General features: G+C 43.9%; 7 protein-coding genes and 1 long non-coding RNA gene across 16 annotated transcripts; 7 read left to right on the top strand and 1 right to left on the bottom strand.

The window, feature by feature from the left end:
- Positions 1 to 23180: 23180 nt before the first annotated feature.
- Positions 23181 to 24582, top strand: LOC147864560 (F-box/kelch-repeat protein At3g24760-like). The gene has a single exon (XM_087320601.1). The coding sequence runs from the start codon at positions 23231 to 23233 to the stop codon at positions 24368 to 24370; it is 1140 nt and encodes a 379-aa protein (XP_087176727.1). The 5' UTR covers positions 23181 to 23230; the 3' UTR covers positions 24371 to 24582.
- Positions 24583 to 36824: 12242 nt separating this feature from the next.
- LOC147864559 (pre-mRNA-processing factor 39-1-like) lies at positions 36825 to 44990 on the top strand. Of its 3 annotated transcripts, XR_015529867.1 has the most exons (15): positions 36825 to 37010; positions 38508 to 38777; positions 39258 to 39352; positions 39671 to 39900; positions 40555 to 40722; positions 40789 to 41173; positions 41269 to 41412; positions 41602 to 41754; positions 41833 to 41949; positions 42067 to 42147; positions 42320 to 42466; positions 42558 to 42908; positions 44009 to 44149; positions 44535 to 44751; positions 44853 to 44990. XR_015529867.1 is itself a non-coding variant. In XM_087320482.1 (14 exons), the coding sequence occupies exons 2-14, from the start codon at positions 38522 to 38524 to the stop codon at positions 44631 to 44633; spliced, it is 2367 nt and encodes a 788-aa protein (XP_087176608.1). In that variant the 5' UTR covers positions 36825 to 37010; positions 38508 to 38521; the 3' UTR covers positions 44634 to 44990. The 3 variants fall into 3 exon arrangements, 1 of the variants encoding a protein (XP_087176608.1); XM_087320482.1 differs by having other exon boundaries at positions 44535 to 44990; XR_015529868.1 differs by lacking the exon at positions 36825 to 37010.
- Positions 44991 to 47494: 2504 nt separating this feature from the next.
- On the top strand, positions 47495 to 52957 carry LOC147864558 (GATA transcription factor 24-like). 5 transcript variants are annotated; one of them, XR_015529866.1, is made up of 9 exons: positions 47495 to 47616; positions 49720 to 50298; positions 50445 to 50528; positions 50608 to 50741; positions 50893 to 51021; positions 51686 to 51791; positions 51865 to 51933; positions 52290 to 52418; positions 52811 to 52957. XR_015529866.1 is itself a non-coding variant. In XM_087320478.1 (8 exons), exons 2-8 carry the CDS (start codon positions 49855 to 49857, stop codon positions 52359 to 52361), a joined length of 1038 nt encoding a protein of 345 aa, XP_087176604.1. In that variant the 5' UTR covers positions 47495 to 47616; positions 49720 to 49854; the 3' UTR covers positions 52362 to 52451. The 5 variants fall into 5 exon arrangements, 4 of the variants coding, with proteins under 4 accessions (XP_087176604.1, XP_087176607.1, XP_087176606.1 ...); XM_087320478.1 differs by lacking the exon at positions 52811 to 52957 and having other exon boundaries at positions 52290 to 52451; XM_087320481.1 differs by lacking the exon at positions 52811 to 52957 and having other exon boundaries at positions 47503 to 47616; positions 49906 to 50298; positions 52290 to 52451.
- A 7158-nt stretch (positions 52958 to 60115) lies between these two features.
- LOC147864557 (putative serine/threonine-protein kinase PBL7) lies at positions 60116 to 63510 on the top strand. The gene is made up of 7 exons (XM_087320475.1): positions 60116 to 60426; positions 60614 to 60870; positions 61359 to 61491; positions 61924 to 62182; positions 62278 to 62410; positions 62866 to 62955; positions 63055 to 63510. The coding sequence occupies exons 1-7, from the start codon at positions 60168 to 60170 to the stop codon at positions 63232 to 63234; spliced, it is 1311 nt and encodes a 436-aa protein (XP_087176601.1). The 5' UTR covers positions 60116 to 60167; the 3' UTR covers positions 63235 to 63510.
- A 1514-nt stretch (positions 63511 to 65024) lies between these two features.
- LOC147864556 (uncharacterized) lies at positions 65025 to 65277 on the top strand. Its single transcript, XR_015529865.1, has 2 exons — positions 65025 to 65072; positions 65127 to 65277. It is a non-coding gene; the product is annotated as an uncharacterized LOC147864556 (long non-coding RNA).
- Positions 65139 to 73958, bottom strand: LOC147864555 (GATA transcription factor 24-like). Of its 2 annotated transcripts, none has more exons than XM_087320476.1 (8): positions 73824 to 73958; positions 71527 to 72111; positions 71264 to 71350; positions 71051 to 71184; positions 70782 to 70910; positions 69751 to 69856; positions 69586 to 69651; positions 65139 to 65485 (listed from the first exon to the last, which is right to left on the bottom strand). In XM_087320476.1, exons 2-8 carry the CDS (start codon positions 71968 to 71970, stop codon positions 65414 to 65416), a joined length of 1038 nt encoding a protein of 345 aa, XP_087176602.1. In that variant the 5' UTR covers positions 71971 to 72111; positions 73824 to 73958; the 3' UTR covers positions 65139 to 65413. The 2 variants fall into 2 exon arrangements, with proteins under 2 accessions (XP_087176602.1, XP_087176603.1); XM_087320477.1 differs by having other exon boundaries at positions 71527 to 72108.
- A 10714-nt stretch (positions 73959 to 84672) lies between these two features.
- Positions 84673 to 89492, top strand: LOC147864554 (two-component response regulator ARR14-like). The gene is made up of 6 exons (XM_087320474.1): positions 84673 to 84943; positions 85985 to 86137; positions 86249 to 86569; positions 86985 to 87061; positions 87887 to 88909; positions 89080 to 89492. Exons 1-6 carry the CDS (start codon positions 84817 to 84819, stop codon positions 89125 to 89127), a joined length of 1749 nt encoding a protein of 582 aa, XP_087176600.1. The 5' UTR covers positions 84673 to 84816; the 3' UTR covers positions 89128 to 89492.
- Positions 89493 to 97839: 8347 nt separating this feature from the next.
- Positions 97840 to 101342, top strand: LOC147864553 (putative peroxygenase 5). 2 transcript variants are annotated; one of them, XM_087319185.1, is made up of 6 exons: positions 97840 to 97966; positions 100129 to 100233; positions 100323 to 100408; positions 100492 to 100586; positions 100706 to 100831; positions 101002 to 101342. In XM_087319185.1, exons 1-6 carry the CDS (start codon positions 97951 to 97953, stop codon positions 101189 to 101191), a joined length of 618 nt encoding a protein of 205 aa, XP_087175311.1. In that variant the 5' UTR covers positions 97840 to 97950; the 3' UTR covers positions 101192 to 101342. The 2 variants fall into 2 exon arrangements, with proteins under 2 accessions (XP_087175311.1, XP_087175312.1); XM_087319186.1 differs by having other exon boundaries at positions 97908 to 97966; positions 100147 to 100233.
- Positions 101343 to 144179: the final 42837 nt, after the last annotated feature.

Here is a 144179-nt window from a genome sequence, read left to right as displayed (position 1 = left end):
CCGGCGCATGCACCTTCTTCTTTGACCGGCCATCCCGAACACCGTTGCCGATCCGGTCTCCCTTCCTTCGCTCACCGCGCATGTCCTCCGGTCAGTCCCCCGATTACTTCGATTGCTCGTCGGGTGCCGCTCCTCGCGTATCGCATGTGTTCCACCTCCGGCTCGACCTTCTCCTCGCCCCGAACACCTCGTACCGACTCCCTTCGTTCTGCACTCGGCTTCCGTAGGCACTTTTCGTGCATCGTTGTCGTCCATCGAATGCGTGCTCGTTCTTCGGTCCTTACGTGACCCCATTACGCGCTCCTGGCTTCTCCCTTGCTCGTCGTGCTCTCTCGCCGTAGAGCATACCGTCATCCCGACCACCATGTCAATGTCCTTCGCAACTCCCGTTACCGCTTCATCCCGACTCTCGTCCTCTTGGCCCGCTTGGCCTCGCATGCCTTCCGGGAAGCCGTGCTTCCTCTTCCCAGTGCGTAGCCCGTTGCTCTTCACGCACCTCCTCCGGTTCTCAAGACATAGCCTTTCATGCTCGTCGATCATCCGTCGATACCGGCACCTCACCGCTCCGTCTCTCGCCGCGCGCATTCCTCGCAAAGGCTCGTATGTCCTCCGGGTGCGCTCCTGAACTCTCCGATCGTACTCCGGATTCCGCCCTTTTCGTGCCGCATATGTTCCTCCTTTGGTTTTATCGTCTCCACATGCCGAACACCTCGGCGTGTCGACTCTTCCTGCTCCGCGTTTGCCTTCCATAGGCTCTTCTCGTGCGCCGATGTTGTTCCCCGAATATGTGCTCATTCTTTGGCCCTTAGGCGACCCCATTCCGCGTTCCTTGCCTCTCCTTTGCCCGTCGTGCTCTCTCGCCGTAGAGCGTACCGTCATCCCGACCTCCATGTCGGTGTCCCTCGAGGCTCTCGTTACCACCTCGCCTCGACTTGCGCCCTCTTGGCCCGTTTGGCCTTGTATGTCCTCCGAGAAGCCGCTGCGTTTTCTCTTCCCGGTGTGTACCTCGTTGTTCTCTGCGCACCATCCTTCGCTCTCGCCACCCATCCGCCGATCTCGGCACCTTACGGCTTTGTCTCTCGCCACGTGCTTGTCTCTCAAAGGCTCGACCGGTCCACCGTTGCCGCTCTTCCGGGTGCATGCTTACTTCTTGGCCCTTCGCTGGCCGTAGTGCATGCTCCGTTTTACGCGCCTCATCCGTCGTAGACCCGACCTCCGCGTCGGTCTCTTCGTCCTTTCTTGCCTTAGCCCCTTTTGACTCCGGCTTGCCGTCTTGGCCGTGCCCGTCCGCCTTCACGCACCGGGTACCCGTTCCGGTAGCCTCGTCCGTTCCGGTCTCCGACTCCTCACCGCCTTCTGCCGTCTCTTTGGTCTTACGTCGAACCGCAGCCGCCAAAGTCTCAAGAATAGGTGAGGAGGGTCCCTCTCACTCTTGGCCTCCCACCGAGTCGTACTCCTTGTGCATACTTGGCCTCCTTCTTGTGCTCACCGGCTCCCACCGAGTGTTTGGCCCGTTTGCCCGGATCGGTCTCGGCCGATCGAGTCCTGGTTTGGTCGGCTCCCTTCCGTAATCGTAACCGGCCGGTACATGTTTGTCCGAACAAATCCAGCCTTGTCGGCTCTTCTTCGGTTCGGGCCCGGTTGACCGGACCCCGCTCCAATCTTCTTCCGCGTCGTCTTCCGGTCATGTCGGATTATCGACCGGTTCATCTTCCGGTCAGGTCGGTTCCCGACTCTCTCCTCTTTGCCGCTCCCGACCTCTCCGTCGGTCCTCTTGTATATGCCCGTTCCGGGCCTCGCGTCCTCATCTTCGTACGTGTTCGCTCCGGGCCACACCTCCTCCAGGCCACCGCCCTTCTCTCCGGTCTTATGTTGGCATTCGAGCGCAACCGCCGTAGTCTCTGGTCTCGGTGTCGAGAGGTCTTGCCTCCGTCCACTATGACCTTCCTCGTCGTCGTTTCAATCGTCTGCTTTGCTACCGCCACCTTCCATCTCTCCGGTCTCACATGGGCTCTCGGGGTCGACTGCCGAAGTCTCTAGAATAGGTGTGGGAAAAGTCCCGATACCGTTACTCGCCGATGCCATGATCGTAGCCACCTTCGTTCAGACGCCGTGGTCCGTGGCTATCTCTTCCTCGTTCTCTTCATCGCCATGGTAGGCCGCCTTGCTGCCACCACCTGTCATGAGATGGCAAGACTCGAACCCATGACCTTATGGTATATGGGTCGAGCTCTTAACCATCTCACCATCTATTGTAATTCATAGAATATTATTTTCATTTATGTTTTATTATAAGAAAGTAATGTATATTCCAGATTTCTCTGGAACATTCTAGAAGCTTCAGGATTATTCCTGAGAACACTATAAAAGAAGGCACTAAGCATTATGTTGAACCAAATTGGTTCAACACCAGTCTTAAGCCTCTTAGTCGATTTGTACTTATCTTTCATATAATATAAGAGCTGCTGTCATCATCCTATTTCCCTCTCTCTCTCTCTCTCCTCTTCTCACTTCCTCTCTCTCGGGAATCTTACGCAGTCCCGTCCTCTTAGTACTAATAGTACTACTCTTCTTAGTACTAATTCAATCTCTGTTTTAGTACTATTCCTGACAGTTTGAACCAATTTTTCCCTCTAGCCTACTTGTCACTCTCCCTCATCCTCCTACCCTTTCCCCTATACTATGGCTACTGTTAGCGCCCAAGAATACCAATCCGTTTTCTCCGAGCTACAGTGCCTAAAAGAAAAGTTTGTTGCCTTGGAACAAGAAAACCAACGGCTGATAGGGGATCTGCAACAAATCGCTCTAGAAAAACAACAAACGCAACAACAACATGGGGAGTTAGCGTTACGGGTACAACAACTCGAAGCAGCGTTGCAACAACAAGGATCCAGTCCCCAAGGATTTCATAAAGAGCCCAAGATTGGACTTCCTGTGAAATTTGATGGAACGCGTTCGCAATTTCGGGGATTCCTTAATCAGGTACGCTTAGTCATCCAGATGCATCCTTCCCGATATCCCACTGATGCATCTCGAGTCGGCCTAATAGGCACGCTACTTAGCGGATCAGCCTTGGCATGGTTCGCTCCGCTTCTAGAAAAACAATCGCCCTTGCTTAATAACTTTGAAGATTTTATTGGTGAGTTTAAAGCCTGCTTTGGAGACACCGACAGCATCAGGACGGCGATCAACAAGATCCGGCGATTGCGTCAAGGCGATCGTCCAGCCTCTGCCTACGCGGCGGATTTCCGCCTACTTGCTTCAGATATACCCTGGGATGATCAAGCACTAATGGAGCAGTTTCGCTATGGCTTGCGAAACGATGTCAAAGATCTACTTCTAACTTTCCCCAAAGAACCAAAGTCTCTTACGGAGGCAATCAGTCGAGCAGTTCGATGTGACAACCGCCTTTTTTGAACGGCGTTCAGAACGTCAATTACAGATACCACGCTCTAGGCCAGAGCCCACTTACGCCGCAGTCGCGGCTAAACCGTTTGCACGAGACATACCTCAAGCAAATACTTCGACACCGATGGAGATCGATACCATGCGTCGACGCGGCCCGTTATCGGAAGAAGAAAAGCAACGACGACGTGCCAATCGATTATGCCTTTATTGCGGTGGACCAGGACATATCGCCATCAATTGTCCCCATAGGCCAAGAAGACAGGTAAATCAAATTGTCGCCTGTACTAAACCTGAGTCAATTCTTCCCTTCGGAGTGTCTGATAGTAGTAATAGTACTAATAGAGTGTCAGATAGTATTCATAGTACTAATAGCCCAAGTATCTCAAATAAATTTGAAATCCTTAGTCAATTAGATGAAGAGTTAAACGATTGAGTCCAGCCAAAATAGGAGCCATTTGGTTGGACAGCAGCCCTAGATCTGTACAGCCCATTAGTGGTTCCATTCCTTCCAAGCAAGTTAGCAATGTGTTCCTAGCCCAAGTCATTGTTAGTACTAAAAGTACTCCCCCAGTACCCGTCCTAGCACTTTTAGATTCCGGAGCTAATTCCTGTTTCATGGATCGAAATTTTGCCCAAGCTTCTCAGATATCCTTAAGAAAACTTCCTTGTCCCGCATCTGTAGTGGTCATTGATGGTCGTCCCATTGCTTCCGGGAATATTGTAGAAGAATCAGAACCCATTCAAGTTGTCCTAGGTAGTTTTGTGTGTATAATATCATTTAATATAATTAGTAGTCCAGAGCATCCCATTGTCCTAGGATTACCTTGGCTTGAGTTACATAATCCAGCCATAGATTGGAGAACAAGAGAAGTCCGATATCGACCACCCCAAGAATCAACTCGCCGAGTTTCGACCATTTCACTCCATCAACTACGCGAAGAAGGACCCAAGGAGGCAATGTTCCTATTTTCCATATCAGTACATCCTTCCAGCACTATTAAGAAGGACTCCTCAGTACAACTTCCGGCAAAATATCATCCCTATGCCGATGTATTTGACAAGGTAAAAGCCGGTACCCTTCCTCATCACCGTCCCTATGACTGTCCCATCGATTTACAACCAGGAACCGAGCCACCATGGGGACCAATTTACAACCTGTCACCCACCGAGTTAGAAGTCCTTCGAGCCTACATAGAGGAGAACTTGGCAAGCGGGTTCATCCGTCATTCGAAATCTCCGGCCGGTGCACCCATCTTCTTTGTCAAGAAGAAAGATGGCTCACTTCGTCTTGTCGTTGATTACCGCGGATTAAATAAAGTCACCATCCGGAATAGGTATGCACTTCCTCTTATATCAAGTCTTTTAGAGCGAGTTAATGGTGCCAAGTTTTTTACTAAAATCGACCTACGCGGAGCGTATAATCTCGTGCGGATCCGACCGGGAGATGAGTGGAAGACCGCTTTTCGCACGCGGTATGGGCATTTTGAGTATACTGTTATGCCGTTTGGCCTAACCAATGCACCCGCAGTCTTCCAACACATGGCAAATGATATATTCAGAGACCTCTTGGATATCTGTTTGATCATTTATCTGGATGATCTGTTGATTTATTCGAAGACCCAGGAAGAGCACGACTCTCATGTACTATTAGTACTAAAGCGACTCCGCGAGAATGGTCTTTATGCCAAGCTAGAAAAATGTAGCTTTGACTGCAAGCAAGTGGAATTTCTAGGCTACGTCATCTCCTCAAAGGGCATCGCCATGGATCCAGCTAAGATCCAAACTGTACTAGAGTGGCAAATTCCACGGTCGGTACGAGATGTACAATGTTTTCTAGGTTTTGCTAACTTCTACCGTAAGTTTATACAGGATTACTCGAAGATTATTTTACCTCTCACACAACTTACGAAGAAGGGCCAAGCATTTCTTTGGTCCATTGAAGCAGATATGGCTTTTCGGCATCTTAAGAAAGCCTTTACATCAGCACCGATTCTAGCTCATGTGGATACAAGCAAACCATTCATCATGGAGGCCGACGCATCAGATTTCGCCCTCGGTAGCATCCTTTCTCAACAAGGTGATAAAGAAGAGTTGCATCCGGTGGCTTTCCATTCGCGCAAATTCGATGTCGCAGAAATCAACTACGAAATACATGACAAGGAGTTATTAGCCATCGTGGATTCATTTGTACAATGGCGGCATTTCTTAGAGGGCTCTCCACATCAGGTCATTGTCTTCAGCGATCATAAAAATCTTGCTTATTTTCAGAACGCTCGCGTACTAAATCGACGGCAAGCTCGGTGGGCGCAATTCCTCACGCGTTTCGACTTCAAAATCACATATCGACCGGGGAAGCAGCAAGGAAAAGCAGATGCACTATCACGACGTTCATATCTTGCACCTCGTCCTGGTGAAGCAACATTTGATAATCAAAAGCAAGTAATCTTGGGACCAACACGATTGCACACGACGCGGATTTTTCACACCCCGATGGATTCACGGATTACTGATGGCATACGTGCAACCTTGAAGACGGATAGTTTTGCTCAAGACATCCTGGCGCACATTGATACTTCTCGGGCATCCTGTTCTCAGTCTCAACAACCAGGTATTGACTACCGACAATTCGAATATCATGATGGTTTGTTATTCTTTAAAAAGCGTGTATATGTCCCCGATTGCTCCTGTCGCCTTCAAATTGTCCAACATTGTCACGACACCCATACGGCGGGACATTTCGGTAGTACTAAGACGTTGGAGCTAGTGCAGCGATCTTTTTGGTGGCCCCACATGCGCCGTTTTGTCGACGACTACGTTCGGACCTGTGATGCTTGCTGCCGAGCAAAGATGCCACGACACCATCCATATGGCTTGTTGGAACCTTTACCAATTCCAAGTAAGCCATGGCAGTCTATTTGTCTTGATTTTATCACAGATCTGCCGGTCTCGAAAGGGTTCGATGCTATCCTAACCGTCGTCGATCGATATACGAAGATGGCACATTTTGTGCCATGTACTAAAGCCATCACTAGCGAGGAAACCGCCGCTCTTGTTATGCGTGAGGTTTTTCGGCATCATGGCCTCCCAGACAGTATTATCAGTGACCGAGGCCCGCAATTTGTCTCCAAATTTTGGCAGCATCTCTTCAAGATGCTCAAGGTCTCCTGCAACCTCTCCTCCGGCTACCATCCTCAGACCGACGGACAGGCGGAACGAACAAACCAAACGCTGGAGCAATATCTCCGGTGTTTCCTGAGTTATCAACAGGACGATTGGGCCGAGATTCTCCACTTTGCAGAGTTTGCGTATAATAATGCTATTCACTCCTCGACTCGGGTCTCCCCATTTTTCGCTTATACCGGTTTCCATCCTCGCTGGTCGGTGATCGACACTCCGGAGCTACCTACCAACCCTCGTGCCGAGGATCATTTGGAGAGGCTACGCAAGATCCAGATGGATCTCTCTACTCACCTTCGTCATGCTCAACACACACAGAAGACTTATGCGGATCGTCATCGGATTCCCTCCTCTTTTGCCATCGGAGATCGAGTATGGCTCTTACGTCGTCACATCAAGACTACTCGACCGTGCGACAAGTTGGATTATCGACGACTCGGTCCTTTCCGTATTACGGGGAAGATTAATGATGTCACCTTCCGCCTTGATCTCCCTCCGCAGCTTCAGATACATCCGGTTTTCCATTGTTCTCTTCTTGAACCCTATCAAGCAAACACCATTCCCGATCGCGTGACACCACCGCCGCCCCCACTGGAGTTGGACGCCGGCCCGGAGTACGAAGTTGCTGCCATCCTCGATTCCAAACTTGTTCGCAACAAACTCTATTACTTGGTCGATTGGCTCGGTTATAGTCCGAGCGAACGTACTTGGGAACCCGTCGAGAATGTTGCCAATGCACAAGATCTTCTTGCTGATTTCCACCGAAAGTATCCGGACAAACCCGGTCCGCAAGTAGCGCTGACTCGTTCCACTCGTCGTCTTTAAGGGGGAGATAGTGTCATGAGATGGCAAGACTCGAACCCATGACCTTATGGTATATGGGTCGAGCTCTTAACCATCTCACCATCTATTGTAATTCATAGAATATTATTTTCATTTATGTTTTATTATAAGAAAGTAATGTATATTCCAGATTTCTCTGGAACATTCTAGAAGCTTCAGGATTATTCCTGAGAACACTATAAAAGAAGGCACTAAGCATTATGTTGAACCAAATTGGTTCAACACCAGTCTTAAGCCTCTTAGTCGATTTGTACTTATCTTTCATATAATATAAGAGCTGCTGTCATCATCCTATTTCCCTCTCTCTCTCTCTCTCCTCTTCTCACTTCCTCTCTCTCGGGAATCTTACGCAGTCCCGTCCTCTTAGTACTAATAGTACTACTCTTCTTAGTACTAATTCAATCTCTGTTTTAGTACTATTCCTGACACCACCGCCCGTCGCTCTAGGTCTCACGCCGGCACTCGGGCCGGCCGCCGGAGCCTCTAGGACCGGTGTGGGTAAGGACCCGGCACCGCCACTCGTTGTGTCAGTAGCCGCTTCCGTTCGGTCGTCGTTGTCCGCGGCTACGCCATCTCCGATTCCGCAAGCCTCGATTACGCTTGCCACCATCTCTCCCATGCCGTCGTCTCAGTTGCCCGCCTTGCCGCCGCCACCGTCCGTCACTCTAGGTCTCACACCGGCTCTCGGGCCGACCGTCGAAGCCTCTAGAACCGGTGTGGGTAAGGACCCGGCACTGCCGCTTGTCTCCTCCCCACTCGATGTTTCGGGCCGCCATGTCCCGAATCCGTAGTTATCGGCCTCCATGGTCGTCCCTTCTCCGCAAGGCAAGAGGGTCGCTTGCTCCGCACCCTCTCCCATGTCGCCGTCGTACGCTCTTCTGGCCTCCGTATAGGCCCCGTCTTCTACGCTTAGGGAGGCTTCTTCCTCCGTATCCTCCGATCGCCTCCGGCCCGACTCCATAATAAGCCCTTCTTCAGCTCCGATTTTCGCCTTCACAAGCTCGCATGCCTCTCGTATTAGCGCTTCTAGGTCGAGCTCCTCCGAACCGTTTTGCGTTGAGCTCTCTTCCGGTGGTAGTGCGTACGCACTCGCCACTCTCTCTTCTCTGCCGCTCGCGAGCCACGTTGTTGCCGACCGCTCCCCAACGGGTTGCCGGCATACCCACTCCGGTTTCGCGTATCCGCACGCTTCCAATAGGGCTACCTTCAAGGACACCCACGACCCGTGAGCTTCTCGTAGCTCCTTGACCTCCTTGTGCACCGATGCGGCCGCCACTCGAGGAAAATACTCTAGCCACATCTCCTCGTCCACGCCCCCTTTCGCCATCTCGGCCTCGTACGCTTCCAAGAACCTCGGGACATCGTCCCCGTTGAATCGGCTGACTCGATCAACCACCCTTTCGACGGCTTGTTGAGCCGCATCTCGCTTCGCCATCTTCCGTCCGGCTTCCATCACGATTTTTGCCATCATCTCCTCGAAGTCCAAGTCTTCTTCCATCTCCATGCTCCCTTGCCGCCCTTCTTCACGTCGGGTTCACCAAAGATGTCGCGTTGTTACGCGCGTGCATGTAGAAGGGGCGGGACCGCGGGGGTCTTGGACTAGGGAGTGGAGGAGAAAGAATAGGACACGATATGGAGGCTTAGCTCAAGAGGAGAAGAGGAAAGAATAAGACCACGACATCGAAGGAGAGATCCGCGGAGGCAAGATGTTCAACAAGTTATGTTAAAACAACGAACGGTTACAACAGTGGTGGCCGCCATCGCCGCACCAAAATGACTATCCGAAAACCCTAAAGGGAAACCCAAGAAGAAAACCCTAACCGAAACCCTAACCCTAAAACGAAATGGGAAGAGGGAGAACCCTAGACTAAGTGGTATACCTTACTCGCACAAAATAGGCAACCCCTTCATAAGTGACCCCTCCCTTCCTTTTATAGCCCAAGGAGGGAAGGACCTTACAATGTGGGACAAAAATTTCCCCTCTCTTTCTATACACCCTATCCTAGTATACATGTGCACATGTTGCACACCACCGACTTGCCCATTCCACCCCCGGTTTCACACTATAGCCAGAAATCTTCACGACAGCGTAACTACTCCACAACGGAACGTGAAGCGTTGGGTATGATCTACAACATCAATAAATTCTGGCACTATTTGCTAGGGTTGAAATTCACGTTTCATGTGGATCATACGGCATTGCTATATCTGGTGGGGAAACAGGCACTGACGGGAAAATTGGCCAGATGGATGTTATTGCTCCTAGAATTCGACTTTGTAATTAAGCACCAACCGGGGATGCAACACATGGTAGCGGATTTCTTGAGCAGACTAGATAATGGAGAAACGGCTCAAAAAGATGACGACGACTTTCCGGACGCGGACATTCTGCGTATAGCAACTTTAGCAGAAAGAACAGAAAAGACTTTCCTGGATCGGTGGTTGATGGAAATGACCTACTTTCTGACCACGGGGTTACCGCCACCCCAATTAAGGACGGACGAGAAAAAATGGTTGGTCGTACGGAGTCATAATTTATGTTTAGTCGACGACGTCCTATATCACAAAGGTAGTGACGACATCTGGAGGCACAGAATACGGCAGGATGAGAAGGTTGCGGTTTTACGAGAAGCCCACTGTGGTACAACGGGAGGACATTACGCATGCGATGTTACGGCCCGGAAAATCTGGCAAGCAGGACTTTGGTGGCTGACTACGCAAAAGGATGCGTATGAATATTGCAAACAATGCGATTTATGCTAACGGCTGGGCCAGCCCACGGAGGTCGCGAGAATGCCACATCAACCGGTGTTGCCGTTGGATCCTTTCCGAAAGTGGGGGTTGGATTTTGTGGGACCCTTTACCCTAACAGTTGCTCGAACAGACAATAAGTATATCCTGGTGGCTACGGATTACTGCACCAAGTGGGTAGAAGCGAAACCACTACGCGAAAATATTGCGGCAGTCACGACGAAATTCCTTTACGAACACATCTAGTGTCATTTCGGCTGCCCTATTGAGCTCATTAGTGACCAGGGGAGTCACTTTCTGAATACAATCATTAGCGAGCTAACCCAACACTACGTTGTGGTTCACAAAAAGAGTACGTCGTATTACCCACAGGCAAATGGCTTGGTCGAAGCCACAAACAAAACATTACAAACTATCCTCAAAAAGATAGTCAATGAGAATAGAACAGATTGGGATACCAAATTGCACAGTGTATTATGGGCGTATCGAACCAGCTATAAGACCAGCATACAATCCACGCCTTTTAGGCTAGCATTTGGGCCGGAGGCCGTGATGCCCGTCGAATTCCAGGTACCCAGTTTGCGGATTCAAGTATGAGCCCGGCTGCTAGAGGGCAAATCCGAACAAATACGGCTACAACAACTGCTAGAACTAGGCGAAACAAGGGTACGCAGTATGGCCATATTGGAACAGGAACATCGGCGGCGCAAAGCATTCGTGGACCGACATCACATGCGTGTGAAAAGGATTTTACGGTTGGGAAAGCGGTATTAGTTTTTCAAACACGCATGGGATAGTTGGAAAATTAAAATTCCGTTGGACGGGCCCGTATTGGATAGTGGGAGCGGAACATGGCACGTTTCAACTTGGCACTTTGGCCGGGGAAGTGTTACGACAAAAGGTGAATGGATTTCGCCTTAAACCTTACCTGGGACCTACGTCACCTAACCCGTTCCCCACCGGACATGACAAAGTCGGGGAATCCGCGGAGTAAGTAGAGAAACCTACTTGTACTATAGAGTAAAAATAATATTGTATGTAACCGTTACAAAATGAAAAAAATAAAATAAAAAAATAAAAAAAGAGAGAAGGTAGCGACGCTATTAAAAGGACTTAAGGCATGCACAAACTTCTACGCCAAGAACACACGGCACCACGATGGATCACCGACCAATGAACCCTAGGCCACAAAAAGAAGAAAATAGAAGGTTTTCTACACAGTACAGAAACCAACCTTCTAACTCTCATTGCTCTCATCACTACCCTCACTCACCCTCTTCTCCATCCCACCACAGAGCTCGAGTTCGCCATAGCCGGCAGTCCTCGCCCACTAGCCACGAGTCTCACCCTCCTACTATGTTGATCCCTATTTCTACCGCCTTGCGTCGATGGCTCATCGAGAAACGCCTGGATGGATACATCAAAGTCGTTGAGGCACCCCCTCACCCTGAAGCCCTGGACATTGCTAGGAAGCTGAATATCGACACGGTCACCAACACATCCATCCAGAAGAAGCTTGACCTGTCATCGCTGGGAGAAAGACATTTCGAAATCCCTCCTGCGAAAACTTTGCAGAGATATTTCGGGCCCTATTCGGCGTCTGCCAAGGCATACAAGACGAAGGAAATCCCCGACCCCTTCTTTCGCGAAATAGCCAAGTTCCTGTTGGAGGTCGGATGCGTGCATATAAATGCCTCTGGGATGCCCAAGGCGCACGGTTGATTGGGGGCTCACTAAGAGACCAGCGTTGCGGGAAGGCCTGCACGCGTTTCAAGGCGGCAAAAAGCTACGACCAATCATACAACAATATCCGACGATACTATTTCTGCCCCGCGAACTGCCCGCACCACAGCCCAACAAACCCATGCTGTCGCCACATTCCACGAGACGAAGGTTAGCGGAGTTGGCCACCATAGAATGGGAGGATGAACCCCAATCAACCCAGCCCAGCACGCGAACAACACAGGAGGAACGGGCGGAGCATAGGGAGGAAGCTCCGGAGGAGCTGGAAGCCGAGCAACATCAAGGTAGCCCGAGGCCGAAACGGCGGAGGCTGGAAGGGAAGGATGGGCACGGATTAGTTAAAGACACACGCGCGACCACAGAGACGACCACCGTGGTCGACAACTCCATAGCTACGGAGCCCAACACCACCTTCGAAGTAATCCGGGAACCACAACAGATTATTTTGGCCCAGTCACAGTGGGGGAAAGGCGTATTTACGGCGGAAAGCGAGGTCCTGGCGTATCCGGACATTCCAGACACGGCCCATGAGTTCGGCGCCCTATTACAGTTCGGAACTACTTTTGACCTCATGGAATTTTTGGCAACACAACAAATAAAAGTCTCCCGACGAATGGTCGAGGAGCACGCGGAGCGACAAATGATCGAGCGCGCGCTAACACAAACAGCAAAAAGCGATGATGAGGAGTAGCTAGCCAGAGTTGGCAGACAACGAAACGTCAGCATACGCCGAATGGGGATGGAACTACTCCCATTAAACGCAACCCTCATCGAGGTTCATAGGGAACTAGCTAAGGTTAGTATTGGCACCAAGGCTATGGCGATTGAAAATAAAAATGCTTGGAAAACGGTTAAACTGACCCAAGCTGAGCTACAAAAGGCCAACGAACGCATCACGGAGTTGGAACGTAACGCGACTACGATGCAGCAGGCAGCTCAACCAACAAACAACACCGTTGAGGCCCTAAGAAAAGATATTGAAGCACAGACCGCCATCGCCTCGAAAGCAAAAAGGGTCATGCAACTGGTGGAATCGGAGATTGATCGCCTCCGCTCTGAACTCCTCAGACAGAGAAACGGACATCTGGGCCAAAGGCCAAAAGGCAGTTAAGACCATTGAAGAGAAACTCGTAGCGGAGGCAGCACAACACACCCGTACGAAAGAAGAAAACACCAAACTACGGGAGGAAGCGCAAAAATCGAAAACAACGATCACGGGACTTCGGGCGTTATTGGAAAAGAAGAAAGCATGGTTCGACAAGCAGCTTGTATGGGAACAGGACAAAAGGCATCAGCTCGAAATCCGCTTGAACAATAAAATGGGAAAGCCGGAAGAATTACATTTGAAGGAATCTCAACTATGGGCAGGAATGAGGAGCAATTATGAGGAAGCGGCGGCGGTCAGTAAACAAGAAATCGAAAACCTCAAGAAAACCATAGAAGAATCACGCAACCGTTGCCAAGCAATAACCGACAACGTGCGCATATGTCTCCAAACAAATCGGGAGAGGTTTACGGCGCAATTACAAGCGGCGTTAGACAAATGCTGGATGGCGTGGGCTACAGAAGTGGCGGAGTTACATACGTACCGGGCGGACTAGGAGAACCGAAGAAAAGATGGCCGAGGATTCTACAAACTCAATGAGGAAAGCATTACGACAGTATGCGAGGACCTAGCGCAGGATTATCGCACGCTAGCGGACCAACATTCCGAAGAACTTGCGCAGCTACTAGACAATTTTGGCGAAAGTCAGGAGGGCCTGTTTCACCAAATCATGCAAGCCGGCAGCACGCGACCTAACGCGGAATCCATCGCGATACTAAAGGATACTGCCGAACGAGAGGAACCTCAGCCCACGTCATCGGAATTAACCACTACGATGGGCAACACAGAACAACAAGAGGAGCCCCCCGCGATACCAGAAAGTGAGACTACTGACCAGGAGGAACCTCAGCCCCATTCACCGGAGCGTACAACTACGGTTGGCACCATCGAGGAAGTTTCGAAGGAACCAGAACCTCGACCTACCGAGAGCCCACCGACGACTGCGCCAACCACAATAGAACAGGATGATCCAGCGGAGCCCGGACCGCCCACACAGGAAGCTAGCGGCACCATGGAAAGTCCTATCGAGCAAGTACTGGAACCACGCAATGACGCGCCTACGGACACTACGTCGTCCCCGAACCTGGACACCGGGGCGGAACCAAACACTCAGGCCATTTTGGAGGAAGATTAAAGGGGTGGATCCGACATGCCATGGCACTGTCCCACATGTGTGCCAGGTGTTGTCCGTTGGAATAGTAACCGACGGATAGGAGCGCAGAAATATAGAATATAGTAAAAACCAAACGCATGTAACGGTTCACGCGGGAAGCGTGAACGGCTAAAAGACCCTATGTATATAAAGGGCAGAAATCCTCTATAAGAGGTAGCATGTAAATTTTGATGCATAGAGCGTTATCTTAATAGAGTTCTATCTTCTCTAATCCCTGTGCATATCTGTGGTTAACCTACTGTGTTTCTATGATTCTTGGTGGCGTATTGTAATCGTAAGAGCGTAGGCGTGAGTGCGAGTGTTGTTACTAGTGCATTGTCTAAGGAGTTCGGTTGTAGTTGTCTCCCTTATACGCTACTGGGATACGGGGAGGTATCCCATTACATATTACGGTACGGCGGTACCATTCGTTGCAACGCAGTCACTTTGAGGTCTAGGTCGAAGGACTGACTGTAGACCGTGTTCCTAATCGGTAACAGGTACAACCAGTTCCAACTAGCCGAGGAGAGCAGGGATGTCACGACGATGCAGACACCTCTCGGCTTAGTGCGGATGTGTACCCTGCCGCAAGGAGGGACAAACTCAGTGGCGCACATGGTGAATGCGATGAACAAGGTGCTGAGGGACTGCATCCCAGACATCACCATGCCATTTCTGGAAGATATACCGATAAAGGGGGGCCCGATGGAGGATAAGGATGAAATGGTTGGGCCGGATAGATGTCGGAGATTCGTGGTGCACCACATTGACGACTGCGAGAAAGTACTGCAAAGACTAGAGGGTGCGCGACTCACCCTCTCCGGAGAGAAGTCGGCTTTCAGGCAGTCAAAGATTCTTGTGGTCGGTCACCTATACGGGCCTTACAGCCGGAAACCGTCTCCGGCAAAGGTAGAGACCATCTCCGATATGAAGGAAGAATGCAAGTCGGTCACGGAGGTGCAGAGGTTCCTGGGGGCATGCGCATTCTATCACATTTGGATCTCGCACTACGCACATGTCGTGGAACTGCTCTACGAGTTGCTAAAGAAAGGGCGAAAATTCGAATGGAGTAACGAACATACGGAATCGGTCCGGAGATTAAAGGAGGAGGCGCTTACCGCGGCACCGGCTCTCCGGAAAGCGGTCTACGGCAAGGAGGTCCCCGTCTACGTAACCATAGACACAAGCCCGACCGGGATCGGATGGGTGATCAATCAGGAGGACGAGAGCGACGCGTGGTTCCCGATCCGGTTCGGGGCGACGGTATTGAGCGAGCGACAACGAGGATACGCCCAAGTCAAGCGTGAACTATGGGGTATCGTTTCGACAGTCAAGGCCGACAAGGACTATCTAATCGGGATGGAAGTAATAATTGAGACGGACTGCCTACCAATTCTCAGTACGGTTTCCGGATGTGTGACTCCGGACCTGGCAATGCTCAGATGGATCGCGTACATCAAGTCTCTAAATACGGAGATACGACACATCTCCGGTAAAGACAACCCCATGGCCGATATGCTTTCAAGAGCACGGTTCGACGACGAAGACGACATGGTTTCGGAGAATGAAGAAGTTGGTGAGGACTTCCTCGAGTCAGCTCACATAGCGGCGAGGGCTGGGAGCACTCTTGTGCTTAACGAGTTCGACGAGAGCAAGTACGACAGGGAGTGGCTCCAAATCGGTGGGTTCCTGAAGACGATGATGCCGGGAGCGGCGCGGACAAGGGAAGAGGCTAACCGGACCAGAAGAAAGCGTACTGATTCTTTCTACGGGACAGAAGCATATGGAAGCACCCGAAGAAGCGAGACAGAGTCCCACTCCGAGTGGTGGCAAGGAAGGAGGAGCATGAAGCATTGCTAACGGCGTACCACGAGAGTACCTGGGCCGAACACCGGGGGACATGGGCCACGTTCGAGAAGCTGAAGGAGAAGTACTGGTGGTCGGGACTATACCGGGACGTGCATCGGTTTGTAACGACTTGCGAAAGTTGTCAGATGCATTCCATAATCCGACATCGGGACGAGTTGCACCCGACTTACCCACCGATCGTCCACTTCAAGTGGATGGTGGATCTTGTGACGATGCCGATGGGAGTAGGGCAGATGCGATACCTGGTGCTGGCACGAGAGGATTTGACGAACCAAGTGGAGGGTCGAGCATTACCAAACAAGACGACCACGACCGTGTGCCGGTTCTTAATCGAGGAAAGATCATAGTAGACCGTGGAGAACTGGATGCACAAGAGGTCGAAGAGCTGTTTGAACGGCTAGGGGTTAAACTCTCGCTCACCACGGCGTACAATCCGGAGGCAAACGGGAAGGTGGAACGCGGACACGGGCCAATCGTAAAAGCGTTGGTACGGGCCTGCGGAGGCCAAGTCGGGAATTGGTCGCAACTCCTACCCTACGCATTGTGGGCAGACCGAACCACACACAGTTCGTTAACCAGGTTCATGCCGATGGATCTTATGTATGGGCAAAAGCCGATCATGCCGATGGAGAAAACGATCTCCTCGTGGGCCGTGGTGGACTAGAGAGATGAGATGAGCCGGGAGGAGTTGTTAGCGGCGTGGATCCGACAACTCGAGCGAAGACCGGAGGACGTGGAACGAGCAACGGCGAAGCTATGTGCAACAAGGACGAAGAAGAAGGGGAGATTCGACTAGACTCACCGACTACGACCGAGGAAAATCGAGGAAGGCGATTGGGTTCTGCTCTACGACAACAGCCTCGACAACTAGCACAAGGCAATGCGAAAGTTTGTGAGGAGGTGGTTCGAACCTTATGCGGTGACAAGCGCCAACGACAACGGCACCTACCACCTCGCGGAACTCGACGGAATGAGAATAGTTGTGTTGGTGGCCGGGAAGAGGATCAAAGCGTTCAAGAAGAGGCACGATGACGAACTGGACCTAGAGGGCATGGATGGCGACGATGACCGGCGCGGAGCGGGTGGCGAACCGGAGAGCGAAAGATAATCGTGGGCCGGTCTTCTCCGGCGGAAGGCTATTTTGGCACATATCGGAGTATGCGCGGCTAGGTGGGGACGGATGTCGTGGAGAAAACTGTCCCTAGGAGGAATTGGTGGATAGTGTGCGTGAACCGGCCCTTACACACGGGCACATATTTGATAGTACAAGTCGGCGATGTAATTATCCTAGGTAGCACGAATTCGTTAGGTAGGAAATCGAAGAGGATCTCTGTCCAAAAGGGCAGAGAATAACAGTGATTTAACGGTCTGTAAACAGCTCTCTCTCCCTGTGCTATAAAGGGGGGGATCGCATGTTTTGAGAGGACGAAGTGTTGTCGGACTGGGAACCGAGCTCTCTCCTCCACCATCGTTGTTGTTTCTACATGGATTTTGGGTTAAGTTGGCTGCCTCTGCCACGTGAAAGCCTGTGTGCTTCTGGTAGAGGCTCCACTGCATATTTCAGTGCGTGTATTCGTCTGTGTTGAGTCTGTCACCGGCTTGCCAGTTGTAACATTGCAAGCTCTGTAATCTATACTGATTTGGATTTGATTCTCTCATTTTTGTATCTCTGTGTTTTCTGCGAGTCTCTCTCCCTCTCATCTCTCACGCTCCTCGGTTCAGGGCCCCTGCGGTCCCACCTGGTGTGCAAGGCTCCTTCATTTCTTTTAGCCGATCCTTCAAAAACTTTTGAGGTTAAAACTGATGCAAGCGATTATGCTATAGTTGATGTCTTATATCAAGATGCTAAACCAATAGCATTCGAGAGTAAGAAACTTGAGTCTGCTCAATCTCGGTATATGGTTCAAGAAAAGGAATTATTTGCAGTTATACATGGCGCTCAAAACATGGTGCCATTATCTTTATGGAAATCGTTTTGTGGTAACTACGTACCACGGGTCCTTGAAATATTTCTATGACCAAGAAGACCTGAAAGGTCATAAGGCACGATGGGTTGATCTCATCCGGGACTTTTATTTTTCCATACGATATCGTAAAGGTTCCATGAATACTGTCGTTGATCCACTAAGTCGCATCCGTGAAGTTAACATGCTTAGCTTCACTGAAATAACATCATATCTTTATGATCACCTTCGAGGAAAGTATCCTGATGGCAGTTATTTTGTGATATATTGGGCAAGAGTTGAGTCTGGAATAGACACCACCACATCCTCGAAGGAATCCTTCCACATTGTTAACGTTCTGCTCTACCGTAATGGGAAGGTCTGTGTTCCAGATTTGCCTGAGGTCAAAAAGAGAATTTTGTTTGAATGTTGTGATGCACCCTTAGTAGGGCACCCTGGAATACATCGTACACTCTTTCTCATCTCCGCTCAATTCTATTGGCCTAAGATGGGTCCTGACATACATAGCTATGTGACTAAATGTCACCAATGTCAGGTTAACAAAGTCAAGCGACTTAAAGCCGTAGGACTTTTACATCCCTTGGACATTCCCAATAATAAGTGGGAAAGTATATCCATGGATTTTATTGTTAACCTTCCTCACACCCAAAAAGGCCATGATGCCATCTGGGTTGTGGTTGATAAAGTAACTAAAATGGCCATATTTATTGCTACTAAAACCACGATAACAACTCCTGGATTGGATTACCAATTCGTTGACGAGTTATTTCGTTTTTATGGGTTACCGATGGATATCGTGAGTGATCGAGATCCAAAGTTTACTAGTGACTTCTGGACGCAAGTCTTTAAGAAGTTAGAAACTACATTGAGCATGAGCTCCACGGATCATCCTCAATCTCATGGGTAGACAGAACGAGTAAATCAAATTATCGAGGACATGCTTCGAGCATAAGTTGATGCAAAACCAACAAAATGGGAACGTTATCTCCCAAATTTGGAGTTTGCTTATAATAGCTCCAAGCATACGTCGATGGGATATAGTCCTTTTATGTTGATGTATGGTTTTCAACCACGAGCCCCGATTGATGTTAATATACATCATGATGAGATGCGAAGTACGCAAAACTTTCTTCGGGATATGCAAGATATGTTGCATATTGCACGAGATAATATAAAAACAGCTCAAGATAGAGTGTGTTTTTACGCCGATCATAATAGGCAACCTCGTGTATTCAACCCTGGACAGAAGGAATTTTTACGTGTACCTCACAATTCTAAGACATTGTCTACAGGTAAGTGCGCTAAGTTAGCCCCACCGTTATGTGGACCTTTCCAAGTCCTCAAACGCATTGGTTCATCAACATATCATCTCGTTGTTCCTAATGGCATTGAAATTCATCCAGTTTTTCATGTAATTCTTCTAAAAGAACTTCTAGGTTCTAGCGACAATACAATTACAATCGAAACTCTGGTTACTTTTGAAGAATTTTCTTCTAAACCACATGTACCATAAAGAATTCTCGATTTTAAAACAAAAAATCTGCGTACTAAAATAATCTGACAATTTAAAATTAAAGGGATAGATAAATCTATTAAAGATGCCACATGGGAACGTGAAAATACTCTTAGAACTAACTTCCCTAACTTTTCATTGCAAGAGTGCAATGTTTTAAAGAGGGGGAGTATGTTACAGGCATGACCATATAATATCTCGTGGTGAGAATTTACTGTAGTATTCTATACACATGGATAAGTGTGAGGGTTAAACAAGATTGTAAAGAAGGGGAGAATTACTTTTAATCCTCATGATTGAGACAACCCATTAGGCCAAGTGTGAACTTGCCTGGGGGCCTTGGGTATCGCTATAAATAGGAGGCCTAACTACCCTCATTTGATCATATATTGACTACATTGAGACTGTGTTTCGTGGTGGGTCAACTCTTGTAGCGAGCGCACAAGCAACAGGTACGACTCGACACCACGACGGTGGTATGGGATGCTGATCAAGGCTCGAGTCCATCTCGATCCCATCGCTCGGGGGTGGTTGGGTGGATCGACACCCTTCTTTCTCTCTCTTCTTTCTTATGTTTATCTATATTGTATCCTTATCTCATGCTTACGTTAGACCATAACTCTAACACTTATCATGCTGGGAATCTCACAACATGTACCATGTGAGAGGAGTTCACTTTACTTCTTGTTGACCTACTCTAAAATTGGACTATTTTGTGTGTGTGGTCTCAAACTAAAATAGTGAAGAGGTTTTACAGTATTTATGAAACATGACAATCTGAGAGTTTCAATAATATCAAATGTGAATGTACATTAAGTCATGGACACATTCTAAAATATCACGTGATTATGTATAAAGAGGTGTAAATGCAATGCTTTCATATCATGGTCTAGTGGACAATGTCAACTTGTTGTAGAAAAGTGGTATGCTCGACAAGGAAAAAATACATCTCAATATTCATCATCATTATTTGATGACTTATCAAGCACTTCAATCTTTTCAACAATTTTGTGTGTACAAACAACATTATCATTTGTGTGTTTCATGAAGGGATGACGTTAAGTAGAATCTTGATCAAGAAGAGAAAAGAGAGGAAATGGATGATGCTTCTTGATAATTCCATGATTCATGTTGCTAAGGACAACCCCACAACATGCTTGTGTTGAGTTAACAAAACAGTTTTGTTAGAACTATTAAATCAACAAGATGTGTGCATTGCTATTGAGTTAGCTAGAAGGTATGTGTGGTTTTGTTCAGTCATAGGTCACGATGAACGAGTGATCAAACTAGTAATGGAATAAAAAATTACATGTTAACATCATCGAGTTATTGTATATAGATGAATGGCTAAAATATGGTATTTTAATTTGTATAAAGCATAAAACATATATATTGAATATGTAAGCATGGTGTATTGATAAAGATGCAAACTTATGATTGTGGGTTCCAGTTTCGGTAATGGGTTTGAAAGTGCACTCACAATAAAAGTTCAAATTATTCATGTCTTTTGTTTGAGACCACACACACGAATTGCTCTTCAAAATTTCTTTACCAAATCCACATTCCACAAATCAAAGTTCCTGTAGAATGAAAGTATAATAAAGAAGGGAGATGGTTAGGAAGTCCTAACATGCCATACACCCTACATTGATTGTTGAACTAGCTATGCATGCACTTAACTACCCATTAAACACATACTTAAAATCCCATTACGATGAGCGAGAAAAAGAGGGGTTAGGAACCACCATCACCCAGCATTATTCTTTGGCATAATAGTTGAATGATGTTGTGAGAGGAATTGGAGGCAAGTATTATCATAATATTATAACTCCAACAGATGAAAAGGTTCCCAACTTTGGGCATTTTTGAGCTAGTAAATATGTACTTGAAATTCCACATATCTCATAATAATCCGTCCAATCACCCTACGAAGTCTAGTACGAAAACGAGATATTTCGCATGTTTCGGATATTTCAAAGTTCTTACAAAACTTGCCACCCTTCCTCATGTAGAATTTGGGTGCTACAAGCCCCATGTGCCTATACATGCTATACTATTACACACTATCAAGAACACAAACATTTTTCAATATCTTAAATAATTATATCTCATACATATGTACGTGCATGTATACATGCTACTATGCATTGATGGCATTCATGATTTTACACCTTCATGGATGATTTGGGAAGCCTTTCCTATCTTGTTAGTCTATATATTATCAAACATGTGCACAAACATTGTTTGTATCATAGATGTCCATTCATATCCAAATGCACACACAATAGTCATGTCATTTGCATACTAAACAATCCATACGCATATGTCCCCAACTCCGTTCACCATGATTTACGTGTTTTTTATGCTCAATTTATATATCCCGTGCAAGAATAGGCAACCTATATTGCCAATAACCTAAATATGGTTTATCATTATGCTAAATTAATTCTTCTTTCCTATTGTTTCCTTCCATCATCTATACCCATGTAAATCTTGTATCCCTATCAATGAATGACTTCTCATCGCTCAATGATATTATCTACCAACATTACTTGGATATTATTCATTTTTCTTCATTCCTGTATAAATGCAACATTTTGTCACGAAATTTCTTGTTACACGTCACACATGCGTCCAAATGAACTATTAAGTAAATCCTTTTTTGCTTAAGTTACAATACATAGTTGGTAATTTATTCAACAAGCTAGAGGGATATATTGTAAGGAAGAACAACTATAATAATAACAAGGGCTCGCATAAAAGAGGCCATTGTTTGCACGGATAATGACAAAAGTGTCATAATATATTGTAAGTCTTGCAAAATTGGTCATATTTCTTCATCTATATCAAAAAGTAGTTGACAAACACCGTCAAACATGCATTGAAAAACTTGTAATTACCCCATATCGTGCCATTGTTGTGCACCATACACATGCATGGTTTATCGTCTCACCCCCAAAAAGTGTGCATTCCAATTTCGGCCAACACTATAACAACATGAGGGTGGTGGTGTTGTTCGTTACACCCACGCTTTGGTTATGCACTATATGATGCTTCACATGCGTGCTTGTGGGCGCACAAGTGTACAAAGGGAGGGAATAAACAAGAGAACCCACCCTAAGGAGCAAGGAACCTCCTCTCACATTCACATGTTCTCCCTAGGGCATGTGACCAAGCAGATCACGCCTTCCTCTGGGAGAGATCTATTGACATGAGCCATAATCGTGCGGAGAGTATCGATACATGCCAATTCGAGGGATGATCTCTCTTTCTGAGTTGTGGAGACAGGTGGCCATGTCACGGGTGTCAGTCGGTAGACTTTGCAAGGGTGTTAGGTGTTAGGTGTGGCCTTGTTAGGTACAAGTACATATGTACATGTGACTCACAATAAAGAATTTACAGTAGAATGTTTAAATGAGTAAAAAAAAGAGAAATGGAATTGGAAGGAAGAGGAGAGGCCAACTTTATAAATAAACAAAACCCCAAGCCTATCTCTGCGAGGAAGAAGACAGAAAGATGAGGGAAGGAAGACAAGGAAGGCAGAATACAGAGAGAGAGAGAGAGAGAGAGAGAGAGAGAGATAACGAGAGATAGAGATAAAGAGAGATGACTTCTTCATTATTTCTGTGATTTCTCGTGTTTTTTTGGGGGGTTCCTCCTTCCTCCTTCCTCCTTCCCCCAATCCCAAACCCTTCTTACTCGCCATGTCTGATGAGCCACCCACAATGAAGAATCAATGGGAGCTCCTGAGCGGCGATCTTCAAGAGAAGATCTTGCTTCAGCTGCCGGTGAGCACGGCCATCCGATCCGCATCCGTCTGCAAGCGATGGAGGTCCATCATCTCCTCCCACTCTTTCTCATCTCAATTGGCCCACCTACCTTCTGGCAGGAAGCCTTGGTTCTGCCTGTGGGGCATCAATGAGCTAATCCACAACAGGAGTGTGGCCTTCGCATTCGATCCCACCCTCGGCCGCTGGTTCCGTGTCCCTACCCTCCGTCCACCGGATTTCAACCGCACCTCGCTCACCGGCTGCCATGGCCTTTTCTTCGCATTCTCCGGCTCCAAAGTCTGCTTCGCCACAAACCCTACCAAGATGTCCTGGAAAGAGACCACATCTGCTTCATCCACACGCTGCTATGCCCTAATGGGTGCCATCGGAGACCCGCACTCCTCGGCCTCCTCCTTCTCATTGGTCGTGGTCGGGGGCGTCCTCGATGGTGGCGACCAACGTTCGGTCGAGATGTATAGGTCGGCGTCCCACGAGTGGGAGGCATGCCAGCCCCTCCCGTCCGCCGGCTTCCGAGACACGGTCTCGTGCCACTGGATGTCGTCCGCGGTCCTCGGACACAAGTTCTATGTGGCCGACTACTACGGGGATGTTGCGTCCTTCGACACCCACACGAAAACATGGAGCAAAGTCTTGAGCCTAAGTGTCCCGAACCTCGTGTCCCTTTTCATACTGGCGTGCGGTGGCCGCCTTCATGCTGCCGTAGTATGCCGCCCTAACCACTCCCAAGAGTGCCTCAAAGTGTTCAAGGTCGACGAGGTCACCATGGATTGGCATGAGGTGAGCACCATGCCGCCCCATCTCTTTTCACACTTCGAAAACGCGGACGATCACATGCAAGCTAGCCTCAAGTGCGTGGGCTCAGGTACCGCTTTCTATGTATATAGCGAATGCGTGTACAGCGGTTACCCAGTTTGTATGTGCGAATTAAGCGAGGGAGAATATGTGTGGAAACAACTTCCATCTTTGCCTTCTCCGCCTCGGTTCGACCGAGTGGTATGTTGTAGCATGGTTGTCACGCCAAGGGCATGCTTAGAGCGCGATATGACCGATTGAGACTAGAAGAATTGGCACTTTTTTTTTTTGGCTCATTGCAAGAGGGCTTCCATGTAAGTTTCATATGAAATGTTTCTTGTGCTTTTTTAATGGCTAACTAGATCATGCTTGATGGTCCTTATCTACTTAATAATAATGGCTATTTGTTGAAAATGGGTATTTTCCAAATCATGTAATAGTTTGCCTCAAGATACAAACAAATTCAACTATTATATACACGTTGGAGCTAAAAGAAAGAGTGCATACACAACAGTAACTCAGTTGGTATGGACACATAAGGTCATATGTTTTATGTGACTCTTTTCTAAGAAAGGTGTTTACTACTTCGTAGTAAAACCTCTCTAAAGCATGCCCATATGTGCTCGCTATTTTTGGTGGAGTTTTGATTATGGCACTTAATCAATGCCCGTAATACGTCATCTACTCATCATGAAGTACATTATATTTTGAGCATGCGAGAAGTAAGTGATTCTTATCCTCTATTAGGTCTATATCACATGTCTTCATAATGGGGTGATGATGCAATGATGCTATCTCAACACTTGATTTGTGTAAGCCACTTCAAAGAAGTGAAACGGTGCCCTTAGAGCCAAGGCTCATGGGTATAGTAAGATGCGATTGGATATGTTCCAACATTCCTACCTTTCTATTGGGGCCACATTGAGTGTTAACATTTGTAATATAATATTCCAAATTTGTCGTTTTTGCATTTTGCCACTTCATCCTTGGTGTTTCTAGTAGTCTATGCTCAATAATCACATACTTCATAGCATCAAAGGAAAGCTCCAATCGATCTTTGAGTTCCCATCTTTTTAAACCATTTTATGATGTCGATAATCCAAACAACTTTGCTTGATGATCACATACTTCACAACATCATCAAAGAGCTAGAATCAATCTTCTTATCCCCATTTTTACGAGAGGATTTTTCCCTTATTAGTTTTTGCACCTTGCCTCCTATCTTCCCACCATGTTTTGGCAACATGTGATCAAGCATATTCTTGACTTTTGTCATGTACTTGTGTACTCTTTGCATGTTAGCACCTCTATAGGGCAAGCATTTGTTTCTAACACCTTTGTGATATGTAGTATACTCTTTGTATGGCTAACACCGTTGTGATATACTTGAATATTATTTGCATCTTTTAGGCTAGGATAAGCCGCTACTTCCTTTATATATGTTGGTGATCTTTTTTCAAGGAAGCCATTGGCTTCACCTTCCTATCCATGGTATTATATTTTGTATTGATTTTGACATCGCTCACCACAACACTTTGCTTGCATTTGTTGATGGCGACGTACATAGTGGTGGGTCTTATCAAAATCGCCCATGCACTAAGAATGTTTGAGATGATGACACTCTCCATTTCCTTGATTATGTCATCAAATGAGACTTCTTCCATGGCATGTCTTGTAGTTGAGAACTTCTCGTAGGGTGACGTCTACGAGTGGTTGAGAATTCTTTCTTCCAGTACACATCTCAAGGTTGTGTAGTTTGTTCTATCTATAATAAGCATAGTTTGAAACTCGACCTTACCTTATCCATTACTTTTCTGTACACCCTGCGCCCATCGTAGGGTGAAATCTATGCCGCAATTAAGAATTCTTTATTCCAGCTCATGTCTCTGGGTTGTGGTTTGTTCTGTCCCTAAGCATAGTTGTAAAGTTGACCCTACCTTCTCCTTTCTTTTTTTGTGCATGTTTCTTGGGTGGGCTAACATTTTCCTTCTCTCTCTTCCTCTTTTCTTTTCTATGGGGTCTAGCTACCCAACCACAATCTAGACTCATTCCTCTGCCACTATTACCTCTTCCTTTCAAAGCTTAACATTTTCTATGGCCTTCACAATTGTTTGTCGGAAGTCTACTTCCCACATGTTTGGGCTCTTTGCCTCGTGTTTGACTTTAATTATTGTAGTGTTTTACTAGAATATGGCTTGAATCCTCTCACTTAACATCCTCCATGTAATTTGTCCTTGCATATGAAATGTGAGCAATGCCATTGAGTTTTTGGACCAACGAAGATGGGCTTCATGCAGTTGACTCCTTGATAATGTTTGTGGAAGTTGAGTCTGTAAGTTGGCATGTGGGCATGCAACAATATTCCTTCTCGATGTGCATAGAGGCATTTACTAACGTGTCACAAGTGAATGTGCTTACACATAAATATATTTGTGTCTGTATTGTTGAGGCTTGTATTTGTATGTTTGTGTGTGCAAACGTTTGTGTTTAGGACATTAGAAAATATGTAAGAAGAGGGGAGCTTTAAGAATACAACCTAATATAGATTTTATTGATCATCCGCGGGCCTCAAATATGAAATATGGGACCAACATTTGATCATTTTTACATAAAAGGTGGGGAATTGAGTAGTGACTCTTGATTTTCAAAAGTTTTACTAATGAACGTTACAATCTTGTGTGCACATTGTGATTGTGAAAGGAATGTGTGCATGGAATGGTATGTATTGACAATGTATGGAAAGCAAATAGGAGAATGATCAATTGTAGCACATTGTAGTGAAGTACATATGGTACTCAGACTCCGACACTTGTTCAAAGAAAAATATACATACTCAAAGAGTCTCCTCAGTTATGCCCCAATGTGTTGTCTCACATCGAAGAGAACATGTGTTACGTTGTATTGAAGCAATGGCATGGATGGCAGAGAATGCGATGAGCTCTAGCATGTATTGGTGTATCCAACTTCCTCATACAAAGATGAATATGGTTTTGTTGTTTGGTGCAACATATGAAATATAATGTTTGAAATGTGAACCTTGATATCTTTCCCAAACTCTAATATATCGGCAATGCAAAATAAACTCATTGGTGGAGGACGACATGAAGATGTGATGCATCTATTTTCCAAAGAAAATCTTTATATTTTCCATATTGAGAACTCACAATTCTGCTCTCTATGTGTCTTTTGAAATCTTTACTTGCTTTCCATGCAATCCTAGAAAATCGATGAGTTTTCTTTTTAACCTAGAGCATGTACTCGAGGTTTGTGTGTGTTGGTAATATGAAAAGGAAGGCTTTAGAGGTGTGAACCATCAAATTGAGTAGTGCAACTCTACACTATAGAACTCACGGTGACCTCCACATGATGAAATTCAATGAGTTCTATTGTGGTGAGATATCCATGGGGTAACTCTTTAGGGTTGTATGGAACCAAATGTCCATTGTGGAAATCTCTAAGTTTTTTATCGTAAGTTGACCACAAGTGATCTTGTGGATCCTCTTGTGTCCTAATCGACAACAATTTGGAAGTGTCAAACTCAAACTAATTCAAACCAAATCACTTCAATTTTCTAAAACTTAAACTAGACCAAACATGAATCTATTCAAACCAAACTGTTTGATGATTTTTTCAATTCAAACCAAACAGTTCAGGTGATCTACAAAACGTTAAGCACAAATTCATAGGTTGGTTTCAATTGAAATTAAAATATTGGTGATTGTACACTCAATTTTCAACCTTTCAAGAAAGAAATTAATAAAGTTAAAGCTTCGTATTCATATTAACTTATTATATGTAATAAGTTAATTAATATATTTCATAAATACCTCAAAAAAAATCCCCAAAATTTTAAGTACTATATAGTTGATAAAGACTCGAATAAAATCAAACCAAACCATAGACAAAAATTATACGTGCAACAACTAGTTAAGTAGCGATTTTGCAATAAAGACTGAAATAAAACCAAACCAACCCACTTACAAATATCTATATGTAAACTACACTGGTTAACTCTCTTGTGGAGTCTAACACAAGGCAAGGCAAGCATTGCACAAGAGGGAGCATCTAATCCCAATGATTCAAGATGTGGGTTCTCTTTTCGAGTGTTGGCATCTAACTCAATCATCACCCTTCATCCTTGCAATTTAGCCCACAACTACGGTTACAATTATGCTCGTAACAACCATCATCCCTCGTCACCTAAGCAAATTTAAGCTCTCTTATTATTTTGCCAATCCCCCCACTTTCCTACAAGTATCCCAGGCTCAATGATAGAAAATGCACATATAATCAATCAACTTAAGTTTTCGTTAATGAAATGGAAAGATACAAGGGGGAGAATAGGAAACAGTTCTAGTTCATCTGAAAGTGAGTTTAACATTAGGGTTGCTTTCACTTAATATAATGACTTAAGGAATACCATCACAAAACAATCTTTCAAACCCAAAACTAAGGTTTGGATATGGATGAGAGGGAGAGGTTGCAAACGAGCCTCTCTCATAAAACCACTCCTTTACTCACATAACTTCATTTTGGACATGGCCTTTGACATTATGCTCCAATCACATCATACTTCAAGTAATTAATAGGCATCTTGATCCCAAGTTTTCATGTTTGTGAAATACCCTATATAACCCTTGCTTAACTATTTTGTAGTTTTAGGGATTTATATTGTTGGACACATGTGTCATATTTACCCGAAATACACGTCATGCATCCAATTGCCAACATGCTCCACTAGATGCTCTAATGGAGAGGAAGGTTCTAATTGCGGCAAATCCGTGTGGAGGTTCACAATTGATTGAAAAAGGGCCAATGACCAGAGCCTAAGAATGCGAGTGTTGCAAATTCAATTATTTAATTGTTTGTCAAACCAAGAAGAACCACAATGTTTAGACCCCACGAGTAATAGAGCAAAGGGCCATGACATGAACTTGAATATCATCATTCCATGATAATTGTTTAATGAAAAAAATGCATGTACTTTTTACCACCATCCAATTTGCAATGATACCGTTTGGTACACCATCATCTTCTGTGAGGACACCGAGCCATATTTGTATTTCAAATCCACCCCCCTTGTGAAGAAGAGAGACTTTGATGAGCCAATAAGCTCATAGTTGAGGAAGTTGTCCAAAAAGTTACTTGAACTTATGACAAATCATGGATACGTTCATGCTCTTTTGAAACCAAGGAGGTTACAAGTATTTATACTATGAGCTTAAGTACATGCATTAGGATATTCTAGAGAATATTCTAGAACCCTCTAGAACCTTCTCGTTCTAAAACTTTCTACGTGCTCATATCAAGATGGTCGAGCATGACATCTTGTTGACATGAGGTTGCAGGTTCAGTCCTCACCAACTATGTATTTTTATGTCATTGTATTGTGACATTATCCTCCCCTTTATGGCCGCCTTTTTTGAAAGCGTAGTGTAGGGGTGAGTGGAGACTGGAACACCAACGGACGTGAGCAACCATGTACGGTCTTTACCGAGAACTGGAACACCAATGGGCGTGAGCAACCATGTGTGGACCTCACTAGAGACACGAACACCAACGGACGTGAGCGACCATGTACGGTCCTCACCGGGAACTAGAACACCGATGGGCGTGAGCAACCATGTGCAGACCTCATAGGAGATATGAACACAAACGAACATGAGCGACCATGTACGATCCTCACTAGGAACACGAACACCAACAGGCGCGAGTGACCATGTACGGTCCTCACTGAGAACACGAACACCAACGGGTATGAGCGACCACATGCGGTCCTCGCCGAAAACACGAACACCAACGGGCATGAGCGACCATGCGCGATCCTCACCGGAGATTGGAACCCAACGACACCAACAAGCATGAGCGACCATGTACAGTCCTCACCGGGAACACGAACACCAACGGGAGTGAGCGAGCACGTGCGGTCCTCGTCGGGAACACGAACACCAACGAGCATGAGTGACCATGCACGATACTCATCGGAGACTGGAACACCAACGACACCAACGAGCGTGCCTGAACATGTACAGTCCTCACCAGGATCACGAACGCCAACAGGCATGATCGACCACGTGTGATCCTCGTCAGGAACATGAACACCAACGGGCGTGAGCGACCATGCATGATCCTCATCGGAGACCGAAACACCAACGACACCAACGAGCATGAGCAACCATGTACGATACTCACTGGGAACACGAACACCAACGGGCGTGAGAGACCACATGCGGTCCTCGTCGGGAACATGAACACCAACAGGCACGAGCGACCATGTGCGATCCTCGCTGGGAACTCGAACTTGAACAAGCCTAAGTGACCATGTGCGGTTCTCATTGGGAACTTGAACACCAACAAGCGAAGGAGTGTACACGAAACGTTCAACTCAGAGTTTTCGATCATGAAAGGATAAATAGTCGAGGTTGACCCAAAACGCAACACAAATGGTAGCATAAGCTGGTAGCTGACGCAATCCCCACCAAGAAGGTGAGCGATCATAACCCCCCCAGAATTGAGGTAGATGATGACAACGACAATGAAGAGGGTGAAACAATGATGATAATGAAAGACCATGCAAGGTAGTGTTGACGACAATGAAGGTTGGGCAAAGTAGCGTTGATAAAGACAACAAGAGGTGCTGAAAATGATGACGTCGAAGACAAGGCAATGAAGACGATGATGATGAGGAAGCGTCTCCAGAAGTAACGATTGTGACTATGGTGACGATGGCATCTCTAGAAGTAACAACAACTGTGACAACTATGTCTTTAAAACCAACTTAGGATGTTGATGATGGTAACACTAGAAACAAGGACGATGACGATGGTAACTCTGGAAGCAAGGGTGATGAAGAATACATGTGATGCTTCCAGCAGAAGAGATTCAAACTATCATGGACACACTAACCATGGACTATGACAAAGCATGGATGACAAGGTTACGACCGATAAGGCTACAAACATGGAACTGGAAGTGATGAGGCTAGGAACTTATTACAAGCATTTATACCGTGAGTTGAAGTACATTCATTAGAATATTCTGAAGGATGTTCTAGAACCCTCTAGTTCTAGAACTTTCTAGAGGACTAAAGAGTATTTCTAGATCAAATACATTACATACAAATACATTCTTATATTAAAATGATTGAGCATGATATATTTTTGTTGTGAGGTTACAGGTTCAATCCTCACTAACTATGTATTTTATGTCACTGTATCGTGGCACTTTCGTGTAAACTTCAACCGGCACATTCAAATCACGTTCATTCACCGTAATTGAGTCATAAGAAGCATACTTGACGAGCAAATGTATTTCAATGGCAATCCATGTTGCACAACGTAATATGTGTTACAACCTCCACCACTTGATCTCAAGCCTAATTCTCACAATTGGCTCGACCCACAGAGAAATTTTGCTATTGGATCCCTCTTACCTATATCTACCTTTTGAACACCTCCCATCCCTTTTGTTGAATAATCTAACCTTCTTGGCATTTGACCATCTAACAATCTTCCCCCTCTGGACTAGATGTTGGGTAGTGTCGCTAAGACAACCGAAGACTAATTGGGAGTGGGGTTGAAACATATTTGGTTGATTGCATGTTGAAGCGTTCTACAACACGTCCAATATAGTTAACTTGACAGAGAAATAATTGTCGTCGATTTTGAATCTGAGTTATCTTCAACCCTAGGTAGTGGTCCTCATCGCTCTTGAAGAAGCCGACCGATTGGATGACGTTGTCAAACTTCTTATACCACTATCGTGGTGCCTGCTTCAGGCCATATAAACTCTTCCTAAGTTGGCAGACCAGATGTTCCTGGCCGGATACCACAACGCCTTTCGACTGCTCCATATAAATTTCCTCCTCTAGTTCACCATGGAGGAAAACCACTTTAATATCTAGCTAGATCAGCTCCAAATCCTTGGCTACCACGACGCAGAGCATAAAGCGAAGGGTTGGCATTTTCACCACTAGTGAAAAGATTTCATCGAAGTCGATGCCATATTCCTATCGAAACCCTTTTGTGACTAATCTGGCCTTGAATTTTGGGAAGATCGAATCAGACACATATCTTTTAGTCTATACCCCCATTTGCACGAAAGAGCACGTTGATTCTTTGATAATTCAACCAGGTCCCAAGTCTGATTTTGCTAAGTGGAGTTCATCTCTAACTCCATCGCTAGATGCCATGTAGCCGAATTAGTTGAGGCCGATGCCTTCTTCATATGACGTCGACTTGCCGATGTCCGTGAAGAAGATACCAAGAGAGTACCTCTCCAGAGGCTGTGATAGTCTTTAAGATCTCCTTGGTATGACTGGGCTAGCTTGATCGAGTGTCTGGTTCAGATGGTCAGAAGCTGAAACATTCAATTGTGTGTGACAGGATTCGGCTACTCGTGAAGACGACCTCGTGTTATGAGTTGGGCTGTCATGAAGGATCGACACTTTGGAAAAGGTTACTCTTTGGACTTCAATATGCCTTTCGACCGTCTTATGCATAACCGACTCATTGAACACTACGTCCGATCTTTGGACAATTTGTTTGTGCTGGGGGTCCCAGAGTCGGTGTCCAATCTCGCCATCTGGTCCATAGCTAAGGAAAATGCATTTCCTGGACCTAGGTTCGTCGAGATTTCGGTGATCACTTTCGATATGAGGGCGTATGCCTCATATCCGAAAATCCTCAACTTGTCATAATTTGGCTTACTGCCAATCTATAATTCCTGAGGTATTCATAGTCCTAGAGGCCTACTCAATGACATATTTTCCTGAAACCATCTGACAGTTCCGAGTGCTGGAGCATAGACACTATTTGTTCTTGAATTGTCTGATTCATCCGTTCGACAATTCCATTATGCTGTGTATTCACATCGAATGCCACATTGTCAACAAAACTTGACGAATTCTTCAGACTTAAACTCTCCACCATTGTTAGTCCAAAGACATTTCAACTTTTGACCAGATTGGTCTTCTACCATAATGAGACATTTGGAAAAGATCGAGAACACCCGATTGTTGGTTCTCATAGGATATGCCCACACCTTACGAGTTGAATCGTCAATAAAGCCGACGAAGTACAATGCACCACCATGAGACTGGTGTGGCATCGGGAAACAGACATTCGAATGGACCAATTCCAGTGGACTCGATTCTCTTGGTGTTGTCATTGGGTGTGATGCGATTGTTTGTTTGGTGTGATGGCAATGCTTGCAAAACTGATGATCGGAGAAGAAGAGTTTGGGGATATATCCAGCTCTAGATAAATGCGTTATGTAGGCCTTGTTGAGGTGTCAAAGTCGTATGTGCCATAAGGATGACATGGGGACATCAACCATGAACAAGTCACCCTCTCTGATTGTGACGTATAATGGGTACAATGAATGTACTTTCGGTCCTCGAGCAAGCAAGAGGTTCCCCCTATGAAGTGTCCACCCTCTTGATGAGAAGTTAGCACGAATGTCGTCTTCGTCAAGTTGTCCAACTGAGATCAACGGTCTCGAGAGCTCAGGTACGTGTTAGACATTATGTAGTACTAGTGTAGAGCCACCGAGAAGGTTAAACTCTATTGTGCTGATTCCGATTATAGCACGATGCTATGAATTTCCAACTTGAACCATATCTAAATGCATGGCCGAGTGTTGCCAAAATTGTGATTTGTGAAGAGTCACGTGGTAGGAATCACCTGAATCCAAGAGGCATGTGCTTGAGTCTTTAGTCGTAAGAAAAACTTCTAATTCGACTAAGTGTTCGATGAACAGAATGTTCGGGTCGTATGTCAATACTTCGGCTTATGAGCCGACGTAGTTGACTTCCTCATGTCGGCCACTCTTTTGATTAGCTTGACGAGCTTTATCAGTCTTGGCTTTGAGTGCGCGATAGTCAACCTTGATATGTCTGGGTTTCTTGCATTAGTTGCACGTTCGATTATCCCGGGACTTGCTCTGACTTCGTTGATTCATTGCCGGTCGAAAAGAACTTCTCCCTGGACTATTCGGTCAGTTGGCCGAACCTCGTACTACGTAAGCATCACTAGTCGAATCGATTTCCTCCGAGCTACTTCAGTGAGGATGGAGCTCATGACTTCAGAGTACTTCATGGCGGCAGTCATCACAGTTGTGACGAAAGTTTCCCAAGAAGGGGGGAGTCTACTCATGAGCAACATTGCCTTTAATTTGTCTTTGATTGTTGTCCCCTGAGCTGAGATTTGGGAGCTTAAGCTTTTGTACTCATTGAGATGTACTTGGACCGAGTCAGATTCTTCCATCCAAAGCTTGTAAAGGCGTCGAATCAAATATATCTTTGGGGCGGCAACCTTCTCTGAGAGCGTCTTCTATAATTGAAAGGTAGATGAACATAATTGAACTATGAAGTACATTGACTCCGACAAGTGCATCCAAATGGTGGCTCAGAAAATTAGATCTTCTTTTGTCCACTCATTGGCTTGTATCCTTTTGGAGGGTTCTCGAACTCGATCGGATCTATCTGACCTTTGACAATTAGGTAGTCCTGCATTTGTTCCTTGCAGAAGTTGAAGTTCGAACCATCGAACTTCCTCGAACTCATCTCTGGTGAGCCGGATGTTGAACTTCCCGAATGTCGTCTAGCCGAGTTGAGCACGATTACCTACCGCTTTGATTCTGATTATTGATATCAAGAGATCAATCACAACTTAAGTGTCGGGGTTATGTGTTGTTTTTCTAGGCCAATACTGCTTCGGGTGACTACAACAATGAGAGGGACAGATCCGACTGGTCTTCACGAATGTTGTCTAGCCGAATGAAGCACAAAAAGGGTTGCTCTTGGGTCCGACTTTGCTTCGAGTGGTTTTGGCGAGCGAGTGAATATCATCAGATGACCTATTCGTTTATTGCCCAACCAAATGAAGCACAAGTATGATCTGTCCAATGAAGAAGTCTCATTTCGAGCAGCTGTAATAACAAAAACAAAAGTATATCCAACTTGCTTACTTTAACAATGATTTATAACAGTGGAGTGCATATTTTTCATGTGTTTCTCTTCGTTGAAAATGATATTGTAGGGAGTTGCCAAATGAGGGATTTCAACTGGACTAAAATCTTGGAATCTGTTATACCAAAAACAATATTTAGAAGTAACAAAAGATGAGATGCTTATGAAGATAGATGACGACTAGCAATGAGTTGAAGAACCTTGCTCTGATACTAGATGTTGTATGCGGCTATCAAAATGAGGAACAAGAATAAACACTCTTCTAATGAAGATCTCAGGTAAGTAGTAAACAATAACATATTGTAAGGGTGAAAGCAACTTAGTTAGACACAAGATCAAAGAGAAGACTAGAAGAAGCGAGACAACAAAGTAGGCTCAAATCTCACGGACACACCACATGGTATAACTGTATTATTCTCAATGTTACAACACCACAATATACAAAACGAACCACCACCTATGAACTAGGTTACAAAGCTAGTTATATACTAAATGGATTAGGGCCACTGCCCTTTGATATATTTCACATAATTGTCCTAAACCTAGTCTGTCCAAAGGGATAGTGTGAATACGACCATTATACACCTATATTTGACAATCACCAAAAGAACAAGTTGTTCTTAGACACACATTGCATTTGGTTACAAAATACAGATCCTGCACAAAAATGTTCAAAACTATTTTTCATGAATTGAATTTGCATGCCGAGATGAAAAAGGCTCGTGGGGAATAGGAATGGCCACAATGGATATGGTCATGTCGGTTGGTTGTTGAGAGTGCCAATCAACATGCAAGCAAAACTTTAACTGAACACCCCCCTCCCCTGTCAACCTCTCATGGCTTCGTCAATGAACGCATTGTCTCGTCATCAGCAACTCAAAAGTAGTTAGTTAAGACACGCCCATGTGGGGCATCGTGTGAGATCAAACCATCTTTGCGAATGAATGCGAGGTTTAGGGAAAGGGCCAGATTTCGTGGATAGGTGGGGTAGCTCGTGGAGCCTCGTTGATGTTTACAATGAAGTGATATGGCTCGGGGGGGTGGTCAACATCCTTGGTATTGCCGATTGATGGTCGTGTCTCGGGTGCAGAGAAGCTGTTGTAGTTGTAGTTGCCTTTGCCAAGTTTGCCTTTGCCTCTACCTCTGCGTGTGCCTGTGCTTGTGCCTTTGCCTTTGCCTCTACCTCTGCCAATGCTTCTTGTGCCTTTGCCTGCTTTCCTCCTCTCGATGATTCACGACTACCCCCCCTCCTCACGAGTCCGCGTGTGAGGTAAAAGCACAGAAAATACTTAGGAAAAGCTAGAAATTTAAAAAAAGAAAAAGAAAAAAATAAGGGAAAATAAAATATAACTATTAACAACAATTGGAGAAAATAAAAGTAAAAGCACAGAAAATACTTAGGAAAAGCTAGAAATTTAAAAAAAGAAAAAGAAAAAAAATAGGAAAAAAATAAGGGGGAAAATAAAATAACTATTAACAACAATTGGAGGAAATAAAAGTAAAAGCACAGAAAATGGAGAAAGAAATCAATCCCCTTGAAACGTGAGAGAGCAGCAGCAATCAATCTCAGAATCAGAAGAAAGAAGAAGAAGAAGAAGAAGAAGAAGAAGAAAGAAGAAAGAAGGAAGAAGAAGAAGAAGCAGAAGAAGAAGAAGAAGAAGAAGAAGAAGAAGAAAGAGGAGCAGCAGTAAGAAGCACCTGCAGAGACAGCAGACAGACAGACAGACAGACAGACAGACAGACAGGAAACACTTCTTGAAGGGGGGAGAGAGAGAGAGAGGTGTCCAAGATACAGAAACCCTAGCTATCATTCCTGTTCTTCGCTCGGCTCTCCCTCAGTCCTCCTCCTCCTCCTCCTCCTCCTCCTCCTCCTTCGTCGTCGCCTTCTTCCTCCCAAATTGCAGTCGTCCAAGAAGTCCGTCTCTCTACCAGGTATGGCGCTCCTCCTTTTCCTCCAAGATTCTAACGCCTCGTCTCCATGCTTTCATGTTCTTTAGAAAAGTCTCCCATTCCCCGTTCCGGACACCTGTTCTCCTGTTCCTTTTTAATGAAACAGACAAGATTCACTCAGATTGAATGCAACAGTTCCTGAAAGAAGAAGCATGGATTTTGTCGTTTTTAGCTAGGGTTGGGCTTCTTATACCATTTCCCTATGCGTCACGAAGACTCATGCTCAATCTCTGCAAGGAGTAAATATATATTATGTTAGATGATTCGTCCTGTGGTAACGAGAGAGAGGGGGAAAGCCTTTGCAAGAAGCAACAATGCTTTCTTTGCTGGACACAGCAGAATACGTGGACCAGGAGTTTTCTTTCTGAAGTTCATTCTGCCAGAATGATGAGAATCCGGCAGTTTTTGCTAAAGAAGCAGGAACGAAGATCACTCTATTAGATACAGCCGTTTGTGCAATAAGAAACAAGGCTTTTGTTGTTTAATTAGGTTTATCTTTTATAAAGTTTTTCCTTTTTTATGCTCGTTTTTCCTGATACGAGCATGGTTGAGCTCGACTTTGTGATATTTGTTTTGCACTCCGGTTTTCCTATTATCTCGTCCTCCACTTCCTTACTGCATTAGGGCTTTGCTCTCTTGGATTTCTTTATCCAATGCTCAAATTCTAGATTTTCCATAGTTTTAAGTAGTATTACTTTATGCCTTGTCCATGCCAACTATATTTCGTTTGTACCTGGAATGGTGATGAGCACTTGGGAGTTCCTATTATTATTTCTTCCACTTGCTACTTTTCTGTTTCTATTAGGGCTTTGCTCTCTTGGATTTCTTTATCCAATGCTCAAATTCTAGATTTTCCATAGTTTTAAGTAGTATTACTTTATGCCTTGTCCATGCCAACTATATTTCGTTTGTACCTGGAATGGTGATGAGCACTTGGGAGTTCCTATTATTATTTCTTCCACTTGCTACTTTTCTGTTTCTATATGAAGGCTTGAGTAGTTATTAAATTTATCTGGTACACAGGGTATTTAACTTTTCTTTCTGAAATTAGTGATCTCTTTGCTAGCTAAGATAGCTTCCCGATAGATCATAATGAAAGGTTGTGTACTTATGATGACAGTATTTCGTTTGCTCATCCATGTGCATTCTGACTCTGGCTATTATCTTTTCTTCCGCTTTGTCACTTCTCCAAGGGTGCTGTATAATTAGACGGGATTCTTGGCTACTGTGCTTGGTTTATAGCTGCTAGGTAGGGCTAGCTTTTCCATTGTCTGTGTTGAAGCACTTAAAAGTCTGTTTATGTCATTTATTTTCTCTGTGAGATGTTATTTCATTTTGCGCTTCTATTTTTTAAAAATATTTTCTTCTGTGTTGTAACATTGTTTTTTCTAGTATTTTGTTTACAAAGACTTTAGCCTGTTATATTTTCTTCCACATAATAAGGATGCTGAAAGTTCGACATTTTCTTTGGTATGTTAGCTTTTTCTGAGACAATGGAGGATCAAATGGCAACAACACAGCAGCATTTTGGTGTGGTTTCAGATCATGGATACACGTCAATGCGAGCAGTTGATGGTCCTATTGAAGCTTTGCCACCAGAAGCATCCGTGCACATGGATTCCTCTGCCGCTACTGACGGTGCTGTGATGAATGATAACACAATTGGAGATCCGCAGCTTGATGCAAATAATAACTCAATCATTGCTGATGGAAATGTTGAACCACAGACTCATCTTGAAGAGCCTACAGGTTTGAGTTATGCTGCCATCTCTATATGTGTTCTGATGATAAAGTTGGTTTTTCCTTAACTAGTTTACATTTAGGTCATCACAGTGTTCTCAAAGTTGAGCCTTATGTCCTTGACATTTCTCTGCTTGCTTATTTAAGTTACAAATTTGCTATCTTATTGTCCAGAAGTGTTAACTATACCAGCTATGATTTCTTTTGTTGTTGTTTCTAATGCCGAGAAAGATGTATGCAACAAATAAGAGAAGGAAGCTGTGGTGATGAATATAGTTTATTATGTAAATGAACTGTAACTATCCACTTATGTTATCTGCTTACTTCCAACATAAAGAAATATTTGCTCTATGCCATGAACTTCCTTGGAGGTGTTATCTATAGCTTGAAAAGCTTTTTATCACTGGTACAAGTAATTTGAAATTTAATAGGCTTGTTTCTGTACCAATTTTTGTGAAGTTGAATATAACATCACGATGTATGTTGCAGCTGTTATGGAGGAAGATCGGTTATGGAGCATTGTGAAGGCCAATCCTGCAGATTTTACAGCTTGGACTGCTCTCATTCAAGAAGTTGACAAACTGGTACTTCATCTTAGTTTTGGCTTGTGGTTTTGTTATTGAATGTACAAAAATATGCAGTAGTCAAAGTGATTTTCTTAGTATGCATTTGTATGAATATTTGCATAGCTATATTTACAGTTGGCACTTATTAGATGCTTGATCTATTATTGCATATCTATATTAGTGTTTATATGCAATTACATATAAAAATGAATATCATAGGCATGGTTCTCAATATCTAGATATTCCTTTGGAGCAATTGCATATCGCAACAAATATCAAAATTATGGAGAATCGTGTAAAGGCACAGTTTTCTGAGTATGAACCTTTATGTTGCAGGATATTATAGAGAGGATTCACAGAGTATATGACACATTTTTGGCTGAGTTCCCTCTATGCTATGGTTACTGGAAGAAGTATGCTGATCATGAAGCACGCCTAGGAAGCCATGAAAGCATTATTGCAGTGTATGAGAGAGCTGTACAAGCAGTAACCTACTCTGTCGATATTTGGACACACTATTGTTCATATCTGATCAGTAAACAAGAGAATCCGGAGGAAATTCGCAGGTATAGGAAGGCAACTTCTTGTTATTCACTTGTATTCATGGGGATTTTCTGTTTGTTCATTGACAGGCATTCACTATATTTGGCATCCTATTTGGAAATCACTTGAAAAATCCTTGTGTCTTGCTTGATATGCATGCCATTCCTTCTAACATATGGTTGGTATTGCTGCAGCTGTGGGTTCTTCCTATTATGGCAGTCAGGCGGAACGGTTTGGCCAGTTTCGTTGCTTTAGAATAATCATTCTTTATTTTTTAAAATACTTTGGAGGTGTCCTTTTCACATATGTGATGCTATTAGTGCATATATATTCATGTTACCGAAGTAATGTAGGCTAGGCTTACTTGATTTGATTGAGGGTTTGGTTATATGGGGCACACAAGTGAATCGTGGTGCTGTGGAAGATCGAACCCAATGAATGGCACAGATGGCCTGTGAGCGCCACTACCTGTTGCGGGCATAGTATGTTTGTGCAGGAAGGTAAATGTAGCGCATTTGTGCTCATGTTTGGCACTATCAAACTGATCTTGCAGTGTAATTTTTCTATCTAATCCAAGTTATAGTCCAGGCTTTGGTGGGTGGAAATATGTCCCTAAACTTCTTACTAATGTTATTCTGCGGTTGTTAACCAGATTGTCTTAATGTCTTTGTTTGCAGGCTGTTTGAGCGTGGTCTTTCATATGTAGGTACTGACTACTTGTCCCACATCTTGTGGGACAAGTATCTAGAATATGAGTTGAGCCTGAATGAAATCAATCGCGTATCCCAAATTTATACACGTATCATTCAGATTCCTATTCAGCAGCTGGACAGATATTATCATGGGTATGAGTACCGAGTTCGTCTCAATTTTATTTCTGTGCAAAGGTTCTTATACCTCTAACTTTGCAGGTACAAGCAATTTATATCTGTGCACACTCTCGAAGAACTTTTGGCACCTGAAGCAAGAGCTGCAGAAACCAACAGCTCTTCAGTTACAAATTCTAATGCTGAAACTACAGAAGCTGCAAGGTCAGACGGTGATGGAACGAACATTACTTCTGCTGAGAATGAAGGTTCCACAAAACTAGTCCTTACAGAAGAAGAAGAGGTTGCTAAATTTAATCACGCAAGAGATGAGATGTACAAGGTTGCGAAGGAGCAAGATTCAAGAATTGTTGAGTATGAGTCAGCAATACGGAGGCCCTATTTTCATGTTAAACCTCTTGATGATGCACAACTGACAAACTGGCACCGCTATCTTGATTTCATTGAGAAGGAAGGAGACTTTTCTAAGGTAATCTATTGTACATGCTTTCTGTTGATTCCATCTAATGTCAATTTAAAAATCTTGCTTTGGCATTCATAATATATTTCTGTGTTCAATTACAGGTAGTAAAATTGTACGAGCGCTGCTTAATAGCATGTGCAAATTACCCAGAGTATTGGATTCGATATGTCCAATGCATGGATCTTGAAGGAAGCATTGAGTATGCACTAGATGCATTATCTCGAGCAACACAGATATTTGTGAAGGTGAGGATATGATCCTCTAGTCTTCTATGGTTTCTTAAAGGACAAGTGTGTTATAATGACTTCTTCTTAATGTAAATCAGTGATCTTAATGTAATCTCTCCCCTACTGTCTTCTTCTTAATGTAAATCAGTGATCTATGTATTAGTTTTAGAAATTTTGTTACAAAATCTTTTTTCATCTTTTTTTCAGAGACGTCCAGAGATTCATTTGTTTGCAGCAAGGTTTAAAGAGGATCATGGAGATATCGATGGGGCTAGGTTTGAATATGAATTTTTAAATTCAAATCTAGCACCTGGGCTTCTTGAGAGTGTTGTTAAGGCAGCCAATTTTGAACATAGACAGGTATGTCATGGCTAATAAAATGCTCCTCGAGGGTTTTTCTGTGGAGATTCAAGGCTTAGAACATGTTTGATTCTGCAGAGTAATACTGAAGGAGCATGCACAGTATATTCTTATGCTATTGAGTATGAAAAGTCAAAAGAGGAATCACGGTCTCTGCCTTTATTATTTATTCAGTATGCTCGTTTTCTTGATCAGGTACAATCATGATATTGTAGGTGCTTATGGTTTAACATGCCTATGTATTCGTTCATTCTGCTCGGTAGGTGGTGATACACTAAAATTCGGCTTGAATTTATGATTTCTTGGTTTTAGGTATTGATGAATACGGAAAAGGCTAGGGAAGTCTATGCTGAGGCACTGGCTTTGTTGCCTCTATCGAAGACAATCTGGGAGGTATGAAGTCCATCATGATTCGTTGGTTTTATTTACAATCTGGTATATTTGTGTCTAATGTACCCCTGCCTGATATCTGATGGTTCTAGCTTCTGCATTTGTTTATCTATCTGGCGTTAGCTATGATCTGCATTAGTTGGATTCAGCTGTTTTAACAAAGTGTCTCTCACAGGCATTAATCCACTTTGAAGCCTACAGAACAGGTAAAAAAGAGATAGATATGCTGGATACACTTATTGAGCAAGCAATAAGTGCTAAGCCAGATGCCTCAGCAATGAATCCCATTGACAGAGAAGAAATATCCAGCATCTACCTTGAGGTATGTGAACACTCTTTGCCAGTTTTTTAACATGTTTCACATTATTGCATGAAGGCAAGCTTTGAAAATGATGATGACAATTGGTTTTCAGTTTCTTGATCTCTTTGGGGATCTACAAAGGATAAAAAAAGCGGAATCACGCCATATGCAACTCTTCCCCTTACGAAAAAGTGCTGCAGAATCTAGGAAAAGACCTTCATCCGATGGGGCTGGATCAGACAGAACCAAGGTTCTGAAAACTGGAGGTATAACTGGGTCTACAGTATCGCCTGCTCAAGTGACGACTCCTGCTTATGCAAATGGACAGGCTCAATGGAATGCTGCATATGCTCAACAAGGCTATGCACAACCACAGGTCTGGCAACAGCCTGCAGCTCAGCAAGCTGCGGCTGCGGCTCAGGTGCAACCACAGCAATGGAATCCTACCTACACGACTCAGCAGGTAAAGCATTTGAATGATGAATGTTGAGATATTAGAGTCTTACATACAACAGAAGAATAAAATTTGAAGTATTAAAGTCGTAACTCTATAAAAAGAATAGAAATATCACCAATGCTGTAAATAAAATTTGAGGTATTAAATCTGTAGATGTATCGAAAGGCATTATAATCTTAGACATTTGAATAATCAATTTAACAAAAGTGTTATAGCCTTAGATTGTGATGGATTGAACAGAAGTGTAGGCATTAGAGTCTCAGACATTAGTAGGATAACCAGCTCAACACAGGTATCAGAGTTTGTCAGATGCTAGTAGAATAATTGATTGAAGCAAAATTAAGGCATTAGAACAGTTGGCAATGTCTTAGAGCAATCTATTCAACAATTGTATTGAGAGTCTTAACTTTAAGTAGAATCATGAATTCATCAGAAGTAAAGCATTGGAGTCTTTAGTCATCAGTTGAGTGATTGAATTCAATCAAAGGTAGTTTGGAGGCCCTAGTAAACAGTGGCAATAACACTCTTTGACTGTCCTAAGGTAGCAGCGAAGTCCTAGATGAATTCAATATAAATTAAGTCTTAGACAGTTGATCCAGCCCAAACATAAGCCATTAGAATGATCAATAATTAAAAGTTCAAGGCAGTACAAGTTTTCAAAACCAATAGTATGATCAATTCGAGAAAAGTTAAGTCCTTGGAGTTGGGCACCAGTAGAATGATCAGTTCAACAAAAGTTTGATCTATTAGGGTCTTACACATTAATAGGATAATTGATTCGATAGAAGTTTGATTAGGGTCTCAGATACTTAACTCAGCCAAGCTTAAGACATTAGAATGTTTAATTTATCAAAAGATTGAGTCATTATAAGTCTTGCAATTCAAGAGAAGTTAAGTCTTTAAGAGTTTTGGGTATCAGTACACTGTACACTGATGGATTTAACAAAAGCTAAGGCATGAGAGTGCTAGAAAATTGTAGAAAACATCAGTAGAATGTCCAGTTCAACTAAAGTATGATCAATTAGGGTCCTGCACAATGGTAGGATGATGGATTTGATAGAAATTTGATTGTGCAATGCTTATATTTTGCGTTTTCTTTATCTTAGCCGGGCTACAATCCTTATGCGACTTATGGGGCTTATATGCCTCAGCAGCAGCAACAACAGCAAGCTGTGGCTGCAGCTCCCACACAACCAACAACTGCTGCTTATGGAGGCTACCCTCAAAACTATGCTGCTGCCCCACAGGTACATAACAAATTATCCTTATTAATCTAGATTTTGCTTTTTTTAGGGGTCTATAGAAAATACTCATATATTGGCTAATACCAACTTTACTGTTGGTAATTTTGAAGATATCAAAACTGCCTTTAGTCAAAAAGAAGATTTATTAAATTTTATTATCTCTACCTTGATAAAGTTGATAATGACTATCTACGTCGGTATCATAACAACAAAGTCATCACAAATTGTAAGACAGCGAGAATAAGTTAATCTGTTAATTTCAAGGATAGCATCTATATATTTGAAAATACCAAGGGTATAGATAATATTAAACCGTTTATGATGGTATTTCTGATATTACTTTACGGAGCATGTAATGACTCAATTGTCGGATACAAATATTTGGCAGGCATTTCCACAGCAACAAACTTACGCTCAACAACCTGCGGCATATACCCAGCAGCAAGCTCCAGCACAACAGGGTTATTATACTGCCGCTTATTACTGAGGATAAATCAAATCAACTATATGGAATAACAATATAAACACAAACTAGATAGTTTTTGTACTACCATGAATACCTAGTTTATGCTCTTGTTCGTAGCGCATTATGGGACAATTTCAAGGTAGAGACTCCCATTGTAATGAGATTCTTTCGGTATTATGATGATGGTATTTAGATTATGGTGATCAATGGCAGAGAAGAGATGTATTTTGTTTGTTGCAGTTTTCAGGTATAGCTAGTAGCTGCCAAACTCGAAATGACCCAGAGATCTTGGATCTTCTATGAACCAAAAAAACACTGCAAGGACAACTCTCTGTACCTTAAAAAATTTGTTTTTAAATTTAAGCTTTAGCTGATTTATGTGGTTTTCTCATGAACTTTTTATATCAAGATAGCAGTTTAACCATGATTTTGTGGATTAGTCTTTTTAATCACCATCGGCTACTAAGTTTTGATTTTATTTTTGGTATTAATTTGTCCTGTACCACAAGATAACCTGGTTTCTGCAATTCCATAGGGTTGGTTGTGCTTATGTTCATTGCCTGAGTTCTATGTCACAGTATCTAGTTTTTGGTTTGATAATTGTTTTCTCAGGGTTTGACTGAGCGGCTGTATATCAGAAATAATCATAATGAAGGGGGTATTTGGGGAAATAAGGAAAGTGATTGTGGATATCTTTTTACTGCATTTAATCTTTTGGCCCTTGTAATATGGGGATGTTCAAATGTTATTAATCAATTGTTTATGTGATTAGCATTGAATCAAAGCATTTTGGACTTTGGTTTGATAAATTGAAAGACTTGAAGGCATTATTATAGCTGGTCCATAAGCTATTTTCTATTTGAATGTTCATGGAGAAAGTTAGATTCAAATTGGGAAATTGACAAATCTGTTGCAATTTTGAAGTGAAGATTTGACAGATTCAAATTAGTACTGAGATTGTAACTCGATAAATCCTTGGATTAAGTTACTGCTGCACTTTTATTTCTTTAAGAAGTCATTGTCATGTGAGCAATTATTCTATCCTTACTATGGATCAAGCCACAAGTTGGGATGTGTTCTTGGTCCTCAGAAGATGTTCAAGGAAAATTTTAAGAGGTGAAGTTTGTTGTCTTTCTTTCCTATACATGTTCTACCTGAGGAATTTTCACTCATGCTCTGTTTCTAGTATACCTCTGATTGTAAGGACCATTCATGAATTGTGTTAGTTGGCATGATTAAGGTGCTGACTTTAGTTTTGGACAAGTTGCTTTTGGATTTTGATGACAATGTGCGTGCATAACCTTGTATGTCTTATAATGCTACAATTATATTTTCACCTATGATCATTTAGAAATTCTGATGAAAATACCATGTGATGAGATTTTGTGTAGTATGAATATGGCAGCCTGGTGGTATAGCCCAACAATTGGCGGTATGACCTTTAATTGACAGGATGACAATGAGGTTGACTGTCATAAGAAAGAAATGCATGTTTGATTGAAAATGATGCAATAACATATATCCTTGCTGGAGAAAGGCAAAATTTAGGAGGGAGGGATAGATTTTATTATCGTTTTCGGAGGTCAAATATGATCTATGAGGGAGAGGTTGTCATCTTCAAGAGCAGTAGATCAGCCTATGAGAAATCATGGCGAATTCATGTGAGCAACATAATAACAGAGAAAAAGAGAGCTTTGGGCTTCCTTATACATCGAGAATAAGGATTCTAACGGCAGTGGTTGGGAACGATGATGACGATGGTTCAAGAAAGCATGAAGTGCAATTTTAATCTCATACAAGAGAGCATTATCGCCGGGTATGGTTGGTCAATCAATGCAGACGATTGATGGGGCAATGGTGTGGCCCATGTGCTTGACTTCGGTATCCTCATACTTACAGATCCTAATGCTAGTGGTGGCCAAGAGCAATTCTGGTGATTGAGAGAGAGAGAGAGAGAGAGAGAGAGAGAGAGAAAGATATATTAATGTCTTCTAAGGCCAAAATTGGCCCATGAGACAAATGGTTAACAACAAAAAATGTGATATTTACCCATTCATCAAAAGTAAAAAATAAAAATAAAAATAGAGTTTTAAGCTAAATAGTTATAGTAAAATAACAAATGATGTTATACTAGACCTAATTTCATTTCCATCCAAGTCTCTTGAAGAGAAGCAAGAGGTCAAAGGGTTTCGATGTGGATGTGGCCCGTGGCCCCAATGTAAAAGGTGCCCCAACCATAGCTTCTAGTCGACGTAGCTCACGTTCCCTTCTAGAGAGAGAGAGTGAGAGTCACACACACACACAAATACAAACACAAAGGTACAGAAACACAAACAGATACAAACAAAAAACACACACATGAATTTGGTTGATATTAGGAAGCGAGATTATGTAATGTTGTAGGGAATTGAGAGATAAGCAAAGAAAGAAGAATGAGATCATGAAACAAAAAAGAGAACACCCCTCCCCTCACATGTTTGCAATGTGCATATCCACACACACACACACACTCTCTCTCTCTCTCTCACACACACACACACACACACATATTTATATGTACACACATACGTATATGTATAATGTATATTTATACATATATATATTTGATTATATATGTATGTTTGCTTGTATACTCCTCACTCACATATATGTATATATGTATATACATATATATATTAGATTATATGTGTATGTTTGCTAGTATACTCCTCACTGGAGGATCCATCGGTTTCTCCTCTCCCTCCGTTTCTCTGCTTCCTCGCCATTCATCCATCCATCCATCCATCCATCGATATCTATGTTCGTCCTCTGTCCAGGTATTCACTCTTCTTCCAGAATTCCCTGTCTCTGATAAGAGAATCCAGCTCTGATTCCACCGTTTTCGTCCTTGCTTTCTTTTCTTCTTCTTCTTCTTCTTCTTCTTTGAGTAAGAAAAAATCATGCAAGGAAATGAAGAGCAGGAAGCAAGTTTCTCTGGCCTACTTACAACATCACATTTTACAAGGTTTTCCTTTATTCCATATATCTAAAGTTCTTTCTTTCTTATTTGTGCTTCCTCGTTGAAGAAGAGAAGAGCCAAGGCATTGTAACTCTCATCATTTTTCTTCGTACTTATTGAAATAACTTATTTTTTATTTTCGTCAAGTAAGAAAATATATGGAAGAAGAAAAAGTAGACAAAGAAACTACCACAGCTGAAGCACTAAAGAGGTTGTTACCTCTTCTTGAAATGTGTGTGTGTGTGTGAGAGAGAGAGGGGGACACCCCAACTTTGATGTTTCAGCATTGTTGGGATTTTGGTTGAATGCCTCAAGCTTGGAATGTTGATCTTATTAAGTTAGTTTCAAAGTTGGCAGCACATGAGCCATTTCACCAGTGGCGGCCTATTTCTTTGATGGGGGGTTGTATAAGATACTTACAAAGGTCTTGATAACTAGTTTATAGAAGTATTTGCCAAAGTTGATACACCCTACCCAATATGGTTTCATTGCAGATATGAAAATATTGCATAATGTGCTGACTGTTTGAGTGACTATGGATTATACACGACATACTCAACAAGAAATGATTATGGTGTAGTTAGATTTTGAGAAAACTTATTATCATGTCCATTGGTTTTTATTTCTGGGTTAATGATTACAATGGGCTTACAATAGTCTACATGGAGTTAGATCATATGTAGGAAAGGTGAAGTGAGTATTGATGTGGCAGATCTGTTTATTAGAGCAAGTCGAAATTTTTCTTGGGTGGGGTGTGCATTTTGCCAATTGGCGATTCGGCATGTCCAACTACTCATGTAGTGGCCACACTACTCAATTATGATACCATTGTAGTGCTTTTTGTACGTTTACTAATATAATTGTGTGCTTTTTACCGAGAGAGAGAGATCCAAAAATTGCCAAATCAACTTCCCCTTCAGCCTATATATTTGTTGTGATACCCCATGAAATTCATCAAACAGGAACACATTTCTCAAGCTCCAATTATACCACATCTCCCAATACCTAAGATAGACAAACACCACCTGATATGTTGGGTTGGGTTAGAGCTCTTACATCATCAATGAAAACCATTTAAAAGCTATCAAAACATTGCCAATTAATGATGCCCAAATTTGTGATGTGACAACCCAAATGGCTTTAGTAACTGGGCATGCAGTGAACCAGTTTTGCCACCTCCCTCAATCATTGTAAAGAAAAAAAACATGTCACATTCGAAACATGTCTTCATTTGAAAGCCATCGCCAAAGGCAACCCACTGACCATCGCACGCCAAAGAGACACCTTTGCACGAAATGGAAGATGAGAATGCCAGCTTGCATCCAAAACTGACACCATCATTTTACACATCACGCAATGCGCGATGTATCCCAAACCTTCTTCACTAACTAATCTCTATCTTCAACCAACTTATGGGATACATCATTAGTGTGCACCCCAAACTCTATGTTGTATGGGGACGTCCCAAGAAGTAAATTTATGCCATCTAGTATAATAGCAAATGAGAGGGTTTACCTTGCAGTATCCCTACTAGTGAAGTTAAGATAACAATGTTTTGTATTATCATCTTGTTCTAATACAAATTTATGAAAAAGAGAGATAGATAGTTAGATTTTATTATGAACTTCAGATATCATATATGACCTATGAGACTAGAAATAGAACATTTTCACATAATACATGTGAAAGTGAGTATTAACTCTCGATGTTCAAGAATGTTACCAATGAATGGTGCAATCGAGAGTGCACATTGTGAGTGTGAGAAACTTAAGACATCTTGGTAGATCACTTCACCTAAATTCACAAAGTTACCTTCTTGAAATTCTAAAATCCAAATATATAAATATGATGAAATTGGTTTTATTGCAATTTCGAGGTTGTGGGTTCACTACAAAAAATCCTTATGATTCTATTCTAGTTTGTCATCTTTTTGACATAATCTAAAGGAGATTGGATGCCTCGGTTGATACTGTATGTTTTCGTGTTGTAAAATGTCTTGTCTCACCTAAAACGGAACAAGAATGGAACCTGGTCTACTTTTTTTGACTGGTTTAAAGGAGTATACAGATGATCATTTCATGTATGACTGAATGGAATACTTTTTTGCAGATTGTCAATAAGAAGGTGGAGTGTACAACAGGTCATGTTTGGTTGCTGGTTACAGAGATGGAATGCTTGATGATTGTTTGGGTTGGAAAGAAATATGATGATTTGATTTAATGACTTTGGAACTTCTCAGTTAAGATGTCGGGCATGAATCATACTGCTAACCAACAAGCTCTTCATGGCCATCAGCATCCCTCTCTTTACAACCATGGGCATGGTCATGCTTTGCCACAGTCACATATGAGTAGCCTTCCTCATACTCATGTGCCTGATATGAATAGTGGTCACACTCAGGAAGGGGATCCTCAGGAACACATGGTTGAGCATGGGCGTGTACACCTTCACTATATGCATCCTCACCACCCTCATGGACATGTGATGCATAGAGATGAGAACAGTCTAGGAGAGGAGGCTGAAGATGATTCAGATGATGATAGGCTGGAGGAAGCCGAGATGCATTCAGATGGAGGCCATCCTGGTGATCCTCAATTGGGCCTAACCACCCGAGTGCAAGGAACAGATCAGCTCACTTTGACATATCAGGGTGAAGTCTATGTTTTTGACACAGTCCCACCAGAAAAGGTAATCTCCAACAATTCTTCTGCTGTTTAGTCATCCTTTCTGTTGTCAATGCTTTTGATTTGTTGTACTTCTTTATTGATAGTTTATATGTATTGTGTGTTTATATCTAATATGTGCACTCACATATATGTGTGTGTGAGATGCAGGTACAAGCAGTACTACTACTGCTGGGAGGGCGTGAGGTGCCAATTGGGATGTCGAGTGCCTCAATGCAGAACCACCAACTAAAGGTTTGATTTGTTATAAAAAAACAGACATGTTGGTGATCTATCAATCCTCTTAAATGTACTTGCGTCCCTTCATGTGCAGATATCACCTGACCTTCCACAACGACTGAATATGCCGCAGAGGCTGGCATCATTGACAAGATTTCGAGAAAAGCGGAAAGAGCGCAATTTTGAGAAGAAGATTCGATACAGTGTCCGAAAAGAAGTTGCACAAAGGTTTATCGATTTACATATATGTATTGATCACCTGAGTTACTTGGCATTGCTTTATAGATGATTGAATGCTATTTATACTAGATGTCCCTTACTCCTATAGGATAATATATGATTTTTTGAGGTTTTTACATACGCATACTGTCTTTCCCAGGATGCAAAGGAAGAGGGGACAATTTGCATCATCAAAATCTGTATTAGAGGAAGGTTCAAGTTTATCAAATTCTGGAAACGCAGAATCCTGGAATAATCAACCTACACCTGCTCGACAGGAGGAAACCATGTAAATATCATCACTTTAAAGTTTCTCATTGTTTGCTAATTCTATCTCTATGATAACTCGTGTTGGGTAGATCTTTTGTTATGAAATTTGTAAGCCTGCATAGGAAGTTTGTCATAAATTATATTTCATGAATTTGGTAAGCCGACATTTCTTGTCAGAATCTTAAGCAAAACGGATTCAGTAGGATCCAAACTCGACTTTGCAGACCAATTGAAATTAGTGCTTCAGTGGATAGTCCACAATTTTGGGAATTAGGGTTTCAGTCTTATTGAAAATTCTGTTAGCATTTTGTAAGGGATCAATGTGACTGAGATTCATCTTGTATCGTATGAGATTATCGGAAGCCTTGCGACCCTTAAGGAATATGAAGAACGAACTCAGATATTGACAATATGAGAATGAACTCTAAAGTTTCTTGACTAACGGAAAGTAGAAATTCATTGTATAGTCCTCAATTTGGGACTAGGAATTCAGAATTATTGAAAATTCTTCTAGCAAATTGGAAGGGATCAAGCTGACTGAGTTTCATCTTGTGCCAAATGAGATTTTTGAAAACCTTGTAACCCTTCGGAAGATATGAATAGTGAACTCTAAAGATTGCCTCGTCCATTTGAATTGCTTTTAAGAAGTTTCATTCTGTAAAAACCTTGCTGAATTTCTTCAGTTGTCTTCACTGTGGGATTGGAGAACGATCTACTCCTATGATGCGAAGAGGTCCTGATGGTCCCAGAACACTATGCAATGCTTGTGGGTTGATGTGGGCTAACAAGGTAGAGCTATTCACTTCTCCATTCATCTCATTAATTTATGTTGCCTCATTTTCTTTAATTTCTCTATCTACAGGGTGTATTAAGAGAATTATCTAAGACTCCTGGTGCTGTGAGCCCTCCTCGGCTTTCAGGCATCCCTCAAGTAATTTTTACCTGATTACTATTTCCTACAGCACTGCATGTACTATTCGCATTGTGCCTACTGAGAAATGATGCATTTTCTGGTTTGTTATAGACACACTTGTGGAGGTTCTTACGTTAGTTAGGTTAAGATGCAGAATCAATAGGAATTTTCAAATTTCACTTGATATCAATTTCACTTGTTGGCAGATTCACTATGACTTTCATACAATATTATTGGTCATATTTCTTTGTGGATTTCTCTCCTTTAAGAGTTGAACTTGCACTACTTGCATATGGTTGTATGTTCTAGTTCTACGTGCACATTTCCTATTTTTCAAGGAAATGAGTAAGAGAGAAAGATGATTTGTATGGCAGGCTATGGTGGAGAATGAAGCTGATGATACTGTGGTTTCTAATGGATTAGCCTCAGTTGGTGGTGCTGGTTGAAGATGATCTGTTTCGTATGGTTATAATGTCAATTTGTACTCTTATGTCTCCTGAAAGGTAAAATTGTGTTCTTACTCGGAATATATCATGCATACACCTATCTGCATACATGCAAATTTGTACTATTTTTCGAGCCTTGATTTGTTTGGATATCATTTTTATATTAACGTAACCTTCTTTTTGTTGTAAGTTGTTTCCCATGAAAATATAATTATTTCATCAAAGCAAGCTCCTTGCAACAGCATTTTTTAAATCTACACAAATTAATCTTTTGTCTTTATATCTTGCTTTAGTTTTTATTACAATCTACACATTGTCATATGACTTCATTTTTCTGTCTGGGCTAGCAATAAAATGCGTTAATATATCACTTCCATTCATGGTTTATATTAGATGTATGTATAAATTTTACATTCGTGTATCTCTTCTTTTGGTTGAGTTGGTTGCAGGTTAAAAACAGAGCTAGAATTAGTGTAATCAAGCCACACATTTGAATGAGCACTCGGCAGATGATGAAATCTTTCATTAAATCAACGGAACAACCAACATTGTAGCTCTAAACACCATTTTGACTTGTCATATAGTTTTCTTTTCTCGATGTATATATATATTAACCATTAAATTCATGCAATCAACGAAACAACTTAATAAATACATGTTGTGGGTGCATTATTGATTTCTGAATTTGATAATGATTGAAAGGTGGGTGCATCATTGCTTCTGAATTTGATAATGATTGAAAGCAACACTGTAAGGCAAGATCCATATACTTAATTAGAAATGTGTAGATTTCTGGATGGTATCCATGAGTGAGCACGTGATATTCGAAATATGTTTTCAGTATCAATAATCCAAATTTTATATCAAGAAGATTTGTATTCAAGATGCTGGTCCCATTATGACAGATTTGTCTTCCCTTCCATTTCATGGAAAGTACAACAGCATGTCTTGCGATTGCAAGTGCTAAACCTCAGGAGAAAGTTTTTATGATTTTTTTTTTCCAAAAAAAAAGAGTTTTAATGATATTGATACATGTTTGAGGCATGTGTAGATGACCAGAAAACATCGCAGGTCATGGTTTATGATTGGCAATAACTAATTTCCATTGCTACACAAAAAAGCATAGATGTTTAGTTGGTGAAATTTTGTCTCTTATCATAGGTGATTTGTTTAAGTGAAACAGTTGATGCAATGTTTGTATTTATGTTCATATTTTAGGCTGAATTTATGCTCCATCATGTAGACTTGATGTATTTATGAGAATCCAAAATGTAATTAATTCTGGATGAACTTTGTGGGAAGTTTTGTCACAAGTGCATCTATCTTAAGAAACCATAAAATAATAGTGTATTGTGATATTGTATTGGAATCCTTTTTGCTTTATGCTTTGCATCTACTTGATGGAGATGATATCAAGTTCTTGTTTGAAATGAAGGTGAGGATGAAATGTCAAGTTCTTTGTTCATGTTCAAAGGATGAGGGTTATGAATGTCAAAAAAATTAGTATTTTACTTTGTGATAACGCAAGGTTTGAGTTTCGAAGTTGAGAAACTCTACAACCAAACCTTTGTAACTTATGTAGTTGAAGAAATATATGCATTCACTCTTGAAAATGGTGTGAGGGAATTCATAGTAATGCACATTGCAAATTAGTCAAGTTTACATCGTTGGAAAAGCATGTCACATCAAGGCTTGGGATACTTGAAAATTTATGGGTATCATTTTGTAAGAACAAATATTTGTATATTTTTACTAGTCAATAGTTATGAAAACATAAATAAAATCTATGTATTTCCTGTATGTTATTGGTTCCATGGTTTATACATCAAAGTAGTAATCTCTTAAACGCCGCAGCTATTTCTTTTAGAAAAATGAAAGTAAATATCCTTCAACATTAAATTACCAACATCAAGACATTTCTCTTTAAATAACCTGAGCTTTAAAATTTTGGAAGGAATGGGGGCTACCAATTTTGTTATTGGCTGTGAAAAGGTCATTTTTGTGATCCGTATGGCCACTGTAATAAGTAACAACCTTTTGAGCTTTATCAAGATCCTCATCCATCCCAATGCAATAAAATCATGATATTCAACTCCCATAAAAGATAGAATAATGTTGGCACCATCCAAATATCTCTAGATTCTCTTTTAGCTAAGTATCTACCTTGGTTTTAATGACAAATTGAGGTAGAAATCCCCCTCTAAGAAATGAAAGAGCATGATGTGTGCAGTTACATGTTCTCATTACCATTAACAAAATGAGAGGTAATTTGAAATTATTTGAGTTAGTAAACTACAGTTGACTCTTTAGTGAATACGATATTTGTTTGCTACAGTGGACAAAAGAAAAACATCTTTTAATGCTAATATATTAGAAACAAGAAGTGCCACATATATAAGAGCATGTGCATTTTCACACTCTTAAGCAAAGAGCATCCCGGTTCCCAACATTTCCTTTCTTGAACATGCTAGGCGAAAAGTCCAAAGGAGAGACATCATGACTATATATCACCATATTTTGAAGCCATTCAAGAATACCAATTTATCAATGTTCGATTACTTTATGATGTATATTTTGACTCTATAATGCAATGCTTTGTAGTACTTGTCTTTATGTGCATAAATCTGAGAAATACGAACGTTTTCTCCTGATGTTTGACCATAGGATAGCATCTCCCAAGACTAATAGGATGTTGATGAAATCTTTTATCTATAAGGTACAAAGCTCTAAAATGTCGATAATCCTCCCAATCCAAATACCTTAAAATGTCAAAGTTCTCTTAGAGCCCTAGAGCATTTTTTTTTGTTTAACAACATTCCAAAACTTGTTTTGTGCCCAAAGTAAGGTTGTTATACCCAATACATGAAGCATATTAAGGCAATTTAAATAGGATTAAAAACACCTCAAATGCATTATGTCATATACTTACGTGAGAAAATATATTCATATAAACTATCTTTTATAAGGAATACATGACACACAACTATCTCATCAACAAAGGTCATCGACAACTCCCTAGTTGATTGTACATGGAATTAGATAGATTTAATACTAATGTTATTGAGCTCTCAATTTGTAGCAACATAAACGAGAACGCAATAGTTGTGCAAGGTCACATGTGCAACATTTGAATACGCAACCTTTGCTCTACAATGTAACGTGATGATGACATGTTCGTACCTCGATATGCTTCACATTACATCATGCATTATCTTTATTTTTACAATGATGTAAATATATATGTAGAAATGCACTTCTTTCGAAATGATCTATTCAGTTCTTAAAAGGTTGGGTGGTTTTGACAATATCCATTCTTCATCATACATAATAGAAACAACCCAATCCAACTATAGCACTATCTTTACAGTCCAGGCTTTCATTTCAAAATTAGTACAACTATCTCACTCGTGACCACAAAAAGGTTGATCGAGGCTATACACAAGCATACCTTTATATCCTAGTTCCAACTCACATGTGCGTGCCTTTTTCTATAGTGGTTGGTAAACGTCAGTAAATATGAATGCCACATGAGGAAAATGTTTGGAATTCTTAGCAAGAACAGCAAATCTCAAACTTTCACTTTTGCATTGCGCTTGAACACGATAGTTAACTTGGTTCTTCAACGAGCGTTTTCCTTGATTTTATGTCAAAAATAGAAGCATATGCATTGTTTGCAAAGGCTAGAGCTATTGATATGGTTTCCCATCGAGTATTATGCATTCAAAATGGATGACTAAAGCACTTTCTCGTTTTCAAGCTCACAAATATCATCGTGGTTGAAGGGTGTAATGTTAACACTTAAACGTTAACTCTTGCCTTTCATTAAGGTCGAGATTTAAGGAATTGTTTCTATATCCGAGTATTGAACATCATCAAGATTTGCACAAGTGTTGTTTTAGCGTTACGAAAAGTGCTAGGATCATAATCGATATACATGAGGTGAGGGGTATTTATATGATATTTTGCCTTGTCCTACTCCCTTCGATATATGAATTACTTAAAATTAATGTGCACAAAATGACAAACCTATTCAATCTCAAAATCCTAAATGCATTTATTTCATCTTGAGGTTTACAAAATGTTAAATGGGTGTAATGTTAGACACTAATAAAAATCATGTGCAAAACACACAATGAAAAATGTGTGCAATTTTCCCGTTACATGTTAAGTTTTAATATACCCAAATATGATTTGCTTGTAATGATTAAATTCTCGCAAACACCTTGAGTAATGTAAATCATTTGATCGGCCTTCCAAAATTGCTACTTTTGTTGTCACATGAGTGGGTATCTACCATTCTGAACACTAACGCTCTAATAAAAGCATTGTTTTGAATCGTTGCATCAAGAAACTTTGGATGTGATAGCATTCAATTGGAGAGAAAGCGGAACTTTTAATGACTACTTCAAATTTAAAGGTGTCGTTCATAAAGGAAAGGAAATGTTATAATTGCATTCTCAATATCAAATGTTGAAAGACATGAAAGCATTCAATGACTCATTTGTCTGAACGCTCGATATAGCTATCCTCCCTTGTATGAATCCTCCATTAATAAAGAACACACTGTGTAGAAGAAGAAGTATGGTAATGTCTCTAAAGAGGCCAATGGGACCATTTGTACAGTTGTAGGGTGTTGATAAGCTTAAGGAGAAATAACTCCAAGTTGGCATAGTTGCATTAAATTTGTAGCCAAAGTTGTCGTTTGATTCGAAGTCATAAACAATATCAACCACATGCCAAAACTTCAAATTTATGATTTCATGACTTCACCTAGGCAATTTACTCTTTTATGGATCGAGGAATGACTCATTTCGTTGTTTCATTGTTTACAACTAATAACTCATGCTCTTCCCTATGGAGACATCTCCAGTATTGTTATCATGGAAAGTACCCATGATTTTATGGCTGAGGTCACTAGTCTTCCTATCCTATATGACCTAAGGAATAGATCGAGGCCACACATTTGAACGATTTCTCCACAAACGATCCTAAGTTAACATAAACAAACATATATGCAAATGTGGAGCAACGAATTATACGTAATTCATAGTAAATCTCGCACTTCAAGGAAAAGCGGTACCTCGTGTTTACAAATACAAGCTATCAATAGTAATCTTTGAGATTATAAAAAGGAGTTTCAAAAATTGAAGACAAGGCATGAACCTTTTTTTTTATCTTCAAGGGTTATAGTTGATATATGTATCTAATGTCATCGCTTCGTATGAAGTGACAAGCTCCCATTATGTATACTTCACGACTCTTTATCATTCTTTAAAAATTATTTCCATCACAAAAAGGTTAAACTAAATGTCACACCCCAGGCAGGTGTAATAATCAATTGGTTATTAATGGATATTGTACCTTTAGTCCTCTTTGTGTGTGCGCGCATGCGCACATGTGCCGTGTTGTCTATGTATACATATACAAGTGTGCGTTGGGTGAGAATATGTATGTAACCCATAATGCCGCAACATTTGCGCTTGTAATTTGCTTGTCACCTTCACAATATCATGACCAACCTAATGGTGAAACGTTTTCTGGTCACTAGTTTTCTCAAAAGATCAAAGGTAGACCCACCAACTTCTGTTATGTATTTTCGTATTAAAGTCCTAAATCTTACTAAATTGCAGTCTCACAAACCACAAACTTCATATGAAATTTTCATTTTCTTAGATTGACCAGTAAAATTATCCCTTTTCTCAACAAGGATTTGATTTGATAATGATCTTAATATTCTTTTGAATGTGAGTTTTAAAAAGTTAAATGACATACAAGTCAACAATTTACCGAATTTGTCAAAACCATAGACTTTGAATGGGCCAATATTATTTTTGCATAAAGTTGGTAAGTGCTAAACTATAACGGAATCAAGTTCTGACTCGTTTGCAAGTGCTTAAATAAATGGCACCAATGCATTACATAACCTCTCCATCTCTACAATTGTTACGATCTTTTCCTCGCTCTAACCACTTTCCACTCTTTATTTAACATCATATTTCCATTGGTAGTTATGAGGTGTTGGTTTCGAAACCCACCTAGTGATGGTGGGCTATTTGTGTATGTTTTATATGAGGCATTGGGTTTGAAACTCACCTAGTGACGGTAAACCATAAATTATTGATGAGTTGGCCTTGTGCTTGACACCCACTCAAGGATAGGTCATATCTTTATTCATATGTAGGCCTTGGTTCAAAACTCAAGTATTGTTAGGCCATATTATATTGATACCTAGGCCTTGGGTTTGATCGGCCATCAAAACCCACATAATTTATTGAAAGGTTGGAAAAGTGGACAATTTTAATAAATCTCCAGCATTTGTATGCTTGTGAACTAACGTCGCGCATGTATCTTGCATAATCAACTCCATCCTAATATGATTTGGTTCTGCTAATTAAAATATGTTGTGATCCCTCTCTATTGCTGCTAACCCCATGACTATGTCCAAACCATAGATATCAACATTTTGTGGCCAACCAAATGTTAGAAAAGTGGAAGATTTTAATGAATCTCCACCATTTGTATGTTTGTGAACTAGCATCACACATGTATCTTGCATAATCAATTCCATCCACATATGATTATATTCTACCGGTGAAAATACGTTGTGATCCCTCTCTATTACAACTAACCCCATGACTGTGTCCAAACCATAGATATCCACATTTCGTGGCCAACCAAATGGTGCCTCACAAACCAATAGACCTACCTTTGGCTTTATCAATCCCATCAATATATGATCATATGTATTTGTGGAGCCAGTCCTTCGGTTCTTTCCAAACAATTGTGGTTGTTATTTTATATATCAAAGGAAGTGTGAAGAGCGAGCGTAAAATCACATGTGACACTTCACAACATTAAAAGCACACACACAATATTGTTTGTATCTCACACACTCTGTAAGATCTGGATCTCATGTTTTGGTAACAACTTCTTATTAACACACGTTGTTATAAATAAGCATACACAATGGACACCGACAAGGACTTAGCCTACAGATACACACATATATCATGTACGCCACAGAGTGAAATGCACATACATACATCTGCAATTTACAATGACACAACACCCACACACATAGACAACTTCACATAAATCACGCCCCTTTTTGTTCCAAGCAAATGCACTACATTGCATTATTACTTTGTGGGTATGTTTGAGTTGGCAAGAGGTAAAAATAAAACCGAGACAGAATATTTGCACAGTGACACACACACCACAACAAACACACACACACACACACACACACACACATCATCACCATGTGCATATCAACATACACACATCATCATCATCATCATGTGCATATTGACATATACACACATACATGCACATCAAGACATTGACAAATATCAACACACACATCAGAGTCATCTGCCTGCCTTCTCCCATACACGCCTATCAACATATCAAGGCACACATGCACACATATATGTATATGTTATATCAACACATGAAGACATACACATACACACACATATCATCAACACATGGAAGACATACACATATCAACACATCAAAACACACACATATCTAACACATGAAGACACACACATATCAACACACCAAAACACACACAAGCCTCTCTCTCTCTCTCTCTCTCTCTCTCTCTCTCTCTCTCTCACACACACACACACACACACACACACACACATACTTGAGCCTTTACACACACATTTGTTGGGCTTTGGTACCTCAACTCTATCTATCCTTGTTCCATTCCATTTCCATGTTCTCTTTGTTGTTTTGTTCTGTAGACTCTGCTTTTTTTTTTGTCTTTCTTTGAGTGTGCACTGAAAGGAGGCCATGGCTTCTCCTCCTCCTACTCTTCTTCTTGTTGCTGGTGGTGGTGGTGGTGGTGGTGGTGGCGGTGGTGTTGATGGGCCACCTGCAGATGATCATCACCACCATCACCATGACACCAGCAGTACCGTGGTGCTCACTATCCTCTCCGTCCTCGCAGCTTTCACCATCTCCTCTCTCGTGGCCATAGCCTTCTTGTACCTCTACTTGAAAAGGAAAAAACAGAAGCAACAGAACTTCTCTCAAGCCATGATTAGCCAAGGTAATAGCAACATCTAATAATAAGCTGCCCCCCCCCCCCCCCCAAAAAAAATAATAATAATAATAAAAATAAAAACATAAAAATTTAAAAAATAAAAACTTTTTAAAAAATTCACTGAGTTTTGCTGAATCATTCATTTCTTGGGGTTTTGTTTTTGTTTTTTTGGGGGGTGGGTGGTGGGGGCTAGATTTCCAGAAGCAATGTATGCTACCTGCAATGCATGTGGAAGAAGCCCAAGTGTTCACATTCAAGCAATTGCAATTTGCAACAGCCAATTTCAGCTCGGCAAATTTGATAGGGTCACATGGGGCTTACTATAGTGTGTATAGAGGGATCCTCCCTGATAACAACAACACTAGGCTTGTCGCCATCAAACAACTCGACCGAACAACTAGGAACAATGCTGCATATGGTGGAGGATTAGATCGAGAATTCCGAGCCGAGGTACAATGTCGATACTCCTATCATGCATAGCGATGCCCCATTCTACTGTAATCCACTATGGGATCCCTCATTATCTCTATCCTACTACCTAGATAAATTTCCGGGTGCAGTTGGATCTAATCCTTGCTTGCGTTGTCACTATACCTCGCATGAGTTTTCGAGTGTAGGAATTGGTTCTACAATCGTCAGGGTTTCAGAATTGTTGTTACAATTGTCAAGTATCAGAATTATGGTGTCAATTGCTGGGTGTTGGAATCCTCGCTCAGAAGTTTTGGGCGTTACATTTGTCTCCCTAGAATTGTTGATTGGTGGAAAGATCCTTGTTAGACTTTTTTCTTAAATCCCCACCAGACTTGTGGCCAGTGGCCAGGTTTATCGGGTATAAGAGGATTTATGACCATTGTCCAATGTGAATCGATCCATCAAAATGAGATATGTTTTGTTCTCAGGTGTCCTCAATACCTTATGTTTGATCATTTTTTATGCAGGTGGACTTGCTAAGCCATCTCCATTGTCCGTACCTCCTCGAATTGATTGGATATTGTGCTGATCAAGACCACAGATTGCTCGTTTATGAGTACATGTCAAACGGTAGCTTGAAGGAACATCTACATTCAGATGGTAAGAGCTCCCTATGCATTAGAAGAAGTTTTAGACATTTTCCCCACTTTAGCTAAAACTGTTTAACACTATGAGCTCCTGTAGGCGAGGCTTATCTCAGTGTAATGCCCTGCATATAAAATCGCATAAGATTAGGTTCTAATGCACAAGATATATGAATCATTGTGACAGAATGTCTAGGACTTCTTTTGATAAAAATGATAGCTGTGTCTTCTCAAACTCATGTGCATCATTTAGTGCCTAAAGCATCAATCTGGGTAGATATGCTCTTTGTATACAAAGGACATAATGTAGGTCCAGTTATAGACTAGTGTGGGAATCATGGTAGGAAAATGTCATTGACTTCTGAAGAGATGCAAAGGAAAAAATCATGTAGTGTTTGTCTCAAATTTGTGCACATAGTTTAATGTTTGTTGTCATCGATGAGTGTAGGTAATGCTGGGAACCCTCCCACATTAGATTGGGGAACAAGGATGCGAATTGCTCTAGACGTTGCACATGGTCTAGAGTATTTGCATGAGCTTGTAAGTCCTCCAGTGATTCATCGTGACTTCAAGACAAGCAACATCCTCCTTGATGACAACTTCAATGCCAAAGTTTCGAATTTTGGGCTGGCAAAGCTTGGTTCGGACAACATAAATGGCCAAATCTACACCAGAGTCCTCGGTACTCAAGGTTATGTTGCTCCTGAGTATGGTTCCTTTCTTTACTTCTGCGAATTGAATTTTCTCCTCACTATTAATCCACTTAAAACAAGTCATTGACAGGATTGTTTCCACTTCGTAGGTATGCTTTAACTGGCCATCTCACCACAAAGTCTGATGTTTATAGCTTTGGAGTTGTCTTGTTGGAGCTCCTCACAGGACTCGTACCAGTGGACATGAGAAGACCTCCTGGTCAAGGTGTCCTAGTGTCTTGGGTATGTATGCTTTCACTCCTTCTCAACATGATGTGTATGCACTTCATCTGTCTTACATTTTATATAAATAGGCTCAACTCGTAAAGCACTGGGCTCCACTTTACATATAAGTATGCCTCTTACCTTGCTGCATGCAATGCCTGTGAGATGCTAAAAATAAAAATAAGAGCATATAAGGGGCCCTTCCTAGATGATGCCATAAACAACTTGGTATATTTTTGCTTTTTGAAGTGCTGCAACATTTTAATGAGCTAGAATTTGTTTCATTCTTGAAAAAACGACAGAAGGTAGAAGAGATGGTAGATCCTAGATGATGCCATAAACAACTTGGTATATTTTTGCTTTTTGAAGTGCTGCAACATTTTAATGAGCTAGAATTTGTTTCATTCTTGAAAAAACAAGAAAGCTTGCATGGTGGAAATGTATGTCTAATCAACAAAGTGCCCTTGTGGCAGGCGCTACCTCGATTAACTGACAGACAGAAGGTAGAAGAGATGGTAGATCCTAATTTGAGGGGACAATATACCTTGAAGGATTTGATTCAGGTAATGAATGTATGCATTTGAAGACGATCTTGTGCATTGAAACCCTCCAAATTCTAGGAATATTTATGCCTTAATATTTATTTATATTCATGTATGTAGGTGGCTGCAATAGCAAAGATGTGTATTCAACCTGAAGCAGATTATAGACCATTCATGACAGATGTGGTTCAATCATTGGTGCCACTTGTGAAACACCATGCAAACTCTAGGAATCTCGCAAGCCCTTTCAATCATCATGTTGTAACATTGAAATCAGCATCTTTCCAAAGTCTATGTTAGACAAAGCCATTAAATTTATTATACACCACATGTAATTATAATGTTAATAATCACTAGTTACAAATATTGACTCTAGGTTTAGGGATGGATATGTGTATATATCCAAAAGTTTCATTGGACCGCTCCACAGTATCCAGGTGAAAAGGGAGAAGCTGGACAAATATGGATCTCCTCTACTAGGTAGGATGCACGGTCAAGCCGAAATTGGGCTTATCCGCTAAGAGCTGATTATGAACGTCTCTGCGTATTAGTGAAGTCATATAATCTTCTCATACTTCTTATTATGTTCGCATACTGAAGTTATTTATAAAATATCTAATCTTTTAAACAAAGGAAGGTAGTTACTAATCACTGTGATAAACTTGAGCTTTAGTGTTATAGCCAAAGTAACATAAAATGAGATAATAGAGTACTGTTATTGATTTTAATTTATAGGACAGTATTAAAACGTCTAGGAAAGATTGTTAACTTTCAAGTTAATTGAACACTTGAAGGGGAAAGGAAGCAATGGATGCACATGTTTGTATACATGTTTCTTTTTTTTCTTTTTCCAAAAAGCATATACATGTTTCTTGTACAGGAAAGGTAGTTACTTGTATACATATTTCTTTTGTGGCTACCCAATGACATATATATGGTTGAATTTTTCAAGCCTGCTGAGCAATTAAGCTATAGCCTATGATCAATCAAGTTGGATTCCTAAACCGAAAAATCATGGTCCCCACTCATTTACAACATGCAAATGAGACAGTAAATGCTGTAACAAGGAAATTGTTGGCATTTAAACCAAGTACTACATTCTATTCTCTTTTGAGTTGATTCCTGAGACTGTCATGTTCTTCAATGAGGATATTTTGGAAGTCCATTTTAGTTCAAATGGAAGAAAAAGTTGTCAGCTGAGATGTTCACACATTGCAAAAAGTACAATTTTGATAGACTAAAACATTTTAGTTCACTCAGTAAAACAAATTGATCTATAATATATTAGTTCAGAAGACTTTGATGGTCTTGACCACTAAGATATGTTCAATCTCAAATACAATGATAAACGTTCCATACTTGGCACATAAATCAAAAGAACTATAAGAGTTTACATGTAAATATATATATATATATATATCATTACAAATAAAGCAACATACCCAAATGTTCAATTGGGAATACTGCTATACAATCTTTGGCACTTGCTGTTTGACCATTAAAATAAGCTAAATCTCAATTTCAATGATATTAATCGATAGAGCTATAACAGTTCCATTTAAAGATATATAACGTTACAAATTAAGTCCAACAGGTGTTTAGAGGTTGTATGGTGAACGCTTTTGCATGATCCGAACAATCACATCTTTGGTGCTTTAACCTGCAGTGGTTCAGACAAAAGAAAAGAAATACAAGTTTGCCATTCATAGTGTTCACATACATCTGACTGAGATGTAAGTACAAACCATAAGTTAAAAGTGAAATAATGTACACTGGCTCAATTATCCCAAAACAACATATAAAAAAAATAACAGACAGATGCATATATTATATATAGTGTACATTATATGTCCTGAGCTTTGTTTCCATTCAAGCATTGAAGTAAAGGCAGATTGATGGTTATACACTTCATAATGTAAGAACCCAGGCTCATCTAACCAAAAAACACATGATGCACAACATATAAACAATGTCGAGACAGATGTACTCAGTACATATATGTACATAATCAGCGTGTGTTTGAACGCATCTCTATTCTATGTTGTGAGATTTGCCTCCATTTGAGTATAGAGAAAAGGCATGTCACATATCATGTTCTGCCATATGCCATACGTTTTAACATCATTCACTAAGTTAATGTCAGCATGTTTTAAAAGTCTGAAGAGTTAACTTACTTATATGAGATACATAAGTTTTCTGGCAACTGTGACAAAAAGATGGTTTTTATTGATATGTAAGTAATGACATCCAAATAGGCTGAGACTCAAAAAATAGTACAAGATAGCTTGAATCGACTAAATGGGGACAGACAGGATAGAACCATTGACCACCCTTGAATCGACTTTAATGAGGACAAACAGGATAGAACCAATAACCACCCATTCCAAGTAAAAAGATTATTTTACCTTTTTTTTTTTTTGGGGGGGGGGGGGGGCAAAGAGTACAACAGGATATTAAACCCATCACCAACAGATCATTATCAACCAGCTGCATCAACTGAAGCTAATCCATTGGAAACCACAGCAGGATCAACCTGATCCTCCATAATAGCCTGCCAACAAATCATCACTCTTTTTCTGTTTTCTAGCAAATATAATTGTATTATGCAATACAAAAGCATACACAGATAGCTTCATGACCAGTTCAAGATTCACCATGAACCACAATCAATTTGGCAATACACAGCCACAAGAACTACTAGCTGCCTACACATTTATTATCTACACAACCTGCTGAGAACATGCCAAGAACATGTCTGTGTCCTGTTGCAGTTTCTTTCAATGACCCCAGTTGCTCTCTCTTCTCTTCCCTCCATGTACATTAACACCCTTTCATGAGACCACATCATTAGTGGAAATCATGCCTCTAACAAAAGTAAAAAGTCTCACAAAAGACGTGCCAGATATGGTGCTCACACTCAAAGGGGTAGGTGCCATATGCTTAACACTGCATAGCACATTGCTGCAACACCTAACTGATCTCTTTGCCTCTCGAGAAAGAGGGCTAAAAATGCAAATTACTTTGAAACTCCAAAACCTTGTAACCCAATCATTCAAAGAGAAATTTTGATCCCTCAAAGAGATGGCAGTCTTCAAAACAAAGCTACAACAGGAATAAGTTTGAGCGAATACATTGAAGGAACATTGCATGTGCTTAACGAAAACATACAACACACAAAATGCACACGCCGTTGCACAAGGAGACATTCATATACTTGATAAGGCCACAATGTATGGCACAGAACTAGAATGCAAACTAAAATGGGTAAATGGTGTCAAAGAGCGTATTTCAGATACTATCAAGAGATGCAGGCTTAACCATATGAACATAATACCCAAGTAAATGTATTGAAGGGAACCCAAAACTAAGCATGTATTACCCCAGGGCATACTTGAAAAAGACAGGAACCCCGGCAAGACAGCTTAGAACACACTTCATATGAAGCCCATCAAGTTTAGACATCGCATCGTAGTATGTACCATTCCTGACATTAAAAAAAGAGCACTAATATTGGCCTCAAGCCGCGTTTATTTCAGTTTTTTAATCTAGAAATCACACTCCTCTTCAATAAAAGGAGCACCAAAAATCGTATGAAGCATAAATGGTATAGAAACACAGGAGCATGACTATATGAGTTACAGGTTGAAACTGTAGAAGTTTTCCGTGGAAGGAAAAATATGGCCTAAATAGGTAGTTAAGAAACATGAGAACATGATACACGTCATCTTCCATTACATTGAGGGTCATGTAACCCACTTTAAATGGAGGCTGAGCATTAAAACAAAAGGTCAACTAGGGATAGCAATTCTGTATAAAGAAGCATCTGCAAGACTGTGGACAAAGATTCATGCAGCAGAAACACCAATATAATAGCATCTTACTACATCCCTCATTGAGAATCATTGTAGAATCATGTCTTTCTGATAGGCAAGGTTGATCCCTTTCCAGATATATGCCTGAAATTCAATATAGGATCATTCCGTATAGGGAATCATCATAGTATCTATGCCTTTTGAGATCTATAGGAGTCAGGAGCTAGTACCATTGCCTATGTACAATATGATCCGATACAATATTTTGAAATTGGAGATAGATCCCCAAATTTGGATTATAATCTTATACATATTGCATCAACTTCTACAAATCAAACCAATGCAAGCTCAGATTGCTCATATAAGATAAAATGGCAAGACAGAAGTATTTATACTGACACATTAAAAGAATCAATTATGTCTCAACACACAACAAATGATATTGAAAATGCATAGTTGTTCTTCAAAAATGCATTGTGCAAAAGACAGTGATTGATGAACATACATAGCAAATGAATACAATAACTAACAATCGGCAACAGTTCGTTTTGAACTGAACCGAACCACAAAACCATGGTTTAATGGTTTAAACTGTACGGTTTGGTTCGGTTCAGTTTGGGGGTGAACGATTCAATTCGGTTTAAACGGTTTGATGGTTTAGAGATGCCAGTTGATTTTTTTTTAATATTTTTTTAAAACAACCTTCTCATTTTTAAGCCTAATTATCACATTTTAGGGAAAAAAAAAATTGAATTTTAGCTTAACTTGAATACCGAACCGCAGTTTTAACGGTTTAATAGTTTAAAGGTTTGAATTTTTTGTAACAGTTTCGGTTCATATGGTTTCATGGTCAGTTTGGTTGGGTTCAAGTTTCAAAAAATTTAAACGGTTCGGTTTTGACACTCTCAAACCCGTTGCCGATTGTTAACAATAACATCAAAAAGGAAGAAACTAAGACATATGAACTTGAAAAAGAGACAAAAGATACACCACGTGTGACGTCCTAAGAAAAACCCAAAAGGGGCATGGAGGCTACTAAGGGATAGTGCATGGAAGTAAAGACAAATTACTTATCAGCTGAATCGTGACATATGTGAAACAAATACGTGGAAGATAGAGCCACAATTGACATGTTTCCTTTACTGCACATGGAAGCTTTTGAGTATAATGAGGTAATAGAAACCATAAAAAGACTTCAAAATGACAAGGATGCAGATACACTTCACCTATGCTCAGAAGCTAAAATGGACTTGCCCGGTTACTGAAGAATGGATACATGAATTACTAGATCAAGCAATAGTAAAAGGTTTCCTCAGGACAAGCAAGATCATGGAATCAAAACACTACACAAAGGAGGCAAAGGTAGGGAAAAATTGGAAAAGCTTAGTATTCGCCCGCAAAGAAAAGAAAATATAAGAATGTTTTGGAGATAATACAAGAAGAAAATTGTATACCATCAGGTAGGTGTTAAGAGCATAAACCCATACTTCCTAATGCTACCAGAAACTAGAAGACGACCAATAGCGTGGTATGCCCAACAAGCACATATTGAAAGTAAGGACAAGGACAATGCCTAGAAATCTCCTTCCCAAGGCAGCATGGGAAATCGAATGATTAACAGAGAACCCACAAAAGCAAATTTCTTCCATCCATCTGGGTCAAAGACATTCAGAAATGGTTAGCAAGACAGCATGTAGAGAAAAAGCACAGGACAAGAGAACATGAGTCCATGTTTTACTCAGCCACGTTGGAAGCATTCTACACAAAATGGAGAACATCACACATCCCAACATAGACCTAAGTTTGATATTGCTGCAGCCACATTAATACGCAATATTGGTAAAATCATCAAGAGCAGTGGGCTGATGCCCAAATTCACATTTGGACACCCATGCCCAATAAAGTGAGACATTCATGCACACATCAAAAATATAAATTGGGGCCTGGCTAAATATTGAGCAGAAAAAGAGAATATGTGACCTCTGTTGTCAGAAACAGAAGAGCATATCACTATAGAATGTGTCACATAGAGGCATATACGATTTAAAGACCCCACCTATACAGCAGGGAAGAGTGCTTCGTAATCATTGTTGGTCACATGGATCATATTGGCCCCCCGTGGACATCCAATATATCATCAATTTCCATTTTTTAAAAGAGAGAAATCTGACTTATTATAACTTGGCTATACACATCCTCCAGATTCCTACAAAGCCAAGTATCCTTTTCCTCTGCAAGTTTTATTTTTTTGAGATGCCGAGCATAAAATCTAAACATGGAGGCAATAATGAACTGTAGACTAGACGATATGAGCTGATGGTTTAAAGTTGGTACGTAGATAAGAGCATGCAATGTTACATAAACAAAAGCCTTGATTTTGCTTTTGCTTTTGCTTTTTCTAAGATGAGATGTTTTACATGTATGAACCAAATCTCACATCTCCTAACAAGAGGGCTTCTGCATCACTAATACAGTAGTAAGGTGTTCCTATTATTAGAGATTCAGAAACGTCTTTCTACACATCAGGGACTATGAGCTACATGACACACCAACAAGGGTTATCAATCCAGTCAATAAGCTCCTTCAGGGAATTGTTGCGCATTAACTGCTACATTGGGTTTGGCTATACATATAGACATACTGTGGGGCCACTGTCCAAACCTTAGCATTAGTTCATTCACTTGCATGTACAAATAGCGAAACGATACATTAAGGAATTGGCATCATCCAAGTGTAAAAGTCAGTGCATATAGATTCAGATAATAATAAAAACTTAAGCACAATAAATAGTACAACGCAATGCTTCTGAAATTAATATGTATGTGAAATGAACTATTACTTGAGGGATGCTGGGAAGCTGAGGATTCCCAGAACCAGAACCCTTGGATAATTCTCTTAATACGCCCTGTAGATAAAAGTAATCAAATGTGGCATAGTCATCAGATTAAAAGAAACAAGGCAGCAATTAAAATGATATGATGCATTGAGAACAGAATGGCTCTACCTTGGTAGCCCACATCAATCCACAAGCATTGCATAGTGTCCTGGGTCCACCAGGACCTCGCCGCATCATAGGGGTAGAACGCTCTCCAGTTCCACAGTGAAGACAACTAGAGATTCAATGCATAAAGGTTTGTATATGATAACTTTATTAAAAGCTAATTAAAAAAATACTAATTCATGCTAAGCATAAACAATGTCACAAATCTCAGAAATGGCATTCTCATGCCAGTAATGTGTACATAGATTCATATTTTTGGAAGGGAGTCTCTAATTGCAGTATCTATGTAAACATCAACATAGCAATCTATTGCAATCATTGCTTAACAGTAACATCACCTTCCATTTCAGGCAAAACTCACTTCTAACCATATCTGACCATGCAAAGTAGGTCAATGATTCAATCCAGCAAAGTTTTGTGCACATCTCTCACTAATGTCAGCTGAGAAAGGGAGCTTCTAAATTTGATTTCGTGTCAATTGCTAGAACCACTAAATATAAATCATATCAGTGTTAATTTCATCCACTAAATATAAATCATATCAGTGTTAATTTCATCCTTCTCTCTATAGATAATCCAGTTCTTTTGGCCCAGGTGGCTAAATCCAGATAGAGCAACATATTTAAGATATGCCTTGCATCAGGATGCCTTCAAATAATTCAGATTAAAATATTACAAAAGCGGTCTGCATGCAAGTGTTAGTTCATTATTTTGCAAACTATGTCTCCGATAATTCATTCAGGTGTGTTTGGTGAAAAGAATTAATTAATGTCAACATTATTGCACAAATCACAACACCCTCAACGGTCATGATTATGAGCTTCCAAATAGGATTTTCATATATCAAAGATTTCAAAACATGGAGAAAAGTGCAGATTCAGCTGGAAGTAAATGAGCCAAAGGTTCAACCTTCAGGTTCTGAGAAGAAAGGCAGGGTTATGAAATTTATGAGAACAAACTTTAAAGCATTTCATGAAATTTGTAAACATAGAGATAGAATTAGCAAACAATTCCACAAAGTTTTAACTGATTACATGGCTTCTTCCTGTGGAGCATGCGTGGGTTGATTATTCCATGATTCTGCATTTTCAGAATTTGATAAACTTGATGCGTCCTCTCCTACAGACTTTGACGACGCAAATTGTCCCCTCTTCCTTTGCATCCTGAGGAATACAGTATAAACATATTTGTAATATATGTGGACTCACAAAAAATGACATAGCATAGCTATTGTTCAATCATTTATATAAAGGAATGCCAAATAATCACCATGAATCATCACTACACATACAAACCCACAGACCTTTGAGCAACTTCTTTTCGGACAGTGTAACGAATCTTCTTCTCAAAGTTGCGCTCTTTACGTTTTTCTCGAAATCTAGTCAAAGATGCCAACCTTTGTGGCATGTTCAGACGTTGTGGAAGGTCAGTTGCTACCTGTGCATGAAAGGATAAAGGTTATTGAAGAGGATTGATCAATAATCAACATATCCAATTCATATATAAGAAATCAAACCTTGAGTTGGTGGCCCTGCATTGAGACACTGCTTGGCATCCCAATTGGCACCTCACGTCCTCCCAGCAGAAGCAGTACTGCTTGTACCTACATGATTTCGTAGCTCTATTATTTACGAGACCCACTATTTGATGAACTATATATAATTAGCTGCATTTTGTGCAAAAATCACATCAATTACAGTATATAGATGATCAACATAGAAACGCAAGAATCAAAATCATAGACAGTACTAAAGAACACTCAAAATTGTCAGATATTACCTTTTCTGGCGGAACTGTGTCAAAAACATAGACCTCTCCTTGATATGTCAGAGTGAGTTGATCCGTTCCTTGCACTCGAGTGGTTAGACTTGACTGTGGATCACCTGGGTGGCCTCCATCTGAATGCATTTCGGCTTCCTCCAGCCCATCATCACCTGTATCATCTTCAGCCTCCTCTCCTAGACCATTCTCGTCCCTGTGAATTACATGCCCATGAGCATGGTGAGGATGCACATACTGAAGGTGCATGTGTCCATGTTCACCCATGTCAACCTGAGCATCCTCTTCTTGAGAGTGAGAACCATTCATGTCATGCATGTGAGCATGAGGAAGGCTACTCATGTGTGCATGCGGCAAAGCATGACCGTGCCTGTGGTTGTATAGAGAGGGGTGCTGATGACCATGAAGAACTTGATGGTCAGCTGTATGATCCGTGTCTGACATCTTTCCCGGGTGATCAAATCAATTCACCATCTTTCTCTGACCCAATATGTTCAAATCAAGCCTTCCGTCTCGCTCTCTTCAACCAACTTACGAATTGAGCACACCTCCAGATTATTTAAGTGTAGGATGTATTTTATCCTGCTAATGTCAACCAAAAATTAGTGGAAGATTTTATTTTGCATTCAATTCAATGGAAGATATCATTGAGACTTGAGAACACGCATAAAAATGCTTCAGCATTGCTAGAAGACTATACGTCTCATTAATTACAAAAGTCAGTGGAAGAGATTTATTCTCATTCATAAATGAAAGAGAACAAAAGAAGACAGTAAGCATTAGGCTGCTAAACAAAGCAAGCAAAATTATGTTATAAAAATCCCCCAATTACGTAGCTTACCACTTTTTTCCCTCGTTTAGAGAGGAGTGGCAAGCGTTTTCAATGATTTTTTTCCATACTTAAGATTACTTTCTTTGTTTATCTCAATTAGAGAAGAAATCACAGGATCCTTCACGCAGTAATCTTACATATTCTGCTGGTTTTGAATATATGTGTTCATTCCTAAAATTATTTTTTCCCTTCTTTTCGTTCCAGTGGAAAATTTATTGATGGTACTGTGCCTATAGCAGAACTTGTCAGAATGTCACAAAGTTTTATGCATCTGCCTAAAGACTACTCTTTTCTGCTCTTCATTGTCTGCAATTTTTGTAATTTTCCTAATTCTGAATTAAGAATCTGCTATAAATCAGAAAATGAAATTAAGTTTTGAAAACATATTCAGCATTCTCGACGAATTTTATTGACAGTGAACATTTTCGCAGAGATGAGGATGCGAGAATTTGACATTTGTGTGAAATTGGAAACTAGAAATCGGATGTGTTTATAAAAAAAATGCAGTATATGAAATATTTGGACAAAAAAGAGCAGCATTTTTTCGCAAATGCATTCATGTGTGGCTGTTCTCGCAATGTTTTGATACATACCTTTTGCATTGTTCTCTTTTTCTTCTCTTTCTCTCTCTCTGGGAAAGAGAGCGTGGGTTTCTTTTTGCTTTCTTCATGGGATGATTGCCATTATATCTTTGGTTTCCATTATAACTTTCATCCTCAATGTTGATTTATTTCTTCTTCTTCTTCTTCTTCTTCTTCTCTCTCTCTCTCTCTCACACACATACACACGTTTGGAAGGCTTTTTATGCTGTCTTCATGTGAAGCTTTCCACTTTGTTCTCTAAAGTCACAATGATTCATATTCTTCATTATGATGATTTCAGAGAGTTATATGTGATGAAAGCTCTTCGTCTCCTTCTGTGGTTTCTTGTTATTCAAAGAAGAAAGATGAAGAAGAAAAGGTTTTTGTGGCCTTATACTTGAGCGTTTTCCCTGCCCTGCTTCTTCTTCCATATTTGTTCCATACTCGAAGAAGTAAGAGGAAAGAAGGGGAAAAAAAAAGTTTTGCAAGTTTCTACTTGACCAGCTTATTTCTGCTCTTCCTCTACTTCCTTGATTTGTTCTTACTTAGTGGAGAATGAGAGAACAAACAATGATGCATCAGAACTCGATTTCCTTGTTAAAAGCCGATGGATTTGTACAGATTACTACAATATTTTTTGAGCGGAAAAGAAGAACAACATATGGTGTATCCCAACTCGCTCTCCTTACTAAAGAAGGACGGATGTATACAGTCTTACCGCACCATTTTCGAGCGGGGAAGCGGAACGAAGAAGAAGGAAAGAACAAAAAAAACAGTGTACCACACCTCGATCTCCTTACGAAAAAGACGATGGACGTGTACAGTTTACCACGCCATTTTTGAGCGGGAAAAAAGAAAAGGAAGGGAGAGTAGGTCGTAAGTACCTGGAAGGAAGAAGATGCCTGTTCGCCGATGGTCGGAAGAATAATCGAAACGTTTAGCAGAGATTATCGATGGGAGACCATAGAAATGCTGAGAATGGTGATACTTTCTGTGCCTTCTTCTGTTCTGCTTCAGAGAGAGAGAGAGAGAGAGAAGGGGAGCATGGAGCTACTTTTGTAATATCTGAAAACAACAGATACATTTCTATCAAATGAATTTGCTTTTGCTTTTGCTCCTCCGTGGCTATGGGCACGGTTCGTTTTTTATGAACCAATAAACCGTTAAACCATGGGTTAACGGTTCGGTTCGGGTTGAGCCGAAACCGTGCCCATTGCTACTCCTCCAAATCACATAAACACACATTCTTTGTATTGCTGAGATCCTCTCTATGTCTTTGATGATGATAATGATGATCTCCTAGGGACACACCAAACCTCTATGCTTTTAGTTGCTTGTAAGTTGTCCCAGAGATTTCAAAGGGGCTTCTTCACACACCCTCGGCTTTTTGCTCAAGGCTTTCTTATTAGGTTTGCCCATCGAACTGACCTGGCTAGCATGCGCATTCTCAATGATTTTGTTGATGTTAGAGGGTGAGAGAGAGACATAATGATTTTACAAGTTGGATGTTGCTCAGTTATGTGATGAAATCCTCTAATCCTTTATGTTAGATATCATTTCATGACTAAACATTAAAGATTATATTGTATTGATGTGTTGTTTGAATCGATTGTCGTGTTGGCGGTGTCTTCTTACCGAACGTACGCCACCTAAAAATGCCTACCCTCTTAAAACCTCGAGAATGCTTCTTAGATCTATGTCTCATTTTCTTTTCAAATAAAAATGAGTTATAAGGGTTCTGGACACAAAACTAATAAGAAAAGAATGAGAATTTGTAAAGTTTGGTCATCTATACCTATTATGTTGAATGAAGCCGCTGATGTCAAGTGGAACTATGTACTGCCTCGTTGGGTGTTCCCGCCACCGGCACCATCTTTAGTACAAATAACGTAATATAATATAGATGACCGTTGATATTTTTGTCAGGATAAGTGATGTTGTTGGGATGTTGGTGGAAATCAAGGACATGGCAAGCCAAAATTTGGTGCCGATTAGCGACATGGCAAGATGGTTGTTGTGGACGTAAGAAGCAAATTCTTTCTAAGCGATAAGGATGAGTGTAGATAGTGTGGGGGTTGAAGCAGATTATTATGAGCAGGAAATTGGTGGTAATCGGTGAGAGGGTTGATGTGGAATTAAGAAGCAAATTTATTTTGAGGGATAAGGAGGAATGAAGATGGTGTGGGGTTTGAAGCATATTATCATGAGTTGGTGAGGAAATTTTTTGCACTAATTTGTTTGTTGTCTATACGTCAGGCTGCTTGATGGAATTCGGTGTCATGGGACGAAGTGAAGAAGATTTTAGGTTTTATCTTAGGGAGTGCAACATACAAGATCGTATTGTCGTTGTTGTCATGTAAGATTTTAGGTGTCATAGGGAGTGCAACAAACAGGATCGTCTTGTCGTTGTTGTCAGGTAGTTATTGTCTTTATAGAGTTGATTCATGACGAGAGGATGAGTGACAATGGTGTGAGGGGTGAAGCAAATATACGAGGGGATGAGGAAACATTTATAATCATTTTGTTATTATTTATACAGGAATTTGGTGGTAATCGGCGAGATGGTTGATGTGGACTTAAGAAGCAAATTTTTTTGAGGGATAAGGATGAGCGAAGACGGTGTGGGGGGTGAAGCAGAATATTATGAGTAGGTACAGGAATTTGCTGAAAATGGACAAATGGTTGATGTTGAAAATGAAGCAGATTTTCTATTGATGAGTGAAGATGGTGTTGGAGGCTGAAGCAAATTTTTTATGAGTGTATGATGAGAGTGATTCATTCTATTTTTTGATGATGTAAGAGGGGCTGAAGCATACTTTCATGAGGGGAGAAGGAGAGCACAATGGATGTTGGTCATCGCGTCTTCCAATCTCAAGGACCTTGGTAGTAAAAGATGACATTGTTGATGGAAAATGAAGCACATTATCTATTTCTGACAAGGATGAGCGATGATGGTGTCAGGGGAAGAAGCATAATTTTTGAGGGAATCCGGAGAGTAGTGTCATTATGTTTTTTGTATGTACAGGGCTTTGGTGATTTACGACGAGAGGTGGTTGATGTGGACTTTGGTGGTAATCACCTAGATGTTGGATGGGGAAAACAAAACAGATTCTTTGTTTGATAACGATGAGTCATGAGGTTGGTGGGGGCTGAAGCATACTTCATGATGGGAGCGTAAATTTTCTTTTGTTTTATGAGTGTTGATGTTGTGGACTTGGAAGCATTTTCTTGAGGGTCGACGAGATTACATGCTTTGAAGCTTGCAGATTTTTAATGATATCATCACCCTTTACAACTAGCTCTTTGAAGCATTTAACACACAACAATTCAGGTCAAATGCGTTTTTGTCATTGGAAGACATGGCTCGACTCCAAACATTGGAATTCGTTGTTAAAGTGATCACATTACAGGATTTATAAAGTTGGTTGTTTTTGTAGGCATTTCTGTTGTGAAAGGTTGAGGACTAATGTGGAAAAACGAAGTTCGAAAAAGCTGGATACTCTGAGATGTTGTTTATATGTTGAGTATGGTCTTCAATACATGCGTAACTAAATGCAAACAGGAAGTCTTCAAACTACCAGCTAGGGTGGAAGTCGTTGATAAAGTGATCACATTACAGGATTTATAAAGCTGGTTATTTTTGTAGGCATTTCTGTTGTGAAAGGTTGAGGGCTAATATGGAAAAATGAAGTTCAAAAAAGTTGGATACTCTCGAGATGTTGTTTATATGTTGAGTATGGCCTTCAGTACATGCGAAACCAAAAGCAAACATGAAGTTTTCAAACTACCAACCAGGGTGGACAATCAAGAGGTTTAGCATATGCGGAATCAACTTCAACTAACTTTGTCTGCAACATGAAGTTTTTAGAGACCATGACAAGGGTCAAAGGAAGATGTGTTTCAGACGCGTCTAACTACAAATGTGGCCATTTGGAATGAAATCATGATAGAATGGACATTTCGATGAAGCACTGATTGGTTTTTACATGCTGGAGATTGTTTTCACCTTTATATGTGGTCTTCTAGCTATCGTACCAAAGGTGTTATTGGCAAGGTTGAGAGTTGTATTCAAAATGCCAAAGCTTATATTTGGTCTTGTCTTTGATAATATATACTTGTGGAGATGAAACAATATTATATACTGCCTCTGGCCTTTTATTAATACCAATGGAGCATATGTTTTATGGGGGGGGGGGGGGGGGAAGAATTTGTATTCGCCAGTGTGACATGAGTAGATGACTTAGTATATCTAGGAAGCACGGGAAGTAGTAATGTTCGAAATAAAATGATTATTCCTACCCCTAACTTGAACTTGAGTGGGGGCTAGTGTTTTGTAAAATTAGTACCTAAGCTTTGTGAACAAGAACTGGGATATTTGTATAGGGGAATGAAAGATTGTTGAGAACCGAACAATTGTACAATACCTTCCTTACATTATGAGGTGGGATTACCTAGCAACCATGTTTACGGAGGTAGTGACTATCAACACATCAAGAATATTGGCAAATATCTAAGTATCTAAAAGTAAGGTTTCCCAATGGAGACTACCAAATCACCGGTTCAACCCCTACATTCCACAATGTCATTTAGTAAATTAAGAGATGTGTACAGATTATTAGAGAGGTGAGATAATTAGGTATTGAACCCAAAACGTAATGTTATAGTCCAACAACTTCAGATAAGTAGGGGGGATGAGAGAGGGAGAGAAACTACACATTGGATTCAATGGAGGAACACAATTGGTAAGGTTGTTCCATTGAGAGACTACACATTAAACCAATAGGGAAATATAGACTGCACATCAAACTAATAGCAAAATATAGTTATGAATTCAACCGGACATAGCTCAGTTGGTGAGGTTGTTCAATGGAGACCAAAAGGTCATGGGTTTAAACCCCACGTTCAACAATGACACCTAGTAAATTAAGAGGATTAATATGGAGTAATAATGGTAAGTGTTGAGCGGCAAGCTCAACCAGATCCGGATCGGCTGAATAAGCCTGAGCCGGGTTGGCATCCGGAAGGAAGAGTCAGATCGGTGAGCTGGTTAGCGAGTGCGTCGATGAGCTGGGGAGCCGGTTAGCCGGATCAAACAGTAACCGGAAGCCTAGTAGTAGCCTAGACTACTAGGTAGTTAATAGTCTCGTAGTTAGTGTCAGACGCTCGAGTGAGCATTGAAGTACCCGGTACTTCTAACAGTCCTCTTAGGACTTGTATAAATAGTGTTGTTGAGCACGTTTTATGTACAGAGAACTATTATTGTTTGGTAATAGATTTAAACGTTCTGCTCTCTCTCTCTCTCTCTCTCTCTCTCTCTCTCTCTCTTTGTTGCTATCCGGCAAGGCCAGTTTGTCTGACGCTTCCGCACATAATCTTTGAAAGTAAGGTTGTCCAATGGAGACAAAAAGGTCATGGGTTTAAACCCTACATTCAACAATAGGATCTAGTAAATTAAGAGGACTAATATGGACTAATAAAGAGGTCAAAAGTTTGGGTAGTAGTCTAACAACTTATAACTTACCATTAGGGTAAGGTAATTACCATAGAGAGAGAGAGAGAGATAATGTGAGCCCCCGATGTGCTAAATGCATCAGTTTATGATTGTTCGTTAATTTGATGCAGCGTATGTCTAATGATTGTTGTGATCGTGGGAATATAAGGTTCTACACTTGGTGTTGTCATTGTAAATACAAGGTTTGTTTTTCACTAATTAGTTCTCGTTTCGGCGCTCCCTTATTGTTACGAGAAATTCAAAGTTCGACCTTTGATGCCTTTAGCGATTTGGCTATCTTGAATATTAGATATGTAAAGGTCTACCATGGCATGTTTTTTTATAATTGTTTCTACAAAGAAATATAAAGCTAGAAATTCAAGTTCCAAATTTAGCACATCAATTTGCCCGAGTTTTGTTATCAGTCGAACTAACCTTGCGTATGATTATTATTATGAAGGAAATATAAGTTCTTCACACTTAATGATTCTTGTTGGAAATTCACAAATTCCCCGGAAATGCACGTAACGCATTAATTTTAGTGTCTTTGAGTTTTGGTCGTCAGCCATACCAATAGCCGTTATTATTATAAATTCAAAGGTCTACCTCATACACATTTAGCACATTACTTTGCTCAAGTTTTGTTAGTATGTCAAACTGACTCGTTGAAGATGGTCTTAGCCTTCTCTCATTCATGCTTTTTCCTAAGCTTATACACATTTGTTGACATTTACTTCATTCTCCACAAAGTTTAGCTAATTTCTTATTGATCTTGTCAAGGCTTATTGCTTTGTGAGGTGGCTTCTCATCAATATAGTCAATCTCTCACATGGTCATCAAAACTCATGTACAATATGTGGATTAAATATCATTGTTATAAGAAAGCAACAACATTGGACTATGATTACCATATTGCCCCTCATGAGAAATCTATAAGGATAGAACAATCAAATGCAATCAAAGAATGAGAAAGACGTATATACATGAAGTCATGACGAATAGAATGCATATATGTTCGGGACATTCTCAACCTAAATGACAATATTTATCAAGGTGCTTTAGAGCCAACACATTGTTCGTACCACCCCTTTCGGTGATTGCTATTATTATATAGCTTCACCGAGCATATTTCTTGGCCTTTGTTTGAACAATTACATTGCCTTCTTTTATATAACATATGCACTGAGTGTATCATATTTACAAAATAAACATGGCAAGCCACAGTCAATGAGATAAAGGAGAGATAAAGATGCTACATGCATTACATGGATAAAAGAAAGTCGCATATTTGTTACATAAAGTAATGGGTGTGACTTTTTTTATATCTAGACATACGCTATCTCAAATGCAATATAGAATAATTTCATGGTCAATATCGTGGCCTTATTTCTAGAGTTGCATGCAACAATGAGATGTAGTGTGACGATCAATGTGATGTTGTAGAGAGTGGGGCTTATTCTTGGAGCTCGTATATTAATGTCATTAAGTTTAGAATGTCATGGGACACAACAACGTTCTAACTCTTTGAAGTATATTGATTGATTGTTAAGATCCAAACATCATTGTTCATGGTGAAGTACAAAAACCAAATTGGAAATATGCAATATGAATATATCATCAATTGTGGTTCAACCTAAAAAAACAACAAGCCCAAAGAGATCATTGACGACGAACTATGAAAAGCAATGTTATAACTTATACATGCTGGCCAATCAAACTTCCAACGACTAGACAAGGGGAATAAAGTACATTTCAAAATTATATGAATGTAAAACGATAACTCATGTATATATCATATTATTGGGAGTTTTGAGATTTGTGAACTATGCGATCGATTAGCCAATTTGATTGTTATCAATCATGTTGATCCCATTCTCACTAATATTGTGGCTCCATTACTTTTTTGAGTAACTAAGTTTGCACAAGTCCCACAATATGCATGGTTGCTAGACACAACAAGATTAGCCTAATTCAAGACGAGAAGGCATTGACTAGTGAGACAAATTCCAATAAAGAATCGGTGAAGCAAAAGAAACACTATTACAACTTTTAGATTCAATGTAGATAGAATCATACTTTATTTTAATATCAAGCATCGTCATCCTACGATGGTGTCCTTCTTTATAAAATAATATTCGATGAACGAGGAAAAAACAACATGAGGGATGTTGTGAGGGTTGTATCAAACTTGTCCCGAATGAGATATCACATGCTTTGCAAAAAAAGGAAACAACTTGAGTTTGAGTACAAATAGAGGCTTTCATTTCAGTCTAACTACAAATATAATATTGCATGAAAAAAAGGGAGTATAAAAAGATCAAGAGAAACTAGAATCCGAATAAAAAGAGGCTAGTTATGTTTAGGCCTTGTAAACTAGACCCAATACCATCATGTGCAAGAACATAACCCATAAGATGATACGAAGAATATCATATAGTTTATGCTAAGACATGGAAACGCAACAAGGCTTGTCAGCCAAACTTTAACTCATGTCATAATATATAAGTATGCTTGTGGTAGATGGATGGTCATTCAATGCATGAAAAATGGGAAGATGTATAGAGTTTGGTGTATTATGTGCCCCAAATTATTCAGAAGATAAAGTTCATTTATGGGAGAACAATTGTTTGTTCCATGGGGCTTAAAACAAAGGAGAGAGTGTGCATGACAACGATGACATATTAACATCAAACAAGTGAAAGAACACTTCATGACCCATTGCAAAATTGAAGTCACGTTTTTTTTAAGGTGTCTAGTGACAATGTACATTTGAACCAACCGTGTATTCCAAAGATTTATCGATGCCTTCACCCAACCATTCAATAGAGACTTTAGGGATTATAATCGATCAACAAGCTCGCCGCAATCAAAGTTTCTTAACCCTCAAATGTAATTTTTGTGCTTTTTGACCCTAACTTAGGTAGTCCCTTAAATGTTTTAGGCAACATGTTTTATTCATTACAAAAAGTCTTCATGTTTTTAATAAAAAATGTGCCAGGAACAAGTTGTTATAAATATAGTATATTTGCAAAATCCATCATCCACAAAGCAAGTTTGAGCACGATAGCATTGCATGCAACACTAGCAAAATAGGTGAAGATGTGGAAGCTACTTAATTAGTGACAAAGCCTAAGCTTGATTAAAGTTTACTACTTCAATCCTCACAAAGGTATGCATGTGCATGTGGCAATGCAAACTCGTATATGCTAGGAGGAAATATGGACTCCTCGTCATATGGCCCCAAAATACTTTACATGGGCATGCTAATCCCAAGTGTCTAATAGATGCGACCGTATAACATGTAGTGGGCGAGCCTAATAAACGAGGAGTGATGAGACCTCAAAAATAAATGAGATGTCTAGATGCCATATGTATATGTTTTGGGTATAGTAAATTAGAAGAGTCAAGTAGCATTTAAAGTAGAGGAGCTAAGAAAGCTAGCTACATGTTGATAGACTAAGGACTTCGCGTGTGTATAGACACACGTACATACATAGTATATATATATATATATTGGCTAGTTTGGGAGGGAATGGGGACTTGAACATACACAAAGGAGAATGGTTAGAAGTAGACACATGCTGTATCAGGCTCACACAAATTTTCTCGTGAGCCAATATTATGCACAACATTGTGGAAACGACCTATTTATAATAATAAAACTGCTTATTTTAGCATGGGGAAAATAAAGGGTAACCTAACACTAAACTTCAAAAAAATAAAATCAAACACAATTGTCGGATAACAAGGTTGATGTGTGAATAATACTCTAGGATGGCTAGCTCCATCGTATGAACTAGTCAACAAAGATGAGTAAAAGGGTGACATCCATCCAAGATAATTGCAAAGATAATCAAACGAACTTGTTGTTGTCGTAATGATTAAATGAGGGTATAGTAAAACATGTGCAATTCCAAAGAGGAACGCAATGTGCTCACTCTCTCATGCAATGTCTCTAAGTGCGCATACAAATGTCTCTGAGTGCACAAATACATGTATGAAACCATGGGGGTGACCGACAGTTAGGGTGAAGTACAAGGATAAAGTGGTGCACTTAGGGACCATCATGATAAGGTTGGACAATGAAAATAATACAATACGAGAGTGAAACACAATGCACTCTCATTCCATGACATCGAAGTGTGAGACATGAGGGGGGCTACTTGAGATAAGATGGGAAGACAACACTTTTTATTTTCAAAAGTGAGAGATGATGCATCCTCTCGCAAATGCAGTAGTAGTAGTGTGCACAAAACTAGCATTTATCCTAGTCGAGAAGAAATAAGGGATCAAATAAAGCGCATGTAAAGTTTGGAGAGCGAAATGCAAAGCTTGAACAAACAATCTCCAAGTGGGTAGAGGAACACGGGGCCAAGCAAACTGGTGTGTAAAATGTATCAACAACGAAACACAATACACATATGAACGATTCCCTCTGCACGTGTGCAAAGTGCCGACAACGTTCTAAATAGTTGCGGGGGAAGGAATGAGGGCGAGGTAAGAAAAGGAACCCCGAAACGGGACGAGTGTGCTCATGGAACAGTCAATCTCGAGGTGGAGGGACAAATACAAAGAGGAGCATGCAATGTGAGCAAAAGCGAGAGGGAAGTATGGGGATGGAAGAAAAAGCCTCGTCAAGACCTGATGTGCACACTCTCTCTATCTCACACACATACGTTATACACACAAATACATACATCAACACTCACACACACAAATGTACGTACATGTGTGACACATACACATACACTATTACACATACACAGACACACATACATAAATAGTGTTAAGCTACAAGAGAGGTAGCAAAGGGGCATAAATAACGAGAAAAGCCGGAGCGCGATGAATCAAGTAGATAGGGATGGGGTTAGGAGGTGGAAGGGATGGGTGTGTGTGTGTGTGTGTGTGCATAGGAAGAGGGGCTTAGATGGGGGGAGAGAGAGCATGAGCATTTAAGAAAAGAGTAACAGAAAGAGGAGGGAGAGGATAGGCAGGCAGGTCTAGACTCTAATACATATGTATATATATATATATATATATATATATACATATATGTATGTATTCACTTCTCATTGTCTTTCTCTTTCTGCAGTAAAATAAATAAATAAATAAATAAAAAAATAAAAAAATAAAAAAATAAATAAATTTAAAAAAAAAAAAAACATATGTATGCAAATAAATAAAGAAACAAAAAAGAAGAAGTGTGTGTGTTTTACATATGTAAATAAATAAAGAAAGATATATATATATATGTATTTGCATACAGTATGTATGTAAATAAATAAATAAATAAATAAATAAATAAATAAATAAATAAATAAATAAATAAATATGCAAGTAAACAAATAAATACATAAATAAATGCATATGTAAAGTAAATAAACAAATATATATGCAAAGATAAATAAATAAGTAAATAAGGAAATAAATAAGTAAATAAATAAATAAATGAAGAAATAAATGAATGAAGAAATAAATAAATAAACAAGTAAATGTAACCTAGGACTGGAAAAAGAAAAACAAAAATCAGAAAAAGAAGAAGAAGGGGGCAGTTTCATTGCTCATCAAAGTGGCAGAGAAAAAAGTGCAGAAAGAGAGAGAGAGAGAGAGAGAGAGAGAGAGAGAGAGAGAGAGAGAAACATCATCATCATCATCATAATCCCCATCCCCATCATAATCATCATAATCATCATCATCATCATCATCATCTCATCATTAGAAGGAGCTGCAGGAGCTGCAGGAACAGGAACAGGAGCAGGAGTGAGGAGGAGGAGGAGGAGGAGGAGCAGGAGAGGAATGAATGAATGAATATAAAGAAAGAAAGAAAGAAAGAAAGAAAGAAAGAAAGAAAGGTCCCCCTTCCCCTTCCCCTTCCTTTGAAAAAGGCCCCAGAAAGTGGCCGTTTGGAAGAGAAACAAACAGACAGACAGACAGACAGAGTGAAGAGAAGTGAAGTGAGTGGGTTGTAAATATATAGTTTTTCTGCTTTTTGGGCGATGGTAGCTTCTCTCCGACTGAGCAAGAATCATAGAGACAAGGCAGACTGAGGGAGACAGAGAGAAATAAAAGAGAGAGCGAGCGAGAGGGAACGTGAGAAATTCCTTGGAAAAAAAACAGCATTTGCACAAATCTAAGACCCTAGTTTCTGCTGCTTTTAGGGCGATACTAAATTTCTCTTGATTTAGAGAGAGAGAGAGAGAGAGAGAGAGAGAGAGAGAGAGAGAGAGAGAGAGGAATTTGGACAGAGAAGAAAGAGATTGAAGACAAGGAACAAAAGAGAAGAGCAGGAGAAAGAGAAAAATAAAAGGGTTTCCATGCCTGAATGAGCCATGGAAGCTGAGATAGATTTACTCTGAACTTTTTTTTTTTAATCCGTATCCGTAAGAATGAATAGCATAACAGATAATACAGAGAAAATGGAGTTTCCAGCAGGGTTGCGAGTCTTGGCAGTGGATGATGATCGTGTCTGTTTGCTTATACTTAGCAAGATGCTAAGGCAGTGTCGCTATAGAGGTAACATGCATTGCTATTCAAGAAGCTGTCTTTTTTGCTGTAGGATTTCCTGTTTAAGAAGCATAGGTTTCCCCTGTAAGAAGCTTTCCTTTTTGACATGTGCTTCCTTTTTAAGAAAGATTATTTCCCATATATATATATATATATATTAAACATGAGTTTAGCCTAACCATGCCCAGTAACTTAAAAAAAAGATGCATTGGGCTTAAGGTTCGGTTGTTGTAACCTTAGGTCGACATCCAGATTATGTCATGGAGTTTGCGAAACCCTAGTGTCAAATTCCAGACAATAGCCCTCTAGATTAGATGGACAACTCACACTCTAAATTGCAGCCATCCAGACAAAGACACTTCGTGCTTCTCTATGATATTTGAACAATCGGTGAAATCTATCTCCAGATTTTGGCAAATCATATGCCCATCTGTGGATTTGAGATGCTTAGTGTTTCTCTAGACTATAGCTTCCAAATCATGTTGTTCATATAGCCTAGATCATATCCATCCAAATGCTGTCAAGGCACGTTCTCATCCATGAATTTGAGATGATTGGTGAAATCCTATGTACGTGTAGACCCATGGAGCAGCTATCTATATCTAGACCTTAGCTATCTGTTGAAATGACTAGTAAAAGCATATTCAGTGTTACCCTGTGATGTCAACTCTATTATTTTGGTTAGGAAGTTTTTGAACCCTCGGCCTATCTCCACACCATAATCATCCAGACTTGTTAACTTATGGCTGCGAATAAACCTATAGGTTAATTGTATCTGCCCACATTGACATTGCATTTTCTTTTAAGAAGTGTGGGGTCACTTTTGAAGATCGAAGAAAGCATGGGCCCATATCGAGATAATGGGAACCCATATTGTGTCCCAACCATGTCTGTGCGCACATTGTTGAGAGATGATGGTTGGAAACGTAGAACTTATAGCTATCTCAAAATGTGCCTCTCGTATAGCATTGATTCGTTCAATCTGTTTTCTTATATGGTATTATATACTTTGTCGATTCCACTTGCTTATGTTGACGGTTGTTCATTCAGTAACAACATGTGAGAGGGCAGCCGATGCACTTAAACTCCTGCGAGAAAACAAAGATGGGTTTGATGTGGTTATAAGTGATGTCCACATGCCTGACATGGATGGCTTCAAGCTGCTGGAGCTTGTTGGCTTAGAAATGGATCTTCCTGTTATCAGTTAAGCTTGTAGTTATCAACAGCTTCTCCCCAGTTGACTGAATTTACCATCAATTCAAAGAGATAACGAACTAATAATAAAAAAATGTTGCATGTTGTTTTGAACAATAGTGATGTCTGCCAATGGAGAGACACGTGCAGTAATGAAAGGCATAAAACATGGGGCTTGTGATTATTTGCTAAAGCCAGTGAGGATAGAAGAACTAAAAGTAATATGGCAGCATGTAGTGAGGAAGAGAAAAGATGATAGCAAACAAAGGGCTGATGATTCTTTGAAGTCCTCTAAAAAGAGGAAAGATGCAGCTCAAGAGGATGAAGATGATGCTGAAGTGGATAATGAGGATCCATCTGCCTCCAAGAAACCGCGAGTGGTGTGGACCGTTGATCTACATCAAAAGTTTGTGGGTGCTGTGGACCAACTAGGAATAGATAGTAAGATTTCTTTCTCCTTGTTTTGTGTTTATTAATGCTGTAAACTATCAATGCAAATTCGGTTTGTTGATAATTGCATAACATTAGTTGCAAGTTAGACAAAGAGTATGTGCTATTTATGTGCACACTACCATCAATAGGAGTTGGCATAAACACACATTTACACTTGGGTGAACAACATGCCTAGAGTTAGATAAAGAAAGACAAAATGCTAGAGATATATGCCCATGTGCGTTTTGATGAATATACAAAGAGGTAGAGAAAGAAATTAAGTTTAATGTCTTAAGGCCAAAATTCATTGGCCTATAAGACAAATCAGATGTACAAAGGTGTATGCCCATCCATTATAAGGAGAGCTACATATATGTGAAGTTGATTAAAGAGAGAGAACGCTAATTTATTTGATCTTTTACAGAGGCGGTTCCCAAAAGAATATTGGAACTCATGGATGTCCAAGGTTTGACGAGAGAAAATGTTGCCAGCCATTTGCAGGTTTGTAAAATATAATATCTGTCTAGTAATAAACAAGTTTTTTTTGGCCTTTTTGTCCCAGTGAAATGAGAAACAATTCAGAGAGGGACATTTCGTTAGTTTTGGTCAAATATTCCTCACATTGATGTTTATTTTTGGTACTAATCTCAGTGGGTCATAGCAGCAAGATTACGATGAAACTAAGAAAAGTACCCTTGGGAAATTTAAAATATTACCCTTGTATTTGAAGGTCTTATAAATGGATCCATCTGAATTGAAGGGCAATTTAGACTATAGGTTTTCTTACATACTTTATTTAAAGATGTGCCTTATTTTGCAGGGTGATACCCTTTTTGAAGGGTTGCAGCCTCCAAATTCCAGGGCTGCATAAAAGCATTGTTTAATAGCTTGTATATGCGTCCTTTAATTGGGCTCCTTAATGATAGATTTAGATCGTAGTTCTAATCTTTTGTTTTTGCTTGTTGAAATGTTTGCGTGAGGTTGAATCGCAGGCAATGGCTGTGTGTTTAATTAATACCGCACACTTAAATGCATTTGTGGCTGGAGGCCTTATTGGTAGTTTCACAATGGATTTTGTTTTCACTTGGTGCAATTTGTGTGTGAGCATGAATCCATGCAATTCATTGTTGGTTTGGACTCGTTAATGGTAAATTTGCATTATAGGTTTGAATAGTACATAGTGTTGTTTTTCACTTGTTGCAGGATTGTTTTTATTTCACTTGTAGCTTACACTTGTAGTTGTAATTATACAAAAGAAATATATGAATGTATTCCAGAATGATTGTATGCTCGGCTAAGACTCAAATTTCCTCTTGTTGGTTACAGAAGTATAGGTTGTATTTGAAAAGATTAAGTGCTCCTCCTCATCAACCTGGCTCTGCAAATTATGGTTCGATTGATGAACGGTATGCTGCTGGGCTCACCGACTTCAGAACATGTTTGCCGGCACAAACTTTGGTTTCTTCTCTACACAGGGGTCCATCAAATAGGACAGGTCAAAATAACCACTTATTTGGGCAAATTGCTGCACTGCAAGGAAGGTTACCCTATGGTTTACTAGATTCCCGAGGTCTCGATGGTGGGGGGGGATTTGGCCTACATGACAACAGTAGACAATCACGACAGATGATGGGTATAGGTAATAATCAGATTGGGTTCGATCAAGGACACAATTCGTCAGTCATGCAGCCACCACTGCCACCACCATCAGGTGGTATTTTATCGATGATTGGGTCCGCAATGCCGATTCAAGATGCAACTATGAATGTATCTAATCTAGAGCCTTGTGCTGGCTTGAATTCCAAGCCTTATGGTTCATCATCGGATGTTGGAATTTACAACAACATACCTTTAGCTTCTAATGTGCTGCCTCTATCTTCATCCATTCTTCAAAGAAATGAGATCGGCCAAACTCATCATCTTTTATATAATAATCCGGTTGACTCTACGGCATCATCAAATAATATTCTCTCTAGTGACAATCTTTCATCAAGGTTAAATCCGGGATTAGGCGATAGCTGGCAAATGGATTGGCACGCTACCGGATTCAATCAACCATTGGGAACAATCCTAGCTCCCAATTTGAATTCACAATACATTAGGAATCCTCTCCCTCTTTCTATGAATCAAGCACCATTGAAGGTGGGAACTGATGTTGACCTTAAGTCACATGCTTTCCCTGTTTGCTCCTCGATGAGTAGTGAGCAATCCTTTGGTGAGAGTGATGCGAAATTTAAAGAGGCAGCGTTGTTGGATGCCTTCTTGGGGTCTAAAGCCGACCATGGAGTGCCGGAACCATTCCGCATGGCTTCTCCCATGGATGACTTACTTGCAAGTTATATAAAAGAGGTAACTATATTTTTGTTTTTGTTTGGGCCTATCTTCATTTGTTTGAACCTCCACATTTGGAAAGGTCACCAGTATATGTAGAGATAGAGTCGTGTGCATATATTTGTAGGCCAACAAATGCATTGTGCGATGAAGTTAAAATTTTGAATTATTTTTTTATTTTTTTGTAGCAACAAGAAGATGTCATGGAGCTGATGGAGGGTGATTTTGGCAGCTGAATGTTGCACCCCTCGGATGAAAATATTTGTATGTAAAATTAAGGGGTAAATTTCCTGTATTGATCAACAAGCCATGAGTGGTGGTGGAGAGAGAGAGGGGAGTATTGATTATATATTGAGCTGAGTAGTGAATTCCTTCGTCTAGAGAAGATTTCTCAAAGCATTGGAATATAAAATGAATGCGTACATATTCATACATGATTATGTATTGAGGAGTAGTCAATTAAATGACATAATTCCATGTGTATGTGTGTATATACCTTGGAATGGAATTATCTTGAACCCAAACCCCAAACCCTAAAGTCTCTTTTGGGCTTCTTGTGATAAGCATTTTTTTTTCTTAATTGGAATCCTTGCCTTTGTTACACTCTTTTGGTTCTCATGGAGCAATAACATGCTCTTAAGTATACATTTAAATCATAAACATTGGTGTTTATAAACTCATCAAACAATTGTTTCAAATGTACATGGAGGACAAGTATGATGCCGCTAGATGTGTTTGCATTGGGATGGTTCTCTCTATTGGCTCTCATGAATCAATAATATGCTTTTAAATGTGTTTTCTTTTGGATCATTAAATGATTGATTGCTCATCAAATAATTGATTCGAAGTTGCATGGAAAACTGTTCTGATGGCATTAAATGCTTTAGCAATTGCGTGTTAATGTATCGTGTATTACCTTGAGACACATGGGAAAAGCTGTAAAGCATTAAATGTTTTAATTAGAATTTGAAGTATCCCAGGATGTAAATTTTCAGTTAAATGTTGGTTTCTTCAACCAACTTTACAGGACATTTCCTAGGAAAAAAGCTGTAATTGCATTCAATTCTTTCATTAGTAATGTGACTGTGAGCTTTATGCAGTCGGGTCCAATGCCGGGATTCCCTGGGACATGTTTAATTGTCCTTTTAAAAAAGCTGTAGAGATGAAATGTTGCAGATTTATGTGCGTATCTATTGTGTGCTACATACCACTTCATTGCAGTGTTTGAGAGATTCATGCATATGCTAGTTGAAAGATCATTCTCTCTCTCTTTCCCCTCATGATTGTTGAATGTGAGAAGCATAGTGGGATGATGCATTTCTCTTTATGCAATGTAAACAATCTGCAATTGCCAAACTAGTGCGATGATTCCACACGAGAAAAGAGACACATTAGATTCTAGCTTGCAATGCACGATCATTCTTGCATTTTCTTTGATTTTAGTCTCTAATGACATTGTATGCTACTAATAAGCACAAGTAGTTAACGCTACCAACTTAATGGTTGTCTCCTATGTGATATTGTATGTTAGTTATAAGTCCTAGCAATGCATGCACCCAACTCAATGGTTTTCTCATATATATATATATATATATATATATATATATATATATATAAATTCATCATAACGTCGACATGGGCAAGTCTGATTGGTACAATCTCTTTGTAATTGTCACCATCGACTGTATCTTTCTTTCTACGATCCTCAAGCAAGTGATAATGATGGAATCTTTTGGTAGGTTTGAAAGATAAAGGTTGTTAAAATAAAGGAGTGTTTAGAGAGAGAGAGAGAGAGAGAGAGAGAGAGAGAGAGAGAGAGAGAGGAATTAAGATTGGAAACATGACGATTGAAGCTAATTGCTGGAATGTCTTTAGTTCTGAAAGGGATATCAAATGTGCAAGGTCTCTAATAGTTAACCATTTGTTGACATCTTGGTAAAGTATGTTGGATTTTGTGCTATGGCATCCTCCACAAGAAAGGGGATATACCAATTCATTACAAATGGAGGTTTTAGCGACACCAAAGTTGTTGAGGTGGGAAGGTAAATACTTCCTTAACCTTCAATTTAATCGGATGGATAGATTGGATTTGGTAAAAGTCAAGGATGCTATGTTGGCATCACAAAGAAGATTGATGGCATTTCGAACAACAAGATCAATATTTCGTATTCCAAGACGTTATACCTTGATTTGAGATAAGTTGCAAGAATTGCTATCATCGTATGAGGCAATTCTTGATTTAGATGGGGAATCTCAAGAGCTTGATTGGATGTTTGTTGGAAATAGGAGATTGAATATGATCTCAACAAACGATACTTATCACAAGTTGATTGACAAACATAAGTGGATGGAAGAAAGGGTTATAAAGATATGAGGTTTTCGTAAGTCCATTACCTGGTTGTTTCATATGATCATGGTAGGTTGGTGTTCTCGATTGATGCTACGACCTAAGGAACTCATTTGGAGATTTATCATTGGGGATGCATTAAAAAAAAAAGAAACATTGCTAGGGGAATGTGTTTCTTTTGTTCAGGGGAATTGGAACATAGTAAGCATTGATTTCTTTCATGCTAGATGGTTAGGAGGTGTATCAATTTAGTAAGGATGTCTCTAACTAGAGTACTAAGCCTATCTTCTTTCAATTAGGTTTTTGCACATATGGAGAACAATGAACCGATGCCTCGTTTCAAAATTATTTTTGAGTTCTTGAGGTATTGGGGGCTATTGTGCAATTGGAATATGCAGAATGGCTTCACTTTTGATTCGCAAGTTGGGGTAAGAAAATATGTCATAAAGTTAAAAGGACTTCTTTGTGGTAATTGACAATGCTAGAGAAGTCACGAAATCTCAACCATGAAGAGAAAGAACTTTCCAAGGTCACATATCATCATATTCACCATTTGAATTGGTGTGTAGGGTGGCATTGAGTTTGTAATTGTAGTAGCATTTAAATCCCTAGAAAGGTCCTATACTTTGTGGTAAGTTAGTCATGGTGGTGTTTTTTTTCTTTCGTAATGAAAACCATTATTTAAAGGGAGAGAGAGAGCTTAGATGGATGTAGCTCAGTTGGTAAGGTTGCCCAATGGAGACAAGGTGGTGTCATGGGTTTAACCCCTAAAATATTCCATAGTGACATCTATATTAGTGAAATAAGAGATATTTAGGAGTCCTTAAGAGGTGAGACAATTGGGTTTCGAACCTAGGATGTAGTGCTAGTAGTGTAAAGAAAGAAAGAAACCCTTAAAGCTATCATCATAGCTTTCACGAATTGCACTATATGTAGAGCATGTAAAAAGCAAGTGATATTCATCCTCTATTGGCCCTTCATTGCATACCTTACATGCCTTTATATTTGGTTGATTTTGATTCCATAATGCAACTTCAATAATTGGTTGTGTGATCGAGTGCGAAAGATTGTTAGGGCTCTACGTAGGGACCGACAACAACTTAGTTCAAGCCTAAACCGGTTTAAAACAGCTTAGTGACTCGGCTCATGCTTGAGCTTGACTAAACAGTTTGAGCTCGGTTTGGCCTGTCTCGAGCCTTGCCAAACTGCCTCAAACCGGCTAAGCCAGTTATGTGGTTTACTAGTTAGATTAAAGAAAAACTTCAAAGTTAGAAATTAGTTAGACACTTGAGAGAGAGAGAGAGAGAGAGTACACAGACGATGGATGTTAGAGCATGTGGGGATCATTTCCTCAAATGCATATTCAGGTTTTTTAGTAGCATTAGAGAATGACCCTCCCCCCACATAGGCATATGATAGGCAGAGGAGACTAAGAAGTGTTTTAACAAAGTGGATTTTGCATACAATTAATATAATTGTGTGCTTTTACCAAAAAAATAAAGAAACTACACAGACGAGAGAGAGAGAGAGGGGGAGGGAGACTACACAGAGAAGAGAGAGAGAGAGAGACGGAGGGAGGTTTCCAAATTGGTTCACAACTCGGTTTCCAAGCCAGTTCCCATGCCAGTTCACAAACTTGTTTAGGTCAAACTGGTTTAGGGATCAGTTTGGTTTGGTTTATTCAGGTTTGAGAACCCCAAAACGGTTTAGGCTTAACCGGTTTGGCTTGGATAAGGCCAAACCAGTTAAGCCTAAACCGAACTATTGCCGATCCCTAGCCCTACGAGAGTTAATACTCATGTTAGTAATGGGGTAAGGTTGAATATGATCAATAAGGTTGAACCCAACACTTAGGATTTATGTTTGCAATGTAATATTCTAAACTTGTCCTTTTAGCATCTTTCCACTGAATCTTCCTTAGTGGGTCAATTAATCTTTCCTCAGTAACTACATATTTCATAACATCCCATCTTTAGGAGATCTTCCACATCCGATCTTTAGAGAGAGAGATTTTATAGTCCATGATGAGTCTAATTTTGACCTAAGAGAAAGAATTAGAATTAGAATTTTTATTGCCCATAAAGAGGCCAATTTTGACCCATGGGACCAGAGTATACATGCGTTCTTGATATGTCTCCTTCCTAAGAAGGGGTATTCATACATTGAAGCACACAATCTCTATGTGTGAATAAAGCAAACACATATGAGCTCAACTTCTCGGTGGTGTCTTAAGTATGGCACTTACGTTATCACTCCCTCTTAGTATGCTAGCATATCTTGAACGAATTGCACTATATGTCGAGCATGTGAAGAGCAATTGACACTCATCCTTTACCATGCCTTCGTTGCATACTTTGCATGTCTTCAAATTAGTTACATTTTGATACCATGATGCAACTTCAATACCTAACTTGTGAGATTGAGTGCGAAGTAGTGTAAGGGCTCTACGAGCATTACTACTCATATTGGTAATGAAATAAGGTTGGATACGATCAATAGACATTCTTGCTTTATATTGAGACCAACATTGAGGGTTGACATTTGCAATGTAGTATTCTAGCTTTGTCCTCTTAGCATCTTCTCACTTCATCCTTAATGATTCCACCAACCTTTCCTCAATCATTACATATTGCATAGCATTGCCCGAAAGCTTTAAAAGATCATCCAAACCCCATCTTCTAAACCATTTCCTTATGTCAACAACCCAACCGGATGAGAGAATCTTACTTTTATGATTCTTTTGTAGCTTACATCCAACATTCAAAGCAAGATGTGGTAATCGATGATTCGACATATTCTTGACTTTTGTAATGTATTTATATACTTTTTGGAGTGCCAATAGTTCTATGGGTTGAACACTTGTTTCCAAGAGCATAACATGGTAAGAGGTAGTGCATTTAACTCCTAATTGCCTCCTTAAAAACATATTTTGAATTTTCTCAATCTCATTCCATGCATTAAGAGAGATGGTGCCACCCCATACTTCTACTCCATAAAGCAATACTTGAGTTACCATAGCATTGAACAACATTAGTTTTACTTCCCATCCATAAGTATCACTTTGGTTGCATTGGTTCTCCAAAAGGTAATACGATTTCCAACCGGCTTGGAGCCTAGAATCAAAGCATGCACTCCATTTATTTGTGGTAGGTACATCAATACCAAGATATTTAAAGCTTTGAACAAATTGTATATGTTCACCTCTATATGTGAGCATAGGGTAATGATGAGGTTGAATGGTTTGCACTACCATCATTTTTGTTTTATCCACATTCACTGCTAGTCCATTACTATGGCAAAATTCTTCTAATACCCCAAGTAAATTTTGCATACTATCAACATCATGTGAGAAGAGTACCACATCATCAGCATATAGAAGCAATAAGATAACATGTTGCATCAATTTGGGAGCATTCAATCCTTCTTCTCTTGTAACCTTATTTATCACTTCTTCTAATTTATCAATACATAAGCCAAAAAGTGTGGGTGATAGTGGACATCCTTGCTTGACCCCCATGTTACTTAAAAAGTGCTTTGAGAATCCACTATCCATTTTTAGTGGCATTTTACTTGTTCATATAGGCGTGCAACAACAACTTGGTACTCTAATGGCATGTCAATCTCTACCATTCTATTCCAGAGCTCACTTCGTGGTACGGTATCAAAAGCTTTCTTAAAATCAACAAAACAACAATAAAGTGTTTTTCCTTGTAGTCGACTCTCTTCCATGATTACTCTCAATGTGACCAAATGATCCATAGTGGAGTGTTTTGGTCTAAATCTTGCTTGCCCAAGTGCTCTTTTACTTGTACTTTCAGCCCATGTGCTTATCTTTTGCTCCATAATAGTGCTATATAATTTAGCAATAGTTGAGCTCACCATTATTGTACGATAATTTGATACTTGATTCTTATCTCCGGCTTTAAATATTGGTTTAATCCAATTCATAAGCCAATCATTTAGAAATCCTTGTTTTATAGCTTGCTCTATTATTGTCATTATCCAATGACGAGTATGTGGCATTGTCCATTTTAAAAGCTCACTTGAGATGTAGGTTGCATCTGCTGCTTTCCCACTCACCATCTTCTTTATTCCCTTATTGAAATCATCAATATCGATACATGTAGTGCATGGTGTTTCAATTTTCTCAACCATAGGAGCCACACCGTCATGCATATATAGCCTTTGTACATAGTAAAACATCTCTTCATTTGTAAAGTGGTCTTTCACATCTTCTTTCTCACCTTTGAGTTGTCCCCATGCTAATTTTGGCTTGAGCTTAAACAAGTTTTTCCTTTTCATCTCTTGCATTTGGAAATATCTTCTTTTCTTTCTCCTCACTACTTTCTTATATAGGTGCCATGCAATAATCTTTTCATTTTCCCCCTCTATGGACTTAAACCATTTGAGATACATCTTACATTCATTGTCGAACCAATAATTACATGGAAAACTACACGTCTTATCCCCACCCACATGCCTCTTAAAGTATCGATACCCAGCCTTAAGGATGATATCCTTCAAATGTTGCCAATTTTCTTTAACATTGTTGCTTAGAGAAAAATTTAACAAATGGTTCTCCACTTCATTTGCATACATCTTAGCTTTTTCGTAACAAGGTTGTATGATACATCTTTTTTCATCCTTCACTCCATGGCATCTATTGGTGAAATGTGGAATTGCAAGCTCTAGGTACAATGGCTTGTAGTCTGAGTCCGGAGATAGAGAACCAACTAGCGAACATTAATGTGTAATCAACCTCATTTCCTCCACCCGAGGATGGTAAACATGTGAGCACATTTGTCAATGGGAATGCCTTTATGCCATTTAGGATAATCAAGTTTGTGCAATTTAACATATGTATCAAAAGTTTTCCATAATCAGACATGACACAATCCTCTGAGTCATGCAATAGACAATGTTCTATTACATTTTCTTCAAATGTCGCCACGTTTTGGAAAATTTCCAACTCTTGCATTGAAGTCTCCCATAATTAAAACTTTACCAAGCTTCTCAAATGAAAGTATACCATGGCATAATTATGTAAAAGGATCATCACAATCTAACCAAAACCTACTATAGTAGTTTGAGTCTTTGTGAGAAATGTAACATGCAACTATATACAACTTCTCTTTCCCCAAATTAACCTCTATCAATATGTATCTCTTATAGTCATCATATTTGCATACTTTGATAGAATTATCTAAGCTCTCATGGTAGATACATGCTATCTCGACACACCCAATATTCCCTTTGGAGTGAGGCCATATCGATTTTATGAGGTAACCGTCTATCTTAGGTATACGTTTTGCCTCATGCTCCCATGTTTCAGTCAAAAATATAATATCCATACCTTGAGCTACATCATTGAGTCCTAAACCCTTATTCGATGGATATCCTACACAATTCCAAAACATTACTTTCAATCGTGAAACACTTATAGTCCCATAGGTTGTTGTTTGCTATGCCTTTTGATTTGCTTTCCTCGATGAATATGCTTGCCTTCTACGTTCTTGCTCTTGTGGAGTTCTATCCTCCATTACAAAAAAACTTGTCCCTTTTAAGTATACCTTACTACTATCTAGAATCATTGCCCTTTTATGTTCATCAAGGATTGTACAAACAATAGCTTTAGAAGACTTTCCCTCTAATTGCTTTTTGCCAACCCTATGTGCGGCATATACAATAACATCTCGCACAGCAAAGTGATCTTCAAAGAGACAAAATATAGTAGATATTTTATAGTCCATGGTGAGACTGATTTTGATTGATGAGAGAGAGAGAGAGAGAGAGAGAGAGAGAGAGAGAGAGAGAGAGAGAGAGAGAGAGATTTGGGAGTGCGTCATAACTGGGATATGCACAATGCTTTTATATTTGATGATAGACACGGACTTATAGAGCATTATATATATGTATTTATATATCTACGAGAGAGTTCAAGGGAGTATATGACGTAAGCAGGTTTTGTTGATTGGAGCAAGTTCAAAATTCTTTCCTCGATGGAGTGTTTGTCCATATATATATATATATATATATTGATTTGACAATTGTTTCGATATCTATCTATCTATATATAGCTGATTGATTTGACAATCGGTTCATGCGTTTACCCACAACCAACTGGGGTGTCCATAAATAAATAAATATTGCTTAATGATTGGCGATTGATTCAGCACGTCCTCACTACGAGCCCTATCTAATGGTAGAGACAATATATATATATATATAGCTTAATGATTGGCGATTGATTCAGCACATCCCCACTAAGAGCCCTATCTAATGGTAGAGACAACTAGTGGTGGGCAGTGTTTTCCACACACACAAATGTATTAATATAATTGAACGTGAGAGAGAGAGAGAGAGAGAGAGAGAGAGAGAGAGAGAGAGAGAGAGAGAGAGAGAGAGAGATGTGTATTGTAAGTAACACTTGCTATGTATGTATGAGAAGGAAGAAGGAAGAAGGAAGAAGGAAGAAGGAGAAGGAGATGGAGAGAGAACACGTATACGTGAAGGAGAAGAGAAATTGGATAGGCATGGCGTGAAGTTATCTATGCCCTAAATGCAACAGCAGAATATAGCTTTTTTAACGAATGAATTACATGTTAATGTCTTACTATAAAAATTAGAATGAAGTGATGGGAGGACTTAATATTTCCAATTACAATCCCTCTCTCTTTCTCTGTCTCTCCCCTGTTCCGTCTCAACAGCTTTAATGGAGAATCTTGCAGGTCTCTCTCCCTTCCTCCCTCTCTCTCTCTCTCTGATGTTTGGAATGGTTTCCCCTTCTTTTTCACAGGAATTAATTGATTTGATGATATTTGTTTTCATCTCTAACCTAATCCTCTGTTTTCTTTGAGCTTCTTCTAATCAAATCCTTTAAAACACACTCATTTGATTCAATCCCATTTCTCTTCTATGTTTATATAGATTCATGATCTTTTGCATACAATATATACTCATGAAAGTACATGTATGCATACACAAAAACACACATAAGAGGTTTTGTATACATGCACACACACACACACACACACACACACACACACACACACACACACACACACATACATACATACATACATACATACATACATACACATACACATGTACAGCCTTGCATACACTCATGTGTATGTATATGTGCATCTCATGATTAATACATTCATGTGTATGCATGTGTGCATCTCATGATATTACATGATATAATTGATCTGGTCTTAAATTCAATCCATGATATCTTGTGCATGGATCAACAAAAAGCGCAACTAATTGGCCATCATTCTCCCTTAGTATAACAACATAGTGTAAGATGGCCATGTTGGTTACATTGATAGCCATGGATGACCCGAAACACCACAACATCATTGTTGACTCAATGTCGGCATGGTTCTAGAGATATATGAGTTTGTTTCTAGTTGTATGTGTTCCAAACATATGGTTGTTTGAACATGTCCATTCTTGCCATTGAGGTTGGCTTGTAAGGGTGGGTGTGAATGATCTTTTATACAATATTTACAATATTTAGTAATAATGCCTAGAAAGAAACGTTGCAAAAAGTGGTTCATTTTCGATATTGGAACAACTTAAGTCTCATGATTTTATGAGGTTCCCATAGTATGAATAATTGGGCTTATGCCCTAATTATCTGGCTTGGTTTTGTCACATGTGATCTCACATGACATTAATGTTGCGAAGTTTATTGAATTAATGAGAAAGGATCACTGCTTGATATCACTCTTTCAAGAGTTATTAGTGGCGTATAATTGTTCGTACCAATGTTCCTAATTATTCACACTATCATTGCTAGGAGAAGTGTGTCACAAATTGTGTTTTTAACAACAAAGGATGACAAGTACTTAATCCTAGTTTATGAAGATTTTCTAGTATGGACATCCCAAAATACATTATCGAGATTTCGTAGTTAGAATAATGGTCATGTCCTGAAATATGTTTTGATCTTAGTTTGTCAAATTTTTTGTAGTTGGAAGAATGGTGTAGTTCTGAATTTTGTCTTGAAAGATAACCCATACTTGATCTTAGTTTATCAAGCTTCCCAAATTGTATTTTAGTACTTAGAATACTGTTGGATCATGTGCCAATATTCCTTGATTGATGAGGTCCTAATATTCGTCCTAATATTCCTTGATTGATGAGGTCCTAATATTCGTCCTAATATTCCTTGATTGGATGTTTTGCAACATTGCTATCATAATTTAGTTGGAGAAAGTCACAATTTGCATGTAATTTAACCAAGAGGGATTGCCACTTGGTCTCATTTTATCAAACTTTTAATAGTGTAATATACAACTCCCATGTCCCAATAGTCCTTGACACAACTATGTAGTACGAGCAAAAATAAATTTTGTAGCCTATGTATAATATTGAAGTAAAGAAATCTTTTATTGTTGGTAAAACATATTGTGGTCTTGGGTTCTCGAATATAACACACGTACTGTTCATAAATATTATAATCATGCGTAGTAACACACGTGTAATCATTAGGAATCAAGTTAATAAAGTCATACATGATTTGGCCTAAAAGTTTAGTTAGAACGTGCATGTACTTTCAATCGCTAATGTAGCCATCCCAAAGTTAAGGTTCTAGGAACATGATTGTCTAGTGTCCATATATTGTTTGACCCTTATTAGTTGTAGCTATCCCAAGAATATGGTGGTCGAGACACCATATCAAGACTAATATTCGACTATGGCATTTCAACAAGAACCAACTTATTTCATCAATGCAAAATGTTTGATTTGATTCTTGCTTTTGTGGTTGTTGCATATGTGTGTGTGTGGGTATGCATGCATATGTATATATATATATACATATATCTATAGAGAGAGAGAGAGAGAGAGAGAGAGAGAGAGAGAGAGAGAGAGTATATAGGTACCCTTGGTCAAGAAGGCTATTCTTTGACTCCTCTACAACGTCATGTGGAATTCTTTGATCGTAACAAAGATGGTATAATTTACCCACGAGAAACATATACGGGTGAGTCATAACTCATGTACATATCGGTGTGTGTAATGTATAATCATATTGTTTTTCTATTGATTGTATCCTCAATAATTATTTTCTAGGATTGAGAGCAATAGGATGTAATGTGCCTTTATCGGTTTTTGGGGCGATCTTCATTAATGTTGGTCTTAGTGGTAGAACTTCCAAAGTGAGTAAAACAAACGACTTCCACTTTAATTGTGCTTAGGTCCTTACAAATGCATCCCTCATAAATTCTCACGATGACTACAGGCCAACTTTCCGTCAATATCTTTCCCTATTTATGTAAAGAACATCCATCTTGGTTTGCATGGGAACGATTCAGGGATATATGATGAAGGTGGAAGGTAAGTCACAATACATTGAAATGTTGTTAATGTATGGATTCCTCTTGTCTATGAGTGAATGTGCTAGATATTGTTACATTTTTGTTTGTTTTTGCTCTATTGTAAATTTGGTCTTGTAGGTTTGTACCTCACGTTTTCGAGCAATTGTTCAACAAGTACTCGAGAACAAATCCGAATATGATGACGTTAAATGAAATCAATGAAATGCGCAAATCGTTCCGCAGGGATTCGAGCTTTGGTGGAAAGTAAGAAACCCCATCAATAGAAACAATTTATAAAACACTTTTTAACATTTCAATAACATAACTATATGATGATTATAGTAAAATTTACTAATCACAACATGGTTGATACATTATTCTCAAAATGTTAATATAAATTTTCTATCTTATTGTGGCCTACAATGACAATATAGAGTTGCATCCTTTATCGAATGGAGAGTAGCATTCCATACTTTGAAAGATAAAGATGGATTTGTTCATAAAGAAGATGTTAAACAAATATATGATGGCACCATATTCTATTACCTCGAGGAAAAACTAAAGAAGGAGAAGGAAGATAACAAGAAGGAAAACTCAGGCCAGAGCCCTACTAGTACTAGTTAGTGCTTTGGTGTTGGATCATTATTTGTAACAATGTCATTGCATGTTTCTCTATAAATGTAATTAAATTGTTTAATGATGTTTCCATTTCATCTTTTGTGGATGTTTATCATTGTATGACTATCTTCTATTTTCTAATACATTGTCTTTGGTATCCTTGTGTAGTGTCTAATAATGTCTATCTCTCTCCATATCTAAACTCTCTCTCTCTCTCATGTGGTAGCATTATTTTTACATAGAGAGTTTTATGGTGGTGTAGTAACCCCTTTCATAAGTAGGTGTTAGTTATGGGCCTGATTTCAGCTCAAATCAAACTAAACCGTTAAGCCATGGTTGATTTATCGATTCACGAATAAATAAATGGTTTGGTTTAAAGGTTTATTATTGTTTGGTTAACTTTTTTATCATTGTGATGGTTTATTAATATAATGGTTTAGTTGATGTTTTATTGATTTGATTAATTTCACTTAAATGCTTATTTAATTTTATGGTTTAATAAATGTTTATTTATTTAATTTTTTTTCTAATTTAATTAGTTAATCTTAAATGCTCATTTAATTTAATGTATTTTTGTTATTTTAATTAATTTGACTTAAATGGTTAGGTTTAATTCTTTTATTAAATGGTTTGTTTTGGTTTCAACTTTTCCCTAAACGGTTTTGATTTAAAAGATTTGGTTTACCTTTTCTTAAATAGTTTGGTTTAAATGGCTTGAGAGTTCTCAAACGGTAGCAATGGGCCTAGTTCGGTTTCTTTGCCTTGAAACTAAACCAAAATGAACAAAACCATTTATATAAAACGAAAACCAAATCAAACCAAATCAAATCGAATTGAACAAAACCATTTATATAAAACAAAAACCAAATCAAACTGTTTATGAACTTTCAATCTATTAAACCAAACCATTTAAGATAAGGTAAATGATAGTATTTAAACCAAAACTGTTTAGGGAAAGTTGAAGCCAAATCGAGCAATTTAATAAAAAGTTTAAACCTAACCACATTTAAGTCAAACTAATTAAAAAATTAAATAAATAAAAATGCACTAAATTAAATAAGTATTTATGTTCAATTAATTAAGTAAATAAATAAGCATTAATTAAGCCATTAGATTAAATAAACATTTAAGTTAAGTGAATTAAATCAATAAAAAACATTAAATTATATAAACGTTGGGATAAAAAAAGTTAGCTAAAAAACGTATAAACCTTTTGTTGAGAATCAAGCTTAACATAGCACAACATGTGAACACACCTTTTGAGAATCCATGATTACTTAAAAGTCAAGAGTCACAACACTACTCTCTACACATTAACTATGTGTCATAGAATCATATTCTATGACACAAAACTAATGACTTACATATTCCCCATGACTATGAGTCTTCACATTCCCCAAGAGAGAGAGTGGTTGTTGTAAAGTTAATGAAGAGAGAGGGTGACTCTATATAAAGCACCCTCCTCATACTTTATACTATGTCGGTTGTGACTCCTTGTTATGCTACATTTTGTAAATCTCATTCTACTTGTGAAATATACACCTTCTTCTTGAGTATTCTATTTTCTAATCATTTATCTATCTTGAGTTCTCTTTTCTCTCCACTCTTCTTCTCTCACACATATACGCACATAACACACATCTATTCCGCTACACAAGAATCACCATTGATTCTTTACACCTTTAAACCAAACCACTTAAACCTATAAACCAATAAACCCTAGTTTCAAAACCAAATTGAACTAAAACTGAACCATTTATAATAATTAAAACCAAACCAAACCAAACCATTTAGATATTTTGGAACTTATAAACCTTTAAACCATGGCTTAACAGTTCGGTTTCATTTGAGCTGAAACTGGGCCCATTGCTAATAAATGGTTGGTTTGGTTTTTATTTGATATAAATGGTCGAATCTAATTTGGTTCGGTTTCAAAGCAAAGAAAGCTAACCAAACCAAAACCGAATGGACCCATCGCTAGTAGGAGTCATGTACAAGGATATATTGTTTGGTCCCATAGGTTAAAATTGGTCTCTTCATGGAGGATAAAACATCTATTCTATTCTTTCACTCATTCTCTTTTGGGGGTTGACTTCATATATATCTCTTAATTCATTAGATGCCACTGTGGAATGTAGGGGTTGAGCCCATGACCACTTGGTCTCCATTGGGCAACCTTACCAACTGAGCTACATCCATCTGGGCTCTCTCTCTCTCTCTCTCTTAGTAAAAACACGCAATTATATTAATAAATGTGTGTGAAAACATTACGTATGATGGGTATCACAATGGAGTATGTTCACCCACTAACTAGACTACATGGGTAGTGGAATATATTGAATTGCCAATAAGCAAGACGAACATTCCATCGGGGAAATTTTTTCTACTTGCTCCAATAAAGAAAATTGTCACATTAGTATTCCCTTCAACTTTCATAGATATGTTTCCAAACTCCATGCCTACCATTAAATACTAAAGAATTGCGCATATCCGAATTATGATGTAATCCCCGATACCTTAGAAATAGGAAAACGATCTCCATCTCTAATTTTGGGTCAACTTATGTGAATTGTGCAAACACTGGCATCAAATAACAGTGTATAAAACTTACCAATTTTAAGAAATATACCTCCAAATTTGACACACGATCACACATTTGTATGAAATGATGAATATTATGTTCTATCTGAATAATGCAATAAAAAGCAATTGCTTGATGTCGCTAACAATTGGCAATGGTTCAGTTTGAATTGAACCGAACTCCCTAAAGGACTGACAGAAGTACTGACAGGTACTTCAATATTCGTACGTGCGACTGACACTAACTATGAGACAATAATTACCTAGTAGTCTAGGCACTACTAGGCTTCCGGTTCCCGCTTGAATCCGGCTCTCTGATCCATCTCCCCGATCCGTCTGGTTGTTTCCGGATACCGATCCAGCTCATACTCCCGGATGTCGATTCGGCTCAGGTTTCTTCAGCCGATCCAGATCAGGTTAAGCTTGCTCTCTCAACACTCCCCCTCAAGATCAACTTGAGGTCGGATCGTGGTGTTAATGTCCGTGGCAGCCGGTTTTCTACCTGGCTCCTTCTTGTGTTGCTCCGCCTTGCTCGCGCTCCTCATCCGGTCCGGTCCTGTTTGCCACGACCCTTCTGGTTTTGCGCACCTCGACCTCCTTGGTCGGCTTGTCTGCTCAACAGGCACATTTCAGCTCCCTCGCTGTTGCGACTCTAACGCTTGTCGACCCGTCGGTTCCTTCGTGTTGGCGTCGACTTCTGTTGCGTCTGTGTCCAGTTGGCCTTTAGTTGATCCGATTCCTTCGAATCCATCTATTGAAGCGAATCGGCTGTCTCCGATTCGTTCCCGCTCTTGTCCGAGTCGGTGTTCTCCAACTCATCTTCTGGTTTCAGGCCCTTCACCACATCAGACCATGTCCGGGTCTTGGCCTTCTCCAACTCATCTTTCGGTTTCAGGCCCTTCACCACATTAGACCATGTCCAGGTCTTGGCCTTCTCCTTCCAGTTGGCTCTGCCCTTCTTGACTCTATCGCCGCTGCCACTCGTTCCGAATTGTTCGGATGTGCCGACTTCCTTCGTCAACTCGGCTTCCTTTTTCGTCTTGTCTCCCCCTTTGTTGGTTCTTCCCTTTCCGATTCCTTGTCCGGTGCCGTCAGCAGTTTCTTTGCCTTTGCCCGTTATGGCACCAGTTTCTTTGCCTTCGCCTGTTCTCTCCCTCAAGTGCGGCACGTCGAGATGCTGAACACCAAACATTTCGGTGAAGTGCTGTAATTTGTTTGATCTAAGCGGTTTGGTGAAGATGTCAACAACCTGCCGATCCTTCTAAACATACTGAAGTTCGACTTCACCAATCAGGACCCGCTCACGCACGAAGTGATAATGCACTTCTATGTGCTTTGTTCGAGCATGGAATACGGGGTCCTTGGCGAGCTGTATGTTGCTTATGTTGTCGCAATAGATTAGGATCAGGGTCGACACCTCAATCCGGAGATCTTGCAGCAGTCGCCGAAGCTAGATGGCTTCACAGGTGGCATTGGTAGCGCCCCGGTACTCAACCTCAGTGCTCGACAGAGCCACTGTTGGCTGCTTTTTGCTGCTCCACGCAACAACCGCGCTACCTAGAGAAAACATGTAACTGGAGGTGGATCGGCGATCCGATGCATCACCAACCTAGTCGGCATCTGTGAATCCGACTAACTCTTCAGTTATACCATGCCGGTATAACAGTCCTGTAAAAAGTAGCGTGCGGAAGCCAGTATGAAGACCGAACAGAAGGAAGAAAACTTAGGTTTAATGGAGAGCTTGAGCTTGCACAGTATACGCGGGAGAGACAGAGAGTGAGTGAGAGAGAGAAAACACAAGAACTGTATTCAACAACGGTACTCAATCTCTATTCACCATTCATACATATGTGTGTTCAATGAACACTTTTATACAAGTCCTAGAAGGACTGATAGAAGTACTGACAGTACTTCAATGCTCATTAAGATCTCCTACACTAACTCCCAAATATATTCCTCACGGAATATCTTTCCTAACGGCTTCCCGGTTTATGCACCGATCCGGCCCTACCTACGCACCGGTCTACGTACCAGTTTACGCATTCGGCCTAACCGATCGGTCCCAACCGATCCGGTCCTCGGCTTCTTCAGCCGATCCGGCCGATGTTGAGCTTGTCTCTCAACACTCCCCTTCAAGCTCAACTTGAGGCTCTTCGGGATCTTTGGGCTCACAGCTCCGGTTCCTCTTGGCTTCACGCCTCGCTCGCGCTCCTCGACCTGTTCGACTCCGCGCGCTTCGACCCTTTCGGTCGGCCTGTCTGCTCATGTGGCCCTTATCAGCTCTTCTGCTGTTGCAGTGTTGACACTTCTCCTGCTGCCTTTTCTTCCGTTTGGGCCTCGGTTGATTCAACGTATCTGAATCAAACTTCCGAACCGACACGGCTACCTCTGATCGGTTTTCTCTCTCATCTGAGTTGGGTGTCTCCAACTTGTCTTCGGTCTTCTCGCCCTCAATGGCGTCATCTTCCCCATGCGTGGTTGGCTTCGGCTCTCTCCTTCGGCTGCTCCCCTTCTGTCCGCCCTCGGCTTCTTCAGCCGATCCGAAGTCGAACTCGAAAACCGGCTCGGTGTCGCGGTCTTCGCTCCTTTCCTGCTGCCTTGCTTGGTCGTTCGGGACTGTTCTCCCCCTCGAGTTTGGCACGTCAAGGTGACGCAATCCGAGCGCACCGGAGAATTGCCGCAACTTGTCCAGACCAAGAGGCTTAGTGAAGATGTCGGCAGCCTGCCGATCCGTCGGCACGTACTGAAGTTCGATTTCACCGGAAAGGACACGCTCATGGACGAAATGGTAGTGCACCTCAATGTGCTTGGTCCGTGCGTGGAAAACGGGGTTTTTAGCGAGCTGGATGCTACTGAGGTTGTCGCAGTAGATCGTCGTTGGATCTGACACCTCCTCTTGCAGGTCCCTAAGTAGCCGCTTCAACCATATGGCTTTGCATGTCGCAACAACCGCTCCTCGGTACTCAGCTTCGGTGCTCGACAATGCAACTGTCGGCTGCTTCTTACTGCTCCACGCGATCGCGGCACTCCCGAGGGAGAACGCGTATCCGGACGTGGATCGGCGATCGGCGGCGTTGCCAGCCCAATCAGCATCGGTGTAGCCGACTAACTACGCGGCTGCACCGGTCCGATATAGCAGTCCCCGGTCCTTAGTGCCGTTGACATACCGAAGTATGCGTTGCGCACACTGAAGGTGCTCCTCGGTAGGTCGCGCCATGAACTGACTGATCACTCCGACCGGATAACTGAGGTCGGGTCGGGTGATGGTCAAGTATATGAGGCTTCTGACAATTTGTCGGAACCTCGTTGGGTCACATACCGTTCCTGTATCGGGACGAAGCTTGACGGTTCTGTCCAGAGGAGTCGAGACGGACTTACAGTCGACCATCCCGAATTTGAAGAGCATACTCAACACGTAATGACGTTGGCTGATGAATATGCCTTCGGGGGTACGGATCACTTCGATCCCGAGGAAGTAATGAAGGTCCCCCAGATCCTTCATGTCGAACGATGCCGCAAGCTAGAGCTTCATGCGGTCGATTTCACCTAGGTCGGCGCCGGTGATGACCAAGTCATCAACATATAGTAAAATACTAACCGGTCCGAGTCGACCTTTCCGGATGAACATGGAAGAGTCCGATTTTGACGTGACGAAGCCCATCCGACGCAGTTGTTGCGTGATCTTCGCGTTCCAGGCACTCGAGGCTTGCTTCAGTCCGTAAAGGGACTTCTTCAGTCGGCATACTGCCGAGGAGTTCGTTCCGGAGTGAAATTCGGGGGGCTGTACCATGTACACCTGTTCCTCAAGGTCACCTTGCAGGATTGCATTCTTTACATCCATCTGATGTAAGTGCCACCCCTTCACCGCAGCTACTGCGAGCAAAACACGGACGATCGTCATTTTCGTGACCGGCGCAAATGTCTCATCGTAGTCGATGCCGTGTTTCTACGCGTAGCCCTTTGCCACTAGCCGAGCCTTGTACCGGTTGACCGAGCCATCGGTGATGTACTTGACCTTGTACACCCACCTACACCCGATCAGTTTTACCCCTCTTGGTGCGTCAACCAGGTCCCAGGTCTCGTTCTCCGCCAATGCGTGCATCTCTTCCTCCATCGCGGCATGCCAATTCGCGTCTTTAGCCGCTTCTGCGTAGCTCTCTGGCTCACGCACTTCCGCTACACGGGTCATGTACGCATAATGATGCGCCATGTACTCGTTGTATCCGAACCGCAAAACAAGATTCTTCTGGCGGGTAGGTCGGCGTAATCTCACATTAGCCGATGTCGAGGCCTTCTCGGTCGACGCAGACTTCACCTTTAAAGACCCGTCACCGGTTCCCTCAGAGTCGGATTCGCGTCGGACTCGCGTCGGTCTGACTCGTTCCTATCCGTGCCGGAATCCGACACCTTCTTCTTCCCTTTCTCTTTGCGCATAAGCCATCTCCTCGGCTTCCTGCATGGGGAATGCACGACCGAGTCTCCACTACTCGCCGGCTCTTCATCGGACTGGCCGTACCGACTCAGTCGTCCAATCGGTCCACTTAAACGGAGTGAAATCAGACTCTCTTCGGGGGTCTCGATTTCGGGCTCATCCGGAGGCATCTCGGCCTTGCTGACCTCATCGTCAGAGCTCGGATTGGAGTCGGGGTTCGTAGTCGGGGGCTGGTACCAGGACGCGGACTCGTCAAACACAATGTCGCGGCTAACACGCACTTGTTTGCTGCGAGGGTTATAGCACTTATAACCCTTCTGCTCGTCCGAGTAACCGACCAAGATGCATTTCTCGGCCTTTGCCTCCAGCTTCCTCCTCTTCTCCTTCGGTACATGCACATACGCAATGCTACCGAACACCCTCAAGTGTCGCAAGTTCGGCTTTGTTCCGAAATATAGCTCGTGCGCCGACACTTTGTCTCCGATCCGGTTCTGGATGTATACCGCAGTCCTTACTGCCTCGGCCCAGTAGAACTTGGGCAAGCTCTTCTCCTCCAGCATTGCCCATGCCGCTTCCACAACTGACCGATTCTTCCTCTCGGCCACACCGTTCTACTCCGGCGCGTATCTACAACTGAATTCGCGCCGAATTCCCATTTGTTGTAGATAAGCATTGAATTGACCGGAAAAGTACTCTTTCCCGCCATCCGACCGCAGGCACTTGATCTTTCATCCCGTTTCCATTTCCACGAACCCTTTGAGGTCCCGGAAACAGTCGAAGACTTCGCTCTTCCTCTCAATGAGGTAGATCCACGTGTGCCACGTGTGGTCGTTGATGAAGGAGACGAAATATCGGCTCCCGCCAAGACTAACGTTTTGTGCCGGCCCCCACACATCGAAGTGTATAAGGTCGAGCTTGTTCCGGCTCCGGTTTCGCTCGTTGGGGAAAGGAAGTCGGTGTTGCTTCCTGAGCTGGTAGGCTTCACAATTTGTGCCTTTCGGCCACTAAATTTGGGCAATCCGAACACTACCTGTTTCGATTGCAGATCTTGAAGTCGCTGGTAGTTGACGTGGCCTATCCGCTTGTGCCACAAGTCGATGTCCAACTCGGATTTTTGTCCCTTCGCGAACATTGCGGTGCCGCCATCAATGGAATCGAGGATGAACATCCTCCCGTCTCTGCGCCCTTGCGCAATCACACGGCCTTCTTCCTCAATGAAGCACCCGAGGTGTGTAAACCGAACGTCCATCCCTTGGTCGACGATCTGTCCGACCGAGACCAATTTCTTCGTGATTGTCGGAACGTGAAGCACGTTCATGAGTTTCCCTTTCTGCCCGACATGGCTAAGGGGAACTTCTTTGACATTCGCGATCGGATGCGGAGTGTCGTCTCCAGTTGCGACTACTCCAGGTTGTATCGGTTTTTCAAGGTACGAGAACCACTCCTTATGGCTCGTCATGTGGTTTGACACGCCGGAGTCTACGTACCACACCTCGTCCGATCTCGGGGTGGTCCGTTTCATTGAGTTTGCTTCGTGTCTCGTCACGAAGGCAGACCCTTCTCCGGCTCTCCCGGAGTCTTCAGCGTAGTGCGATCGCTGCCGATTTCCCTTGTCGGTATGTCCGGAGCCGTTTCCGGAACCGGTTCTCTCCGAATCGGCGCGCTTCTTCCATCACTCACTTTCCCTTTGGCCTTTCTTGCCACAGTACCAGCACTCTGCGATGGCCTTCCCTTGCCGGTTCTCATCGCTTCGACTCCCCCTATTTCCGGAGGGTCCGGAGTTGCTGTCGGCATCACTTCGGTGCCTTCTTCCTTGATCTCGTCGGCTGCCTCCATTGCGCGCCGACTCGCCTCGTCCTCCACGTCCACGGGGCCTATCTCCCTCCATGTACAACATTCTGCTGTTGGTGTGCGTGCTTGTAGACGCACCCGCGTGGTTCTCCTCTACCAGGAGCATTGACTGTAAGTCGAAAAAGGACGGCGTATTCTCCCGGGTACACACAGCCGTTCGGAACGCTTTGAACTTCGATGCCAAACCTCCGAGATAGATCTGGACCATCTCGCTCTCCTCGATGTTCACCTCTATGGAGGTGAGGGAGTCGCAGATATCCTTGATCTTCGAGGTATAGTCCGCCACCGACAAGTCGCGTTGTCGTAGGTTGCTCAACTCCTATCGGAGCTGAAGCTTCCTGGCTGTGGTGGTCGCGGCGAAAATCTTCTTCAGATTTTCCCACGCACCCTTCGACGTCTTTGCATCCCGAACATAGCTCAATAACTGTTCGCCCACACACGACACGAAGCAGTATAATACCCTGCTCGCCGATTGCTCCCACGACGGGAAGTCTCTGTGTGTCGATTCGGGTGCCACGTCATTAGCTCCTTCGACATAACTCCAGTAGCCGTGCCCGAGCAGGTACTGGTGCATCTTGTAGGACCAAGACGCGTAGTTGGTTCTGTCGAGCTTCTCTGTTGGAAGCGAGCTCGCCATGCCTCTATCCATCGTTCTTCTTGTTCTTCTTCGTCAAGCTATGTCAGCTGCAGAGAGGTTCTCAACCCTCGCGCTCTGATACCATGTAAAAAGTAGCGTGCGGAAGCAAGTATGAAGACCGAACAGAAGGAAGAAAACTTAGGTTTAATGGAGAGCTTGAGCTTGCACAGTATACGCGGGAGAGACAGAGAGTGAGTGAGAGAGAGAAAACACAAGAACTATATTCAACAACGGTACTCAATCTCTATTCACCATTCATACATATGTGTGTTCAATGAACACTTTTATACAAGTCCTAGAAGGACTGATAGAAGTACTGACAGTACTTCAATGCTCATTAAGAGCTCCTACACTAACTCCCAAATATATTCCTCACGGAATATCTTTCCTAACGGCCTCCCGGTTTATGCACTGATCCGGCCCTACCTACGCACCGGTCTGCGTACCGGTTTACGCATTCGGCCTAACCGATCGGTCCAAACCGATCCGGTCCTCGGCTTCTTCAGCCAATCCGGCCGATGTTGAGCTTGTCTCTCAAATGCGTCTGACAGCTGGGCCTTGACACAACCGATTTCATTGAGTCCAGGTCCGGTGATGACTAAATCATCTACATAAAGTAAGATGCAAACCAGACCGTCTGGACCTTGCCGGATGAACAATGATGAGTCAGATTTAGAGGTCACAAATCCCATCTTACGCAACCAGTGTGTGATCTTCGCATTCCAAGCTCGGGGGGCTTGTTTCAGACCGTAAAGCGACTTCTTAAGTCGGCACACTGCTGACTTGTTCATCTCCAATTGAAAACTGGGAGGTTGGATCATATAGACCTGTTCTTCAAGGTCACCTTGAAGAAACACATTCTTCACGTCCATCTGGTGAAGATGCCACCCCTTGCCGTGGCAACCGCCAGTACCACACGAACCGTCGTCATCTTCGATACCAGAGTGAAGGTCTCGTCGTAGTCGATTCCGTGGGTCTGTGCGTATCCCTTCGCCACTAATCGGGCCTTGTACCGGTTAACCGAACCGTCGGCATTGTACTGTACCTTGTATACCCATTTGCAACCGATCGGTTTACAGTGTCGGGGAGGGTCAACGAGGTCCCATGTGTCATTGGCATTGAGTGCCCGCGTTTCTTCCTTCATAGCGGCACGCCAATTTGCGTCCTTTGCCGCTTTTGCGTAGCTCTCTGGCTCACGCACTTCTGCCACTTTGGTCATGTACGCATAGTGATGTGCCATGTACTCATTGTACCCAAACGGCGTAACGGGGTTCTTCTAGCGGGAAGACCGACGTAACTTGTCATCACCCGGTTTGGGGCCCTTCTTGGCCGGTTCGGACTTCATTCCCAAAGATCCGCTTTCATCCTTTCCGGATTCGGATTCGCTCTGATCGGACTCAACGTTGCCGGCTTCATATTTCGACATTTTCTGCTTCCCTTTCTCTTTGCGCGTGAACCATCTCCTCAGTTCCTTGCGCGGGGAGAGCACGACAGGGTCTCCATTGCTCGCCGGTTCCTCATCCGACTAGTCATCCCGACTTAGGCGCTCATTCGGTCCACTTAGTCGGAATGAGATCAGACTCTCTTCTCGAGTGCTGAGTTCTTCATCTTCTCTTGGACCTCCTCGGGCTCACTAGCCTCATCTTCCGGAATCGGTTCTTCGTCGGGAGTTGGAGTCAGTAGGGAGTACCATGATGCCGTCTCATCAAACTCGACATCTCGGCTTACTCGGACTTGCTTCGTCAGGGGGTTATATAAGTTATACCCCTTCTGCTCATGCGAGTAATCGACTAGAATGCACTTCTTTGACTTCGGATCTAGCTTCCTCCGCTTCTCATCCGGTACATGCACATATGCTATGCTGCTGAATATCCGAAGGTGTCTCAAATTCGGCTTGCGTCCGAAATACAACTCGTGTGCTGACACCTTGTCATCGATCCGGTTTTGGATATAGACGGCCGTTTGGACCGCCTCAACCCAGTAGAAATGGGGCATGCTCTTCTCCTCCAACATTGCCCTTGCCGCGTTGACAATTGACTGGTTCTTCCTTTTGGCCACACCATTTTGCTCCGGTGTGTATCCGTAGCTGAATTCTCTTCGAATTCCGTTCTGCTGTAGATAACTGTTGAATTGGCCGGAAAAGTATTATTTTCCACCATCCGAATGTAGACACTTGATCTTCCTCTCCGTTTCCCATTCAACCAAGCTTTGAAGGTTTCAGAAACATTCGAAGACTTTGCTCTTCCATTTGATGAGGTAGATCCACGTGTGCCGCCTGTAGTCGTCGATGAAGGAGACGAAGTATCGACTCCCGCCAAGACTAACGTTCTGTGACGGTCCCCATACATCCGAATGTATTAGATCAAGCTTGTTACGGCTCCGGTTTCGTTCAGTGGGGAATGGAAGCCGGTTTTGATTCCCGAGTTGGCAGGCTTCACATATTTGGGCTTTTCGGCGACTGAATTTCAGCAATCCGAACACAACTTGTTTCGATTGCAGGACTTGAAGCCTCCGGTAGTTGATGTGGCCGATCCGCTTATGCAAGAGATTGATGTCCGATTCAATCTTCTGTCCTTTAGCAAACATGGTGGTGCCGACGTCATTAGTGTTTTGGATGAACATCCTACCTTCTCTATGCCCTTGTGCAATTATTCGGCCTTCTTCCTCAATGAAGCACCCGAGGTGCATAAACCGCACCTGCATTCCCTGGTCGATGATTTGTCTGACCGATACCAAGCTCTTTGTGATAGTCAGAACGTGTAGTACGTTCATCAACTTCCCCTTTTGTTTGACATGGCTTAAAGGGATTTCTCCGACATGCACAATCGGGTGAGGGGTATCGTCTCCGGTTTCGACGATCCCCGGTTGTTCCGGTTTTTCCAAAAAGGAGAACCACTCTTCGTGGCTCGTCATGTGGTTTGATGCACTGGAATGAACATACCATACTTCCTTTGATCCGGAAGTATTCTTCTTCATCGAGTTAGCCTTGTGCTTCATCACGAAGGCTGGCCCTTTACCGGTCTTCCCGGTTCTGGATCCTTCCGATCCTTCTGTGTAGTGTGAGCTTTGCTAGTTTTCCCGACCGGCCTTGCCGGATCCGGATTTGTCCGAATCAGCGTGCCTCTTCCAACACTCGCTTTCCCTGTGGCCCTTTTTGCCACAATACCAGTTTCCGTGTCGGCTTTTCCTTGCCGGCTTCCGGTGCCGCTTTGACTCCCCCTGCTTGTGGAGGGTTTAGAACTGTTGTCGGCACTACCTCTATGCCTCCAGTCTTGCTCTTGCCGGCCGCCTCCATTGCGTGCCGACCCACCTCGTCTACCACGCCCATGGGGCCGATCTGTCTCCGTGTACAACATCCGACCGTCCGATTGAGTGGTCCTCGACCCACTCGCGTGGTTTTCTTCGATCACTAGCATCGATTGCAAGTTGAAGAAAGTCGGTGGTTTCTCCCGGGTGAAGATCGCTGTTCAGATTGGCCCGTACCTTTGCGCTAGACCACTGAGGCATATTTGTTCCATCTTGTCTTCGTCCACCGTCATGTTGATGGACATGGGTGCTTCACAAATCTCCTTTATTTTGGTGGTGTAATACGTAACCGACATGTCTCTTTGTTGGATGTTGTTCAACTCTTGCCGGAGCTGCAACTTACGGGCTGTAGTACTCGCGGTGAAAATCTTCCTCACATTTCCCCGGGCCTCCTTCGGCATTTTTGCATCCTTTATGTAGCCGAGCATCTGGTCGTGCACACAAGACGCGAGGCAATACAATACTCGGCTCACTCCTTGCTCCCATATCAGAAAGTCCTCGTGTGCCAGCTCCGGTGCTACCTCGTTCGTTCGTTCCACGAAGCTCCAATATCCATGCCCCAACAGGTACTGGTGTATCTTGTATGACCAGGATGCGTAGTTGCTTCGGTCGAGCTTCTCTGTTGGAAGTGAACTTGTCATTCCTCTGTCCATATCTTCTCTTTGTCTGTTGTTATTGGGTTCTAGGGTTCGTCTACGAAAGCAAATGTTGGATGTAGAGGTTCTCAACCCTCACGCTTTGATACCATGTGAAAGTTAACGTTGTCGTGAAGAAAACCGTCCCCAGGCGCAAACCGTGTATAGTGTGTGTGGACCGGCCCTTACATGTGGGCACGCCCCTTGTTGTGTAGTAGATAGGTAGGCACAAAGGTTAAATCCTAGGTAGCAATATTCTATAGGGGAAATCGAGGAGTATCTCTGTCCGAAAGGACAGAGAATTAATGTGATGTAAACGGGTGAACGGCCTCCCTCCTTGAGCTATAAAGGAGAGGGAGACGGGGGGGAGAGAGGTATCGCGCACTAGAGGGGACGAAGTGCTGTCAGATTGGGACCGAGCTCTTCTCCTCTGTCGTTCTCCATAGCTTTCTTTGCGTAGGTTCTCGAGAGGCTGATTTTGCTCCGTGGAACGCCCGTGTGCTTCCGGCAGAGTCTCCATCTTGCTCCCCTGTGTGCGTGGGTGATCAGGCGTCGACACCCGTCTCGCCGACCTGATCGGTTGTAACCGTTCGAGTCATCTGCATACATATATTTATATACACGTTTTTATGCTCTATCTCCCGCCCAACTTGTGTCTCTTGTGTTGATTGGGCTGCGTCCCGCGCTCTTCTTTGTCTATCCGTGTGTGAGCGTGTCTCTCTCTCTCTCTCTCTCTCTCTCTCTCTCTCCTTTCGCTTCCTCACCTATTCCTCGGTCCAAGACCCCAGTGGTCCCGCCTCGTTCTCCACGCACGCGCGTAGCAACGCGACATATTTGGTGAACCCGACGTGAACAGGCGGCAGAGGAGTAGAAGATGAGGGGGTTAGACCTTGCAGAAGCCATAGCTTCGGCTGTAGACCGTATAGTGAGTGCGCGCGAAGGCACCGACGCCCTTGATAGGGCTATCGAGGCGGTTGTCGGTACAATCGGCCGGTTCAGTGGGAAGGATGCCACGAGCTACTTGGAGTCCTACCGGGCTGAGATGGTAATGAGGGACATTCCGGAAGAGAGGCGTCTAGCCGGATTCCCTCGAGTGGCGATGCTGGGTATCCATACGGAGGTGCTCGAGGTACGGGCCGAGAGCCGGACCTGGGAGGAGTTCGAAGGTCGGCTCCTCGAAATATACGGGCTTGAAGATGCGCTTCGACTTTCGAAGCGGGACTTCATGGAGTGGGTGGAGACCCCCGACAAAGGAAGGAACACGTCAGTGCTCCTCCGGGAGTTTGAGGAACGCTTCGCGCGCCTCTCGGTGCTTGACCGGACCGTTCTGGACACAAGCCGTGTCCTATTGTTTGTTAAGTCGGTTGACGAGCGGGATCGGGAGCAGGTAGGCCTCCTATTGGAGACTGATGACGGGCTGACGGACGACTGGGCCGTGGTGAAAAGGGTCTGTGGCCGTTTCGACAAACGGCGGGAATGGGTTGACAAAGGATCGACAGGGGCGGGCTCTGTCGCAGCAAAGAAGCTCAAGCCAACACCACCAACGCGAAGGGAAGAGACCCAAGATTGGCTCGAGACCGGATTGGCTTCAACCGGCATGATCAAGGGCTCGTCCGGGGGAGCAGCTCTAGAGGAGCTGACGCGGATGGTAAAGGATCTCAAGATCGCCCAGGCATGGAGGGATGGTGGCGAACAGCCCGTGACCGACGACCTCTGGCTGAAAACAGGTGCATGTGGTGTGACGCGGTTGGGCACATCCGGAAGGACTGCGGGGACTTCACCGAGGCGATGAGAAGCAACGTGGTGTACTTGTGGAACGGTCGGGTGCACGCTAGCGAGACCCGAAGGGCCCTGAACCTGAACGTCGGGCGAGGGGGTATGAAAAGGCTGATGGAGGAGGCGGCGGCTCGTCACGCGGAGACCGTCCACTACTCGGTGTCAGCTGGTATTCGGGTTGGAGGTGGCGAGGCCCCGAAGACGAACAAAGCCGGGTTCTGGCTGACGATGCTGGAAGGCCTCGCCGGCGCACGGCTGAGGAAAGAAGAGGTGGACCGTGCGGAAAAACGGGTCAGGGAGGTAACCGGGTGGAGTGACCCGGTGGAAGAAAAGACGGGCTTTGTCGAAGCCGCTTGTCCAAACTACGAGGCTCTGGTGGAGGACAAGCGAGTAGGGAAAACCGGAGAGGCCGGGCCCTCGTAGCGATATGAAACTCGATTCGGGCAAAGACGGAATGAGGCCATTGTAACCGGCGCCCAGGATAATCCCAAGAAGGGTGGGTACCGGCTGGGCTCAGAAATCGAAAGATCCACGGACCTGCGAAAGGTCCTGGAAGAACGAATCCTCGACAGCAAGGTGGAGCTATCGCTGAAGGAAGTGCTCGGGATTGCCAAGAAGGAGTTCCACGACTCCATCGTAGACTTGGTGAAGAGGAAGAGGCTGTCGACAGAGACAGAACCGGAGAAGCTGGTGGAGGTGCGAACGACGCACATAGAGGACATGGCGCTGGAAGACGAGTTGGCGGAGAGCCACTATTCCAGGCCGCACTGGGCCAGAGCGACCACGGAGACCCCCGTGAAGATCGGAGATGTTCATGAACCGGTGGTGGCGTTGGTGGACCATGGTTCAGAAATCAACTTGATGTCCATGGACTTCTATAAGAAGGGAAAATGGCCGATCAACACCAAGCACGGGTGGAAAATACGGGCGGCGACGCGAGCCACCGAAGAACTGCATGGAGCCTGCCCAAACGTACGAGTAAAGATCGGCGATGTCGAGATTGACCAGCACTTCTTCGTGCAGGAGACGTCCTCGCATCCGGTTATACTCGGAGAACCGTACATCACGGCAACACAGATGGAGACCAAGGTGTTGGACAACGGCTCGGCCTATGCAAGGGTCAAGAGCCAGGATGGGCGTCACTCGGTCCAGTTCTTGACGGTGAGACCGAACCATGAGAGGAACCGCGAGACCCTCGGGGGCGAAAGCCGGGAGGATTTTTGAAGAGGGCTATCAAGGCTTGGGGCTGCGATAGTCCGTACACTCCGGGAAAACCCCACAAGTGTATGATAGCGAAGAAGACCTGTACTATAAGTAGGAAATTTTGGTTCTCTGACAACGGAGGGTGTACGATAGTCGACGTTGTTGGCCGGAAGAAGAGAAGGGCGGAGGAGCGACTTCGGGCATGTGGCGTCCTCGACCTCGGAGAGGAAATCAACGGAGCCGTGGAGGCGGTCTCTTTCGACGATACCTTGGGGGAGCTGCGGGAGGTAGTCGGAGGAGTTCTTAAAGAGGACCGGACGATTCCGGTATGTTCGGAAAAGATGTACGAAGTCATCGTGGACTTCAGTAGAGGGCTCGAGTCGGATCGGATGGCCCGGGTGGACACGAGGTACAAGACTGTGGACCGGAAGGTGAGGCCAGTCGCGGCTCCCTTGCTGGAGGACAACGAGTTGCGAATAAAGGGGGTTGCGTCGGACCCGAGTTTACGAAATCCGGCCCGCATAGGACACACGTTCACCGACATAACGCTGCGCGAGCTCAAAATCGGTGGGGGCGGCTTCCTACTGCTGGCGGAAGAGGACCGTTTTCGGGGAATGCTCGGAAGGCACGGGAAGGATTTCGCATTCTCACCGGAGGAGATCGGGTGCGTAGACCCGACAGTCGTGGAACCGATGGTGGGGGCGGCTTCCTACTGCTGGCGGAAGAGGACCGTTTTCGGGGAATGCTCGGAAGGCACAGGAAGGATTTCGCATTCTCACCGGAGGAGATCGGGTGCGTAAACCCGACAGTCGTGGAACCGATGGTGATATTCACGGTACCGCATGTGCCGTGGAGTCTCAAACCGATTCCAGTACCCAGAGCTCACATCCCGAAGCTGATGGAGCTGTTAAAGTAGAAGGTCAAGATGGGAAACCTCGAACCGTCGAGTGCCCCATACTCGAATCGGTGGTTTACCGTGCCGAAGAAGGACGGCACGCTGCGCTTTATTCAAGACCTGCAGCCGGTCAACAAGGTGACCATTCGAAACGCCGGAATCGGACCGACAATAGACGAGTTCGCGGAGGCCTTCGCCGGAAGGTCGATTTACTCGGTCGGTGATCTCTACTCGGGGTATGATCAATTCCAACTTGCCGTAGAGAGCAGAGACATCACGACAATGCGAACTCCTCTCGGCCTAGTACGGATGTGTACCCTACCGCAAGGAGGGACGAACTCGGTGGCTCACATGGTGAACGCAATGAACAAGGTGCTGAGGGATTGTATCCCGGACATCACCATGCCGTTTTTGGACGACGTCCCAATCAAGGGATGCCCGGTGGAGGAAAGGGACGAGACAATCGGACCGGACAGATGCCGGAAATTCGTGGCGATGCACATCGATGACTGCGAGAAGGTGCTGTAAAGGTTGGAGGGCGCGAGGCTCACCTTCTCCGGGGGAAAGTCGGCCTTCGGGCAATCAGAGATCATGGTTGTCGGACACCTATGTGGGCCGTACGGCCGGAAACCGTCTCCGGCTAAGGTAGAAGCCATCTCCGCGATGAAGAACGACTGTAGCTCGGTCACGGAGGTTCGGAGGTTCTTGGGAGCGTGCGCGTTCTACCACATATGGATCCCGCATTACGCTCACGTCACGGAGCCGTTATACAGTGTCGAGATATTATGCAAGTGCGTGTGGAAACGAGGCGGGACCGCGGGGGTCTCGAACCAAAGAGCAAGCGAGGGAGGAGAAAGAGAGAGAACCGGCTACGCAGGACCGGGGATACACAGGGACACGACCCTTCAGCACGGAGAACGCGAACAAACACCGACACAGACAGATGCGAATGACTAAATATGTATATTAAGAAAATGGCTAACACGACTACAACCCTCGATGGGGCACAGGTTGGCTACAGCCGAACAGGCCGGCGAACAGATGCCGATGCTTGTTCGCTTCGACGCACAAAAGGGGTAGCAGGTCGGAGGTGCTGCCGGAAGCACTCGGGCGTTCCTCGAAACAGCGCGAGCCTCCCCGGAACCCTGCACAAGAAAGCTATGGAGCTCAAGAAGGAAGAAAACAGAGAGAGAAGCGTCCAGAAACGGTCCGACAGCACTTCGTCCTCTCCGCGCGAGATCCCTGCAACAGCTCTTTCCTGCTCCTTATATAGGCCGACGAGCAGGCCGTCCTGTCAGCTTTATTCCCTGTCCCTTTCGAACAGGGATCCGCTCCGTTCTTCACGCATCCGCGTAGTTACGCCGCCGACTCGTGCAGTTCCTTAGCTCGCGCGCGCCACCGAAGAGACTGTTCGCGCGGTTTTTGTCTCCACTCGTGTTAGGGCCCGTTCCTGCCGATTATCCTCCTAACTCTCTTCTATGTACAACTTGGAGCGTGCGCGCGCGAAGAACCGGTTCCCACGCCTTGGTGCGCCGATTCCGCCTAGGGACGGTTTTCTTCACGACATCCGCCCCCACCTAACCGCGCATCCTCCGATATGCGCCAAGAGAGTTGGGACGGAGAAAACCGGCCCGTCTTCATTCCTCGCCCGTCGGTTCTTCCTCGTTTTCGGATCGTTCGTCACTGCTGACTAGGAGAGTCGGGTCTGGCTCGTCGTTGTGTCGCTTCTTGAACGCTTTGATCCGTTTCCCTGCAACCGGTATCGCCATTCTCGTGCCGTCTAGTTCCGCCAGGTGATATGTCCCGTTGTCATTGGCGCTCCGTACCACGTAAGGCCCGAACCACCTTCGTGCGAACTTCCGTGTAGCTCGGTGCTGGTTGTCGAGGCTGCTGTCGTAGACGAGCACCCAGTCACCTTCTTCGATTTTCTTCGGTCGGAGCCGGTGCGTTCGGTCGAACCTGGCTTTGTTCTTTGTCCTCGCCACCCGGAGCTTCTCCGCAGCCAGTTCCACGTCCTCCGGTCTCCGCTCGAGCTGTCGCATACGCGCGGCCAACAACTCCTCCCGGCTCATCTCGTCCTTCCAGTCGACCGTTGCCCACGAGGAGATCGTCCGTTCCATCGGCATGATCGGCTTCTGGCTGAACATGAGCTCCGTCGGCATGTACCCGGTTACCGAACTGTGCGTGGTCCGGTCTGCCCACAAAGCATAAGGTAGCAGCCGCGGCCAGTTACCGACTTGGCCCCCGCATGCTCGAACCAGCGCCTTGACGATCGGTCCGTGTCCGCGCTCCACCTTTCCATTCGCCTCCGGATTGTACGCAGTGGTGAGCGAGAGCTTGACTCCCAGCCGGTCGAACAGCTCCGCGGCTTCTTCGGCGTCCAATTCCCCTCGGTCAGCCACGATCTTCCCGACGCACCCGTACCGGCATATCACGTCCTCGATTAGGAACCGACATACGGCCGCGGTCGTTTTGTTGGGAAGGGCCCGGCCTTCCACCTGGTTCGTTAGATCCTCCCGCGCCAGGACCAGGTACCGCATCTGTCCTACCCCCATTGGCATCGTCACCAGATCTACCATCCATTTGAAGTGGATGGTCGGAGGGTACGTAGGGTGAAGCTCGTCCCGGTGTCGGACCACGGAGTGCATCTGACAGCTCTCGCAAGTTGTCACGAATCGATGCACGTCCCGGTACAGTCCCGGCCACCAGTACTTCTCCTTTATCTTCTCGAACGTGGCCCAAGTTCCACGGTGTCCGGCCCAAGGGCTGTCGTGGTAGGCCGTCAGCAGCTCCTCCTGTTCCTCCTTCGTCGCCACCACCCGGAGCGGAGCGCCGTCCCTCTTCTTCGGGTGCTTCCATAGATAGCCATCCCGGAGAAAGAACCGGTACGCTTTCTTCCGGATCCGGTTGGCCTCGTCTTTCGTCCATGACGTATCCGGCGCCATTGTCCTCAAGAACCCGTCGATCTGCAGCCACTCCCCGTCGTACTTGCTCGCGTCGAAGTCGTTAAGCGCCGGAGTGCTCGTCCCGCCGGTTGTTACGTATGCCGCCTCGAAGAAGTCCACGCCGACCTCTTCGTCCTCCGAAACCATGCCGCCCTCGTCATCGAATCTAGCCCTTGAAAGCATGTCGGCCATGGCGTTGTCTTTCCCGGAAATGTGTCGTATTTCCGGGTCCAGGGACTTGATGTACGCTATCCACCTGAGCATTGCCAGGTCCGGCGTCGCGCATCCGGAAACCATGCCGAGAATCGGCATGCAATCCGTCTCTATGATTACCTCTGCCCCGATCAGATAGTCCTTGTCGGCCTTCACCGCCGAAACGATACCCCAGAGTTCGCGTTTAACCTGGGCGTATCCTCGCTGCCGCTCACTGAGGACCTTCGCGCCGAATCGGATCGGAAACCGATTGCCGTCCTCGTCTTCTTGGTTGACGACCCACCCGATTCCGGTCGGACTCGTGTCAACCGTTATGTACACTGGGGTGCCCTTCCTGTAGACGGCCTTTCGGAGCGCCGGTGCTGCCGAAAGAGCCTCCTTCAGCTTCCGGACCGACTCCGTGTGCTTGTCTAGCCATTCGAATCTTCGCCCTTTCTTCAATAATCCGTACAGCGGCTCCGCGACGTGCGCGTAATGCGGGATCCATATGTGGTAGAAGGCGCATGCTCCCAAGAATCTTCGTACTTCCGTGACCGAGCTGCAATCAGGCTTCATCGCGGAGATGGCTTCTACCTTTGCCGGAGACGGTTTCCGGCCATATGGTCCACATAAATGTCCGACCACCATGATTTCCGACTGCCCGAAGGCTGACTTCTCCCCCGAGAAGGTGAGCTTCGCACCCTCTAGCCTTTGCAGCACCTTCTCGCAGTCGTCGATGTGCGTCACCACGAATCGCCGGCATCCGTCCGGCCCGATCGTCTCGTCCTTCTCTTCTACCGGGCACCCCTTGATCGGGATGTCGTCTAGAAACGGCATGGTGATGTCCGGGATGCAGTCCCTCAGCACCTTGTTCATTGCATTCACCATGTGGGCCACCGAGTTGGTCCCTCCTTGCGGCAGCGTACACATCCGCACTAGGCCGAGGGGAGTTCGCATCGTCGTAATGTCTCTGCTCTCCACGGCTAGCTGGAACTGGTCGTACCCTGAGTATAGATCACCGACCGAGTAGATCGACCTTCCGGCGAAGGCCTCCGCGAACTCGTCTATGGTCGGTCCGATCCCTGCGTTCCGAATGGTCACTCTATTGACCGGCTGCAGGTCCTGAATGAAGCGCAACGATCCGTTTTTCTTTGGTACGGTAAACCATCGGTTTGAATACGGGGCGCTCGACGGCTCGAGAATGCCCATATCAACTTTCTGCTTCAACAGCTCCATCAACTTCGGGATGTGAGCTCTCGGAACCTGAATTGGCTTGAGATTCCACGGTACATGCGGTACCGTGAATATCACCATCGGCTCTACGATCGTCGGGTTTACGCACCCGATTTCCTCCGGTGAGAATGCGAAGGCTTTTCCGTGCCTTCCGAGCATTCTCCGAAACCGGTCTTCCTCCGCCGGCAGTAGGAACCCGCCCCCACCGATCTTCAGCTCGCGGAGCATCTCGTTGGTGAAGGTGTGTCCTATGCAGGCCGGATCTCGTAAGCTGGGGTCCGATGCAACCCCTTTGATTCGGGATTCGCTGCCCTCCGGTAAGGGCGCCGCAACTGGCCTCACCTTCCGGTCCACAGTCTTGTACTTGGTGCTAACTCGGGCCGTCCGTTCCGACTCGAGCCCTCGACCGAAGCCCGCGATGACTTCGTACATTTCTTCGGACCATACCGGTATCGTCCGGTCTCCGTTAAGGTCTCCTTCGACTACCTTCCCGAGCATTCCTAAGGTGTCGTCGAAGGAGACTGTCTCCACGGCTCCGTTGATTTCTTCGTCAGGGCCGAGAACTCCGCACGCTCGAAGTCTCCCCTCCGTCTTTGTTTTCTCTCGGCCGGCGATGCCGACCATCGTACATGCTCCGCTGTCGGAGAAGCAAATTTTTCTACCTATTGTACACGGTTTTATCGTACAGATGTGGGGTTTTCCCGGAGCATCCGGACTGTCGCGGCCCCACGCCTTGGCAGTCCTCTCTAAAAATCCTCTCGGTTTTCGGAACCGAGGGATTCGCGGTTACGTTCGTGGTTCGGCCGTACCGTCAGAAACTGGACCGAATGGCGCCCGTCTTGGCTTTTGACCCTCGCGTAGGCCGAACCATTGTCCAGCACCTTGGTCTCCATTCGCGCCGCCGTGATGTACGGCTCTCCCAGTATGACCGGATGTGAAGACGTCTCTTGCACGAAGAAGTGCTGGTCAATCTCCACGTCGCCGATCTTGACTCGCACATTCGGACAGGCCCCGTGCAGTTCCTCGGTGGCGCGCGTTGCTGCCCTTATTTTCCACCCGTGCTTGGTGTTGATCGGCCATTTACCCTTCTTATAGAAGTCCATGGACATCAAATTGATCTCCGATCCGTGGTCCACCAAAGCTATCACCGGTTCCTGGACATCGCCGATCTTCACCGGGGTTTCCGTGGTCGCTCGGGCCCAGTGTGGTCTCGAATAGTGGCTTTCCGCCCACTCGTCCCCCAGCGCCATGTCGTCTAGGTGCGTCGTCCGCACTTCCACCAGTCTTTCCGGTTCGGTCTCCGTTGACAGCCTCTTCCGTTTCACCAAGTCCACGATGGAGTCGTGGAACTCCTTGCTGTCGAGGATCCGTTCCTCCAGGACCTTTCGTAAGTCCGTGGTCCTTTCTATCTCCGTCCCCAGACGGTACCCGCCCTTCTGGGGTCTATCTTGCGTACCGGCCCCGCCGGCTTCGTCCCGTCGTGGCCCGGACCGGGTCTCGTATCGATGTGAGGGCCCGGTCGTCCCGGGTTTCCCCACCCGCTTCTCTTCTACCAGAGCCTCGTAGTTCTGGCAAGCGGCTTCCACGAAGCCCGTCTTTTCCTCGACCGGGTCGCTCCACCCGGTCATCTCCCGTACCCGTTTCTCCGCACGGTCCGATTCCTCCCCTTTAAGCCTTGCACCGGCAAGGCCTTCCAGCATCGTCGGCCAGAATCCGGCTTTGCTTTCCCTTCGGGCCTCGCCGCCCCCGACTCGAATGCCGGCCGACGCCGAGTAGTGGACGGTTTCCGCATGTCGGGCCGCTGCCTCTTCCATCAACCCTTTCATACCACCTCGCCCGTCGTTTCGGCTCAGAGCCCTTCGGGTGTCGCTGGCATGCACCCGTCCTTCCCACAGGTACACCACCCTGTTCCTCAGCGCCTCCGCGAAGTCGCCGCAGTCCTTCCGAATGTGGCCGACTTCATCGCACCACATGCACCTGTTTCCTGCCGCCGGCCGTCGGTCACGAGCCGGTTCGCCACCTTCCCTTCGGGCTTGCGCGATTTGGAGGTCCTTTATCGCCCTCGTCAATTCCTCCAGCGCCGCTCCTCCGGTTGAGCCTCTGACTACGCCGGTCGAAGCCGAACCAGTTTCCAACCACTCTCGGGTCTCTTCCTTTCGCACCTGTGGCGCTGGTTCGAGCTCCCTTCCTGCGACCGAGCCCGACCCGGTTGCCCCGTTGTCCGCCCATTCTCGCCGTTTGTCGAAACGGCCACATACTTTTTTGACAGCCGCCCAGTCGGTAGTGAGCCCGTCTTCGGTTTCCAGCAAGAGGCCCACTTGCTCCCGATCCCGCTCGTCGACCGACTTGACAAACAGCAAGACCCGGCTCGTGTCCAGGATGGTTCGGTCGAGCGCCGAAAGGCGCGCAAAGCTTTCCTCGAACTCCCGGAGGAGTGCCAACGCGTTTCTTCCCTTCCCCGAGGACTCCACCCATTCCATGAACCTTCGCTTCGAAAGCCGGAGCGCGTCGTCCAGCCCGTATTTCTCTAGGAGCCGACCTTCGAACTCCTCCCAGGTACGGCTCTCCGCCCGCACCTCGAGCACCTCCGCATGGATGCTCGGCATCGCCACTCGGGGAAATCCGGCAAGACGCCTTTCTTCCGGAATGTCCCGCATCAGCATCTCTGCACCGTAGGACGCCAAATACTTCGTGGCATCCTTCCCATCGAACCGGCCGATCGTGCCGACGACCGCCTCAATGGCTCTGTCGAGGGCACCGGTGCCCTCGCGCGCGTTTACAATCCGATCCACGGCCGAAGCCATGGCCTCTGCAAGATCCGACCCCCTCATCTTCTGCTCTTCTGCCGCCTCCTTCACGTCGGGTTCACCAAAGATGTCGAGATATTATGCAAGTGCGTGTGGAAACGAGGCGGGACCGCGGGGGTCTCGAACCAAAGAGCAAGCGAGGGAGGAGAAAGAGAGAGAACCGGCTACGCAGGACCGGGGATACACAGGGACACGGCCCTTCAGCACGGAGAACGCGAACAAACACCGACACAGACAGATGCGAATGACTAAATATGTATATTAAGAAAATGGCTAACACGACTACAACCCTCGATGGGGCACAGGTTGGCTACAGCCGAACAGGCCGGCGAACAGATGCCGATGCTTGTTCGCTTCGACGCACAAAAGGGGTAGCAGGTCGGAGGTGCTGCCGGAAGCACTCGGGCGTTCCTCGAAACAGCGCGAGCCTCCCCGGAACCCTGCACAAGAAAGCTATGGAGCTCAAGAAGGAAGAAAACAGAGAGAGAAGCGTCCAGAAACGGTCCGACAGCACTTCGTCCTCTCCGCGCGAGATCCCTGCAACAGCTCTTTCCTGCTCCTTATATAGGCCGACGAGCAGGCCGTCCTGTCAGCTTTATTCCCTGTCCCTTTCGAACAGGGATCCGCTCCGTTCTTCACGCATCCGCGTAGTTACGCCGCCGACTCGTGCAGTTCCTTAGCTCGCGCGCGCCACCGAAGAGACTGTTCGCGCGGTTTTTGTCTCCACTCGTGTTAGGGCCCGTTCCTGCCGATTATCCTCCTAACTCTCTTCTATGTACAACTTGGAGCGTGCGCGCGCGAAGAACCGGTTCCCACGCCTTGGTGCGCCGATTCCGCCTAGGGACGGTTTTCTTCACGACAACGGGTTGCTGAAAAAGGGGCGAAAATTTGAGTGGAGAGACGAGCATACGGAGTCTGTCTGGAAGATGAAGGAAGCACTTGCTGCGGCTCCAGCGCTACGAAAGGCTGTCTACGGAAAGAGCACTCCAATTTACGTAACGGTAGACACGAGTCCGACCGGGATCGGATGGGTCGTCAACCAAGAGGATGAGGACGGCATGCGTTCCCCGATCCGGTTCGGCGCGAAGGTCCTCAGCGAGCGACAACGAGGATACGCCCAGGTTAAACGCGAGCTCTGGGGTGTCGTTTCGACGGTAAAGGCCGATAAAGACTACCTGATCGGGACATAGGTAATTATCGAGACGGACTGCCTGCCGATCCTTGGCATGGTTTCCGGATGCGCGACGCCGGACCTGGCAATGCTCAGGTGGATAGCGTATATCAAGTCCTTGAATCCAGAAATACGACACATTTCCGGGAAAGACAATGCCATGGCCGATATGCTTTCAAGGGCGAGGTTCGAAAACGAGGGCGGCATGGTTTCAGAGGACGAGGAAGTCAACGTGGACTTCTTCAAGGCGGCTTACGTAACAACCGGCACGGAATGATCTTCAACGCTTAACGATTTCGACGAGAGCAAGTACGACGGGGAGTGGCTGCAGATCCGCGGGTTCCTGAAAACAATGACACCGGACGCGGCATGGACAACGAACGAGGCCAACCGAATTCGGAAGAAAGCCTACCGATTCTTTCTCTGGGACGGATACATATGGAAGCACCCGAAGAAGAGGAACGACATCCCACTCCGAGTGGTGGCGAAGAAGGAGGAACAGGAGGATTTGCTGGCGGCGTACCACGATAGCCCGTGGGCTAGACACCATGGAACGTGGGCCACGTTCGAAAGGCTAAAGGGGAAGTACTGGTGGCCGGGACTATACCGGGACGTGCATCGGTTCGTGACGTCTTGCGAAAGCTGTCAGGTGCACTCTATGATCCGACATTGGGACGAGCTTCACCCGACCTACCCTCCGACCGTCCACTTCAAGTGGATGGTGGATTTGGTGACGATGCTAATGGGGGTAGGACAGATGCGGTATCTGGTGCTGGCTCGGGAAGATCTAACGAACCAGGTTGAAGGCTGAGCCTTGCAGAACAAGACGACGACAGCCGTGTGCCGGTTTTTGATTGAGGACGTAGTATGCCAATACGGGTGCGTGGGGAAGATCGTGGCTGACGGTGGTGAGTTGGACGCAGAAGAGGCCGAAGAGCTGTTCGACCGGCTAGGAGTCAAACTTTCGCTCACCACAGCGGAGCCGTGTGGCTGTCGTCAGTGTGCGTGAGTAGGACCCCGTGTCGGGTCCATCACCGGGTTGCCGGTTGTAAGCTATTAACTATAGTAATCAGATTGCTATTTTCCTTGCTCTTAATCTCTCTCTGTGTACTTGCATCTCTCTCTCTCTGTCTCCTTGGTCCGAGACCCCCGTGGTCCCGCCTCTTTCTACACGCACGCGCGTAACAACGCGACATAACAACGCGGAGGTGCTCGAGGTGCTGGTCGAACGCCAGACTTGGGAGGAGTTTGAGCTGCAGCTCCTTGAGAAGTACGGGTTTGACGACTCGCTTTGGATGTCGAGGCGGGACTTCATGGCGTGGGTGGAAAGCCCTGGAAAAGGGAGGAACACATCGGTGCTCCTCCAGGAGTTCGAAAAACGGTTCGCGCGGCTGTCAACGCTGGACCGGACAATGCTTGAAACGAGTCGAGTACTACTATTTATCAAGTCGGTGGACACGCTCGACAGGGAAAAGGTGGGTCCCCTATTGGAAAGGATGAAGGGCTCACGGCAGACTGGGCCGTGGTAAAATGGGTCTGCAGCCGTTTGGACAAACGACACGATTGGAGCGACGGAAGCTCGTCGGGGTCAGGGCCGGTCCCGGGGAGGAAGCTCGAGGAGCCGGTATCGGTGCCGGCCGGTAGAAAGGAAGAGACCCGAATCTGGCTAGAGTCGGGGTCGGCATCGAATGACGTGGTTAGAGGAGCGGACACAGATGGTGCGCGACCTGCAGATCGCACATGCCCAGAGAGACAACGGCGAACAACCTCGCGACCGGAGGCCGCTGGCTGGGCAGCGGTGCATGTGGTGTGACGCGATCGGTCACATTCGGAAGGATTGTGCGGATTTCGCTGAAGCGCTTAGGACCAACGTGGTGTACCTCTAGAACGGGCGGGTGCACGCGAGCGAGACCCGGAGAGCCCTAGAACTAAATACGGGGCGCGACGGAATGAAGAGGTTGATGGAAGAGGCCGTGGCACGACATGTTGAAGCCGTTAACTACTTAGCGTCGGCGGGAATTCGGGTCGGGGGTGATGAGACCCGGAAGGCGAAGGACTCCGGATTCTGGCCGCTAGTGCTAGAAGGCCTCTCCGGAGTTCGGCTGAAGAAGGAAGAGGCGAACCGCGCGGAACAACGGGTCCAGGGGGTCACCGGTTGGGACGATCCGGTCGAAGAGAAGACGGGCTTCGTAGAAGCCGCTTGCCAGAACTACGAGGTTTTGGTGGAAGACAAACGGGCAGGAAAAGACAGAGGGGTCGGTCCCCTACAGAGGTATGAGACCCGGTTTGGACCGCAACCCAGGCGCGCCGGACGGAAAGAAGCAGGTGGGGTTTCGGTTGAGCACCAAAATCGAAAGGACCACAGACCTGCGAAAGGTCCTGGAGGAACGTATCCTCGACAGCAAAGTGGATCTGTCGCTGAGGGAAGTGCTCGGGATCGCCAAGAAGGAGTTCTACGACTCCATCGTAGACTTGGGGAAGAGGAAAAGGCTATTGACGAAGCCGGAACCGGAGAAGCCAGTGGAGGTGCGGACCACGCACTTGGAAGATGCGGCCCTAGAAGACGAGTTGGCAGAAAACCACTACACGAAGCTGCATTGGGCCAGGACAACTACAGAAACCCCTGTATGGATCGGCAACGTTCCGGAACCGGTGGTGGCCTTGGTAGACCATGGATCCGAAATCAACCTGATGTCCATGGATTTCTACAAGAGGGGTAAATGGCCGATCAACACCAAGCATGGTTGGAAAATACGGGCCGCGACGCACGCCACGGAAGAACTACATGGAGTCTGTTCGAATGTACGGGTGAAAATCGGCGATGTCGAGATCGACCAACACTTCTTCGTGCAGGAGACGTCCTCGCATCCAGTTATACTAGGAGAGCCATACATCACGGCGGCACGAATGGAGACCAAGGTGCTGGACAACGGTTCGGCCTATGCAAGAGTCAAGAGCCAGGACGGGCGTCACTCGGTCCAGTTCCTGACGGTGTGACCAAAACATGAGCGTAACCGTGAGGCCCTCGGCGGCGAAACCTGAGGGGATTTTTAGAGAGGGCTATCAAGGCGTGGGGATGCGATAGTCCGGACACCCCGGGAAAACCCCACAAATTTATAGTACGGAAGAAGACCTGTACCATAGGTAGGAAATTTTGGTTCTCCGACAACGGAGGTTGTACTATGGCCGGCATCAGCGGCCGGGAATGGAAGCGAGCGGAGGAGCGGCTCAGGGGATGTAGAGTCCTCTCCCCCCACGAAGAGATCAGCGGTGCCGTGGAGGCGGTCTCTTTTGACGACACCTTGGGCGAGTTGCAAAAGGTGATTGGTGAAGACCTTAGAGAAGACCGAACCGTTCCGGTAGGATCGATGGGAATGTATGAAGTCATCGCGGACTTTGGGGAAAGGATCGGGTCGGATCGGACGGCCTGCGTGGACACAAAGTACAAGACTGTGGACCGGAAGGTGAGGCCAGTCGTGGGACCCTTGCCGGAGGGCAGCGAGGAGCGGATAAACGAGGAGCGTCGGACCCGAGTTTACGGAATCCGGCTGGCATAGGGCACCGGTTCACCGACATAACACTATGGGAGCTCAAGGTTGGTGGGGGTGGCTTTCTACTGCCGGCGGAGGAGAACAGGTTTCGGAGAATGCTCGGAAGGCATGGGAAAGCCTTCGCGTTCTCGCCGGGGGAGATCTGGTGCGTGGACTCGACGGTCATTGAACCGATGGTGATCTTCACGGTACCACATGTACCGTGGAATCTCAAACTGATTCCGGTGCCGAGAGCTCACATCCCGAAGTTGATGGAGTTTCTGAAACAAAAGGTGGAGATGGGCATCCTTGAACCGTCGAGTGCCCCGTATTCGAATCGGTGGTTTACGGTGCCGAAGAAGAACGGCACGCTGCGCTTCATTCAGGACCTGCAACTGGTCAACAAGGTGACCATCCGTAACGCAGGAATCGGACCGTCCATAGAGAGTTCGCGGAGGCCTTCGTCGGAAGGATGATTTACTCTGTTGGTGATCTGTACTCGGGGTACGATCAGTTCCAACTAGCCATGGAGAGCAGAGACATTACGACGATGCAGACTCCTCTCGGCCTAGTATGGATGTGTACCCTACCACAAGGAGGGACGAACTCGGTGGCTCACATGGTAAACACGATGAACAAAGTGCTCAGGGACTGCATCCCAGACATCAACATGCCATTCTTGGACGACATCCCGATAAAGGGGTGTCCAATGGATGACGCGGATGAGACTGTCGGGGCAGACGGATGCCAGAGGTTCTTTGTGAACCACATCAACGACTGCGAGAAGGTGCTGCAGAGGCTCGAAAACGCACGACTCACCTTCTCCGGAGAAAAATCGGCGTTCGGGCAGTCGGAGATCTTGGGAAACCATCTCCAGCAAAGGTAGAGGCCATCTCAGTGAGGAGGGACAATTGCGGGTCGGTCACGGAGGTCCGCAGATTCTTGGGAGCATGCACGTTTTACCATATCTGGATCCCGCACTACGCACATGTCGTGGAACCCCTCTATGGACTATTGAAAAAGGGGCGTAGCTTTGAGTGGAGGACAGAGCACACGGAGTCGGTACAGAGACTATAGGAGGTGCTTACGGTAGCGCCGATTCTCCGTAAAGTGGTTTATGGCAGGGATGTCCCCATTTACGTGATGGTGGACACGAGCCCGACCCGGATTGGGTGGGTAATCAGTCAGGGGGACAAGGATGGCGTGCGATTCCCGATCCGGTTCGGGGTGAAGGTATTGAGCGAGTGGCAGCGAGGATACGCCCAAGTTAAGCGAGAGCTTTGGGGTATCGTTTCTGCAGTCAAGGCCGACAAGGACTATCTGATTGGGACGGAGGTGATCATCGAGACGAACTTCCTACCGATACTCGGCATGGTTTTCGGATGCGCGACACCAAACCTAGCAATGCTCCGGTGGATAGCGTACATTAAGTCCCTGAACTCGGAGATACGGCACATCTCCGAAAAGGATAACACCATGGCCGACATGCTTTCGAGAGCGAGGTTCAACGACGAAGACGACATGGTTTTGGATGATGAAGAAGTCGGGGAGGACTTCTTCGGGTCGGCTAACGTGACGACGAGGAAAGGGGACGCTCCGGCGCTTAACAAATTTGACGAAAGAAGGTACGATGGGGACTGGCTCCAAATTGGGAGGTTCCTACGAACGATGACGCCGGACACAGCATGGACGAGAGAAGAGGCGAGCCGAGTACGGGAGTGCATATGGAGGCACCCAAAAAAGAGAAACGACATCCTGCTCCGAGTAGTGGCAAAGAAAGAAGAACAGGAGGAACTGCTGGCGGCATTTCACGAGAGTCCCTGGGCCGGACACCGCGGAACGTGGAGAAGAACTGGTGGCCGGGGCTGTACTAGGTCGTGCATCGGTTCGTAACGACTTGTGAAAGTTGTCAGATGCTCTCCATAGTCTGACATCGGGAAGAGCTACACCCGACTTACCCGCCTGCGGTCCATTTCAAATGGATGGTGGACTTGGTGACGATGCCGATGGGAGTAGGACAGATGCGATACCTGCTGCTTGCACGGGAAGACTTAACGAACCAGGTGGAAGGCCATGCACTGCAGAACAAGACAACCGCGGCGGTATGCCGGTTCCTGATCGAAGAGGTAGTGTGTCGATATGGGTGCGTCGGGAGGATCATGGCGGACTGGGGAGAGCTGGATGCGCGGGAAGCTGAGGAGTTGTTCGACCGGCTAGGGGTCAAACTCTCCCTCACTACGCCATACAATCCGGAGGCGAACGGGAAGGTAGAACGTGGGCACGGGCCGATCGTAAAGGCGTTGGTGCGTGCATGCAGAGGGCAGGTCAGGAATTGATCGCGGCTCCTTCCTTACGCACTATGGGCGGACCGAACTACGCACAGTTCGGTGACAGGGTTTATGCCGGCATAGCTGATGTACGGACAGAAGCCGATCACGCCGGTGGAACAGATGGTTTCTTCATGGGCGGCGGTAGATTGGAAGGACGAGATGAGTCGGGAGGAGTTGCTGGCGGCGCGAATTCGGCAACTCGAGTGGAGGCCAGAGGACGTGAAAAGGGCGAAGGAAAAGCTGTGGCGGCAAGGGAGCGGAACAAGGCCCGGTTCAACCGGACACACTGGTTGCGACCAAAGAGGATCGAGGAAGGCGACTGGGTCTTGGTGTACGACAGTAGCCTCGACAATCAGCACAAGGCGGTGCGAAAGTTTGCTAGGAGGTGGTTCGGGCCCTACACGGTGACGAGCGTGAACGACAACTGCACGTACCACCTCGCAGAACTCGACGGGACACAGTTAGCGGTGCCGGTGGCCGGGAAGCGCATCAAAGCGTTGAAGAAGCGGTTCGAAGACGAGCCGGAGCCTGCGGGCGGGAGCGACGACGACGATCAGTTCGGGCCCGGCGGAGAATCGGAGACCGACGAGTGAAGCCAGTTTTCTTCGGTATCTGCCGTCTCTGGCGCATGCCGGTGGATGCGCGGTTTGGTGGGGGTGGATGTCGTGAAGAAAACTGGCCATAGGCGGAATCGGACAAAAAGGCGCATGAACCGGCTATTACACGGATGGACGCATGAATTGATATTTTGATATTGATTCATAAATGGATCGGCTGATGTAAATGCTAAGTAGTACACATTTATTAGGGGATTGTGCGTATCTCTGTCAAAAGGGATAGGGAATAAAGCGATTTGACTAGGGAGAGAGCGCACCCTTTTTGGGAACTATTTTAAGGAGAGGAGAGAAGGGAGAGAGGGGATCGCGCGTTGGCGAGGACGAAGTGCTGCTGCAGAACCGAGTGTCGAGCTCTCTCTCTCTCCTCCAATCGTCGTTCTCTGCGGGTGTCAGGAGTTCCCTGCCTCTGCTTCGTGGACAGCCCGTGTGCTTCCAGCAGAATCTCTCTCCTTCCCCCTTTTCCCTTTTGTTTCTTCGAGCCGTGTGGCTGTCGTCGGTGTGCGTGAGAAGGACCCCGTGTCGGGTCCATCACCAGGTTGCCGGTTGTAAGCTATTAACTATAGTAATCAGATTCCTGTTCTCATAGGTCATATTTGACCTCCGAAGACGATAATATAATCTATCTATCTATCTCTCTCCTTGGTCCGAGACCCCCGTGGTCCCGCCTCTTTCTACACGCACGCGCGTAACAACGCGACACCGGTTGCGGGGAAAAGGATAAAGGCCTTCAAGAAACGGCACGAAGCAGAACCAGACTCGGAGATCGATGATAGGGAGAAAGGCGAAAGCAAGGAGCCGGATGAAGACCAGATTACTAAAGGATCAAAGGAAGAGTAAGGACTGGGCCGGAATCCACCGCTACATTACTTGGCACATGTTGGAGGGTGTGCGGTTTGGTGGGGGTGGATGTTGTGAAGGATTCCGGCCATAAATAGAAGTGAGGCCAAGCGCGCGCGAATGGATGTGTGCACCGATACACACGAACCAAGAAACTTGTACAAACATAATGTAAATAGCATAGGACTGGTATGTACTAGGTAGTAGGAATTAAAGGGTATTGTAAAGTCCTATACACATAGAGAGAATGCGTGGATTTGATGTGAAGAAATCAAAGCGGGGGGGAGTCCGAACCGACAACGGTGGCGAGTCAAGAGGGCAGTTTGAGGAATACTGCAAGTGCCAAGGTATTCGAATCGAATACACAGTGCCAAAGACCCCAGAGTTGAACGGGCTTGCAGAGAGGATGAATCGAACGATCATGGAGAGAGTGAGGAGCATGCTCTCTCATGCGAAATTGCCGAAATCGTATTGGGCTGAGGCGATGTACACAATTGTTTATCTGATCAACAAGTCTCCCTCAGTACCTCTAAAGGGTGATGTCCCACGAAGGGTGTGGATAGGAAAGGATGTCTCCTACCAATACCTGAGGGTGTTTGGATGTTTGGCGTATATGCATGTACCAAAGGATTAGAGGTCAAAGCTCGACAACAAGTCGAAAGCATGCATATTCATGGGATACTCGGAAGATGAGTTCGGCTACAGGTTGTGGGACTTAGTCGACAAGAAGGTAGTGAGAAGTCGGGATGTAGTCTTTCTAGAAGACAAGACAATTGAAGACTGGAAGCAACAGAAGTCGGAACCGACTCCCCAGTCAACCTCGACTACCATCGACTTAAGGCCAAGTGAGTCGTCACTGACAGCTGTAAGGAGACAGTTGGCCGATAGAGCCGAATCTAAGTCGGTCGACTCAGAAAGGCCGATAGACTATGAATCAGAGTTGACAGACTTGCTAAAATCAATCGAGGAATATGAGATGGAGCTGTCCAACCTAGAGATGCCGATTGATGAGCAGAATCCCGAGCAAAGAGAAGAGTTGGCAGAGACATCCAGAAAGAGCCAACAACGAGTGGACGAAGATACCCACTTAGAGAAAGGAAGGCACTGATTACATATGCCAGTCAATACATCCTCTTGATTGATGATGGTGAACCTGAGTGCTATGAAGAAGCCACTGCCGATGAGAGTAGAGAAAAGTGGCTGAACGTGATGCAAGAGGAGATGGAATCCTTGCACGCGAATTACACCGACAACCTAGTAGAGTTGCTGAAAGGTAAGAGAGCACTCAGGAATAAATGGGTCTACAAGGTGAAGACTGGAGAAGTCGACAACGAGCCCAGGTATAAAGCTCGCATAGTGGTGAAGGGTTTCCAACAGAAGAAGGGCGTCGACTTTGACAAAATATTCGCACCAGTCGTGAAGATGACATCGATTCAAACTGTTCTGAGCATAGCGGCCCACATGGATCTGGAGATTGAATAGTTGGATGTCAAAACCGCATTTCTACACGGGGAGCTAGAAGAAGAAATCTACATTCAGCAACCCGAAGGTTTTGAGGAAAAAGGGAAAGAGAATCTGGTGTGTCGATTGAGGAAAAGCTTGTACGGATTGAAACAAGCTCCACACCAATGGTACAAGAAATTCAAGTCCTTCATGATAGAACATCGGTTCTAGAAAACACAGGCCGATCACTATGTGTTCTTCAAAAGGTACGAGGAAGGAGATTTCTTGATTCTCTTGCTATATGTTGATGATATGTTGATAGTCGGTCAAGACACAAGGAAGATTGGAAGCTTGAAGAAAGCTCTCGACAAATCATTTGCCATGAAAGACCTTGGTCCGGCAAAGCAAATCCTAGGAATGCACATAACCTGAGACAGAGCTCGGAAGATAGTATGGTTGTCACAACAGAAGTATGTGACAAAGATCCTAGAGAGGTTCAACATGCCGAATGCAAATCCGGTCGTCTCCGTGTTGCCGACAAATTGCAGATTAAATGCGAAGCAGTGTCCAAAAGGGCAGAAGGAAAAGGGTGAGATGAAGAAGGTACCATATGTCTCAGCCGTCGGTAGTCTAATGTATGCTATGGTCTGTACGAGACCGAACATAACATTTCCTGTGGGAGCAGTAAGCCAATATATGAGTAATCCAGGGAGAGAACACTGGGCATCGGTGAAATGGATACTCGGTTACTTAAAGGGCACCTCGGGGGTGTGAAAACCTGTGCTGGAAGGTTTTATCGATTCGGACATGTTAGGAGATGTCGACTCAAGCTGATCCACGTCAAGGTACATGATGACCTATGCAGGGGGAGCAGTGTTGTGGCAGTCACGAATGCAGAAGTCTGTAGCCTTGTTGACTATAGAGGCAGAGTATATGGCAGTGGTAGAAGCCGGAAAAGAGCCGATCTGGATGAGAAATTTTCTCACTGAATTAGGCATGAAGCAAAAGGAGTTCTTGCTTCATTGTGACAGCCAAAGCGCCATACATCTAGCCAAGAACGCGGCATATCACTCCCGAACAAAGCACATATAGAGAAGGTATCATTGGTTGAGAGAGAGTCGAAGAAGGAGAATTTGCTCTTGAGAAGATCCATACTGACGACAATGGATCCAACATGCTGACGAAGAACCTACCTATGGACAGACTCAGAGTCTGCCGACAGAATACAGGATTGACAAATTTTCTCCCACAGGGGTGAAGGGGGAGTTTGTTGGGAATATGTCCCTCCAGTGGGAGGAAGATCTGACCGTTAGGAAAGCGGACAGTCGAGGAGCCGAGTTGATGAGGGACTATACTTGTAAATAGTCTAAGTGTGCGCTCCACGAGGGCTACGTATGTAAATAACTAGAAAGTTGCGTAAGTACATATGCAACTAGGGCAAACTTTCAGTTTGTGTGTTAGCGTGTAAGAATAGAGTGTACAGAAGTCGTAGTGTGCAGAGAGAGAGTGAGAGAGAGAGTGTGTGTGAGCCACGCCATAGCTGTGTGTGAAACAACAGACGCGAAGAGCCCTGTGCGGCTGATGCACTCGACAGAGTGTTGTATATCCACTTTGTATAGTGAAGATTCTTTCCACTCGTGGTTTTCCCCGTTTTAGGGTTTCCACGTAAATCCCTATGCACCATTGTTCATCTTGTCTTTCTAGCATTTCTGTAAATCGTATTTCAGCCCGTAGCTTGTTCATTGTGATCTATTCCGCATCGATTTCTCAACACTCATCTCTAGTACTAATTCGCTCTCTGTCTTAGTACTATTCCTGACAGTCATCAGTTGGTATATGAGCAATCCTGGAAGAGAGCATTGGGTTACAGTGAAATAGATACTTTGGTACCTAGAGCGTGTGCCTTTGATTCGGCTCAAGTAACCCCATATTGGAAGGTTGTACTGATTCAGACATGTCGGCTTATTTGGATACCAATTGATCTATGTCCAGATACGTAATGACTTCTGTGAACCCCTCTCGACTTAGTTCGGATGTGTACCCTGCCACAAGGAGGGACCAACTCAGTGGCACACATGGTGAAGGCAATGAACAAGGTGCTGAGGGACTGCATCCTGGACATCAACATGCCGTTCTTGGACGACATCCCGATCAAGGGATGTCTGGAGGAAACGAAGGATGGATCGGTCGGATCGAACAGATGTCAGAGGTTTGTCGCGGACCACATCTCCGACTGCGAGAAGATACTACACAAGCTAAGACAAGACCACACCTATGGCAATGTTGGAGGCGTCGGTTTCAACCTGGAAAGGGTGGGTGGGGTCAGGGTGGACTAACACGGGGGCAGAGAGAAAAGTTGCTTTGAGGGTTTTCAAAGCATTGTGTGCCGCAGGGGTCCAAAGAAATGGAGTATCTTTCCGCGTAAGTTGGATGAGAGGTTGGACTAGGGAAGAGAACTCATCTATAAAAATTTGCAAAACCAAGAAACGAGTGTACCTCTTTTAGCCAAGTCGGGAGAGGCCAATCAGTGATTGCTGCTACCTTGCATTCATCCATTGTGATCCCGGTAGGTCAGATCATGTAACCCAGAAATTTGATAGAGGTCCTATCGAATTCACATTTCTCACTTTTGGCGAAAAGCCCATATTCCCGGAGTTTGGTGGGAACCAGACGGACGTGGTGTGTGTGCTCCTCCTAGTTGGAAGAAAAAACTAGGATGTTCTCAAGGTAGATGACCACGAAATGATTGAGATACTCTCGAAAAATATCATTCATCACGTGCTGGAAGACGGCTGGAGCGTTGGTAAGGCCGAATGGCATCACTTTGTACTCGAAATGTCCATAGCGCGTTTGAAAGGTCGTTTTCCACTCGCCCCCAGGCTTGATGCGCACCAAATTGTAGGCGCCCCAAAGGTCGATTTTGGAGAAGATATGCCCAGTTCGGAGTCGATCGAGGAGCATTGGAAGTAAGGGCAGGGGGTTAACGATTACACACCATAACTTTGTTGAGACCCCGATAATCCCCACATAAGCGTAAGGAGCCATCCTTCTTGTTGAGATTGGTGCCCCGGCTGGTGATTTGGAGGGTTGAATGAAGCCTCATGTTCAGATTCAAATATGTGCGGAGAGCCTCAAGTTCAGATTCAGATAACCCATAGATGAGCCGGTAGGGGCGATGAGTTGGTAACCGATCGGCATTCCTCTTTTCGAAGATGTCGGAAAAGCCGCTATATCAGACGGGTAAATTTTTTATAGGAACGGTGACGTCCCCCGACACAACGGCCAGTGTAGCGACCAAACCAGACTCGACCACAACGGAATCAAGAGAGTGTCGTGACCCAGCAAGAATTGGCCTTACTGGAAAACTGATGGAGAGGTTACACCAATCCACTGTCGGATTGTGTGTCTCCAACCAAGATAGTCCCAACACAATCGGATGTCGTGGGGTTGCGATTAGGTAGAACGTGAGTTCCTCCTGGTGTGCCCCGACTTGAAGTAGCAACGGGATAGTGGCTTTAGTAACCACCCCCGAAGAGAGAACCCGATTGTCGATCACGTCAACGGATATGGGTTGTGATGTGCGGACGGTGGGATACTATGTGCACGGTGTCACGTATTTACATGTGTGCATGCGAAACAAAGGCGGAACCATAGAGGCCTTGGACCAAGGAGTACAAGAAGGAAAAGAAGAGAAACAACACATGATTATCAACAAGACGGGTACCAACGATTAATTAGGGAAATAGAGTAATTACAACTGGCTCACTCGGGGCTGAGTTACAAGCTCAGCGAACAACGCACACACTCACACACCAAGATACAACATGGAGCCTCTGACGGGAGCACACGGGCTTCCTGCGCGAGCAAAGCCGTCCATGGTAACAAAACGAATCAGGAGGCAGAGAGCGGGTGCTCGGTTCCCAGTTTGACAACACTTCGTTCTCCCTAAACACGCTGTCGTGGAGAAACCGGTCCCTAGGAGGAATCAGTGGATAGTGTGCGTGAACCGTCCCTTACACACGGGCACATGTTTTGATGTATTTACATAGTTAAGTACAGGTCGGCGATGTAATTATCCTAGGTAGCACGAATTTGTTAAGTAGGGAATCGAAGAGGATCTCTGTCTGGAAGGACAAAGAATAAAAGTGATGTAACAATCTGTAACGACTCTCTCTCCTTGTGCTATAAAAGGAGAGGAAAAGGGGGTGAATGGGGGATTGCGTTTTCGAGGACTAAGTGTTGTCGGACTGAAACCGAGCTCTTCTCCTTTGTCTTTCATCGTTCTCTGTAGGTTGGGAGGCTGCCTCTGTTTCGTGGAAAGCCCGAGCGCTTCTGGCAGAGGCTCCATCTCTTGTTGTCGCCTGCGTTGTGTGAGTTAGTGTCAACGAGTTGGCACTTATCGGCTAGCCGGCTGTAATTTTGGTCATATATACATATATACATATATACATATATACATTTGCCTTATTCGTTGTCCAACCTTGTTTGTGAGTTCTTTGTGTATCTGTGTGTGCGGCTCGGCCGTGGTTTCGTAGTGCTCCTCCCTCTATTCGGTTATTCCTCGGTTCAAGGTCCCCCCGGTCCCGCCTTGGTTTCTCCTGCGCGTGCTGAATAACACGACATAATTTGGTGAACCCGATGTGAAACAAGGCGGCAGAGTAATCGAGGATGAGGGGGTTAGAGCTCGCCGAAGCCATGGCGGCAGCAGTCGATCGGATAGTAAGCGCTCGCGAGGGCACGGTCGCCCTCGACAGGGCCACTGAAGCAATTGTCAGCACAATAGGCCGGTTCGATGGGAAGGACACAACGAGTTATTTGGTGGCCTACCGGGCTGAAATGGTGATGAGGGACATCCTGGAGGAAAGGCGCATGGGTGGGTTCCCTCGGGTAGCGACATCGGGCATCCACGTAGAGGTGTTTGAGGTGCATGCTGGATGCCGAACCTGGGGAGAATTCGAAGCGCGGCTCCTCGAGCGGTACAGGCTTGATGACACGCTTCGGTTATCGAAGCAGGACTTTATGGATTGGATGGAGACCCTAGGAAAGGGGAGGAATGTGTCGGTGCTCCTCCGGGAGTTTGAGGAACGCTTCGCATGACTTTCGGCTCTAGATAAGACCATATTGGACACGAGCCGTGTCCTTTTATTCGTCAAAGCTGTGGACGTGCGGGATCGGGAGCAAGTGGGTCTCTTGCTGGAGACGGACAATGGGCTGACGGCCGACTGGGCTGTGGTTAAAGGGGTCTGCGGCTGGTTTGACAAATGACATGAGTGGGTCAACAAGGGCACGTCAGGGGCAGGAGCGGTTGCGGCAAGAAACCTCGGGGGACCCCCGCCAGCGCGCAAAGAGGAAACCCGGGATTGGCTTGAGACATGCTCGACTTCGACCGGCGTGGTCAAGGGCTCGTCCGGCGGAGCGGCTCTGGAAGAACTGACGCAGATGGTACGAGACCTCCAGATTGCACAAGCAAGGAGGGACGGTGGTGAGCAGCCTCGCGACCGAAGGCCTCCGGGTGCGCATTGGTGCTTATGGTCTGACACGGTCGGTCATGCCCGGAAGGACTGTGTGGACTTGGCGGAAGCAATAAGGGCTAACATGGTGTACCTATGGAACAGAAGGGTGCACGCTAGCGAGACCCGGAGAGCCCTAGAATTGAATATCGGACGAGCAGGAATGAAGAGGCTGATGGAAGAAACGACAGCATGCCACGCGGAGACCATCCACTACTCGGCATCGGCAAGAATCCGGGTTAGGAGTGACGAAGGCCGAAAGACGAAAGACTCCGGGTTCTCGCCGGTGGTGCTAGAACGCCTCACCGGAGTGCGGCTGAGAAGGGAGGAAGCAGACCGTGCGGAAAGACGGGTCCGGGAGGTCACCGGGTGGAACGATCTGGTGGAAGAAAAAAACGGCTTCATGGAAGCCACGTGCCAGAACTACGAGGTTCTGGTAGAAGATAAACGTGCGGGAAAGGCTGGAGGGGCTGGACCCTCGCAGTGGTACGAGACCCGGTTCGGGCCGAAGCAGAATGATGTCGGTGCTACCGGTGCACTGGATAAAACAAAGAAAGCCGGTTACCGGTTAAGCACCAAGATAGAAAGGACGACGGACATGCGGAAGGTCCTTGAGGAACAAATCCTCGACAACAAGGTGAAGTTGTCGCTGAGGGAGGTGCTTGGGATCACCAAGAAAGAATTCCATGACTCCATCGTAGACCCAATGAAGCGAAAAAGACCTTCAACAGATCTAGAGCCGGAGAAGCCGATGGAGGTGCGAACGACGCACCTAGAAGACATGGCCATTGAAGACGAGTTGGCAGAAAACCACTATTCGAAGTTGCATTGGGCTAGAGCCACTACGGAGACCCCTGTTCGGATCGGAGACGTCCGGGAGCCGGTGGTGGCATTGGTAGACCACGGTTCAGAGATCAACCTGATGTCTAGGGACTTTTACAAGAAGGGAAAGTGGCCAATCAACACAAAGCACGGGTGGAAAATACAAGCGGCGACGCGCGCCATGGAGGAGCTACACGGGGCCTGCCCCAATGTATGGGTGAAAATCGGTGATGTCGAGAGACTAACACTTCTTCGTGCAAGAGACATCCTTACATCTGGTGATACTCGGAGAACTGTACATTACGGTAGCACGCATGGAGATGAAGGTGCTGGATAATGGTTCGGCGTATGCACGCGTGAAGAGTCAAGATGGGCGACAATCCGTCCAATTTCTGACGGTGCGACCGAACCACAAGCACAACCGCAAGACCCTCGGCGGCAAAAGCCGAGGGGATTTTTAGAGAGGGCTATCAAGGCGTGGGGCTGCGATAGTCCGGACACCTCGGAGAAACCCCACACGTGTACCATAGGTAGGAAACCTCTTGACGGGAACTCAACGCTCCCTATACGCAACGCTCGGCCACAACCGAGCTTAGGATCATACACAGAAAACGGGAAATAAAACACGACAAGAAGAAGAGGTAGATACACAGGAGGTTCATGTGGAAAACCCCAAACTAGGGGAAAAACCACGGTAGCCCACAGGCTGCAAACTGTCACTATGTAAGAATATACAACCGTGAGTTCACTGAGGCACCGACCTCGTGCTCACAGATCTTCGCCACAGGCGGCGGTTACAACAGAGGCAACGACCTCTTTCTCTTTCTCTCTCTCTCTCTCTGTACAGTTACACACAGACTCTCTTTTCTTGCACCAACAAGAAAATGAACAACAACAACTCACTAAAAGTTTGCCCTAAGTCATATTTATAGTAATATGACTTTTCGGCTATTTACAAGTATAGCCTCGATGGACACTCAGAAACATATTTACGAATATGTCTCTTCATCCGGTTCATACCGGGTCTGCACCATCTGGCTCTCCGTAGCCGGGTACTCCTCATCGGGTTCATACCGGGTCTGCACCATCCGGCTCTCCGTAGCCGGGTACTCCTCATCCGGTTCATACCGGGTCTGCACCATCCGGCTCTCTGTAGCCGGGTACTCCTCATCCGGTTCATATCGGGTCTGCACCATCCGGAGGGACCTGTCACCCAACAAACTCCCCCTTCACTCCTGCATGGGGTGTCTTACCAGTCCGATCCTCTTCTGGCATGCGTCCAACTTGTCGGGTGTCAGCACTTTGGTCAGCATATCTGACCCGTTCTCAGCCGTGTGAATCTTCGTCAGTGCGAACTCCTGGTCATCTACTCTTTCCCGGATCCAGTGATACCTCCGCTGGATATGCTTCATCCGGGAATGGTAGGCCGCATTCTTAGCAAGGTGGATGGCACTTTGACTATCGCAATAGAGTCGATATTCCTCTTGCCGGATACCGAGCTCTCCGATGAAGTCCTTCATCCATAATATTTCCTTGCCGGCTTCCACAGCCGCCATATACTCCGCCTCCGTGGTTGACAATGCAATCGTCTTTTGCAGCCTCGACTGCCACGAAACAGCTCCCCCTGCATATGTCATTACACACCCAGATGTAGACCGGCTGGTATCCACATCAGCCGACATGTCCGACCGGCTAGTTTTCCGGAACCGAATCAGAGACACATATTTGAAGTGCCCTTCAAATACCGGAGTATCCATTTGACCGCGTTCCAGTGCTCCTTGCCGGGATTGCTCATAAACCGGCTCACCACTCCGACTGCGTATCCTATGTCCGGTCGGGTACAAACCATTGCATACATCAAGCTCCCGACGGCAGAGGCATATGGAATCTTCATCATATCCGCCTTCTCTGCTTTCGTCTTCGGGCTTTGCTTACCGGACAGCTTGCAGTTTGCCGGAAGTGTCGATCCGACCGGTTTCGCATCTGACATGTTGAACCGGTGAAGCACCTTTGTCACGTACTTCTCATGTGACAGCCATAATTGCTTCTCTGACCGGTCTCGAATGATGTGCATCCCCATCATCTGTCTTGCCGGACCCAAGTCTTTCATTGAGAAGGTCCGGTTTAGAGCCTTCTTCAGCATCCGTATTTTGACTTGGTCACGTCCGACAATCAACATGTCATCGACGTACAGAAGGAGTATTAGGAAGTCGCCTCCTTCGAACTTCTTCACAAACACGCA

This window comes from Azolla caroliniana, unplaced genomic scaffold, assembly GCF_043228905.1.
Source record: "Azolla caroliniana isolate FFs.n. ecotype wild unplaced genomic scaffold, voAzoCaro1.0.p SCAF_5, whole genome shotgun sequence".
NCBI classification, from domain to species: Eukaryota; Viridiplantae; Streptophyta; class Polypodiopsida; order Salviniales; family Salviniaceae; genus Azolla; species Azolla caroliniana.
This window is presented reverse-complemented; position numbering and strand designations above follow the sequence as displayed.

Coding starts and splice junctions, on each gene's coding strand:
- LOC147864560 (XM_087320601.1), top strand. CDS start 23,231: ATGTCTGATGAGCCACCCACAATGAAGAATCAATGGGAGCTCCTGAGC.
- LOC147864559 (XM_087320482.1), top strand. CDS start 38,522: ATGGAGGATCAAATGGCAACAACACAGCAGCATTTTGGTGTGGTTTCA. Junction 38,778..39,257: donor TCATCTTGAAGAGCCTACAG/GTTTGAGTTATG, acceptor TGTATGTTGCAG/CTGTTATGGAGGAAGATCGG. Junction 39,901..40,554: donor AATCCGGAGGAAATTCGCAG/GTATAGGAAGGC, acceptor CTTTGTTTGCAG/GCTGTTTGAGCGTGGTCTTT.
- LOC147864558 (XM_087320478.1), top strand. CDS start 49,855: ATGTCGGGCATGAATCATACTGCTAACCAACAAGCTCTTCATGGCCAT. Junction 50,742..50,892: donor CGAAAAGAAGTTGCACAAAG/GTTTATCGATTT, acceptor TGTCTTTCCCAG/GATGCAAAGGAAGAGGGGAC. Junction 51,022..51,685: donor GCTCGACAGGAGGAAACCAT/GTAAATATCATC, acceptor GAATTTCTTCAG/TTGTCTTCACTGTGGGATTG.
- LOC147864557 (XM_087320475.1), top strand. CDS start 60,168: ATGGCTTCTCCTCCTCCTACTCTTCTTCTTGTTGCTGGTGGTGGTGGT. Junction 60,427..60,613: donor TCAAGCCATGATTAGCCAAG/GTAATAGCAACA, acceptor GGTGGGGGCTAG/ATTTCCAGAAGCAATGTATG. Junction 60,871..61,358: donor ATCGAGAATTCCGAGCCGAG/GTACAATGTCGA, acceptor TTTTTTATGCAG/GTGGACTTGCTAAGCCATCT.
- LOC147864555 (XM_087320476.1), bottom strand. CDS start 71,970: ATGTCAGACACGGATCATACAGCTGACCATCAAGTTCTTCATGGTCAT. Junction 70,911..71,050: donor CGAAAAGAAGTTGCTCAAAG/GTCTGTGGGTTT, acceptor TGTATTCCTCAG/GATGCAAAGGAAGAGGGGAC. Junction 65,486..69,585: donor AGCTTCCCAGCATCCCTCAA/GTAATAGTTCAT, acceptor ATTTGTTGGCAG/GCTATTATGGAGGATCAGGT.
- LOC147864554 (XM_087320474.1), top strand. CDS start 84,817: ATGAATAGCATAACAGATAATACAGAGAAAATGGAGTTTCCAGCAGGG. Junction 86,138..86,248: donor AATGGATCTTCCTGTTATCA/GTTAAGCTTGTA, acceptor TTTGAACAATAG/TGATGTCTGCCAATGGAGAG. Junction 87,062..87,886: donor ATGTTGCCAGCCATTTGCAG/GTTTGTAAAATA, acceptor TGTTGGTTACAG/AAGTATAGGTTGTATTTGAA.
- LOC147864553 (XM_087319185.1), top strand. Junction 100,234..100,322: donor CCCACGAGAAACATATACGG/GTGAGTCATAAC, acceptor ATTATTTTCTAG/GATTGAGAGCAATAGGATGT. Junction 100,409..100,491: donor TTAGTGGTAGAACTTCCAAA/GTGAGTAAAACA, acceptor CGATGACTACAG/GCCAACTTTCCGTCAATATC.